This window comes from Pogoniulus pusillus, chromosome 5, assembly GCF_015220805.1.
Source record: "Pogoniulus pusillus isolate bPogPus1 chromosome 5, bPogPus1.pri, whole genome shotgun sequence".
Lineage (NCBI taxonomy): Eukaryota > Metazoa > Chordata > Aves > Piciformes > Lybiidae > Pogoniulus > Pogoniulus pusillus.
The window spans coordinates 22,290,952-22,398,436 of NC_087268.1; the positions used below are offsets into that span (position 1 = coordinate 22,290,952).

The window sequence follows — 107,485 nt, forward strand, 5'->3', positions numbered from 1 at the left end:
CCTTTCAACCCGGTATTCTGTGATATTCATTCTCTATTTTGCCTTCTTTCCTGCTCTGGCACAGGGAGCTCATCTGCTGGCAAGGTATATCACAGCACCGGCCTGTGGGAACAGGGGGAACTACAGCAACAGTCATGCAAAATCAACCTGGCCGTTTGCTTGCACTGATTTTTCCTGTGCACACACACGTGGCAATAGTTGGCTGTTAAACAGTCATCTGTGCATGTGTGTGAGTGTACAAGAAGCAGATGAGACAGAAGACCTGGTTATGTATCTTCCTTTATGACTTTATTTGTCCAATCAGGGATAGACAGTTATCCTGTGGCAAAAGCAAATGCAGTAAAAAGTGAGACCAGCACAGCAAATGGTTGTTACATTTGCTCAGCTGGGTAGAAACAGAAAGCCAAGCTTGGACTATTTGTTATACACAGCAAATTAGTGTTCGGCAACTTTTTAGAAAGGCTGAAGGTGAAATGTTTTCCTCGACACTTCAACTTGTGAAAGTACTGCCAACTCTGCACAAATAATCTATACCTGATGGGCATGGCACTGCTGCTAGGCTGGTGAGTTGACCAACCTGCCAGACACAGAGGGTAAAGTCCTGAATAAATCACAACAAATGAAAATACTGTTAGCAGTTTCATAATTTAATGAAAAAGTACTTGTAAAAAGGGGACATCTGAAAAAGACTGAGTCCATCTTGGAAAATTGAATATATATATATTTATATATATAAAACAAAATGCAAATTAAAAAAAAAAAAAGACAAATAAGGTTAAGAGGTAATACTTCAAACAGCCACCAAACACACAATAAAAACTAGCAAATGCACTTTGGGGACAATACTTGTGAACTACAAAACCAAGGGCTCCTTCATATATCTATTAAAATAATGTAAGAATTAGCAAAACCATTGCCCAGACTGGAAACGACTGAATTAATAACTCCAGAAGAGCAGAAACGCTGAGTTTTGCTGAAGCACCATTTTCCCTCCCTTCTGTCATGGACTTCTGGCCACAAAACAACATGAACACTTTGCTGACCTCCCAGATAAGTGCTCCCGACACAAACGTCACAGAATTTCATGACCAGCAAGAGAGGATTAATAATAAATATCGAAGGAGAACTAAGAGAATCAGAACTGGAATACAAATGAACAGCCATTTGTTTAGTTATTCTGAATGACCCACATGGCTTAGAACACAAAGCATTTCCCATTAAAATAAAAACATGTGGAAACCTAAAATGCTACTGCATATTTACACCAAAGGAAATAATTTTGAAGATACACCTCTAAAAAGATCAATTACACAAATATACATAAAATCAAGAAGTGTGTGTGGGGGAATTAAGATGCATGAGCAAACAGAGCAGAACTGCCAAGTATATAGATTTAAAAAAACAACCAAAATTACAATTCACTACTGTAAAGTCCTCCAGCCCTTGACCTGCTAGTCTTATTGCAACTAGGGAAATTTAAAAGTTTAAAATTAATCTAAAAATGTCGTTGCCATTTCCCAAGCTAAAAGCAATAAATTAAGAAATAAACGAAGAAAAACAGATGGTTGGTTGGATCCTGCATAGTCATCCTCACGCTGAGTGGGGAACTCAATTTGTTCAAGACAAAATGAACCCTCGAACCAAAAGAGCTGCATGATGTGGCCCTGTACACCTACAGCCCGTTTCAGGCAGTGACGCAGGGGCAGAGGATGTTGCACTTTAAAGAAGCGTACAGCATTTTTAAGAAACTCGTTGCAGTTACTCTGTTGATCAACAGAACACCATCTGGAAAACAAGAAGCTTGTTTGCATTCAAACAAAAATCCCGTGTCATTGAAACAAACACCAAAAGATTCCCTTCCCATCTCACTTCCTCAGCACTGGCTTAAATGGAATCACTACTGAACAACTGCTCATTTTAAAGGACCTACACCAAAGAAAGTGTTAGTTTGGGAAACAGCAACTGATCCAGAGGTTGAAAAGCAGCTTAATAAAATAATGGATTTTTCATCAATTAAAAAAAACTCAGCATACTCAAAATTACAACTGGCTAAAATTTTACAGACCTCAATGCCAGAAATAAGGCTTCTACACCTGCCTCCTGGCAACTAGGGTCGAAAATCTGTGCCCGCATAAAAAAGTTTAGATAAAATTACTTCTAATTCATCTTATTTTAAAAATCCCAGGTATGAACATCTCTGGACATGGAATCTGTTTCAAGAGTAACCTGGCATCACTGGTGATTGCCTAAATTTAAGTGTCAATAGCATTTTTCTTTTGAAGTAGTACATCTACTTTTGTAAACACTATTCACAAAATTAACCATCTGTACTTGTTAGCTGGGTAAAATATTTACAAGTGCATCCCACAACAAGCAATTATGTACAGATTAAAAAAACTGAAGTACTAGAAGTTGTCTATTTACAAAATAAGCAAGTTATTGTGAAAAGAAACACAAACCTTCAGCAAGAGCAGGCAAGGGGGGCATGTCTAGAGGTCAGTGAGTTTGGCAGTGCCAGTGACGCCTGCTTCTACCTTCTGCTAGGAGCCTGCAAATGTCACTGCAGTTCAAAGCCTCCTGCAGAAGAGGATTATCATTTAGTAGTCACTTTGGGCCAGATCCAGCAGAGCACACCAGCATGTGCTTGGAGAGCTGAGCACAAATGCTCCTGGGGGAAACCATCAGGACTTTTCATGTGCTTAACTTCCTAACACATCCGGAACAGTGTTGCTGGATCAAAGCCATACTGCAGGTGCCGTAAAAATGCAGTTTCAGTGTCTCCATTTGCAGATCTCCTGCAACACAGTAGAGCTATGCAAGGGCTTCTTTAATACCTGTCCAAAACCACAAGATTGGCATAACATGAACATGTTGCCTTGCATACAGGCTGGCAAAGGGGAAGCAGTCTCCTGAATTTACACAAAGATTAACTGCCTCTTGCTCTCCCAGATTTTACCCTCTAACATAAACGCACAGATTTCCACACGACTTTGTGAATCATCGACTTAACCCTGTGAAAACTGCCAGTCAATTCACAGTTGAACAAAACTACTCTTATTTCTCTCCCTGCCCTCCATCCCTTACTGCAACTCTCCCTAAAGTAGGTCCTGGACTATTTTCTGGAACCTTTTGATGCTGAACTTTGCACTGGTACACTGGAGTACATAAAGGCTGAGTTACCCCGTGGGGGCTTCTAATCACCTTTGTACCGAACTGTGAGATATCATATTTTTTTTGTTTCTATTGTGACAATCCCTCCCAAAGTCCTTACTTGGGCTTTCTCTCTCTGAACTACTTCGTCTTAACCTCACTTGCTCTTTGTTTTCATCACTTTCCGCTTCAGAGTCACTCAGCTCTAAGTCAGGACAGTACCCGTCGTTGTCCTGGTAAGGAGCACCTTCAAGCGTCTGCTTGCTCCACAAGCGATCTTTCGTTGCAAGTCTTCTTGTTGGCTTTTCACAGCACCGGAGATCCTCTGTGGTCCTCACCAGACTGTTGGTAGCCTCCTTAAAGGATCGGCTGAAATGTTCTATGGTGGATTTTCTGAAACTGCTCTGGCTGGCCAAGTGAGCCGTAAGCACAGACTCTTGTTCATAGGGAGTCTGGCTGGAGCTGTCCCTCTGGCTCACATCTCCAGCCCTGCCCATCAGACCGTTGGACTTGGCCGCCAGCCTCAAGTTGTCCTGCTGCACCCGCCCATTCCCAATGGAAGACTGTCCATGCAAAGCGGCCTGGAGTGCTAAGGGCTTCCCGGATGGCTGGCCTCGGTAAAACTCCGGCATCTGTGTGGGGCCAGAATCCTTCACCTCACTCCGGGGCTTGCCGATCCCTGCCAACAGCCCATTACTTCTGCTGTCGTGCTGATACCTGGAGTAAGATTTTGCTTTAATTTCAAATGATTCCTTTGACATCGGCACACTTCGTTTGCTGTAAACGGTGCTGTTGTTGTCAGGAGAAAGTGGTCTGTTGCCAGGCTTCAGTGAGTTATTTTTGCAATCTCCTAGTGCTGATTTGGGCATTTTCAACTTCAGGGTGATCCTAGGAGGTGGGTAGAACAGTGTGTTCTCTATTGCACTTGTCAGGGCATGGCCTACAGGAGAAAGAGATGAGGGAGCAGAAAGGAAAAAGGCTTTTTAAAGAGGCTAATAATTTTGTTATCTGTAACAAGTCCATTAGAAGGTCAATCAACAGTAAGAAGCATTTGAAAACAATTAGGTGTGAAATTATCTTAGGACATTAAAGAGAAGTGGGGATAATGAGACCTCTTCCAAATTATCCACTGTTTTGGAATGTAGGTAAGCATTTTAGCATTTCCATTAAAAACAACAATGTGCCTTTCTTACAGGGCATTAAGCCAATGAACTGAAGCACTTTCGAAATATGACTGAAGTAGTTCCAACAAAGCTATAAAAAAAGATTCACATTCAGTTTTGGATAAAGAAAAAAACAGTGCTTCAAACAGAGTTTTCATTTGGACTTAGTTCAACTCTCTACTTTGCACTATAAAATTCCCTACACTTTAGAAGTATTTTCACCCCAATATATTAGTCTTTATGATATTATACACATACAGTACCATTGCAAAGTAGCTATCAAGTTATCCTAATAAGCATTAAAAGAGCAGTTGCATTTTAGAAGATGTAAAATTGATTTAGTAGACATTTCTAATAAAATGCATTTATGCAAAGCCAAAACGCTTTAGAGTACTGCTGTTTCCACAAAGCACTTGTCTGGTCTAACACTTTGAACAAAACAAAACAAATCCTTGTCAGTACTAATGAAAATTATCCACGTTTCAGGGGATAGAGGAAAAAAACCAGGCACAAAGACTTCACTCTGAATTAGTCATTAAAAATATACTATGTATCTCGAAAGAACAGAGAAATCTCAATTTCATATTGAGGAAATAGCTGCCTTCCCTATTAAAAAGCAAAAAAAAGATGAGTAACTGCACTGTGATCTCCACTCTTCCTCTTTCCAAGTATTGTGTTCCCTATTTCAAAATGGTCGCTATGAAAATGAAGGGCAGAGTGAGTTTTGGTACGTCAGCATTCCTAACCAGTTAACTATCAAAAGCCAGGACACTGTAACTGTTTTTGAAGGAAGGGGAATAACTAGAGATAACATGCTGTTCATCAAATACACAAGGCAACACAACAACAGCAATTGTTACTGGTCACTCTTCTTTTTTTGCCCAAAGGAACCAACTACTGACAGCAAGCAAGCTGGACAACAAAGCAGCAGTCCTGCTTTGATGTGGGGAAACAGTACCATAAACCAGCAGCCCAAGGATGCAAAAACCAGCTTGTTTCTGCTATTTGGATTCCATAGTGACAAGTAATAAGCATAAATCAGAAACAGCCATTAAAAAATACATACATATTTGATTGGGTATTTCAAGAGATGGAAGAGCTGCATGTGTGTTGATGCTTTAGCTCACTGTATACCTTAAGGAAGTTTTAAAAGGTAAACTTACAGTATTAAAAACATTAAGCAGAAACATAAATGATAACACAGTTTTTAGTTTAAATGCAGACAGAATTTGTAAATATTTTGCACTGATATGATTACCTGCAGCAATTTCCTGATTTATGAGCTGGACTTGCAAGTTGAAGACCTGTTCATGTACTTTACTGTGAGATAACTTCAGTTTCTCTCTCCTGCTTACCATGTAGCAGAGATTTCTTACCTACACAGGAATAATAGGAGCCTTAATAAGCAACAAGAAAATAAATCCTGACACAGTTTAACATTGGAGAATTTCTTGCTAACAGGACATGAAATGATAAACATGAGCAACCCGTGTCCTTGGGCCCATCTTGGGAGTTAAGATACCAGGCCCTGGGTAGCAGCTGCAGGGGGTGGAGTGCCAGCTGCATGTGGGCAGAGTTAGCCAGACCCAGAGGCTGACCCTCAGATTATTATGGTATATTACCCTATCCATGCCATTCTGGTAACCCTGTACCCTCTATATGTAACCAATCTTGGTGGAGCACACCTCTTGCAAGAATGCATATAAGTCTCTGTACACGGAAATAAAGTCAGACTATGACCATCTAACCATACTGGTGAACAAAGAGTCATTTTACCCAGGTGCTCCACCAGCAGTTTAACAGTGCATCAACAGAATTTCAACAACATTATGTGTAATATCCCTTGGCAAAGTTCCCACAACTATCACTGAATGTATGTAACTATGATTAAAAAAAAAAAGGATTTTTTTTTAATTGCCCATTTAATGAATTCCTTAAATGTATCCTGTGAGACAGCAGACTATCTTTTCATCTGTAAGTACAGCATGTGAACATGAAATTCCACTCAAAAGGAAAGTAATTTCTAAGATTTCCTTCTCTGTAAGCCTTCTTCCGCTAAGTAGAGTGTTGGGGACGTTACTTCTGGATTCTCCCAGAATTTCCCTGCAATGTGTTCCATAGAATAATTTGTAACAGCTAAACTACATTTGTTTCCTCTAAAATTACTGCAGTATTATAAAGTGATACTTTTTACAAAGCTATCAAAGAGTTGGCCTGTTTTGACCAAAGCTAACATGCAGATCACCTCTAAAAGCAAATTCTGGCTTCTGTGCAGAGCACACACTTCAGATGACCCTGGGGCAGTTTCTTTTCCATCTCCATTATACTGGCACATGAAGTTCAACAAAGCCAAGTACAAAGTTCTGCACCTGGGCTGGGGTAATTCCCAAGATCATACAGACTAAGGGATGAGCAGCCCTGTGGAGAAGGACTGAGAGATACTGGTGCATAAAAAAAAAAGACATGAGCCATCAGTGTGTGCTGACAGCCCAGAAGGCCAACAGCATCCTGGACTGTATCAAAAGAAGCATGACCATCAGGTTGAGGAAGGTCTCCTAAGACCTCACCTTGAGTATTGCGTCCGGCTATGGAGTCCTTAACACACAAGACATGGACTTACTGAAGCAAGTCCAGAGGAGGGCCCCAACAATGATCAGAGAGATGGAACACCTCTCCTATGAAAAAAGGCTAAGAGCATTGGGGTTGTTGAGTCTGGAGAAGAGAAGGCTTTGGGGAGACTCTACCCCAGCCTTTCTTTACACAACAGGAGGCTTTAAGAAAGACAGAGAGACCAGAGGCTGTACTGATAGGACAAAGGGCAGTGGTTTTAAAGGAGGCATAAGGAAAGTACACTGTGTACAGTGAGGGTAGTGATACACTGGAACAGGCTGCCCAGAGCAGCTGTGGATCCCCCTTCTCTGCAAGTGTTCAAGGTGAATTTGGGCAAGGCTGATCTATTTAAAGATGTTCCTGCCCATGACTGAGGCTGTCAGCCTAGATAATCTTTAAAGGTCACTTTCAGCTCTAACCATCTTATGATTTTGTGACTCAGTTCCACATAATTCTTTTTCACTATTTATTTAATAGCAACGTTTCCACCTAGTGTAATGAGAACAGAAGATGCACTGAAAATTCTTGATAAACCATCAGAAAAAGCTTTCAGAACACAGAAACAGTGTAAAGGCTGTTTGAAAGATTTTTCAAACATACTTCCCCACCAATCAATCCCATTTGTTCAGATTTGGAATATCTCTCCTCAGGACGGAAATTCCAAGATTCCCAAATTTATATTCATCCCAAGATAAAGCTGAGCAGAAAGTCTTGTGACACAAAAAGTTCAAAAACTTAAGAGACAGACATTTCAAACTCTGAATTATCTCCACTCAGAAAAAGTACATCAGCATCAACAAAATTTGATGCAAATCAACCACTTGTTGGACAAAAAGGAAAAGCTTGAAATGGTCTCCTGAAAGAAAGAAAAACACACAAACCAAACAAACTCAAAATCTCAACTCTCCTTTTGAAACATGTTAAAGGTTTTTAAGTATTATTTGTAATGTAAAGATCCACACTCAAAACAGTCCTGGAAACAGAGATTTGAGGTTGATCACAACTAGATTCAAGACAACAGCTACACTGAGACAAATGCAAATCTTGGTTCCAACACTCATCTCTCTGTATCTTCTGTTTTTTCTCTCCCCAGTGTTGTTTTCCTTTCTCTTACAACACTATTTTCTGTTTTCTGCATTTCCTCCCCCTCTCCAATGTCTACAAATCAGATCTAGCACATCTAATTAATCATGTTTCCTTTTAAAAGTTCTTTACCTATCTGTAGGCACTTGAACATTGCAGGTGATTGCAGGCCTACAGGCCAACCTAATGAGAAGCCTCTAAGGGGTTAACAAGCCTGGCTTCCTTCCCCATCAGCTGTTAGAAAAAGGCACTCTCAGTGTGCCTTCCTAAAAAAATTCCTGCTCTGAATTTTGCTGATGGATTCCATCTTTTCAAACTACCAGCTAGCTGGCAATCTGATAGCAGCCTGGCTAGGTACTGATAAAAAGATAATTTCCATTTTTTCAGTGAAGCCTCAAGCAGTGATAGCCTCAGTGGGCTACTTTCAGATCACTAACCAACTGTAGCACCTAAGGCAGTTATGTGCCATGAAAATATCTAGGTCACAAGAGAGATGAGTGATTGAGCCTGTCCACTACCTGGAACTAGCTGACTTAAGCACAATGGTGAGGAAAAGTAGTGAACACTCCTGAATCATAGGTCAAGCTAAGTGATATGAGTACAGGCCAGTCTTCTTCTGTGTTTGTAGCCAGAAAGTCACCATGGAAGTCAATCATCTAAGACTTCACCTTCAAACCATAAGCGTGAGAAGCTTTGCTTTAACCTATTCATTCCTTCACTGTTTGCACTCGCTTTTGTTTAACTCCAGTAATTTTTTTTGTTATTGAATCTCTATCAGTAACAACTCCTACAGCTGGGGCAAACAAATCCACTTAATCTTTTTTAAACAGTTACTCAAAGGAAGTTGAAATGAAGGCGTCAGTTCGGAAATATAACCACTGTGCACAGAAACATGAATCTTAAAATATATAAAGGAATAGCCTCTAAGCAAGTCAGGAAGCACTGTTTTCACAGTGAAACTCTTGCTAGACTGACAAGGGACATTCCCTGAAAGTCTCTCCAGTAGGCAGTGAAGAATATCAAAAGAATGAAGACCTTACCATTTGGGTTTTTTTTTTAACCATTATTTTTTAAATCATCTCCCTGTGCTTTTCCTGTTCCCACTTTTGCCCACAAACAGAGACCTTGCTCACCTGCAAATCATTTTTCAAAATTTCATCATTTAAATTCTTACCCTCTCTAGGTCTTGCCTCAAATGCATGAACATCCTCATGCGAGTATGAATGCTATCTTCTTTTGGCTGCACCAAGCCGTTTTCTTCATCCTCCTTGGGAGGAAATAATGGTTTGTTAAAGTTACTTTTTCGTTTTAACTTCCAGTAATTGTAGATGAAATCTACAGCAAGTTTAGGAAGGCCCAGTTCTGCTGCAACATCCTCCACTTTAACTAATGAGTAAAACTCTTCTTCTAGCTCTCGGAGTTTTTGGGCTCGTAAGCTGGTTTTCTCACTCTCTGTTTGCTTCTGGTCTGACATGCTTTTGGGGTGCTCGTCAACATCAGGCAGGGAATTCTGTTTGTTCTTGCTGTGCTTTAGACAATATGACTTGAACTTGACCTCATCCCCATCATCCAGGATAGTTTTCATCTCTAAGCTATGCTCAAAGGCACAGGTGACATGAAAGGCAGTGATGCAGCTTTTCACGGAACACTACAGACAAAATAAAACCTCCATCAGTAAGAGCAGCAGCAAACCAATAAAAAAAATAGGGCAGAATTACCTTAATTACATGGAAGACCATCCCCACAAACATATTTCCTAAGCACTCTTAAAAATATTTGCGGATCTCTATCAAACTGGCATTTTGATTTAGTATTTTCTTGCTTGTGGACAGTGTTCAACAGGAAGGACCCTTCTATCCATCCCTGAGCCACAGCAGTCCTTATACATCTCAGTCTGATTGAAAAAAAACAACAACTCAGACTAAATCCCAAGCCTCTGTGCTGGTGAAATAATTTGACAGCAAACGTTTTTGAATAAAGAGGCATCTCTGAACACAGGAAGAACAAAACACAAACCCAGAATGACCCTTTCCTCATAGACACATCCCACAGTCACTACAGGACAAGTACATACCTGAATGCAAGCACCAGTTTTCAGTTTGCATAAACTACACACTAGAGCCCATCGACTTGGTGGAATGTGAGACACCTTTGTGATTGGCTCCATCCTTTCTGGGCAAGCAATACTAACCTGTAAACAAAAAAAACAGCATGAAAAACAGCTATCAAAGCAATAAAAAAAACCTCTCCATCCACACCAGAAGGAGAAATATGACCACACATTTATCTCACCAGGAGATTGCCATACTTCTCAGTTTAGGGACCTTAAAAGACTTCACATGAAAACAACAGTGTAAAACCCTAACACTGGTTTAACTTGGTGGCTAATTCTTCAAAATTTTTGAGGCACCTGCAGCATGCCTTGTTACAAACCACTTGAGTGATGCTTATTTCTTTTCCATTCTGGGTTATTTTTTTCCATAGACTTAGAACTGTTTGGCCTGGAAAAGACCTCTGAGATGATAGAGTCAAACCATCAGGACCTCTGATCCAAGTTGGAAAGGACCTCAGATTACAGAATCCAGCCATTTCACACACTCCATCAAGTCTGTCACTACACCATGTCCCCAAGCACCAGATCCACATGGCTTTTAAACATGTCCAGGGATGGCAATTCAACCACTTCCCCAGGCAACCTGTTCCAGTGCCTCACAACCCCTTCCATGAAAAGATTTTTCCTAATATCCAGACTAAACCTCCCCTGGCACAACTTGAGGCCAGTCCTTCTCATTCTATCATTAATTACCTGCGCTGCTTTAAGAGGTCTAACTTCAGAAGTACCAAAATACGAGCTACTCAGAACAAAATGGGAGAACTTAAATCATACTTACCTGAAAAGTTTCTTCTTTAAGATCCACAGATCTGCTACCATAGCTACTTCTCAAAGTAGCTACAGCTCAAAGTCTGGAGCAGAATCAGATCTATTGCTCAGCAGCTGGGGAAAGCCTTACTTTCCAGCTCTGCCTCTCTTCTAAGTGCACTAACGCAAGAGGTGATTCTAATACATTTTCTTCACTACAGATTGTATCAAGAATAATCTGAGAAAGAATACAACCAATTTCTCTTACTGCAAAGTGCAGTATATTCTCTTGTGCCAGTTTTCACGTACTTAATTTGGATGATCCATTGTCTCTGGCAGACCAGATTATAGATATTAATACTAAAAGAAAGAAAACACTGAGATAAGCACAGAATCTTTGCTCCTTTGTTACACTAACATCCAAATATCTCTTGTGACAAATTTCTCAGCTGCCTGTTGTCCATATGAACAAAAAAACTCCCTGTCCATAATTTGGACACCAAAATAGATGTCAATTATCTCTGTAGACATCCCATAGCCACTCCCAACATATGGAAATTATCCAAGGAAAGAAACTAAAAGTCAGGAGGCTCTGAATGACCAACATACAGAATTGGGCCAATATGAGAATGGCATATAGCAAAAGACTTCAGCGGGACAACTATTCTGTCCCAAGAATGCCAGTCTCTAAAATTCTGTATTTTGATGCTTAGTACTTTTATTAATTTAACAGTTGTATGCTTTGGAGGGCTGCCTGCCTGAAGCAGATATACATTGCTGATTCTAGCTAGGAAGATCTCCTTTCCAGGAACAATTTATCTGAACAGAGAAGACCTGTATTTCCAGTGATGTGATAGAGGCCTTTACTCAAAGGGGTCAGATCTAAGAATCCAAAGAAAGTAGGTTCCTAGGTTATACTCTATAGCACTGTGAGGTCAGAATAAAGGTGATTCCTTTAGAACGCAGTTACAGCCTTTTTTTTCCCCTTCTTTCCTAGAAACTATGACAGCATCACGCTACAGTAATTTTTACAGATTAACTCCATAGTAAGACTCTCTAGGGATATCCAATTCATATAAATTAGTTTAACATGTGATAATTAAACTGTTGACTCTGTAAGAGCCAGTAGACTAAGCTGAAGTTCCTAGCTTCCCTTTGGAGCTACATTAACAGCACTTGATGCACACATTCAGTTAAAAACCTGTTTAATCCTTTGAGGAGGAAAGGCTTTGCTTCAGCAGGCAGCTTTAGTGAAGGAGACACACAAAGATAGAAGCGACAAGTTCATCGAGTCCAAGAGTCGTAGTTGCTATGCTCAAATGAGGATTTTTTGCTGCTCACTCCTTATGGTTCCATAGTTCTAAGGATCCTTTAAGTAGGTGGAAGATAGCTGTGAAAGTGATGGTTCATCACTTCCACATTTTTTACAAGTTGATCAGCAGTTCAAAGGAATGATATAAATGGACTCAAATAATATTTATATTTTTCATACTATTTTATTGTCTGACTCCCCAGCTGTAAGCTATGTCTTCTGAAACATACTGACACCAGTCTGCTGCATGGCATTTCCTGAAGTCTTCGTTAGGAAGATAGTGGGATGCTTCAGAGAGGGTCCAGGTTTTACCAGAAAAGGAGAACAGGCAGGCAGTACACAATGCCCTCATCAAACAGAGATGACAAACAACTTAATCTGTTCTGGCCTTCCTGTAAACTAGCAGGAAAGTCAGAAGGTTTTTCCCTGAAAAGCTTGAATAGTTCCACAAAGTAATGTCTAGCACTCAAACACCATCAAATCCAGCATTTTTACTTCCAAAATGAAAGAGTCTTTCATCAGTCTACCTTGACCTTGATCAAAACAGAGGTGGTTACAAAGTTGCATAAGCATTTCTGAAACAATGTAGCACTAAGAATTGACCAGAATTCTTGTCCCACTTAACAGGACACTACAAAACAAGATTTCCTCTGGGAATTAACGGTTTAAATCATCTTGTGACATTATCTAGGCTCCTTTCAAAAAGAAACCACAATTTTCAGTGAATTTCTCTGGAGATTGAGTAATACCAACTTTCCACTATGCTCCCTAGCAGAAGCTAAGAAATGACCCAGTCCCTCTCCCTGCTCCGTGCCCCGCTAGAACTGATAAGGTCAGGAAATATTTATGTTGGAAATAGTGTCTATTCAGCCTGCAATGCTGCCTGTTTACATTACTCCACTCTGCAAACACACAAAGAGGCATTTACAGAGTCAGGAGCAATTTATTTATACTGGACTCATGCCGCCTGCATGTTCCTGATACTCAGAGAGGTGTCAAGGCAATGTCTGATTGAACTTTGCTGCTCATGAGGGAACCAGAGAGCAGAGGCTAACGTTTTCATTCCCTAAACCCTCCCATCCCAAGGTAGGAATGACCCATCTGCTGTTAAAATGTATCAGTTTTCTCTTTACTTCTTCACCTTGTCACATTTTGACTGCTGTACTCTGAAGAAAGTTTTAAGCCTTTGAGAAACTGAGGACAATGGGCTGCTGAAGCACCTTCTCTCCAACTGTTCTGTGTATGAGCTGCCTTCTCTAAAGCCACACTGCTGTCCTCCGCTCCTCAGCCCCCCTGCTAATCTGCCACCAGAAGCCACCAGAATGCAGTGATTTGCATTGACGGCTGGGAAAGGCAACCTTGTGGCTGGAGCACACAGCCACTCACGCCGGCAGCTAAGGACAGTCAATTTGATACCTTTCCAATTATAGCAAGGGAAAATAAATTTCTGCTTCAGCTAATATCACATTGAGAGGCAACATAACTGTAATGGGTTATCTAAAGGCAGAAGACGTCACATTTAAACAAATCTGTGTCAGTTTTCTTGTGTTTCTTTAGATGTACATACACACACACATACTTTTAAAGAAAACACGAAATACAACTACACGTTTACATGAGAAGACAATAAAGGCAGAAGAATAAAAATACATAAACAAACAATGAAGATTTTGGAAAGTAAAAACCTTCAAATGTCCCAGCCTAGTAAGGGTCAAGGAAGCCCTTTGATAGAATTAGCTCACAAGGAATGAGGGAAGAAAGAAAAAAAAGAAAGACCATGCTGAAGGAGTTAATGAAGGAAAACACCTCCTGCAATTGCCTGCAACAGCGTTAGCCTATACCTGAGGACTCATGAAGCTCCATTTACCACAAGGCACAGACAGGTTTATGACCCACTCCTCTCTACATTCTGCCTTTCTCCATTTTGTTAGGGCCACAAGAGAAAATGGCAGTGACTCTACAATCCGTACATTTGGGGAATCACTGAGTTAAAACTTGGGAAGAATAAAAGTAGCTAGATGAGAATATGCATTCCCCAATAAAGTATTCATCTCTAGGTCTTCTTTGTCCTTTGCAGCACATCACAGTGACTGTCCAGACAGGAAATGACCTCTCAATTTCACAGAGATTCCCCAAGGGTTCTCTGGCGACTGAATTGTTTCACATGTAAGAAAGCAGGAGACTGAGAAACAGAAAGGAACCAAGAGGTGTTTCCTGCCCCTACTTGGTAAGCCCAACACATTTGGCATTAGTGTGGAGGGGAGGAGGTACCCAAGGCCTGGTGTCCTGGAGCCACCAAATGGGCTGTGGGAGCAGTGGGATTCAAGCTTTACCACCTGAGTGCTCTCCTGGAAGCTTCCTTCTCTCAGCTAAAGGGAGGTGAGCAGGCAGGAAGCCACTGTGTGTTCCCATCCCTGCCATCACATGCCTCAAAAACATGTCAGTTCCTCTTCTGCTGGCAAAAGCATCAAGGCAATCACATGCAGAATACATCTCTTAGGAAAACAAGTCTGCTCAGAGCCAGAAGAGCTTCCAGCCAGGACACTTCCAAAGCATAGGAGAAGTTAGGAGATCCCCCCCCGCCGCTCCTTTAATTTAAAAATAAATATTTTGAGTTTTCTTCCTCAACTCCTCTCTCCTTAAAAGCAGAAAAGATGCCAGGAATTCCCAAGAGGCCTGGAAGCAGAAGTGCAACTGTAGGGGTAGTCTCTTTGAAAAGAAGATACATGCCCATGACAGAACTAGGAATTACACTTTGCTTTTGGTTGCTATGACAAAAACCACACACCTCCCAAAACACCAAACCAATCAACCAAACACACACCCCCCTCAAAAAAAAAACAACAACAAAACAAAAAACCAAACCAAACAACCACCCAGAATCTTAACATCATCCTCAAAGTTCTGAAAATGTGAGTCTTGTGCTTGGGAGCAGATGTTTGAAATGATAAGGGGCATCCTTACCCATGATGTCATACTACTGTCAGACCTGGCTATTGCCTCACATTAAATCACTGCAGATCTCACCAGAAAGAAAATAGAAATATCCCAATTGTAAAAACAGAACACAAAACCCACCTCTACACAACTGAACATTCCAATTTACAGAATTATGTGATGTAAGCCTTCATTGCTAAACTCTCCACATATGTAAGCACAAACATATTAAAAAACCCCTTTATTTATTAATAAAATACAACACAGAAGATAAAAAGCTTCACTTCCCCACCATTCAGAAAACTTTTCTTTTCAAGAAAACCTTTACCGACAAATCTTCCAAGTCCATCCTACATAAATATTCCAGCATGATCTGCTCTAGGTGGTCCTGCTCTGGCAGGGGGGCTGGACCAGGTCATCTTCTGAGGTCTCTTCTAGGCCCTGACATTCTATCATTCTAATGCAATAGCAGATACAGTCCTGCAGTTTATACACCTAACTGAACACACAATTTCATCAGAAAACAAGACAGACAATGAAACAGCAGTTGAACAGTGAACACTAGCTTACATCAGTAACCCTTTATAGCAGGTCATTCAAATACCACAGTGACACCAAAAGTGACTGCTGAGAAAATGGAGATGAAATGATTAATTAATTGAACATGAGCTGGAGACACTTCCAGCCCTCAAAGACTGTGCAGACTCATCAAAATAAAGTCTGATATTAAGCCAGACAGCCATCTTAAATCGCAACAACATAAAAAAGGCAGCAGAGAGAATGAGGATGGAAAAGAGTCTACAATACAGAAGAAAGTCAGAAATTGTTTTACCTCTGGAATCCAGAGAGCACAGCTCACGTGTGCCCACTTGGTTCCTGTCCTGGTAGCTTTCATAGCACCTCCTCGTTTGGGACACAGGAGGCACTGAGGATGTATTCCCAGGACGCAGGTGCGACACAGCCAGCTCCCTTCAGGTACTTTTAAGATTCCATAGCATGCCTTGGAGGAAAACAGGTATTAAGATCATTGCACTGAGAGGACTTCATGCACAATCAGTAATAATTACATGGTCCAAACACCTCCAAATATTAAATACACAGTTTGGCTTTTATTTAACCTTTATCTAATTTCTTTACCTTAAAATGAATTAAGTGATCAAAGAAAAACACCCTCTAAAGCAAAGTCTCTTTTGCTGCTTTCTTTTCATAATATGTGCTGGTATTACTTGCTTATAGTGTAAAACACTGACTGAACAACCCCACTGGTTAAGAACTCATCTTACCTTTTAGTGGCTTTTCATTTCTGAAGCAAAAACCAAAGACATTTATTTAAATTTGCTTTTGCAACTAATCCTTTATAAGAATCACAATTTCCTACCACTAATAATTTTACATACTACCATAATTCTATTTAGATGTTGAGGGACCGAGGTTGTTTGATTGAAGACTGCTTCCTGAAACATTAGATTACCTCTGTGGTTACACTCCTATGAATTATTTGTTACTTCAAATATATAAATATTGCAACAAAAGTCATGGCTACACTGAAACTATGACGTGCTGGATTTTATTGCTATTTCTGACTACTGCACTTAACCCTTCAGAAAATGAGATACTTTGAGATATTTCTCAAGTTCAACTAGGTTTACGTAACAACAACAACAAAAAACAAACTAACCCACCAAGAACAACAACAACGACAAAAAAAATAGTGTATTTTTTCCTTTGAATTCCTAGCAGTTCTTAATGGCTAACTACACGGGTACCTAGATACATCCTGCTGTACACACATACAGGCATGTTAAAGCTGATTATATCTGAAACCATTGGCTGCCACCAAGGTCTAATCCCACTCAATAGCTCCAAACAAAAGCTTTATCAGAAGAGTGCTTTTAGTAGAAATCTCACCATTCCTAGAGATGGGAAGGTTCAAGAGGACAGGGTCTTTCAAATTCAAATTCAGTACAAAATGACAGAATTGGAGCATAGTAGTGGTAGGAAGGGACTTTTGGAGATTATGTAGTCTAAACCCTGCCCCACTAAAACAGATACACCTAGATCAGGTTGTACAGGAATGCATCTTGGCAGATTTTGAAAGTCTTCAGTGAAGGAGATTCCACAACTTCTATGGGCAGCCTGCTCAGTGCTTCATCACCCTTAAAGAAGGTCCTTCCTTGTGTTCACAGACAGAACGTCCTGTGTTCTTGTCTGTACCTATTGCCCCTTGTCCTATCACTGGCCACCCCTAAGAAAAGATATTTAGATATTTATAAGCATCTCCTGTTGGTCTTCTTTTTTCCAAACTAAACAGGCTCAGGTCTTTCAGTCTCTCCTCATACAGGGACTGGAACATCTCTCTCCCATTATCCTCGTGGCCCTCTATTGGTCTCTCTCCAGTAGTTCTCTATCTCGCTTGAGCTGGGGAGCCCAGAACAGGACACAGAACTCCAGCTATGGCCTAATTAGGGCAATTTCCACACTTGCCTTCCCAGTCTTCCAATTACAAGATCTCAGTATCTAATATCAAGTGATATCAGAAAGTATTGTACATTTATCTCAGGTCTGTAGAGACGGGGACTTTCTTGAGGTAAATGCTTCATTATGGAGATGCCAGGCTGAGTAATGTAAACGCTGGTTTTGCTGTGACAGCTGCTTTAAAAGTCCATCAGGGGGAGCTGTAATCTAAATTTTACAAGTGACTTTTTTTTCTCCCACCAGCGTTCTTCTTGCTGACAGAAAAGGCCTTACACCTAAAATCATGTTTAGGTGATTAGAAATGGACTGAAACTACTTTCTAATTTAATCCGAGAAGCCTAGACTACTAAACCGGTAATTTCACCATGTGCTTGAGCTGGCACAAGAGTACACCTTGAAAGAGAATACTCTCACACTCACCTCCAAACTGTGTGATGACAAACAGACCTGAGGCTACATAGTGAACCACAGCCAATATAGATTAAAAACAGATTGTCAGTTGTTAGGATTAGCTCCAGCTCAGTTCATTTGAGGCAGGTCCAGCATGAGGAAGGGTCAAGAGGAAGGAGGCAGCAGGACATCAGCAGGTAAGCACAAGCTTAAGACTGCAAATTTGTCACTACTTCTGAACAGGCACAAGCAGGGGCTGAATCAAACAGCCCAGCTGCCAGCCGTATTCCTGTCACTGGCCACATTACTGGCACTCAGGCTCACGTGGCTGCTTCATGCAGTGAATCAGATCAAGCAAACAGCCAGGCTGGAAACCAGCCCACTGCATGCAGGGAGATGACAGGTCCTTTTTCAGTCAGTATGTATTCCAAGTATTATTTGCAGACTGTGCAAAAAAAGGTTTAAAAAAACCTTCTTAGCCTCTTTTCAACTTGCAGCAAAACCTTCTTCCAGAACGCGATGGGCAGAAACCACAGCGTTCATATCCCTTCTTTGATTAGAAGGATACCTCTGCCTGACTATGCTGAGCTCAGAAATGCAAAGTCTTGGCTACACCTCAAACACCATAAATGTGAGCAATATTCACATTGAGAGCACAGGCATCCCAGGTGCTTGTGCCTTCTGAAAAAGATCAGTCTGTTGAGTGCCTACTCATGGTTTCAGGTGGCTAAATTTGGACAGTTCACGTCTGGCCAACCAACTAGCAAGTCAAAGCGAAAAGGCCCTGTTCTGAAACCAATGACCTTTAGATTCTTCAGAAACAGACAAGACAGAAGTTCCTGCCCTCTTCAAAAGTAGGTTTAGTAATGGGGGGAAAATTGTTTATGGTCACAGGGGAAGTACTTGCAAGTCCCAAGAACACACTTCATGGCCCTATGGGACTGCAAATGTCCATGAGTTTAGCACACTAGGCCACTTAATCTACTGTAACTGCAAAGATATAAAAATACAGCTTAGTATTGCACCACTCATCAAAACTAAAGAACCACAAACCCTTCCAATTAATATTTAATACCAGCTCAAATTCCACACTTGCCAAGGTAAACTTCAACCACAGGACAATGTTAATATTGCTGCAGGCACTAACCTGGTGGACACAGATATTACACTTGTCACAAAACACCATATCATTCCCATCTTCACTGTCAGGGGACCGGCACACATCACAGATGACATCTTCATCGTATTCAATACCCAACCCTTCTTCAGTCTCGATAGCATGATTCATGTTCTCATGACAGTGCCGTTCCAGCACTTCAATTGTCTTTTCCATTGTGTTTTCATCCAGGGGCCCACATCCTGCAACAAAGTACAGAGAAGGGCAATTGGGGGACAGTCAGGCTGAGATGCAAGACGAAGGAAGGACGAGTAAAGCAGTAGGCACAGCATATTCTCTCCCATCATGTACTCAAAAAAACCCCAAACAAACCTGCTGGCAATACATACTCTGTTGATTTGAACATCACACATGCTGCATACACCTACCACTAATCAAATTTTGCAGAAGCAGAACCATTTAGAAAAGGATTTGCTGTGGCACTGGCTTTCAGCTGGCAGCTTCAGGCCATACACCTCATAAGAAATCGTACAATACTGACAACTACAAGAAATCTCAGGACTGCACGCTCTCCAAATTCTCAGTCAAAATGATGCTGCTGCCCATAGTACAGCTTTACTCAGACCTTCAGCAGTTGGGATAGACACATGACAATAACATCAGAGGCTAACATTTTAACGGCTGGATTAGACACATGATTACAGCTACTAATTTGGATTCCTTGTTGCAACCAATAAACACGGAGATGGAAAAGATAAATTACAAAGTGTCTTCTGCTATTAAATTGTTCCAATGCCTGGATATTTTCTGACTTCCTGAATTAAAAGTTACAGAATCATTCATGTGGGAAGGGACCTTCAGGAGGCTCTAGACTAATCCCTGGCTCCAAGTAGTGTCAACAGTTAATCCAGACAAGGTTGTTGCTTCTAGTCAGAAATTGAAAATGTCCATAGATGGGGATCTGCCCCCTAGAAAAGCTCTGATTTTGTTAACCACATCCCTGTATGTCTGGGAAGTTGGTCCTTGTTTGCGCTTCGTACATAATCTGGCAATGGAGCTCAGCTGTGAGCTCCCTCCTTCATCAAGATGGTCTCCCGACACATCTACTCTACTGCTTCTCTTCCTTGCTCCCTTTGGAATATCAGTTACCACTACTTCATAGCTATTACAGCTAATTATGTGACATGTTTATCACGCCCCTACAGCTTCTTCCTTGTTTATGAACAGGAAATCCAAGAGATGCCAAGTACCTTCCTCCTTTGTCCACCTGCCCTTCCTAAAGGACCTACAATTACAGAAGAATTCCAGGCACATAGGCTATTTTACCACAACTCTCATTATTCCAGTGACAACTCCAAGATAATTTTCCATCAGTCACTTCTCACAGCCCTCTATACCCACAAGCTGCATGAAGAAAGTTTACTTAGCTAATTTCAAATGGACTAACGTGTGAAACTTAAGCTGTTAAGAACCAAGTGTGCAAGCACCTCAGAACTCTGAATGTGCACTAAATAACATGTTCAAGTTTAAGAAATGGAAAATCTGCTTTTCCTACATGAATTTCTAAGTTTTGAAGTCCTAAAATGAATTCCACTTGGTGTGTGCTTCTCTCCTGCCTAAGTCTGCAGAAGTTGCAAAGGATTTGGATGTGAGGGTTTTTTTATGCACAACAGTATAACATAAAACATTATCAGATCAAACATGTCATTATTTTTAATCATTTTTACCTTCCGTTCTCATTCAGAGCTCTTTAAGAGATCTTGCACAGCAGACTACAACTTAAACAGCAGAAATTAATTGCCGCTTTTAAAATCAGAACGTGCTGTGAATTTACCCATTTCTGTAAGCTCTTCATTTAGCTCCTGAAGCCAAAAGATGTCCATGTCATCCAAGTCATAGCGACACATAGATTCCGCCAGTTCCAAAATATTGATGTAACCTGGTTCTGTGGGCTCTTGGCTGGAACAGTGGATGTATTTCCTGGGTCGTGTATACAGTACTTCTTTCACCTTTTCTGCTACAACCCTAGAGTGAAAGCAAAAAAAGAAATGGGAGTTAAAGCTTTTTAAGACCCATCCTTGAAAGACGTGGAATATGTTTTAGAGGAGCAAAGAAATCCAGTGTTTTCACAGATTCTAATCCTGTCAGTAAGCGTAGCCAGACTAGAGAGAAAGGACTCTGTATATGTCACTTCTTTACACAAAACGTGTTAAGGTTTGCTATGTATACAGAATCCTTTTTAAAATGTAAGCCTGTGCATATGATTTTCAATTTAACAAATGCTACTAGTGCAATGATGAAAGTGTTTCTGAAACCTGCACAAACCTCCCTACAATCTTTGTATTACATTCTTCTTAAATGATAGGAGGAAACCCTGCCAACTGATTTCTTGAAAATACCAGCTTTAATTTATTCTGCTGCAGTGTGTGTGGTGGTGGAGAAACACTTGCTCTTCATTTGGGATAAACAGTCTATCCTTAGTTTGTAAATGGCACTTTGTTCACGTTACAAATGCATTATTTTTGTTATGTAAGAATGATTCTGAAGCCAAACAAAAATGTTAAGGGAAAACAGCTAAAAATCAGGAAACAAGAAAGAAAAATACTGGTGTTTTCAATCTTTCAATTATTATATAGAGATAAAACAGTCTTTGATTAGTGAACTAACTTATGGGAATGGGAAGACTGACCTTGGCTAGATAAAGTCAATCTTTCTCTGAATTCAATGTAAGAGGCCCTGCATGTGAAAGGAAGCCAGGGAGATAGTGAATGGAATGGTGCCATGCATGAGCAGCTCTGCCTGCTTTCTGAAGCTAACCCTTTACAGGGCAAGGAGAGAAGAAGGGTTGAGGGAAATAAGGCAAGAGGAGAAAGCAAGGATCAGGCAGCAGTCAAGCAGAATCCCACAATTCTTAGCAATGTGAGTTGTTAATGTTAGCACAAGTAACATCCTTCTGCCACTCTTCCTCTCAATTCACTTTGCTCTTTTAACTCGTCTTCCCTTACAAGGTCCTCTTTCTTCTGGTCCAGCCAAATCTATAGCAATTTCTCCTCTAAATGTAATATTGCTGATATGAGATGGAATATATTTATTTTTAATAACTTGGCACTGACAATAGCCCACATGGAAATTAAATTGTGCTGGCATCAGCACTTTTACTGGACAATTCATTTATCTGTCTCTCAAAGACCATGCTGGCAATAATGTTTTTATGATGAAACATGCTCCATTTCCACAAGAAAGGGTTGGAGGACTACTATTATGTTTTCCTAGTCTAAGCACAATGCGAGAGAACAAAAGGTTATGTATCTCTCTCTCTCCTGAAATTGGTATCACTGAACTTAGAAAATCATAGAATCAACCAGGTTGCAAGAGACCTCCACGCTCATCCAGTCCAACCTAGCACCCAGCCCTAACCAATCAACTAGACCATGGCACTAAGTGCCCCATCCAGGCTTTTCTTAAACACCTCCAGGGACGGCGACTCCACCACCTCCCTGGGCAGCCCATTCCAATGACAATCACTCTCTCTGTCAAGAACTTCCTCCTAACATCCAGCCTGTACTTCCCCCGGCACAACTTGAGACTATGTCCCCTTGTTCTGCTGCTGGTTGTGTGGAAGGAGAGACCAACCCCCACCTGGCTACAGCCTCCCTTCAGGTACTTGTAGACAGCAATGAGGTCACCCCTGAGCCTCCTCTTCTCCAGGGTAAACAACCCCAGCTCCCTCAGCCTCTCCTCATAGGGTTTGTATGCCAGGCCCCTCATCAGCTTCATCGCCCTTCTCTGGACACGTTCCAGTACCTCAACATCTCTCTTGAATTGAGGAGCCCAGAACTGGACACAGGACTCAAGGTGTGGCCTGACCTGTGCTAAGTACAGGGGAAGAATAACCCCCCTTGTCCTACTGGCCACGCTGTTCCTGATACACCTGGGCACACTGCTGGCTCATGTTCAGCCTACTATCTACCAGTACCCCGAAGTCTCTTTCTGCCTGGCTGCTCTCCAGCCACTCTGTCTTCTATAACATTAAGCAGCTACTTGTGGTGAGAGAAGCAGAAAGGGTTAAAGCTATGGTAACAGTAACCAAATCAAATTATGTGAACAAGCGTGTAACTTTATCTGTATCAGTAACCACTACATACCTACTGCTTGATATCATCATGCTTAATAGAGATGGCTTTCAAATTACACATGTAAGATTTGGATTTATTTTAGATTTATTAAACTCACCACACTCAAATGAGAAAACAGTTTTTAATCCACTGCACTACATGACTCAGTAAAAAAGACAACTTTTCTTTTAAATTCACAATGTAGATACTATAACAGTGCACAGACAGAACCAGATTTGGACCAAAGTGACACAGAAATGTTCTTCCAAACTGGTATTTGTTTGGTTAAGAACACACCTAAAAGCTGATGCATTGGAAATTCAAATAATATAATAAAGATTACTTCATTCAGACAACCTATTTTTGAGAGACCATCTTCTTGAAGTTGACATTTTCTGCACATGACCTATGTTTTGATCACCATTACCTGAGAGAAGGCTGTGGAATAGTTTCTGGACTGGCTGGAACTTGAACCCCTTTCTCCCACTCTTGTTTCCACGTGTCAGCAAAGATATAATACTCGTCAGGGTTGACATGGTGAGAATCTGGTAGTTTCATGGCACTGATAAGATCCTTGCGGAACACCTAAAAGAAGCACCAGGGAAAAGAGTGGTTTGAGAAAATGTGTTGTGTTAAAGGAAGCTGTACATACTTTTCTTAATCTACACTGAAAAAATGCATGCACCCTGAATATTTTTTTAAAGAGTACCATCACATTAAATAGCAATTTGAAATTACCTAGGTTATTAATTCTCAGTGTATCAGGTGCTGCATAACAAAAAGTTTATGCTAACTCAAAATCATGCTGTCATCTGAAAGCTCATAAGAAGGACAAAGATTGTAACAAGCAACCAGGGAGAGGGTAAAGGAGACCTGAATCTAATTTAGCCTCACCATATCGCTTTCCAACAGCTTGTTTTACTTGCCAGTCTGTAGGCTTTAGTCTGACTTAGATACAAGGCAGCCTATCCTTTTCTTTTACTCAGTTTAGTTACTTGAAACTGTCATATTCATCATGGGCTATGAACAGTTGCCATGGCAAAACTGATGTATAGGTTCTTATTCATTTATTAAAACCACTTGAAGCTTTACTGTCTGGGATCTCTGTCATGAAAGACGAACAGCAGCCGCCTTTGCTGAAATGAGACCTGTAGTGCTCTGTGCCTGAACTCCAGTGATGCAGGCACAGCAACACAACCCAGCCTCAGCATCCTTCAGCAAACCTACACAATGCAATGCTGGATTGTGTGTCAAAGCAAACACATCCATGACAAACCTCAGCCACAACATTCAACTCTTGGCTCAAGAGGACTAAGTTTTCACAAGCTTGTAAACATGATTATCAGTCATCTCAAAGCTCAGTGTCAATGTCTGTCAAATACAGGTGCATGCAATTTAAACACAGGGCACATGTATCCTTTGTGTTTTTTTCCTCTCCACTGCTACACTGCACCAGTTTAACATTCATAAAACAGTGACTGTGGCTTGGTGTTAGGGAGACATCACAACTAATTAGCTGCATTATCATAGCGAGAAATCAGATCTTCAAAGAGCAGTAAAATGAAAAGAGAAAATATCCCCACAATAAGCTGTGGCATGTTGAACTCTCTTCTTACTAATTCAGCTTTATAGCCAGAAGAGTAATAAAGTATCTCAGAGCCAAATATCTTCATGTACCCTTTTCAATTTGACAGCACCAGACCGGTTATGCCTACTGCAAAAATTCTCAGCTGTTCTTAGATATCATCAAGTAAACCTCATTTTAAAAAGCTCTATACTAAAAAGGGGTAATTAAATAGACTGCTAGAGACCTGGAACATCAATGTAACTTCATTATGTCCTACAACCACATCTCACATGGGCTGCTGGAAGAGCAAGCTGACCAAGATAACTCAGTATCACAGACTAAAAGCCATTTTATTTGATACTGATGTGTTATCTACTTTGGTTCAGACTGTTCTCTGTTGTCTTATGTGTAAAACTCCTCAGGTTTAGCCTGGAGAAGAGGAGGCTCAGGGGTGATCTTATTACTGTCTACAACTACCTGAAGGGGCATTGTAGCCAGGTGGGGGGTGGCCTCTTCTCCCAGGTAACCAGCAATAGAACAAGGGGACACAGTCTCAAGTTGTGCCAGGGTAGGTATAGGCTGGATATTAGGAAGAAGTTCTTCACAGAGAGAGTGATTTCCCATTGGAATGGGCTGCCCAGGGAGGTGGTGGAGGCACCGTCCCTGGGGGTCTTCAAGAAAAGACTAGATGAGGCACTTGGTGCCATGGTCTAGTTGATTGGTTAGGGCTGGGTGATAGGTTGGACTGGATGATCTTGGAGGTCTCTTCCAACCTGGTTGATTCTATGAGATTCCATGAGGTACCTAATAGGCCCATGTCAAAATCTGAATTACAAAAGTGAAAGCATCAAGACTGCAAGCATCCATTTAATTCAAACAGTGTGTGTACACACCAAAAACAAAATGTAAAATTATATATGCCACTTAAAAGGCATTTTCAATGTTACATTTACAGGGCCAGGATTTTGAGAAACACTAACATGGCAAAATTCCAAATAATTCCAGAAGGAAAAATAATCCAATAAACAAGAAGTGAAGTGACTGTTTTAATTACCAGAAAGCATATCCCTCAAACCTTATCTGAGGTTCTTTAAAAACTACCTTTTAAGCCACCAACAGAATATGAGAGTCAAGTGCTTCATATCAAGCCCACTATTTTTTAAACACCAGAAAAATGCTATTGAGGCATCAATATTCTAACTACATTGCTTAGCAGCAAATTTATCTTCTGATCATCCATTATATATGTGAACTGTGTTATCTCTATTCTTAAAAGTACAAATCCTTTGCAGCATAGACTTGTTTGTTTTCTGGCTGTTGCACAGTACCAACCACACCATCACCATGCCACAATATTAAGCTCTCTGCTTCCGATTACTAAAATTTACAATAGGCATACCACTGAAAGTCAAAGATTTAACATAACTGTTGAAACTTTAAGGCACTCCAGAACTCAACCAAGTCTTCCTAAACACTGCCTGTTCATACTTGTGATAACAGTACAACTGAGAATTTCCTGCAGACACTTGGAATCATTACAATGTCTTGCTCTCACCATTCTTCATTTCCTCATGTAAGGCCAAGAAGGGTCTTTCAACAGCAAAATACTCCAGTGGACACCGTATGAGAATGCCCTACACCTCATAGATTCACGGAATGGTTTGGGTTGGAAGGGACCTTAAAGAACATCTAGTTCCAAGCCCCCTGCCACATGCAGAGACACATTCCACTAGACCAGGTTGTTCAAGGCCTCATCCAACCTGGCCTTGGACACTTCCAGGGCTGGGGCACCCATGACCTGCATGGGCAGCCTGTTCCAGTGTCTCACCATCCTCACTTCTAATATCCAGTCTAAGTCTGCTTTTCCTCAAACTTCGATCCATTCCTTATCCTGTCACTACTAGCACTTGTAACAAGGCCCTTCCTTTCTTGTAGGCCCCTTTCAGGTATTAGAAGGTCTTATTTCCTTTGTAGTGGAAGTAACCCAAAACGCCCAAAGGACCTAAAGAGTTTCCTGATAAATTTTACTTCAGCAGTCACCATCAAGGCTATGAACTAAGCCAACTCACCAAAGAACGGACACATGCCTCCAGGATTCCGATATCAGCTTTTCCTTGTTGTTGTTTCTTTTTGGACATTTCATTGAAAAACAATCCAGCTCCTTTACTAACTGTATCCATAAAGCAACAGCCAGTTCCCTCCACAGCACACGCTCTCCTGTCAGTACCTTAACTTCCACAGTTAGCCCATGAAATGCAGTGGCCACCTTTCAGTCACCCGGAAACAGTTCCATTTACTAGCACACGTAAAACACAATCCTTTGTTATCACCTGCAACATCACACATACTGAGAACACTTGAAAAAATGAGCATGCCAGCTCCAGGCTAACAAAGCATTCCCATCTGGATGTAGTACTCAACAGCAGACTCAGCCAGGGCTGCGTGTCTCTACTACAACAGAGAAGGGCCTTGCAAGAGCTGCAGCTATCAGATCCAGGCTGCTGCCGACAGAAATGGGAAACTCCCCACAGCTGTAAGCATTTGCAGGATGCACCACGTGATAGTGGGATTTTTCTGACAATATTTTTAGCAGTTGAAAGTGTGAAATATGAAATGAGTTAGCTCTGCTTAACATGCAAGACTGTTTGGTCTGAACCTGCCATTTCATTTTGCTGCCAGGAATTCTTATTTTCAGCTGAAATGGTGCAGCACTTTGAATGATGTCAATGAAAAAAATCTGTTTGCTTGTGCCATAATAATTATAACTATCATCATATTAAGCATTTTGTTGAGAAACTCAAGTAATTGTTTCATGCTTTAGAGCTAAGGCTTAAATCTAGAAGATGAAAACTTGTTCTTTGGTCAACATCAAGCAATTTTTGCTCTGCAGTAAATATCTGTCTGGATGTGCTGAGGCAATGAGAACTTCCTAGTCCCCTCTGCAAAAGAGATACTGCTGTCTCTAAAGCCTTTGCAAGCTGAATTCTACAAAAAATTCTCCAGAAATAAAGATACTTCACTCCCTCTTGGCAGTAACACGAGCAAAAACAATATCCTGGGGCTGTGGAAGGAAAGATACGGTTCATATGCTTTATTTGTTTTTTAGACTTCTGAGTCTTATTTGGAAATTATGTTAGAAGAGTATGTCCAAGGAAAATTAACTACTTGGAATTCATTTATAAATGCTTTACCAAAAGCTGTCTACAACTTTAACCCAAAATCCTTCTGGAAGCACTACGAAAACTCAAAATATAACCTTCCTCACAGGACCCTCCTGTGCTTACTCTGTGAATAAATCAAGGCTGTGAAACAAAGAATACTACTTCACGTGAAGTAGCTTTACGTACCCAAGGTATTAGGAAGGACAGAAGTAGTGCTATGAAGAATGACAGAAAATACTAGCATTGAAGACAGAAAGTGCATCCTGACAAGACAATAATCTTCTAACAAACCCCAGCCTCACTGAACAACGCATATGTCTGCACAGACTGCCAGACACCTTTTGACCTTCATGACCACTGCAAAGCAAACCCCACATTTTAACAAAGGAAAAGAAAAAAAAAAAACAAACAAAACCCAAACCCAGAAAAAGCTTAAGAATCAAATCCCTTTTCCAATACCCTTCTGCAAGCTACTACCAAAACTGACTGACACCATTGCTCGTTCATCTTGTCTCACTCAAATGCACATCTGAAGGAAAGCAAATGGATTGTGTTTTTTCTAAAGATTGGAGAAGTGGTACTTCTTGTAATGCTCTGAGCTTTGGCCACCTGCTTACAGTAAAACCCTCAGCAAGGCTATGCCGCTTGCCACAGGCGCCTATGCCATGAGTGGGAATCTCACAGCTGTAAGTAAATTACGGGTTAGCTGCTCTGTTACTCAAGGTGAGAATTCTGCTGTACTACATCTAATTGCTTCAGTCCTAAGGCCTCCCATTCACCCAGCAGAGCCCCAAGTGAGCAAGTCAGCAATAGCAATTTTCATTCAGTTTCCATTTCTTGGGCCCATTGCTCAGAGAGTCAGAAGAGCAACTACCCAGAAACACAGAGCCATGACTTTTAAATGGCTGGACCGTACTACTATTTCCTGTCCTCTACCCCCTGAGTATGCTCTCAGAAATCTTTCATGGAAAACAGCATGGAATGATGGCAAATATTCTCTCTAAACAGAGAATGCTTAAATGGCAAATATTTTCCTGGATATTTGATCTCAGAAGCCAACTTTGAAATTGCAGATATCAAACACTCAGGTACTTTTTGTAAAGCAAGTAACCCAAGAGTTTTTCACCATGTTTGGGGGCAAGCAGTCTTTTTTATTTCACCTCCAAAAGGATCTAGTAGCATTTTTATTCCCATAAGCATTAAAGCTTACTCTGCTATTGTAGCTCTCAAGTAGAATACCCTGAGCAAAATTTGAACACACTTAAAAAACAGCAGTTCATACCTGAATTCAGACTGTGAATAATGAAACAGTTGATTGTAATAAATTGTAACATGACCTAATGTATAGAATATAGCCACGTATTATCCGATCATTTCAACTTTGCACAGATGTTTCACAGTACATGCAAAAGTTTGCCCATTTATGGAGAATGAAGTTCTAAGGACAAAATTTGAGTGGCTTATCCTAGAATGCTAGAATTTTCCTCATTAATGCACTGTAATCTGGGCATGAAGTTTTTTAATTAGGGCACCTTATTACAGGGAAATTTGGAGACTCAGAGTTGGGTCTTGTATGGTTCAGAAGTTTTTTTGGTAGTAACATACATAAAAGGCAACATCATTTCGAAATGGAAAAGAAGCTACAGTTGCATGCTCGTATACTGACTGAACTGAGCATCACCAAAGCTGGGACAGACAAGAATGAGTTTAGCATTAAATCCATAGCTTTCAGACATCCAGACAATACGGGCATACGCTGCAGTAAACTCCAACGTTCGAATTTCTACTCCCTAAAACTATTTATGGATTATCCAGGACTCAAAAAATGAAATACTGTACTTTTAAGTAGCTATGAATCTTCCCAGTCTCCTTCATAAGCATGTCAAGGAAAAGCCAGGAAATCAGATACTAAATCAATGCTATCTAACATTATGTCTCCGACAGTACCCTGTGAGCCAGAAGAATGTGTAAGAACACACCAAGATTCCTTCTGGTTGCTAATCAGACATAAGCTTCAGATTTTAGGATTAATCCTAACAATATATTTTTTAAATTGTATTAATATATACAGATATTTAGAAAAATCTGTACTCATTATCATCTGTCCAATTCCTTTTTTAATCTAATTTAATTCTCAGTCTCAACAACTTCCTGTAGCAGATGAGCTTCACAGTCTAATTACGTGATGCACAGAAAGGATATCCTTTTAATTGCTACAAATTTCCTAACCTTTGGGTTCATTCATATCCTACCCCCCCACACTTTACATTGTTTCCATCACAAAGACAGTTTCCAAACCATTCATACTTTACTGTTATGTCTGCTCATTCACTTCCCAAGGTAAATTAGCTCAGACCACTGACAAACGAGCTTTTCACACGCAAGAATCATAGAAACATTTTTAGTGAAAAAGATCTAAGATTGAGTCCAACCGTTACACAACTTTAACAAATCTGGTGCTACACCATGTCCCTCAGCACCATATCTGTGTGGGTTTTGAACACCTCCAGGGATGGGAGATTCAAATCACCTCTAACTTAACAGTTCAAATATTCTGACACGGGTTCAGACATAAGTCTTTAAAAACCATGAAGTACAGACCTCCAAGAGGTCCAGGGTTATCCAGGGGTGGACAGAAAATTGTCATCATTTAGTATTTCATTCCCTTAATTCTGTTATCTTACTCTAAGCTGGCAGCAAGACCCATTCCTCCTTTCTTCCCTCTCTTCTGCCAGGGAGGCACACTCTTATCTGTATCACAGTATCACAGTATCACCAAGGTTGGAAGAGACCTCACAGATCATCAAGTCCAACCCTTTACCACAGTGCCCAAGGCTAGACCATGGCACCAAGTGCCACATCCAACCTTGCCTTGAACTGCCCCAGGGACGACGACTCCACCACCCCCCCAGGCAGCCCATTCCAGTGCCCAATGACTCTCTCAGTGAAGAACTTTCTCCTCACCTCGAGCCGAAATTTCCCCTGGTGCAGCCTGAGGCTGTGTCCTCTTGTTCTGGAGCTGGCCACCTGAGAGAAGAGAGCAACCTCCCCCTGGCCACAACCACCCTTCAGGTAGTTGTAGACAGCAATAATGTCACCCCTGAGCCTCCTCCAGGCTAAACAACCCCAGCTCCCTCAGCCTCTCCTCGTAGGGCTTGTGCTCAAGGCCTCTCACCAGCCTCGTCGCCCTTCTCTGGACATGCTCGAGCATCTCAGTGTCCTTCCTAAACTGGGGGACCCAGAACTGAACACAGTAGTCAAGGTGTGGTCTGACCAGTGCAGAGTACAGGGGCAGAATGACCTCCCTGCTCCTGATGACCACACCATTCCTGATGCAGGCCAGGATGCCACTGGCTCTCCTGGCCACCTGGGCACACTGCTGGCTCATGTTCAGGCGGGTATCAATCAGCACCCCCAGATCCCTCTCTGTCTGGCTGCTCTCCAGCCACTCCGACCCCAGCCTGTATCTCTGCATGGGGTGGTTGTGGCCAAAGTGCAGCACCCTGCACTTGGATCTATTGAATGCCATCCCATTGGCCTCTGCCCATCTGTGCAGGCGGTCAAGGTCCCACTGCAGAGCCCTTCTGCCCTCCAACTCAGTCACATCTGCCCCCAGCTTGGTGTCATCTGCAAACTTGCTGATGACTGACTCGATGCCCTCATCCAGATCATCTATGAAGATGTTAAAGAGGATGGGGCCCAGCACAGATCCCTGAGAGACACCACTAGTGACTGGCCGCCAGCTGGATGTGGCACCATTCACCACCACTCTCTGGGTCCGGCCCTCCAGCCAGTTCCTAACCCAGCACAGAGTGTTACCATCCAAGCCACGGGCTGACAGCTTAGCCAGCAGTTTGCTGTGGGGGACAGTGTCAAAGGCCTTGCTGAAGTCCAGATAGACCACATGCACAGGCCTCCCCACATCCACCAAGCAGGTCATCTGATCATAGAAGGAGATCAGGTTAGAAAGGCAGGATCTGCCCTTCCTAAACCCATGCTGGCTGGACCTGAGATCTTTGCCACCCCTCAGGTGCGCAGTTATTGGCCCCAAGAGAACCTGCTCCATCAGTTTCCCTGTCACTGAGGTCAGGCTGACAGGTCTGTAGTTCCCAGGTTCCTCCATCCGACCCTTCTTGTGGATGGGGACCACGTTGGCCATTTTCCAGTCTCCTGGGACCTCACCGGTGAGCCAGGACTGCTGGTAACATAGGGGAGTATCACAGGGCTGTTCGGCATGACTGATTTTTTTTTCCCTGTGCAATCTCAGCCCATTTAGGCCTAATGCCAGGGGGCATTGTGGGGGACACAACGGCTTGGGCCTGACCAGCCTAGCCAAGACAGGGCACTGGGGCTTACGATAAACTCCAGGTGGGAGAAGAAAAAAAGGAGTACTGGGGCTTTAGGTTTGGTCTGATTGGAAGAAGGTCTGAAGAATGTTTTGGTTTGATGGGACTCTGTGTTAAAACTTAGTTAGGGATTTTGGTATATTTCACATGCTTCTGCACTTCTTTGTATTGTGGTTTGCAGTTATTAGTAGCACCTTCCATTTCATCTTCCAATAAATGCTCTATGTCTATCCAACTGGGAGGAGCGTGTCTTCCTTGAACTACTTTAAAAGTAGTTAGAGCCTGTCTTTCCCCACTGCCCATTTAGACTACATCTTTGCTCAAGACAGTTATTTCAAAGCAGAACTGATCACAAAAATAACCAGTAAGGTTGTACCTCTGACTTGTAAGTACTGTGATTTTTTTTTTTTAAAATCAACTAACCCAAGCAGGAGTAAAAGTAGCTCACTGAAATGCATAAGGTACATTTACCAGAGGTCTTGAGAAGCTTACATAGAGGTCCAAGTTCATTCAGATTTTTCTAAGATAAGCACGTGCATCAAGGCAACACTCTCCTATGCTACTGTGCACAGTACATGCAAAGCAATGTGATTTAACCATGCTGCCCATGCATTCACAGACCACCACCAATCCATTTGAAACAGCAAAAAGAATCAATTTCTTGACAAGAATCTAGTCTTACAAGGTGCTCCTCAGGATCAAGACAATTTATCCTGCAGTTAAGTACCACTAAAAAAAAGTTCTGTGTGCCCAAATAATAATATAGATAACCTAGTTCCAGATGATAAGCTGCATTTTACATGGTAACACAGCCATCATTATCAGCAATGAAGGATTAAAACCTTCTATTGCTGTGAAATTCAAAACCTTATTTGCAAAGAGTGGTAAAATACTACCCACTTTATACAAGAAGCAGTTAAAAAACCTGCAACACTAACTTAATTGCTTTAAGAGGGAGACAAAGTCCTAAAAAAACTCCATATATATGCACATACAAGTTTCACTGCAGTAAAGATGTCTTATGCTCTCCTGTGACTCCACTAGTCTAAGGGTAAAGAAACAGTCAAGTCACTCAGGACAGTCCAGCTAACAAGTTTTCCCTGCAAAAATGATTCCAACTACTCTGCCATTTTCTGCTGCAGCTTCCACGGAGACAGGAAGCTGCAAAGTACAGGCTTCATGCTGAGCCAGACATCCAAATGCCTCCTACCCTGCTACTCCCACACAGGCTCTGCAAGCTCCTCCTGTCTACCATTAAATCCATGAGGGGCCATGCTATTAATGGCACATGGCCAACATAATCATATAGGTCTGAAAAACTGTTATGGCTTATACTGCTCGTGTGTCTGTAAGCATAACAAAATTTATTTAGAGTGGTAATGATTGGTGCCACATCCAGTTGGCAGCCAATCACACTAGTGGTGCGTCCCAAGGATCAGTGCTGGGCCCAGTCCCGTTCAACATCTTTATTGATGATCTGAACCAGGGGACTGAGTAAGTTTGCAGATGACACCAAGCTAGGAGCAGGTGCTGATCTGTTGGAAGGCAGGAGAGCCCTGCAGAGGGACCCTGACAAGCTGGATGGGTGGACAGAGGCCAATGGGATGAGATTTAACAAGTCCAAGTGCCAGGCTCTGCACTTCAGCCACAACAACCCCAAGCAGTGCTACAGGATGGGAGCAGATTGCCTGGAGAGCAGCCAGGCAGAGAGGGACCTGGGGGTGCTGGTAGATAGCAGGCTGAACATGAGCCAGTAGTGTGCCCAGGTGGGCAGAAGAGCCAATGGCATCTTGTCCTGTATCAGAAGAGTGTGCCCAGCAGGACAAGGGAGATTATTCTTCCCCTGTACTCGGCACTGGTCAGGCCACATCTTGAGTACTGCGGCTAGTTCTGGGCTCCTCAATTCAAGAGAGATGCTGAGATAGTGAATCGTGTCCAGAGAAGGGCGATGAAGCTGGTGAGAGGCCTGGAGCACAGCCCTGGGAGAGACTGAGGGAGCTGGGGTTGTTCAGCCTGGAGAAGAGGAGGCTCAGGGCAGACCTCACTGCTGTCTACAACTACCTGAAGGGAGGCTGTAGACAGGTCTCTTCTCCCATGCAACCAGGAACAGAACAAGAAGACACAGTCTCAAATTGTGCTGGGGGAGGTACGGTCTGGATATTAGAAGGAAGTTCTTCACAAGAGAGAGTGATTTGCCATTGGAATGGGCTGCCCAGGGAGGTGGTGGAGTTGCCGTCCCTGGAGGTGTTCAAGAAAAGCCTGGATGGGGCACTTAGTGCCATGGTCTAGTTGACTGGATAGGGCTGGGTGCTAGGTTGGACTGGATGATCTTGGAGATCTCTTCCAACCTGGTTGATAATATGATTCTATTCTATTTATTCAAAGTAAATGCTAAAGGTAATCAGAGAATTTTCAAGTTACTGTTTCAGTAGTCTGGGCTAAGTGATGCTGCCCTCCTGTATTACAAAGGAAGAGCCAGTCCTGGTTTTGAAATAATGTAGAGAAATATTGTAGTCTGAAGAAACATGGTTAGAGAGTTGCCTTGTTCTCTTTATCTTCTCTAAGGAAAACCAGGTAAGTAGGCCCCAAGTCTGACCAAGTAGCAGCCCTTCTGGACTGATGTAAACCCTTGGGTCAAATCAAGTTCTAGGAATGGGCTTTGATGTTATGGTGGGGCAAAGGGGCTGCAGTCTTAGAGTGCACATGTCAGATGATCTCACCCCACTGAGGCTATCCCCTCACCCACCTCAACTATGAAGCATCTGGGAGGCCATTCAAGACACAGCAATTCTCAACTGCAGCCACTTGTAACAGAGGACCATGGCACACACCAACAACTCCTGTGAAGCAACTGACAGGTACACTAACTTGCTCGTTGGATATGGTGCCAAAGGCAAACTTTCATTTGGAGAAAGAACCCTGGTACTTGAGTTGGAAATGGAAAAAACTGTGTATTCACATACAATCTAATTGAGAAAGTCCAGCTTACTGGCATGAAAGAAGAATTAAGGTATGAAGACCACAAGCAAAAATATTCCCAAACAGCTATTTATAGCTTTGACCTTTTAGATTTTCTGCATCACTAACTCAAGAAACAGTCTGCTGCCTGGCAAGCAGAGGTGAATGAAAGGAGAGCAATGCCAATTTGTTAGATAGTCCTAGCAGAAGGGACGCTGACAGCCTGAAGATTTTAGATGTCTATGTAATATGTATTAGACAACTATTACTACAAAAAACTTGTGCAATTACAATGTGATTTTGAGGAGTTGTGTGGTAGGGTCTCTTTTCCGTCTTTGCTGTACATCCTTGTCACCGCTTCGTGCATAAATAATCAATTTCAATGCTCTGCTGACAACAGCATTTTCTGTAATACACTCTCCAGCATATGCTTTCAAGGGGTTGGAAGAAGTGCTTGCTTCTAGCAGAAGGAAAGGAAAAACTGGAAGGGTAGCCAAGAGTCTTATCTACAAGCAATAAAGAGTATTACTGTCACCTTCCATTCCCTTTCCCAGAGGAATTATTTATTTTTTTTAGAAGATCTTTAAAATACTGTACTCAGAACACTTCTCCAGCAGATGACATATTCTGTTTTGGAGATTGTTTTTTCCTTCCAGGAGGGAGATCTTAAATGAAAGATGACAAAATGATGCCAGCAGTACTGGAAAGACGATGTTATGAAATATGTTTTTTAAATTCCAAGTGTATATTCCAGACTTTGCTCTTCAAAATTTCATATTTTCAAGCATTAAAATGGCTGAAGATTTTGTCTTGGAATAAGTAGGAAGCAGCAAAGATCATCTCAAGAGAAAGAACTGAAAACATGGCTCATTTGTCCTAGAAGCTACATACACAGAACACTTATGCACTATTGACATGGACCTCATTTTCATAACCACTGTTTATAATGTACATACATACAAAGACATCATAGAGAAAAAGGCAAAGAAAACAGTAACAGAACAATCCTTAAACAGAAGAAATACAAGAAGAAAACTGGATGGCTGGGAGAAAGCAGGGAACTGGTAAGAAATTATCACTGAGGTGTACTTCAAAACAGCAACCAGTCTGGCAGCATGTGCATTTCAGTTCCCATTTGCTTAGCTTGGCTGGTAACAAAGCTACTGCCTAGGTAAACATGAGCAACAATTACAGGACCTCAGTAGACGCAAGCAGTTTTAAGATTAAAATTCTTCTAAGAACCCTAATCCTCAGATGAACAGTTTAAATGTAAGAAAGCATAGCAGGCTTTTCTTAACCTTTGTGGCTCTAAACATAACATCATGTAGCTAGTTCTGACCAATTTTGTTTTTACTGAAACACTCTTTAAGAAACTAATTTGTGATTTTTTATCACAGGTTAATTGAAGAAAAGTAAGCTTCCAAAGAATTAACATGTTCTGTAACATCTACCTTGTTTTTATCAAACCAAATTCATCCACTTAGCAGTATTTCAAAAAGAAGCATAAAATACATTTGCTGAATAGCTTTTGCTGTCTGAGCACAATCTATAGTTTATGCAATTTCTCACAGTAGTACTCAAGCAATTAAACTGCTGCTGGTATAGTACACAAAATTATTTCTGGAACATAACTCTCAGTTTCACATTCTAGAGAAGCAAAATGTGTTTTGTCAGTCTTTTTTTTTTCAGTAACATCAGGCATCAACAGACATATTAGCATGCTAAAAGTCTCCTTCAGAGGGAATGTGACAGTAAGCAAGGGTAATTAGCTACAAGAAACATTCCTCACATTTGCAATTATCTGACTTCAGCCCTTCAGAAAGCAAGCATCAAATCTAGAGATGGTAGCCAAAAAATGCTTTCCAAAAAAGGCTACCATTGGAAAGGCTGACAGAATGGATTTGGGCACTGGATTGTTCATAAATGCCAGTTTATTGAATTGGTGAATACAGATTCAATGACAGTATGATAGCTGTAGAGGTCCTAGAAGGAGGAAATGGCAAAGTAAAAAGATAAATGGAAAGTAAAAAGGCAAGTGTAAGAAACTGACAGAAGATGAGTAAGTTCTGCTCATACATACCCTGCCCAATGAAGTTTTATCCCAAAGCAGAAAAAAAGAATCCTTTCCATACACATGCACGCAAATCACTTCTTTCTACAACGTGCTCTCAAATGACACAACCACCCCAGCCTTTTCCATCTCACAATGAGACTAAATTTCAGGGTAAGAAAGAAAAATCTGCACATTACCGTGTGCAAATGCCATACATGATTTTGGGACATCAAACACTAGAGCTCCCCTTACACAGTACGGAAAAGAGTTTCATGGAGAATTTGACAGGCAACAAAAGGGCTCACTGGCACTAGTTCAAAGCTCATGATTTCAAGGCTTAGAAATATGAAAACTACTTGACAAAAAGCTACCAGCAATCAATCTTTAATCCTGGTTCTTACCTCAGCAGGCTTCTTTTGTTCATTTGCTGGCGTTTTTGACTTGCTCCTATATTTAGAACAAGAAGAAAAGGAAGTGGAAGGACCTGTTAAAAAAAAAACAAAACAACAAAACAGGACCATTATAGCTCACTTAAATTAATTTACTTTCTCATTAAAACACAAGGCATTCCAACCTCTTGAATGACCACAACTTTCTGACAAGACATGGGCAAAAAGCTCTTAGGTGGTCTGTAGGCTTGATTACAGCTCATCCTGTTTCACTCACTCTTTGCAAAACCACAGCACATTGAGTTTATGAGTACTTTCTGCTCTGCCCAATACAACAGGCATGGGTAAACAGAAACAAGCAGGCAGACCACTCTTCATCTTTTCCTCTCTAACAAAGCAAAAGCAGCACAAAACCATAGACAGAGTTCCAAAGTGCTAAAAAACCATCCTAAAGCACCACCACAAAAAAACTAAAACACCCAACAAAAAACAACAGACCGTGCAAAAAAGAGCTAATGATACTAAAGGATACTGCTGAGGAGATGCAAAACATCAGACTAATAGCTAGACATTTCTGGGCAAAATGTTATTTAAGTGCAGGCCTTACCATAGAGGGTTGTTTTTCTCAGATAAAATGGGAAGATGCAACCTCAGGCAGATGTGTGCCAAGGAGCGTTTAAAATATAATTTTGCTAAATTTTCTAACAATCAGTGTATCAGGTCTTACTTTATCTTATATCTAACTCCAACCTATATATGCTCAAGGAGCTTGCCACCCTCTGTAATTTTAAAGTTGAGGCTCTGCACAACAGGAAACAACAGAACTCTTTTTAAAAATAATTACAAAATAGGAGTCTGGACAGTAAAGTTTATCTTGAACAGATTTCTTTCCCCCTCATTTCTGAAAGGCAAAGACATACAAGTTTCTCTTCAAATTCTCAGCAGACTCAAAACTCCCTCCACGTTTACAAAATCCTTTGCTTCGTTCTCCTCCCACAACAGGATTCAGAACACCAAAGATCACAGAACGCAATAAAGAAGTCAAGCAAGAAACATTTCTTTATAATTAGAAGAGGTGAAACAGTTTGCTCTCAAAACACAGAAGGAAACCACAAGGGGGTGATAGACCAAAGGAAAACTGGTAGGTGTCACTTACTCTCATTGTCTGAACTGTCACTGGTGCTTAGATGCCTGTGGCGTTTCATCCTGACGCATCCTAAAGAGAAAAAAAAAGTTGATGGCAACCATTCTACCAGAAAATTATCGGCTGCTGGCTGACGCCAAGCTCTTCGCACCAAAGGCAAAGCTCCTCTGAAGAGCTTTCAGGCACAGAAGTAATCCCAGTTCAGATACTACACCGTATTTCTGCCGGCAGCTACCAGGACCACAGCATTATTTGTGAAACTGAGCACCTGCAAACCCGGCATGCCTCTGCTGTGCAGAGCTTGCTTGAAATTTCGCAGAAAAGAGTATAACCAGCCAGCTGATTCCCAGCAGGGCGTGAGCAGCACTCTGCTCTCAGAGGAGATTCAATGTCCCATCTGTTCAGCTAAAGGCAGAGTTGCCATGGTGGCAGTCACTAGCTTAGAGACGGGTGGAGGCCAGGAAATAAGGTGGATGCAGAGTAAGGCAAAGATTTAGAATGATAACTTACCTCAATAAAATTAAAACCACACAAAACCCAAAAGCTAGCTTTTTTAAAAAGGCTAAATACTCTAGAAGGCATCCAGGCAAAACAAAAGGTTGATTTTAAATAGGGATAACAACACAGAATGGTGACTGATAGTATTTAATTTCAATAATCTGATTGCTATAGCTCACAAGAAATGTAATCTTCAGAAGTCTAAAAAGTGATCAAGGGTATTTCTGAGAAGTACTCCCATGGTACTGCACCAGTTCTATTACAAAAGGATATTGAGCTTCTTGAAATTGATTTTTGAACATAAAACACCTACAGAAAATGGGGAAGAAGAAAATTCTGCATGACTACTTAAAGACCCAAAAAGTGATCACCTACATATGCTTAACAAGTACCAATAGAAATCCAATACACATTCTTACAAGCCCTCTCATTCTCTAGCATTCACTGCAACATCTGTTACTTAAGAATCAATATCAGCTTACAATTACGAGTACTAAATGAAAGTCACCCATATAATTTTAATAGATTGAACGAGCTTAACTCTAGAGAAAAGTAATAAAAATCTATTCCGCAAGAACAGACAACAGCTTTTGGATTTGTTTTGGGTTGTTTTTTTTTTTTTCATTTTACTTTGGGTTTTTAGCAGAAGACACAAGTAGGTGACAGACAGCTGAACCCGAAATGCCTGCAGTATTGAAACTGCCAGACTGGCCACCCCTGAAATACAGGCAGCTTCATTTCTTAAACAAAACCCACAAGCTGTTAAAAGAAAAGTGACACAGCTAAATACCCAATCTAATAAACCATCCACATCAGTTATTGCACAATGGGTCTTGAGCTTGTCCAGAGACCATGGCATAAACAAGATTTTCAGACAAGAACAGCCTGTCCAAAGCCTTTAAAGAGCTTTTTGAATTGAACTGTTTCTAGCAGAAGAGTTTCATTTAGTGGAAATATTCAGCAGCCTTTATATTTAAGAAAGTCAGTTTATTGAATCTAAATGTAATGATCACACAAAGTTCAAAATGATCTTTTGGCATATCTGCTATACAAAAAAGACATTGTTCACAGTCCTCAAAGTAGAAAAAGGAAGCAATGTGTGCATTTTTCAAGCAGGCAGATACAGAACTTCTGAGTCAGGTATTTAACTTGGGGAGAAGATAGAAAAACACAGTCGTCAACATGATGAGACATCAAAAGGTATTACTCCTATCACTTTGTCAAGCAACAAATTCTCATTTAATTAGTTTCACATTAATTCACCTTATATAGCATCCTTGGGGAGGGAAAGCAGACATGCTGTATACAAAGATCAATGTCAAACAGAGTATCCACACTAAAACTAGAATTATCAAAGCACCACAGGACTTCACTTCCCACTAGCAATGTGAAGTTGCTTGTGTAGACACCAGTCAGATGAATGAACTTCCATGAGCCTCATAAGTAGAAGCTGTTTAACAAGTAGAAGACACTTGGGCCAGAAGGACTTGGTTTTGTGCATGTGACTTGAAGTTAACTGCTGGGTAGTGAGGAGACTAGAGGAAGGAGGGACTAGAAGACTACTTTCATCTTGACAACTTAAGTTTAAAAACAGGGACTTTAATCAAGAAAAAGTAAAATGGTATTGACTATGTGAGCGCCTGTCCTCCAGCAGCCAAACCCAGCCCTCTAGAGCATGCAACCTTCCCTAAAAAGACGCAAGTTCCACCCATGGCAACACCTTCTCTGCTGGCACTCTACAGATCCTAACAGCCTTGACTTACAGATCATCAGGCACTTTACAAGACCTTGGAAGAGGATGAAAAGACACATATAGATGTGACAAGCAGTATTCCTCATTTCCACTTCTTAGCAAGAAATGGAAGTGCTTGCTACTTGCTTTAATTTTATGTTCAGATGAATATTTGAGTGGTTGTTAAAAGGTGCTGAAAGCTTACGGCAGCCAATTCTCATCTCTTATAGTCTATGTAAACATGCAGCAATAAAACCTTTTCACTCTCTACTGAGTACATTTATCTGCAGAGCATAACATGAACATTCAATTAAAATAGGATCAAACATGAGGTTGAGAGAGACAATTGCTGAACAGAACACCCAGTAAGCCTGGGCAACTGGGAAAGCAGGGAGGAGATGGCTCCTTCAAATACAGCTCGTGTGAAAAGTGGCAAGTGTAGCAAAAAACTTCAGAACACAAAGCACACCTCTGCCAACACCTCCATAGAAGAAAAAAAAAGAAAAAAAGTAACTATTTACAAGGTGTATTTGACAACTGGATTTGTAGCAGTGCAGTCCTATGTCTCCATCATAGGAGACAGAAAAATTACAAGCAGTCACTCAAGGCAAAAGTCCCCACCAGTAATAACATGGGATTAGAATATGATTTTTCTGCCACAATATTACCTACAATAAGTATGAACCCACAGAGATGCAACAAATCACAGACATCGTGCATTTGGTAAGATGGGTTAAAAGTGACCGCATGGACAAATTCACCATGTGCCCTGACACGACACAGGAGTAACAGCCTCAGCGTTATTTAGCAGAACCACCTCTCGCAGGGAGCTCCACTTTGTTTCTGAGACTCCTTTGCTGTACTCTCGAACACACGGGGACTGACACAACTCACTGCCAGCCAAAAGTGTGAGGGGTCATCAAAGAGGCTCACTAACAAGATCTCCACTTCTTAGTCATTACAGAGGGATCCCAAAGTAACACCCACTTTGTGGTAAAACTCATCTCGCTCCTTCACCTGCCTTTGCAGAATACAGAAGAATCAGCAGCCACTTAGGTCAGAAAAGCCAGACCCCACCACATGGACACTGATGTAAACCTCTCCCTACTTCAGCCCAATTCTCCCCAGAGCAGTCCAACATTCTTGTCTGTCCGTTGGCTTCAGACAATACAATTAAGCTGTGTGATATGATTCAGAGCAAGGCTGCAAGCAACTCTTCGCTTCAATACCTGCTTCTTCCCTCACGTTTGTGTTTTATCACTTGCAAAGCACTGTGAATAAGTAAGAAAACCAAATAAACAAACAACAGCAAAAAAACACTAACACAAATGTTACCAAACTGCAGACACACACATACACCTAAAACCACTAAACGTAGAAACAAAAAGCAATCCATTCATAGCAAAAAACCCCCAAACCAATAGAACCAAAAATCCAACAGAAACGGATACAGTTTTTATATATCCTAGCTTTGCTCCTTTTCTAACTTCACCCTTGAAAACTATGGTGACAACAGGGCCTAGAATAAAGGTGTACAATTAATTTTTTCAACATGTGCATGGAGACCCTGCCTCAGAGTACCATTTATGATGAACATGCATGCAGCAACACCACAAGAAAATTAAGTAAATTGTAAAAAAAAAATTTACACGTAAAATGAAAAAAAAAAATCAGCAAGTTTTGTAACAGTTAAGCAATCTTTTATTCCATGGAATTGTTTAAAAAAATAATTTATATAACAACCTCAAATAGATGCTACTTATAAAACAAAGGGAAAAAAAAGAATTGTCACTAAGATCATGACGGAAATACTGGACAGCAAGCAGCTGAAACCATCAGCCTCCTTTCACTGCTGTTATCTTCACACCAGCATTTTGCAAATGTGTGAGCTGACCTCGTTGTTCGGATATTGAGAATTTAATTTCAGCATTTAAATTGCCCAGCTGTTCCAATGTACAAGCTAAGAAAAACAAAGCATGTAAAGCAACTCAACACTGAAATGGCAGAGAAGGCGGGGTTAAGTGCCTCCAGCTCCCCAAAAAGCCCCACAAAAAGTACTTATTTCTCAGTCAACCAGTACTAACTCTCACTACGTTTAAAGCTAAGTAGGGGTGCTTTGGCTGTGCATTCAAAATGTGATCAAGTCCTGCGGTGAAGCAGGTCACTCTAGACATTATCATTAAAAACAAGAACACAAATTTTCTTGATACAAAGCTTCCACTTTTCCCATTTTTAAATCCATTAAGGATTTAAGAGCTGCTTAATCACCTGCGTGAAAAGGTATACAGATGCCAAAACCGCTCACCTTCACAGATCTTTTAAATGGAAATTAAAATACAGAAGAGAGATTAAGAAATCACCATGTTGCAAACAAAAAGATACTCAACTCTCTAGATAAGCACTGCAACGGAACATTTTCTAGTGTAATTTCTAATAACAATTTACCAGAGCAGTTCTAATCTTGAACCATATTCCACATGCATCACATTTGTGACTTGTCAAGCTATGGCTGCCTTCATATCCCTGATTTGCTCACAACAGTTTAAGACAAGACTTTGAACTTAAAAAGACATCAGCCTCAATCCCTACTGTCACTTAAACACCCAAATGCATATCAAAATGCTCTGAAAGCTCCAGGTATATGTAAGAACAATCCCAGAAAACACTCTCTCCTCAGCCACAGGCAGCAACAACACGTTGCCAGAATTCCCTAGGTTTCCTCGATGCTGCACTTCACGTTGGGAATTTTGCCCTGAAACCAATACCACTGCTGGATCCAGTACACTGCTGCACTTAGAAGGAAAGCCAGGAAAAAGCCACCCTGCACTCACCTGGCTGAAATTGAACAGCACATGCAAGAATCCAGATAAAAGGATAACACTGATATTTCTAAAAAGCTGGGGAAGATAATTTGTAATTAGCGATCTTTAAGTCATGTTTGCTCCTTTTTCCTTATTCACAAATATCTGCACTCCTGAAGTGAACAAGAAATAGTCACTTGCCTCCTCGAGGAAAATCCATACTCCACTGACTTAAGTCACTTGCCATTTCTGCAAAGCCTGTTACCATGCATTACTTGAAAAAAAAAAATCAGCCAAGCAGCATACGTAAACAGCAGACAGTTAACAAAATTTCAGAGCCTTTTGCAAAGCAAAAAGTCAATTTCAAACATGCAGAAACAACAGCAACAAACATCTTTTCCTTTCCAGTTTGCATCACAGTAAACAACTACATTTACCAAATAAATGGCTAAGTTTATCCTGTGCTGACATATCCTCAGCATTGTTCACCGGTAAGAGCAGCAAGAAGGATAAGGTGTCTCAGTCTGAATTCACACAGCATATTAGACAAGACATCGGCGACAGGTACACAGAACGAATGCTTAAGTCCAGCCAAGATTTCAGAACAAAACAGCATTTCCAAGAAGTAGCAGTCTTTCCTTCCTGACTTCAGTTTGTGCAGAGGAAGGTAAAACACACACATACGCTACTTGGTACCTGTTCAGATCTACAAAGAAGGAAAAGGCAACCAGGATATTCAAGGAACTCCAATACACATATATCCTAGACCTGGAAGACTATTTCTTCAGATCTAAAATAGACTGACAAAACCAGGACTGACCACAGTACTAAGGAAACTTTAAAGTGGGACAAAAAATAACCTGCTTTCTTGATCTTATTATGAAGAAAAACAGCATCTATGAAAGAAAAATGAATGACAAGATACATGCAAATCTTGGATTAAAATTCTGTACTTATATTTTTACAATATGTCTTGTCTACAAAAAAGAAAACCAAAACCACACAGGCAGAGGCAAGTAGGTAGAACTTTCCAAGTCTTCAAAATGTGGTTTATGTAACTGTTAAATTTAGATTAGGAAGCAAATTATCTTGAAAGGTCTCCAGGAAATGTAGTACAGTAAAACCATTTAAATAGGTCAAATTTCATAGTCAACTGCCAGAGAAATTACAAAATATGAGTAGAGTTAATACAATCTTTCAAATAACTAGAGGAAGAGCAATCACTTTTGTTTGGGTTTTTTATTATTATCTTTTAATATCCTACCCAATCTCACAAAAAGGCTATATAAACTGGAAAAAAACACCTACTCAGAACTTGCATTAGCATTATTTGCTGCACTGAAAAGGTTTGAAAGGTTAAGTAACTCACAGAAAAGGAAGTTCATCAGAAAGAGTAACTTGGCTTCTTTACTTCACTCTAATGAGAATTTTTTCTAAAAACAGCAATACACCTCTACTTAAGAGCGACCACATCTATCCTATTCTTACTCTCATCCTTCCCCCACAACATAATCTTGACTTATTCTCTGAAGACTGTGCTGGGCTTACCACAAAATAAAACTTTTCTTGCTACTATTTCATATTGTCATGGTTGTCATAATTATCTCTATAATCAACAAAGGAAGAATGTGTCAGTTTTCATTAGCAGCACTATCAATGACAGCTGATTCCTTTGTCATTAGGTAATTAATTTTAGCAGAAAAACAACTGCATGTTACAGAAATCTGGAATTCCGTATGAAATGCAATAGCAACTGCACAATATCAAGCTGTGTTCTCCATACATGTTATCTTTTTATATAAGGCAATTTGTCAGCTGCCACAAGGATATCGAGAGTTTAAAAATGAGGAGAAAATAAAAAGTACAAAATATCATCTTCCAGCATGACATCCCCCTGAAAAAGTTAAATTCTGGACTAAAGTAATCTGATAGATAATAAAACTAGGATGAAGAAACCCCAAACACAATCCCCTCTGCATTCATTTGTGGATTATGGGCCAAAAGGGAACCCTGACATCATTTCATGTGCCCTTCTATAACGACGATTAATCATTCGGTCTAGTGCAAAGCACTTAATGTCCATCATTTTGCTTTATGAGTATTAAAAAGAGGGTAAGTGATGCTACTTCACATATATATCATGCTTTGACAATACAATAAAATATAGGACACCCTAAGTAACTGCCTTCCCTGCCTTGAAAACAGAAGTGCAGCTTTTTAATTGCTGATGTCACATCTGTGCGTCAACTCACTGTGAGAGCGGGGAGGGCAGATCTCCAGCAGAAGCCTTCAGCTAAATCACCTCAGGCCAAGAAGCTCGTCAAAAATCAAAAATCCTTCTTAGAAGAGCCAGTCACCAGCAATGTGCAGCACCACCATTACCTCCAAAGAAACCCTTCAAGAAGTCAAAAAGAAATTAAACTGCTCCTTCCTGTGCTTCCTTGACACCAAGCACTGACCAAACAGCCTTGTTTTCAAAGCAAGCTGCCCCTGTTGGCCTGGACACAGAGCAGTCAGGTGGGCTAGGCTGACATGGAAATATTTCTACCCATTAAACACTAGCTTTGGTGTTAGCATTCTGAAGATAATACTGACCTGGCCAGAATCATTTGGAAAAAAAAAAATACAACACAACAGAGAGTCATTAACTCAAGCAAATACACCCAAGCTATATGGTTCTGCTCCTCTCTCTGTTTCAGTCCCCATAATTACTTTCCACTCCTGAACACAAACACTGTTTCCACATCAACTGTTTTATGAGCACAACTATTGTTTTTCCTAAAACAACAGTAGAGATTTGGATGAGTGAATAAACAAATAAATATTCTCTTCAAAAGACCATATGAGTGAAAGCCTGCTTTTAAAACAAAGTTTAAAAAAGAAGAAAAAAACCTTGGACTTCCACCCCCAAAACCACAGCCAGCCTTGTGCAGCCTGACATTGCCGTGCTCACATGTCTGAGGCATGTCTGCCTAGCTGCAGCCCAGTGAACACTACTCACCCATCTCCTGCCTTCTAGCTCACTGCCTGATATTGCTCTCAGTCAGGGGAAACACTAAAATGAGGGCACAATCCTCAGCAGAGAAAGACTGTCGTCAGCAACATACTGCACTCATTATTGCTGCCTGCTCATGGCAGAGATGGCGGGACACCCCACCGGCGCTCCCTTTCTACCTGTCCAATTGGCCTTGTCCTCCCTGTTGGGAGCAACAAAGTCCCTAGTGCAATGAAACAATGAACAAGATCATAGAATCATAGAATCAGCCAGGTTGGAAGAGACCTCAAAGATCATCCAGATCCAGTCCAACCTATCACCCAGCCCTATCCAGTCAACTAGACCATGGCACTAAGTGCCTCATCCAGTCTTTTCTTGAACACCTCCAGGGACGGCGCCTCCACCACCTCCCTGGGCAGCCCATTCAAGATCCAAACAGGAAAGTTAGAGGCATTAAGAACTAGCAGCCTGTGGAATGTCACCACCTCAGCTGCCACACAGCATGTTAGTGCAGAAGGCTGAGGTGCCCAACAATGCAGGCACATCCACCAGGTTGCCAGAGAGAAGCCATGATGGCTCTTACTTCCTTGGGCCAATGGCTGCTGGAAACTCCATGGCACCTAATTAATCCCTGAAGGAAACAGTAGCTAGCTTGCATGTGGCACTCAACACGTATGCACCACATGTTGTAGAATAACACCAAGCGCTGCAGAAAAACACCTACCCCAGCTACAGGGGAGCTCAGGCAGTTCATCTGCTCCAAAGAGCCCTCAGCAGGAAGATACAATCACAAGTTGTGTGTCATCAGCTCCACTGGCCTCCCTCAGAAAATAAACCCTCATATCTCACACAAACACTGAGGCATCTAACAACCAAGGGGCAAAAGAAAAAAGAAACCCCCCAAGCCAACATGCAGTTACTCAACAAAAATGAAGCTAAGGACAATGTCCACTTTGATGAAGGACTGATGTGAATGTATTGCTACTAAAAATGGACCAGGTCACTGCATCCGATGTTAAGCTGGTAACTAAGGTGCTGGCTGCCCAGGAGCTCCCTCAGGGGATCTGACACTTGAAGATGGTCATGTGCACTGTATCTGCAAGGAGACTGCAGTCATGGGCGCATCAAGCGCCCACAAGAAATAGGAGCAGCCTGCACGCATTTCATCAATATGACTGAGCATAAAAGCCTCAGAGTGTGTTTAGCTGGGCTTTCTATTTTAAGAACTGGTATGATTCACATTACCTTGGCTCTAAGTGTTTTTCAGTCTTTACTGTATCTACCCTTGCGATAAGCTCATGTTAAGCAAGCACTGAAAGCCCTGACATTTCAGAGCTGCGGCACAGAACAGCCATACATCACGTGGGGAGCCTCCGGCAAAGCAGGCAGCTGCACCCAGGTCTCCCAAGCGCATCCTGCAACCTCACCACTCGCTGCCCTTCCTGCTGATGTACAAGTGGAGTTGAACAGAAGAAAAATCCGTGATGCACAAAGTCATTAAGTGTTGTCCTGCTGTTGTACAGTGATGAAAAGGCACTGCAGAAGGAGGTGGGGTGGGGGCAAAAATAGCAAACATAGAAGCATCACTACTTAATTGAAAATTAGGCAATAATCAGTACTACACTAGTTCAAGTGAAGCTGACACTCTGATCTGTCTACCAGCAGTTGCCCACTTGTGTCTGTTTCTCTGATCTCCAGCTGTACTAATGCTTGCCTTTACGACAAAACACAAGTAAGGAACTAGTATCACAGCTACGAACACAAGCAGAAAATATTACCAAAGAAGGAAGGATCCAGAAATGTATGCACTACTTGGAATTAAGAACAATTATTTTTCTACTAATAGCATAAGTGAAAGTTCTCATATTCTGCAAGATACATGCTTAAAATAATCAGTTAATTTTTTTGGTACACGCTAATAAAGTGGGTTTCACTGTACTTGTTTTGTTTTTCTAAATCTCAAATATTGAAATAATCAACAGCAGCAGCAGCCTGTGTTAAATATTTCATCTGTTTTGACTCATTTATTTCTTGCTGATAATGCTTTGAACAGGTTAACTGTTCCGCTGCAAAGTTTTGCATCACTAACAAAACCCAGAGCACTGCAAAAGGCAGAAAACATCAAGTTCTATCTTTATATTCTACTCAAAGGATAAAACAAGGACAGAAATATTTTCCTATAAGAAACATTAACTTGATAATTTCTTTACTCAACTGAGAAGAGATGGTTTTCACAGAATCACAGAATTAACCAGGTTGGAAAAGATCTTCAAAATCAAGTCCAACCTACTATTCAATATCATCTAATCAACTAAACCATGGCACCAAGAACTCCTTCTCTGGAGACTTCCAAGGCCTATCTGGATGTATTCCTCGGTGATCTGTTCTAGATTGTGTGGTCCTGCTCTGGCAAAGGGTTGGACTTGATGATCTCCTTGGGTCCCTTCCAACCCCTAATATCCTCTGATCCTGTGCATACAGCCTTTTCTTAAAGACTTCCAGAGACTCTCCCTGGGCAAACCATTCCAGTAGGCAATCACTCTTTCTGTGAAGAATTTTTTTCCTAACAACCAGCCTAAACCTGCCCTGGCATAGTTTGAGACTGCATCCTCTTGCTCTCTCATGGGGTGCCCGGGAAAAGAGACCAACCTCTGCCTGGTTACAACCTCCTTTCAGGTCGTCATAGAGAGCTATAAGGTCTCCCCGAGTCTCCTCTTCTCCAGGCTGAATAATCCCAGCTCCTTGTAGGGCCTGTGCTCCAGCCCCCTCACCAGTCTTGGTACCTTTCTCTGGACAAGTTCAAGCATCTCAACATCTTTCTTAAATTGAAAGGCCCAGAACTAGACACTCAAAGTGTGGCTTGACCAGTGCTGAGTAAAGGGGCAGAATGACTTCCCTGGTCTTGCTGGCCACGCTATTCCTCATACAGGCCAGGATGCCATTGGCCTTCTTGGCCACCTGGGCACACTGCTGACTCATGTTCAGTCAGCTGTCCACCAGTATCCCCAGATCTCTCTCTGTCTGGCTGCTCTCCAGCCACTCTGTCCCCAGCCTGTAGCACTGTGTCCATCTCTCCAGCCTGTCCAGGTCGCTCTGCAGAGCCCTCCTACCCTCCAATAAATTGACACAAGCTCCCAACCTATTGTCATCTGCAAACTCACTGATGCTGGACTCAATCCCCTCATGCAGGTCACCAATGAAAATATTAAACAGTATTGGGCCCAGCACTGATCCCTGGGGGATGCCACTAGTGACTGGCCACCGACTGGATGTGGCACCATTCCCCACCACTCTCTGGGCCTGGTCATCCAACCAATTCCTAACCCAGCACAGAGTGCCTCTGTCCAAGCCATGGCCTGCCAGCTTTGCCAGGAGTTTGCTACGGCAGACAGTGTCAAAAGCCTTGCTGAAGTCCAGGTAGATTGCATTCACAGCCTTCCCCACATCCACCAGGTAAGTTACCTGGTGGTAAAAGGAGATCAGGTTGGTCAGGGAGGACTTGCCCTTCCTAAATCCATTCTGGCTGGATCTAATCCCTTAGCCACCCTATAGGTGTCCTATGATTGCACTCAGCATTATCTGTTCCATAATATTGCATGGCACTGAGGTCAGGCTGACAGGTCTGTAATTTCTCAGGTTCTCCTTCTGGCCTTTCTTCTGGATGAGCACCACGCTGGCCAGCTTCCAGTCTTCAGGGACCTCTCCAGTGAGCTAGCACTGTTGCTAAATGATGGAGAGTGGCTTGGCAAGCTCACCTGTCAGCTCTCTCATTACCCTAGGATGGATCCCAACCAGTTCCATAGACTTGTGAAGATCCAAGAGGCTCAGTAGGTCTCTAACTGCTTCTTCCTGGATTACAGAGGGGCCATACTGCTCCCTAACCCCATCTACCAGCTCAGGAGTCCAGCTGTTCTGAAGACAGCCTCTACTACCAGTGAAAACTGAGGCAAAGGTGGTGTTGAGTACCTCTGCCTTTTCCTCATCTTTAGTTACTATACTCCCCTCCACATCCAATAAAGAGTGGAAGTTGTCCTTGCCCCTCTCTTTTTGCCATTAATGATGTTATAAGAATATTTTTTATCATCTTTCACAGAAGAGGCCAGTCTAACTGGGATTTTGCCTCTATTTTTTCCCACATGACCTAGCAGAATCCTTAAACATTTCCTGAGTTATCTCTCATATTTCACAGAACACAAGTGGTTGCACTACTACTCTAATTAACTAAAAGATTTGTCAGAACTTTTCTTAGTTTAGTTTAAAATACTTTTTTAAAGGATAACAAATTCTGTTTTAATAACTAATTAATTTAAATTAATTTTAATGGTGAGTCAGTTAATTTAGTATTATGCACTCCAATCTGTAACATACAATGCATCAAAGAGACTGAGAAGTTTTTTAGTCACAGATTTAAAATACATTTACAAAACCATAAATATTGTTCTATAATTCTCTATATCACCAAATTAAGGTGAGAGATGGCATCACAAAACAGACATTGTGACCAACTAACAAAGCCAAGTGCAGGGTTCTACACTTTGGCCACAACAACCCCAAGCAGCACCACAGGATGGGAACAGAGTGCCTGAGGAGCAGCCAGGCAGAAAGGAATCTGGGGGTGCTGGTAGATAGCAGGCTGAACATGAGCCAGCAGTGTGCCCAGGTGGCCAGGAGAGCCAATGGTATCCTGGCCTGGATCAAGAACAGTGTGGCCAGTAGGACAAGGGAGGTTATTCTTCCCCTGTACTCAGCACTGCTCAGGCCACACCTTGAGTACTGTGTCCAGTTCTGGGCTCCTGCTCAATTCAAGAGAGATGTTGAGGTATAGGAATGTGTCCAGAGAAAGGTGACAAAGCTGGTGAGGGGCCTGGAACAGAAACCCTATGAGGAGAGGCTGAGGGAGCTGGGGGTGTTTAGCCTGGAGAAGAGGAGGCTCAGGGGTGACCTCATTGCTGTCTACAACTACTTGAAGGGAGGCTGTAGCCAGCTGGCGGTTGGTCTCTTCTGCCAGGCAACCAGCAACAGAACAAGGGGACACAGTCTCAAGTTGTGCAGGGGGAGGTTTAGGCTGGATGTTAGGAGGAAGTTCTTGACAGAAAGAGTGATTGGCATTGGAATGGGCTGCTCAGGGAGGTGGTGGAATCACTGTCCCTGGAGGTGTTTAAGAAAAGTCTGGATGAGGCACTTAGTGCCATGGTCTAGTTGATTGGATAGGGCTGGGTGACAGGTTGGACTGGATGATCTTGGAGGTCTCTTCCAACCCGGCTGATTCTATGATTTGCTGAACTGTGTTTGCCTATTTTTATGTACAGAGGCAAACAAAAAAAATGCTGAGACATTTTTTCTGTCCTAATGCAAGATGCAGCAATGACAATTTAAACAGAAAACCTGTCCATTGAGGATGATGCTGCCTTAAAAAGGAGTATCAAAGGATAACTGTAATTGGTCAAGGTTGCTAACATGACACACCTTGTTTGAGAAAGTAAAGAAATACATCCCAAAGACCACACAAGGTTCAATTTCTCACTGAACAGCCAAGCTGAAGCCCAAGGGATTTTATAATTTTTGGACCAGATGACATACTGATCAGGACTGACCATTAACACTCCTGTAAGTTCAGCCTTCCTCTTCCTCCCTTGTTGACTAAACAAACAAGATTAAAATGAGTAAGACCACCACCACTGCTCGCAGTGGAAAGCATGTCCTACTGAAGCAGTGCTAAAGCTAAGCGGATGGAGGTGTTTTTTTTCTGGCACAAGAAAAAAGGTGCAACTCACAGGGTGGGTCACAAACAGCACTGGTAGTTGAATAGGCATATTCAGAAAGTATAGGAAAATATTGTCCTTTCTATCCTATGAGGATAAGGAACTATCACAGCTGACCTTGCAAAGCAGGAGGAGTGTGAGATAATGAATCTGATTCCAAAGCAGATCCCTTCATCCCTCTCCACCAATCCCGCACCACGGAAGAACATAAATGCCTACAAGCCGTGGAAGTAGTGAGGCATTTCACCACATCTTTATTCATAGCTGCTGCACCTGAATCCCATGTTGTCAAGGGCAGTATAAAATCTCTAAATAACAGGGAGATAAAAGGAGAGGTTACAACTGAAAACATAACTATAAAATTGAACAAAACAAACAAAACCACTTAACAGCAGTACTATTTAAGACTTCACAATGCTATGCAAAACATATACAATTGGTACATTTTGTACATGGAACTCTAGTTGGTCAGTGATGTTTTTATAAACCTGCAAAGAAGTTTCCTCCTCTGTAGGCTCTTAACCCTGCACAGCTGCAAGGCATGGAGCTGGCGGCCGCAGCAACATGAATTATCAGGGGCTCTGCAACTGGGAGAAAGCATGACTGAACCCACACTCAAGCCACAGCAGAATAAAGTCACTTGAGACTCCTCTTCCACTATCTACTTTCTCAGCAACACAACAGTAAAAATGACCAGTTCTTCACACTGAAGCTCGGCCTGGGAGTAGTTCAGGCACACTCTGTTCACTCCCTTGAAATTCCCTTGTCTGTGAGGCTAAGCACTGCTGCCTGTCCCAACACCTTCTGATGCTTCCAGTTAATACATGCACAGTCATGCCACAGCTCCTGTGGAACACTTCTGCAAGGCCTTAAGAAGATGAAGATGCACATTAATAAAATGCCTTAAAAAATGCAGTCCTTGGGCATTCCCAAATCAGCTGTAGCAGTAACTGATGTAGGAGGCAAACACCACAGTGAGCTGTACATTGATACAAAAGAGGCATACTTCTGGTAAGGCCCAAAAGCAGAAGTGACAAGCACTGATAGAAGCTTGTCTGGTTTCATTTTCTACATTCACTGAGCCACAAGGAGAAAGCTTTATCGATGAACAACAGTAGTAGATCATTCGTTCAAGCTAAACGCAAGGGAGTACCTTCTACCTTCCCCCAGCGTTACTGGAGGAACTGTATTTCTGGAACATGAATTCCAACTACAAGTGTAAGGGAAGCATGCCATGGCTTTAGGGTAAGACACTAAACAGATCAAGACTACCCAGCCAAGAAATGAGGATGCAGAAGAGATCTGCCTCAAGTAGTAAAAAGAAGCAAATAGGATGAAGAGACCACAGAGACACAAAGTTATAGAATCACAGAACCATTTCGGTTGGAAGAGATCATTTAGTCCAACTGCTAACCCAATACTGCTAGGTCATCACTAAAGCATGTCCCTCAGCACTACGTGTCTTCAAAACACCTCCAGGAATAATAACTGCACCACTTGCCTAAGCAGCCTGTTCCAGTGCCTCACAACTCTTCTCTGTAAAGAACATTTTGGTAGCGTCCAATTTAAACCTTCTCTGGTGCAACTTGAGGCCATCTCCTCTTGTCCTACCACTCGTTACTCAGGAGAATAGACTGATCCTCACCTTGATGCCACCTCCTTCCGAGTAGTTGTAGAGAAAGGTAAGGTCTCTGGGCTAAACAACTCCAGTTCACTCAGTCAATCCTCAGAAGATTTGTGCTCTTAGGCCCTTCACCAGCTTCATTGTCCTTCTCTGGACATGCTCTACTACCTCAATGCCTTTCTTGTAGTGACAGGCCCAAAAATGAACTGTTATGAAACACGTGTCAAAAGAACATCATAAGGGGAAAAAAAAGAAATTTTGTACAAAATCAGAGAAATTCAATGTTCTGGGGTGCTGCAGGAGTTGGAAAGTAAATGGATTACACAGAGTGATGCAAATGGAGAAAAAGGGCTATTAAACACAATATGTCATGTCAATCTACTGAAAATCCATATTTCAAAATCTTAGAACAGAGTCTATATGAGCTTTATAATCTTTCTTTCCCTTGATGTTCACTATTGATCACTATCAGAGAGAATAATTGGCCTAATTCAGTAAGGGAGCTCATCTGAAATCAGATTCATAACAAGTGACATCTGTGCAACGGATTTTTTTTTTTTAATCTATCAATTTGCAATCTCACCTCTGTAGACAAGAGATCAGGCAGGTGGTGTATAGGAACACATTCAATACTGAAATGAGTATTTTTATCAGAGATTATGAAGAGCACAACCACCAGAGATTCTGACAGTTGACATACTGTTGGCCCAGAAGAGCTTGTTAATTGCTGTTCACTGCTGGGAAAGGTTTTTTGGTCCAAAACAATTAAGTAAAAGATTAGATCATTCATAGTATGTTTGAGTTGTTACCTTTTATATGAAAAAAAAAGAAAAAGGAACAAATTAAACAAACATGCTGCATAAACATAGCCTAGCTGCACCTTAGGGCATAATTCATTCAGGATTTTTTTTTGCAGAACCCAGAAGAATGAGAAGACAAACAAAAATCATCCTGAAATGCATGCACACACAGACACAGGCACATGAACAAATGCATCTAAAAATTACTGCTGCACCTCACAAATCTGTGCAAAATGTAAGAGCAGCCTTTGTTTCACCTTACTGCCTCTGGAGGCACAGGAGTGCTGTCCATGCATTAAATACTTTAGTCTTAAAATCACCATTAAGCATTGCTAAATTCACTGGTGAAGCTTCCTTGAGTTTCATACAGTTATTAAAAAACTGTTTTACAAAAACAACTGCTTTGAAATCTGTTACTGTCCTTTGTTTCTTGTCATTTTTGATATCTGCCACGAAGTAGCAGAGACACCTATTTACATCAATGCCAAATTCTTGTAAGTGGTGTCTAAATCTAACATAAATATCTACAACATATATAGTTGTAAACAAATCGTTTATGCCATTTCTAGGCATTGCAGTCAAGCTTGCACAAAGCTAAAAGAACACTAAAGAGAATGTGCTGCAGGGACTTAAAAATGGCTAGAGCAATTTTAAGCTAAGGAAATTAAGTAACTTAAAAACTAAACGAATAAGAAGTAACTATGAGCAAAAACCTCAATAGGCTGTGAAAATTTCAAAACACTCAAAACCTTACAACAGGCTTGATAGGTAGCACCTCTACAAAGCAGGAATAACCTGAATTATAGCTTTCCTGAAGCTGACCAGCAAGACATGTTATTAATCCAACAGGCATTTAATACAGAAAAAGACACAGAAGTTTATGTTTGTTTAATTATTCATCTGTTTTTTCCTCCAAGGCTATCTACTCTGCAGAGATTAAATCCTTTAATAACGACACTTTCAATTCCATGCCTGAGTTTAAGAATCCACTGTACTTCCATTTCCTTCCATTTTCCCAAATTGGGATAACTAGTACAGCCTTCTCATACAAATACTTACAAGTTTATCATCTCAAGCCTTTCCAAAACACACATTTGATTTTTTTCTATCTCATTCTCCAGTTCACAGGGAAGAAACCCAAACCAGGTAGCCAGCATTGTGCTTCCACATGTTTGCATTCTGGACACTAAACTCTTAAAAACTTAATCAAACTTCTTAGGAACAAGTAAATGTGGTTAAACTTTTGTCTGTAAAGCCCAAACTTGATAGTAATTGACCTCATCTGAGGCATTAATTTTATTAGTCAAATCTGTCACATTTTCCACAGCAAAACACACACTGTAGCCCTACTGACAGTACAGAATCAGGTGGGAGGAGAGATTCATTCTCAAAAAGCGTTAAGCCCTGACCCCTTGAAGACAGAGCAATGCTGCAAGAGTAGTCAAGGCCAAAGCTCCATTCACAGAAAATCAATGAGTTATGCACAATAGCATCCATGCTCAGATGTTCAGAGCTCTGCTGGAGTCTGTAAATTTGACTCTAAATTCAGAGTATCTGACAATGAAAACTAGAAAAAAAACCCACTTTCCTTTTATTTTCTATTTTAAATTATTTTCAAATTTCAACACAGCTAAAGGAAAAACAAGCTTTGAACCAGAAGTCTTGAAATCAAGATGACAGCATCCCTTTTTCACTACTCCTTATGATCACCGGTGGCCAGCCAAATGGCTCGGCTCAGCTTAGCTTCACTTTCCACATCAGTTCAAATGTCAAGTAAGTAACAACAGTTGTACCAGGAAAGGGGTTTATAATCACATTACAGACATGCAAGAGAGACCAGGTACTGTGGTTCACTGGACAGCTTGAACAAGGCTTCCTAATGAAGTACAGGTGTTGGCACTAATTAGAAATACCCAGCTCACTGCTGACATCAGCTTCTCAAAGCAGTGACTGCATTTTAATCCTTTAAACCACATGAAAGAAAAACAGTGAGCAGGCAGACAAAAAAATCTCTGAAAACGCCTCTGCAGAGGACTGAAATATTTTTGCTTACTTCAGAGAAAAAAAAAAAAAACATGTGTCACAAAACTGCAGTACGTAAAACAATCTTAAAACTGCACAACCAGAGCTTTTAATTTTAGGAAGGGTATCACCATGTACAGTATGCATTCATCACAAGTGTTGAAATTTATACCCAGAAAAGCAGCACAGAATAAAAAGGAGTAGAAGGAGCACATGTAAATATTGTGGAACAGTAACATTATTCCATCTATGCCTACCAGTCTTCCAAGTGTTATGGGATAAATCAAGATGGATTTTAGGTGAAATTATGATAATGAGTTCTGCAGGCTGGAACCTCAGTTAACAATTTCTTTTCTGACCTCTTCTTTAAAAGACTTCATATTCCTTCAAAATTCACAAAGCTTTCACTTAAAAGGTGGTGTCTCAATGTCGAAAGTATATTGGTTCAAATTTACACATTACAAACACCAACATATACTTCCTTTTTCTTTTTTTGTGTGTTTAGTATCAGTTCCTCCTTCACTTACATGCTAGGTCATGAGGTAGGTGTTTTCGCTTCAGCTGATGACATCACAAGCTCCTAAAAAAACGAAAGGAGTGCTATTTAAGTGGCAGGAGTGACATCAGGCACTTACTGTTTGAGTTGCAACTTAAGTTTTGGCAAGTAAGTGAAGGGTATGTTACAATTGCAATAATTTTCCCAGGCAAATGATACATTCGTAACAAAAATACTTCAATGCCATTACTCTCACTTAATGTTTGGAAAATAACACATGGGCTATATGCACACGTATTATAAACACACAATGTACAATTAAAATATCCTCAAAATCAATTTTGTGATTCTCTTAACACAAACGGGAACCAACTTTACCAATATCAACAAAATGAAATTTTAGTTAGTATTTTCTCTGTCCTGTTTTGGGAATACAAGAACTGGTTCAGGAAGCTTCACACTCAATCAGCTGACTTAAGGGGCTGATTTCTCCAAATTACTGACACTTTCTCCCTTCTGTGGTCTTCCATGAACCAAGAGAGCCAATAAATTCATAGGAGGACAAATAAGTATAGAGGGAAAGAGCTGTGCAGTTTCTTCTTTAATTCCTCAACACCTCTCCTTGTCAAAACTAGATAGCTCAGCTTCCATGACAGAGATTTTGCTTTACTTGCCCTTTTTAATCCAGTTCTGAGGCTTGAGCAATATTAAGTATAGGAAAAGAAGGAATTTTTCCCTCAACTAACTGCTTGCACTCTCCTCCAGCAGGATCATGCACATGTATGTTTTGCATCCTATTGTAATGGACATGGCAAAAGTAGTAAAGTCATTACACCACATAAATTAGTTGCAGCACTCCTTGGAGATGTCAGAAGTCAGACAAGGATCTGTGCTTTCTAAATTAAATAAGACAGTTTCTGGCCTAAGTGTCAGCACCATGCTGTAACATTTCTGCTCCTCCACCCATCTGTAGTACAAGAAAAGGATACCACCACCCATACACTGAGGAGTGGCATAGATCCTATTACTTAAGAACTATTGTTGCTCAACTTAGGCTGTGGCATCAAAATAAAATGGTCTTACAATGGGGGAAAAAGGTTGAGGAAGGGCAACACACAATTTATTATAGCTCCTTTATGTTGGTCTCTCCAAATATCAAAGCTTTGGCTATGTCATTTTTCTTTAAGGATTTGTCTTTCAAATTTTTGCACGTTTTGGTGCTTGTTTTTTTTCATTTGTTGGGTTTTTTTAATCATCCCAGATCCCTCTTCCCATCTCCTTGATAATCTCTGGCTATATCCTACATTAAGCAATCAATTTAGAGTAAGGAGAGATCTGTGGATCAAAGGAGATCGGAGACGAGGTTGCCAAACATAAATCTTCATATACGAGTTGAGTTTTTCGCTTGAGATAAGCAGAAATACTCCACCACTGACACCACACACATGGCCTGAGGCGATCCACAGGGCCCATAAGCAGGAGATGAAGTGCACCCGGTACCAGCATCGATGGCAGCATTCCATCACCACCCAGAGGGATGCAGCACATGTGCAGCAGAAACTGCGCTCAGCCAAGACACAGCAAGTAGGGGTGACTGGAATGACTTACTTTAAAAGCTTACTGTTGCTCTGCCACAAAACCCAGTATTAATGCTGCCTCTACCCTCCAGATAGGAAATGCTAAGAGCCTCACCCACAAAATGCACTGAATGAGAAAAGCCAAGGGAAGAGACAAAGTAAAAAAAAAATTAACAAATGCCTGGATCAATTTTTTGAACATGACTTTAGAGAAATTTCTCTTATGAGATGTTTCATTATGGGATAATTATTTAATACTCTGATTGAACTCTTTTAATCTAAGTTTTCCATAGAAACACAAAGAAAACCCTGGTTGTGGCAGCTGGAATGGCACCATTAAAATGCAACATGGTCTACAACTTTTAAGTGTGAACAAACCCACAGTTTTTGCCTCCCAGTTGAACCACAAAACTAATACATTTCAAACTCTTCATTAAAAACACATTTGTTTGCTCAGTTAAACGCCAAGATGAATTCTGAAATACCAATAGGTTCAACCATAAATTCTTTCTCTAACACTTAACACTACACAGTTACAATCTCCAATCCTAACTTTCAGTCCACAACCATGTACCAATAAACAAAGCAACATGAAAGACAGCTGACCTCACAAAACACCACTGCATCACTCTTAACACCGATTCAGAAACATTAACTAATTCACCTCAAATTAATGAGCAGGAGGCTCTTCACTAACAGGTAAACACCAAAAAGAGTGCTCCCCAGCTCAGAAGGATGCCAACTCCTTGACCTCCCCATCAGCAGCTAGTTTAAGGGTGGGGTAACAAACACACAAGATACACTCACCCTCCTGTCTGCACACATTGGTGCTATTAGACTCCACAGCTCTATTCTCTGGGTGCATTTGAGAAAGCAGTGGGGCAGCTAAATAAACTGTGGCACAAAGAAACAGAAAAGAAAAAAAAATCAAAACAAAAGAACTAAAGGAAAATTTAGACACACACGTAAAACCAAACTCAGATATGCACAGTAGCTGTTCCACTGCCTCGAAACTAAGCATCACCAAGGGAAAAAAGATCAGGAAGATTTACTATTTAAAATACAAATTTTGACAACAGAAAGCTATTTGTAACAAAGACCTATTTTTGCAGCTATCACTACTGTTATACTATCATTCTCTCTGTAATTTACCATAATACTTAACAACAGCCAAGCCTCAAAAAGAAGAACTGCACTGGTTGAAAATGGTGCTTCTTGCTTCTCTCTTTAACCATCCCACACACTGCAGTGCCATTTTCAAAAAAGTAGACTTTGTAGAAAAAAAAGATCTGCTGTGGTCCTGAAGAAGGGCACTGACAGGACCAAGAGCTCAGACTGCGCACAAGAGAGGCTCTGTAGCCTCTCCAAGTGAGCCCTTTCTGCTCTGCATGACCCTTACTGCTGCAAAGCTTGTCCTGCAAATTAAAGCACACATCTCCCTTGACTCAGCTCAAGCCCTTTAACCAGGCTTCTCTCTGTACTGGACTCCGAAGAGACCAACCCTTTCTTCTTTATGCAGTTAGCTTCATGTTTGAACATGACACTTAACTCTCTCCTGACTAAATAAAACACAGTTCTTTCAACCTTTGCTCACATTTCTGATCCCTCTACTTGCTGCTCTTCACCACCCTTTCCAGAGCGGGCACACAAAAATACTGTGAGGCTGTGATATTCAAATCTGAGCAAAGTCTTCCAACTGAACTCTTCCCTACACAGAAAATATTCTTTTCTTGTTACAGAAAAAACGTCTTTTACTGTCATGACAGTCACTAATCTATGTAAAATCTCCAAGTGTGTTTACTTCTGCAATGGCACAACTCTTGCCTCATGACCTGGTCATGAGTTGTTACTGCCGTTGGGCCCATTGCTGTCAACCTGCAGGTGTGCAACCAAGCCCTCCCACCATCCAAGCTGGCCCTCAGCACTCTGCTCAGCCCCATCCAACCTCCTTCTATGCTCAAATTTGATCAAAATCACCACAAATGCAAAGTATATTGCCAAACAGATAAGCGGCTCCAAACAGTGTCATCCAGATATTTAATGAGTCCTCATTTCTTTACACATGGAATTAGTAGCAAGTTTTAATTAATACTGGACCTAAGAGAGACCACTTAAATCTCACATTCACCTGCATTACTTGAAACTGATTAGTAACTATCCTCTCAGTTTTCTAAGCAGCTCCAAACATTCCTGTGAGCATTTTACCTAATCCATATTTCCTTATCTTGCTTCCAGTAACATGTGTTGTCTTGCATCATCTACTATGCAATTCCCACCTCACAAATTACTTTCAAGACTCAATTAGAAAGCTGGTATTAGGACACTTCATACTTCATGTCTCCTTCACAATAAATAACACCACAAATGTAACAACTGCTTGTACAAGAAATGTATTAGAAAGCCATCTTATTATTTCCTATCTTTACAGACTGTTTCAGCTAAGGCACATACACAGATCCCCATGGACTACCAGCAATATTACACAGACCTCTTACAAAAGGCAGATCAGTATTTTAATGCTAGGAAGACAACAAAAGAAATAAAACCTGTGTATTTTCAGATTACAAATTACAATGTGAAGCAGGAAGGTAATAGTACTCTTCTCCTTACAGCTCTGGAAAAATCGTAATAGGAACAGGCAATACTTCCAGGTAATACTTATTCTACAGGAACCATAAGTAGAAAATAAAGTCACTAAGCTTTAAGAAAGCTCTTCCAAAATCCTTGTTTCATATTCATAACAACTGGTTTGGAGTTTTTGCATGTAATAAATGGTGATCTGATGCTTCTTCTTCATGAGCTTCTAACGGTGCTAAATTTAATGAGTATTCAGCAGCTTCTCTATTTTTACCTCTTCCACATTGGTTTACCCAAGAAAGTAATTCTGTATAAATTTACAATCTCATTGTAAAAGTCTAGATAGTCCACCTCATCTTAAAGTACATCAGAGACACAAAAAGCATGTAGCAAAGCCTGCCACTCTGCAACACCTTCATTTTCACCCTCACAAAAATATTTCACTATGCCTTTACGCAGCAACAAGCCTATTCTTAATAACAGACAGTGACTTAGCAATTCCCAGCAACCAATTAAAATTTGCTGGGAAAACAATTTCCCACAGTGGATTACTCTCTTTTCAGCCAAACAATGCAGCGGGATGTCTAGAAGGTTAGGCTTCATAAGGCAACTAACAAGCAATGTCAAGCCATTTTATGAAATGCTCTGAAGTCCTGGGCCCCTAGGCACTCAGATGGTGACCCAGCACAGCAGTTAGTCAGTCTACAGTGCCAGCCATTCTGCAAAATACTCAAAACTTCTTACTCGTTGCTTGAAATTACTTGTTACACAATATAGTCAACATACACACACAAAAAAAAGCTAACCAAGAGCCAAAACAACTGCCCTTACAGAGAAAAGCTACTTAGACCAACACACACATATGATTTAACACATAACCTAAGGTGTGCATAAAGCTGTTCATACTCTTCAGATACCAGTAGTAAACTAACATGAGTGAAACAAAGGCATGAGTCTGTAAAAGATCAGAAATGATAAATCTAAGGAAAAAAAATATTTAGGCTTAGCATTAAGAAAGTGTCCTGACAGTAAGAACTGCCGGTTCATGTTCCCAGGGGAAGGATTGGAGGCTGCGGCTCTTGATGCTTAAACAAAGATTGGACAAGAGTCCTGGTAGCTACACTGCCAAGACAACATGCTTCAGCTCAGCCTTTCTCAAGCTGGCCCAAGATCAAGGCAGTACCAAATGGGACCCAAGTCTAAAGAGGAGGACTGCGCAAAGCACTTTGTTCAGCTTTTCTGCACTGAAGTCTGCACCTAGTCACACAGACACGTGGCTGTGGAGCAAAAAGTACTGTGCATTAACTATTCCACAGCACACATGCATATTACTGAGAGCTGGTGAGAGCAAAACAATTCCAAGTAGTTATTCCACTCTTATCACATATCCCTACATCAAAGACTGAAGCAGATGTATGTACACCAAGGAACACTACAGTGCACAGCTGCACACGGGGACAGCACAACAGTTCAGGTACATGCTCTTCTTTTTCAGGATGAAATGTTAAGGAATGCAACACAGACTAACAGAGCAGAAAGAGACCACAAAAACACATGGCAGAAACCTACAGCGGAACTACTAAACGTGAAAAAAAAAAGTATTGGAATCTGCCAGGATGCTTCCTGAATCCGTGAAACCTAAAATGAGGTAAAGGTAGAAGTAAGAAAAGCATTTTGGTGCTAGAGCTGTAGAATGGAGCTGAGAGCAGCAGACCAGCAAAAAGAGGCTACTAAGGACTTGGGGCCAAAAAAATTGAGCCAGTTCTTGAGGAAAGGGAACACTGTATGTCTTGTCATTAGCCATAGGCACATGTTGGCCAGCCAGATTTTAGCTGTCAACCCACCTCATTCAACTTATATGTACTATACTAAACAGATGTGCTTGTACACACTTCCTAAATCTGATTTATGGCAGTGCTTTTTTATGCTAAGTTCTGAAGGGAGGTTCAAGTAAACATTTCAGAAGCAGCCAATGTGACTTAGAAAAACCTTTTGCCATAGCAAATTTTCGTTATTTAGTGTGGCTGTATGTGGGTACAGCTATGCTTAAAATAAAAAAAAATAAACAATTCACCAACTGTGTTAACTTCTACAGCATGGTAACAGATGTTATGTTTCTGATGGCACAGCCATGCTATTCTTGTACATTTTGAAGTTAAGTCACATCCCTCCATCACATACACAAGAGTTACAAACACTAAAAGAGGCAGCACTGTTTCTTACTGGATCCTCTACATATTGACAACATAAAAGACAAGGGGCCAGATTTAGACTTTGGACTGAAATAATACCAAACTGTGTAGTTCAATGTGTGAAAGTTAGATCTCTGGCTCCGGAACAAGAAGAAATAAACCCCATAAGTCTTCAACTCCTTGTGCAGCAAATAAAGAAGTCTTTGCAGAAGGACTCAAAGTGTCAGACATATTCAGGGCATCCAGCCCACATATTGAAGAGGGAATGATGCTGATTTGCAGCCCTGTAAACAGATACCTTTGGGAACCAGATCCGTACTTGGACCCATCTTCCTCATCCCCTCACTTCACATTCTTCAAGCATCCAATTCAGCATCAAGTGAGGCCTCAGCTACTGCTGCACCTGCAAAGGCTGTCCCTTATTCTGCACCTCACTTCCCCAGCCCTTCTTTTCATCCATCAAGATTTAGTCTCAAAGCCTTTCTCCCAGACCCTTTCCCTTGCAGGAGTCTGTGGCTGCCTATCTGGAATACACAAACACCCATGGGTCAACCTCACTGCTCCACTGGAAGACTAGTTTGTGCAGGCTTTTCCTAGCTATGACGTGCCATTTAGTTTCAACTACTTGCTCACAGCATGGTCACCAATTGCTGGGTAGTGTCAGGAGAAGCTTGTGCCTCAAACCACTGCTGGATTTTACAAAACAAGTGAGCCTGCTGGGCCTTTGTTCCTATTGTGGTCAATGCAAGTAGAAAAAAAAACAACAACAAAACACCAAAAAACAACAACACACACACTAACACCAAAACCAGCAACAAAACCAAACCAGGAAAAGCAAGCAACAACAAAAATGTAACATCTACAACTGATTCGCATTAAAGAAAACATTAAGAATAACTTATATCTGGATTACAGGAGGAAAACTCACAGCTGGATGACAGTAGTGAAGAAAAGACCTTGACTCCTTTTCTGATACGTAAGTTTTAATGCTCACCAGGGTATAACACAAGGGTTCAAACAGGTTGCAGAACATGCCCTTTCCATTTTTTAAGCTGATCTTACTACCAGGATTTTGTGTATTTAAAGTAGTGTGATTATACTGAATTTTCCTGGAACTGAAGGTGGTCTCAGTGGCCATACAAAAATATCCTCAAACAGCTCACCTCATATCAGAACATTTAGTCAGTATTTAACTCAGTCAGATCCCAGAAGAAAACAAAGAGCAAGAAAAAAGTAACATTAACTTCACCTGCTCACCACAGTTAGCTAAGTACTTCGGAAATCCTTCACCAAACCTGGGACATTAATACTTGTGAGATTTCATAAGGAAAGGCTCCCTGTTCTTTCTCTTGGTCAGGCATCTGATCATTTCAGCAAATCATAACCTCCCTCAGCACTTCAACCGCAAAACACAAGACTCAGAACACAATCAAACAGCAATCATTGAAACAGCAGACACAAAAACACAGTAAACAAGACTTCGTCAACGTCATCCTTTGTGGCTGCAAATTCCATAGCAGAAACCAAGAATTACTTCTTCCTTGAAGATGATCTTAAACGATCAGAAAGGGTTTGGGGTTTTTTACTGCTATGAAAGAGAAAAATGTCAACTAACTAATCCTTTTCCAAAGCCATTCCCACTCAGTCAGAACACATGACAAGCCCTGAGAAACAAGCAGGGAAATTTTGGGCTCAGTGGAGCCAACAGGAATTAATGTCAATGCCAAAACAAAGCCAGACATTAACAAAGCATTTATCTAATGAACTTGTGAGCAAAACTCCTAAGCCACGTTTATTCTCGAAATTTCCTATGTGAATATGTTGGGGAAGGATGGGTGGGTTGCAAGATCCAGTTGTAAGGCAACTATTCCTTTAAAGCATCGCCTACTAGAAGAGTTTATTGTCAAAAGGAAAAATGTGACCTTTAATTAAATTGTCCATAAATACACAAGCCTTCATGCTTTCTTGTAGTTTATTAAGGTAAGGCTTCCACTATATAAAGCTGTTGCTTTTATGAAGGCAAAGCTTTAAAGCATTGTTTAGCATGGGGTTAAACTGTATGTAGAGACAGGCTTCTGAAGAAGACAGCAGGCAACACTGTCCTGCACCACACACTGGCATTTCTGCTCTTTGGGCACACAAACGACACCCAGATCTCCTGTGCTACACATGCCAAATCCAAAAAGTAAAAACAAAAGTTGCCTTAATAGGTTTGCTACCCAAGAACTTCACATTACTCCTGCTTACACAAAGCACAAAAACTTCTATAATCCTGTCAAGTTCTAGAAAACTCAACTGCAAAAGTAAACACAGGAGCTGACTTTCTCCTTTGAGAGCTGTCATTTTACAATTAACCCCACAATTCTGACTGATTAAATATCTAGGAGTCTATAAGAGACCATGAACAGGCAGAGGTGCTACAGCACAGCATAATGTGACATTAAAAACTCTAAAGGAAAAATCTAAAGATATTTTATTATGGCCACAGAAGTCTGATAACAAGAGTGAAGCAGGCTCAACTTAGTCCTTGTGCAGTGGTCGACACTATTGCCATGTCTTTAAAATTAAATGTGTATGGCTAATCTGACCATTATAACATATTTAGAGCGGTGCAACACCTTCAAATAGCTAGAAAACTTGGTTTCTTTGACTGAAGTATCTTAATGTGGATACCCTACAATCATTTCAAGGAGGAAAGAAACTGGCAAAAAATTGTAGGGTACAAAATGTTTTAAAAGGATTTGACAAATTATTTATCTTTGGCTACTTTCAAGCATTTTGAAAAGTTACTCAACTAAGCCAATGTTTTGCTGCTATCTTGTTTTTCTAAGCAGTTCATCCTGAAACACAGAAATCTGATTTTGAAAAATACATATTATCTGTTTAGAACACATATCAACAATTTCAAGTCAAACATACAGATTCAACTTGCTTAACCAAGCACAATTTACATATGTGTATATACACATAAGAACAGTTTTAGTTGAATACACAAATAAAATACTAATCATACCAATACAAGCATTCACTGAAAAAAGTGTTATAGCATGAATATCTTACTTTCTATGAATATTTAAAAAATACAGCTTTTCAGTGCATGATGCTTTTACATAAACACATATATGATGATGATGATTCTATTCTATGCAAGCCCACAAAAAAAACAAAACTAAACACAACACCTCACGTAAAAATTCTGATGAGGGAAAAGCTCCTCTTTATCAGACCTAGCACACCTACACAAATCTTATCAAAAAGAGAATGCCCTGTGGTCTGCCAAAACATTTTCAGGCCAACTGTAAACAATCTGGAAGTCCATCATGTCCAGAGTCAGGTATAGGAGATAAATTTAATTTGACCTTGCTGATTTATAGGGTGCCAAGAAGACTGTGAGACAGTCACTAGAAACACTATCTTCTCCAATAAGAAAAAGGAGGGAAGTCAAGGCAAAAAGAAGAGGGGACAGCCAACAGAAGACTACAAAGACATCAAAGACATGCCTGGGAGAGATAAGTAGGAACTATAAATCATGTTCAAGTTGTTGTGTTCACGTGAGGCTTTTTTTCCCCCTTCTTTTCTTTTTTCAATTTATTTGAGGTGCTTTTTTCGACTTCTAATCCATCCATACCTCAAAAGCAAAGTATGTGAAATGTGGAAGTCAAGCATGCAGAAGCCAAGACGCAGAGAACAAATTCATTTTAATAATCTTATGAAAACAGTGAAATGGTACCTGCAAAAGCTATTAGACTTCAGCCATCTAAACTAATGCACATCCCTGTTGGCTGTTACATAGACAGGCTTCTGAAAATCTAGAACATGTACATGGAAGATGCCTAAGAAAGGATCTAAAACAGCACTTAAAACAGATTAATCCTCGTAACAGAAGTCATGGGGCTCTGACTGATATTGAGCCACTTGCCAGGAGTATAAGCTTTCTAATAATTTATGTCCCACCTTCTGAAGATTTATGGCATTTATACAGGAAGAATAATAAAAACATCACACATCAGATCTAGTACAGAACCATATATATTCAGCAACAGAGAAAAAAGAATACAGAAATTAGTGATACACTAAGTGATTTTTAACCTCCTCCACTTTCACTGAGCTCAGGGAGAAGCCTTTGTATTTGACAGCAGTTGTACCACGGCTTTTTCACCTCTGCAAAGGCAGAGATCTGATTAGACCAAGTCAGAAACATACATGGATGCAACCTGCTAGTCATCCTGTTCTACTGCCACTGTAAGTAAACTTTTTCTAAGTTTGCCATATTTAAAAAGTGATTAAAACCAAACCATCTTACTACTTGAAAAATATCTATTAAAAAACTTCGATTCTGCATAAATTTACATATTAAAAAAAAAATTGGTTTTTTTTTCACATTATTTTCTTTTTTGGTCAAAGAAACCAAGAAGCACTAACCAAAATGTAGAAAATTAACTTCTGCAACATGGTCAAATTTATTTTAAAAAATAATTTCCAATTTCCACATAAGAATTGACACCATTAAGCAGGAGCAAAATTTACTTCCTATGTATGCTAATAGCCATTACAACACTGTTGCTTATAAACAAGCACCTTCTATTAAGACCAACCTTTCAGTTCCTCCCTCACTCTCAGCACATTCTGTTGCAGAGCAGCAAGTTCAAATTTGTCAAGCAAAAATGCTTCACTTCTGAAGATTGCTCATTTCATGCTACACTGGAAATTATTATGCTGTTAACATAAGGAAGACTGCAACTTCATTATCAAGTTTAAGTATCTGCCTTTCAGTTGTTTAAATGACAGTTAATTTGATTTTTGCAAAAGACCACAACTGCTTTCCAGTTAGGCTGAAGTTGAAGAGTTGCTAGCACTCCTCCAAGCAAGGCTAACACTATCAAACCGTAGCACACTGACCACTGGTAACCTTTCCCTTGTCACACCACCAGTCCGCAGTTCTTCAAAAAACACAAAAACTATCTTCTGTGCTGGAAATGCGCATTTCTCCTCCTTCCTGACAAATAATATTTAACAAGGTTTACATTTCAGAGTAATCACCTGTTATAACTATTTCAGGCACCTGCTGGGAAAAGTCTATTTGCACAAAAAGAGGAACAGTAGCACAAGTCTGTTAGACCTCTTCCCTTGCAAGTACCAATAAAAGTAGGAGAGGTATTTCTGCTGCCTTTACTTCTGCTGAGCCTACCATTTTTCTGGCTATCTCCGTAACTCACTCTCATACCACATGTGCTCTAGCTCCACAAGGTTGCATTGTTATTTTTTTTTCACCACTAAAGGCAAAAGCTGGATGGGACATAGCATTACTTGAAACAGCGAATGCTGTAACAGCCACTTTGGTAGCAGAGCCTGCAAATTAATGCTGGAAGAATATTCAAGAAATAAAAGCAGATAAAAAGAGAACAAGAAAGAGAACTAAAAAATGCAAGTCATTCAACTAGCAACAATTTTTTTCCTTCCTTGACAGGATATACAATTCTCCTATATATTTTTGTATCCAGCAGCTCAAGATGTAAGATTTTTCAATGCAACAGAAGAAAGAAAATACTGCCATTTTACTCTGCTATACTTCATACACACAAAAGATTTAAGTATTTCCACAATGAAAACAGTAATTTTCTCAGTATCTTCATGTTCTTTAAAGTAAGCATTATTTTTAAATTGTCTGGTCTGTTACATCAATCCTCACATTTTTAAGTGGTATGAATGAATCCTCAGACTTTAGTTATGTTTTGCAAGTGCTTGTGAACACCCATGTTACTGTGTTACTGTATCAACCTAGCAGCATATCAAGCCTAACAACCAAACTGCACCAATCTAACAATCAAAATATCTTCAGTAAAAAACTTCTAACGTTTGTAGTAGATACCTAATTTATTTGCCTATTTAAAGAATTTTAGTAATCCAGTACTACATGATAAACTATGTATCACATTTAAAAGCTATTTAGCACACAGGCATGTCCTATGCAGAAGTTTCCCTCCCACAACTTGACTGTTTACCCAGCCGCATATTCCAAAACCAGAAGTACCTGTGAATTTGAAACACAGCTTGGCAAACTCTTTGTAACACAGTCACACAGAATTAACTGTTTGTGATAAATGCTCCTAGTCTGTTATTCCACTTTGCACAGCTGGTAGGCAGGGAACTAGCTCTCCTCTTTGGAGGATCCTAAGCATCCCAGCATCTACTCGCCCACTGCACAGCACTAACCCTGAGAAGCTGTTAGACTTGCTGCATATCACACCACTTGTGCGGGTGCGAAACTGCTCTCTAGGACACAAATGACAGCTCCAGCTTTTCACCAAAGGCTACCACACAGTTAGGAATTTTTAGCAGATATGAAAAGAAGCTAAAAAGGAGAAAGAAAGGGGGCAGAGTGGAAAGCCCTAGACAGTAGATTAGTGAAATAATAGGCAATTACCTCAAGATCGTGTGAGAAGCATATTCATTTTAGCAACTAGTCAAGCATGTGTATAAACCTGTTTTTTAACATCTCCCTACAGCTCTAATTAAAACACAGGGAGGTATTAATGACACGATATGTTATGTTCAGCATTCAGTTCAATAAACAAGAAACACAGCTCTGTAATCTAATACTCTTAACAGGTGTACTTTAAAGAAGGAAAGAACTGAAAAGTTTTCAAAGTTTAACAAGCTAAGGCAAACATTCCAGGATTTAATCTAGGAGAAAGTTGTAACAAATAGCATCAGCAGTCACAAGCTTTTTCTCCCACCTTCTCCTGCTCCTCTGAACAGGGTGACTTAACAAGTGCCCGGGGAGCCTCCACAGCCATGCTTGCAGCTCAAGGTCTTTGCCATTTCTTTAAATCTAAGTAAAGCTTATGTTACAGCTCTACAAATGCAGGAGCTGTCATTAGGCCCAGGATCACACATCCCAGACTACTCTAATCCCCAAATTCTTGGTCACCTACAGATTGAAATAAAGATCTTAGATACAGGAAAAAGTCAGATGCCACCCAGAGAAGGGTGGAAGTAAGTATGAAAGAGTGAACAGCCCAGGGAAACAGGGAGGTGATTAGTGATTACACAGAAATCTCTCTGCAGAAGTCAACACCCAGACTGTCAAATTACACTTCTAAAACATTTCTGCAGATACCATCTTACAGCTGACATAAGTTGAAACACCAATAAAACCAGTATCTATAAAAACACTTTTTAGGAGCTCTGAACATCAAACGTGCAGTTGAAGCTAAAAGATAGTATTAAAGAAGTAATTATTTTGAAGTGGTCATGTGATCATTTAACATGAATAAATGTAAAAGTCACTTCTCCAGCTCTTTTTATTTTAAATAGCAGCATTAATTTAAAATCAGCTAAATATATAAAAGCAAAATAAAAGAAGTCACCTCTATCACTCTGTTTTAAGTAGTAGCATGAAGTTAAAATAAGATCTGTGATAAAATACAGTTTCATATAATTATCTCACTTTTCAGAGATGCCATCAAGCCCTACAGATCTCTGGCATCTCCCACTCCCACCTGACCCAGCCTTTGCCAGCACAAAGCCAGCCAAGGCCCTGACATAACGTTTTATACATCAGCTCTTCAAGATGCAAATAGCATCTGTTGGCTTCCAGTACATAAATATCCCTGGTAAGAGCTACTATTACTTGACTTAAAATGGAAACTAACAAGTTATGTCAAAATTGCATTTATGTCTCCAATTACATGAAGCCTCAAGTGTTACAAGCACTGAAAATCTTCTGAAAAGAGAAATGCCACATGAGTATAGAGACAGGGTTCCCCTCTCCAGAAATTCAGAAATCCCCAAGTTCCCTTAACTGTAGCACCTGCAAAAATGGCAGGAGTGAGGAGAGAGATTAAGCTGGCATGATCAAATGGAAGGTTTTAGCTAAATCCGTTTCTGTCTATAACACAAAAAGTTACCAATTAAAAACCAGACAAAATGGAAAGTTTTTGGTTATAAAATACATTCAGAGAATGATACCCACATTTAATAGAACATTAACTTTCACATTCAAGTAAAATACAACATTCTTTGTTACTAAATTGTCCCATGCAGTGGGCATAACAATATACTATCAACCCCATTCAGGTAATAACCCACTAAATCACATACCAGCTTCTAAAGGAGACTTCTAGAGAAGAATAACACACAATAAAAACAGAGGTTTATGTAACATTTTCATCTATAGATGAAAAGACATACTACAAAAATGGATACATGTTTCCACTCTGGATATATCCCAGTTCTCACTGAGCTAACCAGATATACAGACATCCTGCTGTGCTCTCTACTCTCTGGAGCACGACAGTAAAAAATTAATTTCAAAGATTGAATTCAGCTACCTAAATAGACCAAAGTGATCATTGAAGGGGCATTCATTTCAAAATCTAACTCAGAGCAACTTGTGCAGAATTTAACTTCACTTCTTACCACGGCCTTCAACACCTGCAATCATACCAGCCAAGAGGTCAGGTCACAAGTCAAGACATCCCACAGGTCAGCTGCACCAAGCTCTTTGGAATAAACCCTCTACAACACTTGATACATAGTATCTACCACAGTGACAACACACATGCCTGTTTATGTGCACATATATATATGCGTGTGTGTATATATATAAATATATGTGTATGTATATATATAACTGTACAGGTTAAAATACTACTCAGTTGTAGCCAAGCAGGCTTTCTAAGTCCTCCTTCATAAGCAAACCATCCAGCTCTATGAAAAATTACTCATCTTTTTAAATCAACAGCAAAAGCCCCCAACAATCTCAAACATCCCAATAAATCGCAGATGTAAACTTCTTCATTTTCTGCAACAGAAAGCCTACAGAACCAGAGGAAGTAAAATTCTGGGTTTATTGTAATACACTGAGATCCTGTAGCTCAGGCTTTTAGATTCACCACCGATTTTCACAATTTTAATGAGATCCCAAATGAACATGCATCTTTGCCAATAAACACCATTGCATATGTTCCTTCATCAGCTAGCCTGCAATTTTTTGCAGGTACCTGCTGTATCTATTTAATGCCAATAACAGAAAATAAAAAACAAAACACCAACAAAAACCCAAACCACACTAACCAAACACTGCAGTTGTGCTGACTGACCCAACTCAGGAACTCAGGGGAATTTTTCCTGCTGGGGGAGGAAGGGAGGCCTGTTCCATAAAAGGAACCTAGAAAGAGGAAACATTAAATGAAAGACAGGTAATTGAAACAGCTCTCATTATTCTGATGACTTCTACTGCATCTAAAGTCCAGCTTTTCCATAAGAAATCTTTTTTCTCTTTTGCATTAAAACCAGAATACATAAAGTTCAGCCTAGAAAGAGGACAGAAAGTTCAGCTGAATTAAAAAAAAAAAAAAGGCAAAAAAAACCCCATACTCACAAAACACAAAACCAAAACTCTGGATGACAAAAACACTAACTTGCTTTTAATTTGAAAAGGCACTTTCTTAACTAAGAGTGCTTCAAATAGCATTTTCTCCCTTCAATAAACATAAGTGAAGGCTTTTCTAACATCCTGCTAAGGAACTCTGCAGCAGGCTTAACAGTTACACTACCATGCCTTCATCCAAGTCACCCTTTCTTCTCTAAACTCATCCAACTCTCACATTTTCAGGTTAGTTCTAAACATCACTAAGATACGGTCTTGATCTAGAGAGATTAGCAGGTGTGCTTGAGATGCTCTGCAGAACAGTCCACAGCGTGCACCAACATGACGTAAAAAGTTGGCTGCACATAAAACATACACATATTTCGCATACACCGAGACAAAATACAGTTCTCTTCAATCTTTCAGTTTTAGTGCAAAGGCTCTTTTGCATTAACTGAGAGGCACAATAGCTTTCACGTTTCCACTGTATTTTAATTACAGGATTTCTAATCACAACTAGATGCTGTCTCTAGTATCCACTTCTGAACGTGGAAAAAAAAACATAAGGCTTTAAAGTACAGCACTAATTTAGTGATATTTTAATTAAAGTACATAAGCACTTATTACAGCAATTTGTGAACAATACCTGAACTCTTCAAACAACTGTAAGTGCTCTTCATAATAGAACTGTAGTTAAAAATTAGAAAAAGCAGCAATTATTCTTTCCAGTAAGTTGTATTTTAAGGTGTCCTGTACCAAATTATCCCACTAATCCTAACACAATTTACAAGTGCTACTTTTGCTACATCCTTGGCCGCAAACCATACTGATAGTCACTAATCCGTAAAAAGAAGTCATGCCTTTGCACACAGACAAACAACGCTAACGCAAACACCGTGCGAGGGAGGAAGATTTGATAATGCAGAATCAAAGTCAGGATCCTCTCGTCCCTATCGTTACAAGGACGAGGTGCACTGGGGTGCTGTGTGCGCCCGCTCGCCCGGGATCAAACTTACCTCAGAGGCGCGGGGGCCGAGGCAGGGCTGCGCTACCGCTTCATTGTCAAACTCTGTTCTAGCAAGTTCCTCGACATGCTGCCGGAGCGGTGCTCGGCAGCGGACAAGCGCCTGGCGGACTGTCTGCCCGGCTGTCTGTTCGCCCGCCCGCCACGCCCAGCCACGCTCCGCAGGGCCCTGCCGGCTCGGGCACCGGCGGGTCGCCGCCTTCTCGGGCTGCGGCGAACAAAAGGGCGCTTCGCCGGGGGCCGCCGCCGCCGCCCTGCCCCTGCTGCCCCTCGCGGGCACAGCCTGGCAAGTGCGGGGGCGGAGCGGCAGCTCGACTCCAATAGGGCGGTAAAACCACCGCAACTTTTCCCTCCGGACGCGGCCGGGGCCGCAGCGCCCACGCCGGACAGGCGGCCCGCCGCAGCGCCCGAAAAGACACTGGTGGTCGGGCCGTGGCAGGCAGACACTCTGGACCCGGCTCCGCGCCCCCGCGACATTTCACGTACCCGCAGGACCTGCCGTCTCCCACCCGTCCACCGCTGCTTCCTCCGGCTCCTGCCTGGCCTTGGCGCCAAATGCCGCCGCCTCCCGCGCGCCGCAGGCCCGGCGCCTCCCCCGCGCACAGGCCCGGCGCGGCGGCCCCGGCGGCCCGGTGCCCGCCCCCCGCCCCGCCTCCATGCGGGCAGCCCGGGCAGCGCTCACCTCCCGCCGCCGGCACGGCACGGCCCGGCGCGCCGCCGCCTCCTGCTCGCCGGCGTGGGCGGCCGCGGCCGTCAGGGCTGGCGCTCCTGCCGCGGCGGCGGCTGCTGTTCCTGCTGCCGTCCCGCGCCGGCGCGCATCGCCTCTGCCCGCCCGCCCGCCCGGGCCCGTGGCCGGCGGCGACTCCCGCCCTGCGTGCCGGCTGCTCGGCACGCCCGCCGCCAGGCCCCAACCCCGCTCCTCCTCCGGCGGCGGCCGCACAAGAGCCCTATTGTATTATTGACACTGCTGGGCTGCAGGCCCCGCCTCTTCCCCTTCCCTCCCTGCCCGCGCCGGGCCTTCCTGCCAGCTGCGCCGGCAGAGCCTGCCCCCACTTCGGCGGGTGGGCGGGAAGGGGCCTGAGGGGAAGGCCTCGCTTTCAGCCCTTCTGGCAGACGTCAGGGCTGAGGTAACAAGGGGTCGAGTGTAGACCACAGGCAAAATAAGGCCTGGCTTGTATCCCCACAGCTATCGGCTATCGCAACCCAACTCTGGGACTAGGGCAGAGGTGGCTGCATTCCAGCAGCTTCTGAGGGCACCATCCCTGCTTGGTTCTGTTCTAAATTGAGACCGTTCACACAAATGGCACAGCATGTAAAACGATGTGATAAAGTCTTACACGAAGGCTGCTTTTGACCAGCCAGCAGGGTGAGGTGTTTGGCCAGTAAGGGAGTTCGCTTTCTATCAAAACAGTATTTGATAGAAAGTGCAGGAGGCAGCATCAGTTAGAATAAAGGAAACGATGGCAAACAGTTTGCAAATCTCCATTATTAAGCCCCACACCCACACATAGTTCCTGTACAGCTATTACTAAGTATCGCTTGAATCAAATGCTCTGCAGACACCTTTTTCCCTCCTTAGAAGAAGGACCACAGCCAAGAGATTATCTGGAGAACACCTTCCAGCTGCTGCAGCCCCATTCTCCATGTACACAGTAGCTGAGGATACAGTCCTTCTCTCCAGACCAGGCACAAAGAACATACAGCAAAAATAAAACAACAAGGAGTACATAGGAAGTATGAGATGAGCAGCATCCATGGCAGAGATAGTTTGGCATCCCTGAGCACCACTACTACAGTGTTTCCAGACAGCAGCCAAAAGACTAGGTAAAACAGATCATAAGAAACAAAGTACTGTTTCAGCCCAAATGTTCCATCTAACTGAACAGTCTCTCACTTGTGCCACTAAGTCATGGTTCCCCCTGCATCAAATTTCTGCTGTCTCAAGTGAGCATCCACAGCAATATAGTTCTTTCAATTAGTCTGCAAGCCTCCAACTATTTCTTGCTCAGATTTCTCAAGCAGGATGTGGCACATCTATTTGGTGACCCTTGACAGATCACTTCTCCAAGTACTTGGCCTATGTTAACTTTCACTGAATCTGTGTAGGCTTCCGACTGTAAATCACCACTGGAAAGAACTCCATGAATCTATTACCTGCTTTTAAAAAGCCTCTACAGTTCTTTTCTTTAGAACAGATGGTTAATATTCCTGCACACAATATGAAGTGTAACTTTCTACAAATGCAGTTAGACCGCAACCAAACACGTATGACTTCCTTTACACATCAGTGATCACTTCATTTGCCTTCTATTCATTAATATATGCTTGCCAGGGAAACACTGAGCAGCTTCAGAAAACCACAACATTAAAGGAAAATACCAAGAATGTTACCACTACCGTGACCTGTGCAGTCTGTATGAAGCTGGATGGTCAAGGCAGCAGGGTAGGTAATATTAATTGTTAAGACACAGAAGAGATTTGAAGCCCTAAATGAAGAGGAATCACAGTGGTAAAATTAAGACCATGCACTACAAAGACCCATTCTCTAATCAAAAGGAATTTAAAATTCGATTGAGTTAAATAGAAACACCAAGTACCAATATCTTCATCTGAATTTTAAAACTATTTCTAATTTTTGTGTGTTCATGAAACCTGCTTAGAGTGTATATATGTAGTGTTTAAAGTACCCATCATCCTGAAGAACAAAGAAGAACACAAATTCCCGTCAGTGAAGGAAACATGCCTATCAGAGATTTCCTGCCAGTTTACTTTATACATGAATGACCTCATCAGGAGCAGACGCAGCCCAACCTGAGAAAGGTGTTGTGCAGCTGTCTTCCTTTCTCATGCCTGAAATCACACACACCCCCTGCACTGGCTACCACATGTCAGGAAAAGACAATATACAAATCTCTATTTCTATAGTAAATCCATAGCTGTATGGGGTGGGCTCACAGCCAAAAAACAGGTGACATGGAAAACCTGTGGGGCTAATTTCAATAAATGCTTTTATGTGAAAATAGATCTTCTGTTATCTCATGCTGTGTAACTCTGAGCAAACTATTTACCAGTTGGTAAGAATTTATGAAGAACTACGTTTATATTCACTATGCATTTCTTTAGGAACACCCTAGCATGATGAATAAATATGAAGCAGATTGTACACTGTTGTTCTTTTCAAAGACATATGCAACACAGTTCCCACATTTTCTCAAGAAAGGATGAACTACAGATGCTCTCATGCACCTAGAGAATATAAGGAATTTACAAAGCCAGATGTTAACTTGTTGATAAAATATAGCACAAACATCAAGTCTTGCCAAGGGAGGAATGCTGTGAAAACTACAAGTATAAGAGATAGGGTCAGGATAATACAATATCTATACCATGCCCAAATTGAACCAAGTCATTGTGCTGCACAAAGGCTGTCCATACTGTATTAGGGTATTAAGAAAGTCGCACTGAAGTAATGTTTAATGTCTGAGAAGATCAAACAGAGTTTAACATAAACTGGAGCTACAAAAGAAGCATCTCTAAATGAAATACCTAGACCCATCTCAGAATTTTGACAGAAAAGCATTTTTTTTCTACAAACCTATTTCTGGTTTGCTAGAGAAGGACAACAAACATCCCATATTGTCATGGAGGAGCTGTGAGGGAGAAATAAGAACAAGAAGGGCATGGGAGGTTAATTCATACCCCTTATCTCCAGCATTTGCAGCATTCTCAAATCTGCATATAAAAGCCTGCACAGGTAACGATTCCAGTTGACTCTGATAAAAAGAAATACAGATACCAAAGCCGGGTACACCACCTTTATTTAAAAGGTGTAGATGCTGCACAAAGCTCGCTTCAGAAGTAGAACAGATACCACTGAAGGAGCCCTTATACAACATCCTTGAAACTAGAGCGAGCATTGGCAGTTACGGGGGAGAGACAGAAAAAGCTCACCTCCCTTATTTTCCTTTCACAATACGCAAAATTGAGGTGCTACCAAAAGCACAGACACCCCCTTGCAAGCGAGAGAGTCATCATTGTGGAATAACTTTCATTCTTCAGCTGGGGGAAAAAAAAAGGCAAACCAGAAACTCATCTAAGGGTAGCTAGCGGTCTTTAAGCTCTCCATTTCTGATACAAACAGAAGCGAAGAGCACTCGCAGCTTCAAAAGATTGTCTTTAACACTGAATCCAATCCTTTAGCACCTGTTGGCAGCTATCAAAAGATGCCCTCAGGTCATAGCACAGCCCTTCCATTTAATCTCCAGAACCTTTTAAAAAAGCAGCTCCTGAAGTGTTTTTTATGGAGGTACTTCAGAAATGGGGGGAAGGTCTCCCCTTATAAAAAGATCAGCACACTCAAGCAATAAAAAGAGGGGAAAAGAGTACTTCCAAAATCATGAAGTATTTGCTCTCTTTAGAGCAAAATGTGCCAGCTTCAGCTCCCAGTACCTGACAAGTTCAAAGTTTTGTGCTTAGGGAGATCTTTGATTTATCTTTCTCCTTCTAAGACAGTAACACAGAATGGAGAGAATTGCCCGCAGCTTTCAAAATGTGTTGGCTCTGTACCTTAAATGCATGCAAGTACATAACAAAATAGAATCAAAGGCTACATCTTATAACATTAGTGAGGAAAAAAGTATTGGCACTATTAGTGGGAAACAAACTGTGTATCTTGCCTAAAAGAGTTGGAAATTTAACTGTCTTCACAGGACTGTGTGTGTAGTTGGGGGTGAAATCTCCCGTGCAGCAGCCAGCACCCATGTTAAGTGCAGGGAAGTAAGGGTGCTGCTCTCTTCATTGCTCAAAAATCACAAGTCAACGGGCACTCCACCTTTCCCCAACCCCCCAGAAGTTTCAATCTTTTTTTCAATGTCGAGACACATACATTTAATGGTTCAAACAGCTAACAAAAACTGAAGTTTTCTTCACTATCACAAGGGCAAAAGGTACCTAAAAATTAAGGTGGGGATTCTCACATGACTCTGAAAAAGGTCTTCATGACTATGATACTTGTGATAAAATTCAGTTGGTAAAGCTGAGATAGACATCAGAGACAGAGTTCTTCGAGCTCCCAGTACAGCAAAGGTGTCCAGGCTTAAATTTAGCATTATCATTCAGGTAGAATCTGTAACAGTGTATTACTTTAAGTCGTCATAGTTTTGGAACATCAGACAAACACTCATTTAAACACTGTTCAAGAGCTTCTTAATCCCACTGTAATTTCCTATCAACTTTACCAGATGCTTTTAAGGACAAACTATCTGTAGCAGTTTTAATGAAAGGATGCATGGCATTCAATAGCTCCAAGCGCAGGGTGCTGCACTTTGGCCACAACAACCCCATGCAGAGATACAGGCTGGGGTCAGAGTGGCTGGAGAGCAGCCAGACAGAGAGGGATCTGGGGGTGCTGATTGATACCCACCTGAACATGAGCCAGCAGTGTGCCCAGGTGGCCAGGAGAGCCAGTGGCATCCTGGCCTGCATCAGGAATGGTGTGGTCAGCAGGAGCAGGGAGGTCATTCTGCCCCTGTACTCTGCACTGGTTAGACCACACCTTGAGTACTGTGTTCAGTCCTGGGCCCCCCAGTTTAGGAAGGACATTGAGATGCTTGAGCGTGTCCAGAGAAGGGCGACGAGGCTGGTGAGAGGCCTCGAGCACAGCCCTACGAGGAGAGGCTGAGGGAGCTGGGATTGTTTAGCCTGGAGAGGGGGAGGCTCAGGGGTGACCTTATTGCTGTCTACAAGTACCTGAGGGGTGGTTGTGGCCAGGAGGAGGTTGCTTTCTTCTCTCAGGTGGCCAGCACCAGAACAAGAGGACACAGCCTCAGGCTGCGCCAGGGGAGATTTAGGCTTGAGGTGAGGAGAAAAGTTCTTCACTGAGAGAGTCATTGGACACTGGAATGGGCTGCCAGGGGAGGTGATCCATCCCTGGAGCTGTTCAAGGCAGGACTGGACGTGGCACTTGGTGCCATGGTCTAGCCTTGAGCTCTGTGGTAAAGGGTTGGACTTGATGATCTATGAGGCCTCTTACAACCTTGGTGATACTGTGTGATACTGTGAAATCCACATGTATTTGAGAAATCACTTAGATACTTTACAACATTGGAAATTTTAAAGTCTCATGCAACTGGAAAGATGATGGGTCCTACTTGACAGATGCTATTCACACGGCTTAGCATGTTCTAGGAAGCTACTCAAGCCATAAAGTTATACATAGCTGGGGATTGTCGCTCAAGTCATTTAAAAAAAAAAAATAGGAATGAGAAGCTGCATGTTTTCCTGTGTGTACTGAGAAAACTTAAGAGATTTTAAGTTTCTCCCACTTTCCCCTCCTCTTCTTCTGTCTTACTCAAAACTAGCAATGACTACATATGCACCACGAAGACTACATGACCACGAAGACTACATGACCACAAACACTACCATCGACAGTCCTGTGGCCAACAAGTAATTCTGAAGAGATGAAAACAGCAAAAGGCATACTTCTATCAAACTGGACATCAAGATACTAATGTTTGGCCTGTTCACACACTGCGACTCCCAACTATTCAGTGAAGCCTCCTATACATCCTGCTTTTACCAGGTTTGATGCTTGTAAATTTTTCCCAATACGTAGATGGTTGCGTTGAGAGACAGCATTCAGACTAGACAGCTTTAAGAAAAACTTCCAGGCTGGCAATACAAATTACTATTTTTTTCAGGAATTTTTATTGTCACCAAATTTCTATAGCTCATACTGCAAGCTCTGTGAAGTCCAGAAGACAGGGTAGACCTCCACAGAGCTGCCTTCTAGCACCTGTTTCAGCAAGAACACAGTTCAACAGCACACAACGTAGTGAAGTGCTACAGCCTGCTTGCCCCATCAATCCATGCATGCTACAGACAGTACTTACAATCATCACTTATTCACAGCTTTTAGTTCTGTTGGATCAGAGTTTTTATGTTTTAGACCAAGTTTAAACATGCCTTGGAAAAGTTTATCCTGCAGACCTCCAAAGACTTATGTCACCCTTATGGATTGAGAAGGCTTACTCATTAATTCAAAAAAAGAAATGGAATGAAGGCCCAAAGGAGTCAACAAGGAACTTGATAGCAAAAACAAACAAACAAAAAAATCTAGGTGCCTGCCTGCATAATGTCTAAACTCTAGACTGATGGCAGAGCTGAAAAGGTTAATTTCACAAGGGCTTTTATTAAATCTTTCTGAAAAAGTCTGAGGAATCAAGATCTTCTAGAAGACATCATTGTGCTAGTTTGAAGCAAGCTGGAATGTTTTGGTAGCAGAACTAGATAACGGGCAGTGAAATGAAAACAATTGATGTCAACTTCTCTCACAGTCTCGCTGAGAGCTCTGGGAAGAAGAAAGACTCTTTCTCCATTTTGTTTCTCACTCTTGCTTTTGCCTTAGCCCTGGTCACATCTCATTAACCCTGCTCCTACTAACCTTGCTCCCTAACCTCTTGGCTGCACCTCTCTTCTTCCTGAGGACTGGGGTAAGGTTGAGAGGGACCGGGGGGAGGTGTTGGGGTGGTTTGAGAGCCCCTCCTGGGGACTCAGGTTTCTGGGAGGGGAGTTGTGCTTCTGTATTGTTTATCCTTTGTATATTTCTGTATATAATTGTATATAACTGTATATATTGTAAATAGCTGCTTGTAAATTCTGCTAGCTGTAAATAAATTGCTTCATCTATATTCCCAGGGCCCATCTGAGTTAGCTGGGGCAAATACAAAAGTGTGGGGGGGCGGGGTAACCCCCAAACCATCACAATCATCAGCAACACTAGTTTAATATGGCATTCAACTTTCTGTGCATGTTCAATAAAGCCTAAACACTTAAAAGGCAGCATTTAAGAGATTAAGATATTCATCTGCAGAGTTCTTGCTCACACAAGTCAGTAAAACTTATTTTTGCCCTTATTAGTCAGAATTACTGAAGCATGTATTTTGTAATAAAAAGTTTCAGGCCACCTTTTGGAATTTAAAAAATCGTCACAGTTACATAAGTGCAGCCTTGTACGGGGATTAGTTTTAAATCCATGCATTTCATGCATGACTATTAGCCATGATGAAGTGGGTGACTTCCTTGCAGTTGGGTCACAGATATAAAGGTACAACTGAAAAAAACCCAAAACACAAAATTGTAAAACTGTACAGTAGTAGCTAAGTGTAAACTAAAAGCTTTTGTTCTTTAAAACTTCACAATTTAACTCAGTACCACAGAATTGTCAGGGTTGGAAGGGATCTCAAGGATCATCTAGTTCCAACCCCCCAACATGGGCAGGGACGCCTTCCACTAGGTCAGGCTGTCCCCAACCACATCCAGACAGGCCTTAAAAAACAGCCAAACGAAATTATATTACTACAGTACTTCATGTTCTTAGCAAACATTTATGATTCATGAAAGTATAAAACATTCTCATTTCTGACCAGTGTAAATGCAAGTTTGGAAATTTATTAAATGCTTACCTGTTTTCAGATGTTAAATAAGGTATGTAAAGGATTTACTTTCTAAGCAAACAGTTCTACCAGTACAACCATTCAGTGCTGTTTTGGGGTAAGCACATCACTAGCATGCGTCTCATAACCAAAGCATAGTTAAAAAGCACAAAACTAGCACAAATTTTAAAAATACCCCCAAATAAAGGTAACTGAAAACCAAAACCCACAGCACCCAAAACAAGCAAAAGCCACCAAACACAACAAAACAAAAACCAGACAACAAGAACTATATGCACATGATGGTCAGAGAGAAGTACTTTAACAATCCCCATCCTAAAACGTCTGCACTGGTATCTCTATAGCTTGATACATGAATACCTTCTTCTATCTTTTACTGGGAATACTTCAGGCTAAGATTAATCATATCCTCAGGGACTCTGGGGAAAAAAATCCCTGCTGTCAAAAATTCACCTTTTTCTAGGATGGATGACTGCAGAGTTAAAGCTTATTTTCAATTAGCTGTAACTAAGATCCCAATTTAAACACAACTCTTATATTTAATACTTAATATAAAATGCAATAATATTCTCTGATATTTTATAATCTTAAGTTTTCCAGAATCCAGAGTTTAGATTTACAGTGTTTATTATGAATCACATTCACAGTGCAATACAAATTACATAAAAAGCTATACAATAAACATACAAAGACTCCATGAAGCATGTACCATTCTGTAATGCGTATAACACATGATGCTTAGGCTAGAAGTATTCTTAACACATACTAGCAAGAAATTTAAGTCAAAAGATAAATAATTGGGTTGAAAAACTCCTTCATTGTTTCAGATTTTTTAACTTAAAAACTCTTCATGTTGGTAAGCAGGCTGTCAATGTTACATAAAAACAATACTCTGCTCCTCTCTTGGATGTAGAAAAGTTTTCCTACTGTTTCAAGCCTAGATAAAATTTTAATTAATCATCCTGTTCTGCAGCAAGTGTAGATACAAAAGCAGGATTTTATTTTTTGTATCATCAACTCATTCTGGAAACAAACTATAAGCACACATATAATCATGTCAACATATAAGTTTGGAAATACGTATAAAAGCTGAGAGACCAAGATGGTCCAATATATGCACTGCTTAAAATGCACAAGAGCTGCTCTAAAGTACATTACACAATTTTAATGCACTGCCTGTACCAAAAATTTACATTTACTGTCTAGAATAATTCTTGCAAATGTTCCTGAGCTACACTTGTACTTTGGAGACTGATCTCAGAATTTTAGCAGTTTTCACAGGCTCTCCTTACACCTAGAAAAAAAATTCTGGCTGCCTAAGTGCAAATAAGTGATAATTTCCACTAACAGTCAGATGCTGGTGGTAGATTGATTTTATTTCACATTGGCAAAAAAAAAACATTTTATGGAAGTAACATTTTTCTTACCTTTAGTACACCAATGGCTTAGAGACTTCAGGAGATAGTCTTCCTAAGGACATATTCACAATATATAGCTTAAACTAAGGTCAAGCATTTGTCTAGTAGCAACAAAATTACAGCTCAGAACATTTTCTGGACATGACAGAATTATGAATTTAAGGAGAACAGATTCTTTCATGTGCTAATTCTAAAAAATATGAGAGATGTGTTTTTAGCTACCACTTTTGGAGCTCCAGAGCTGTGAAATCGATGAGTCAAGATTCATTTTCAGTTAAGATGCACAAGAGCTTCCCTTCTGACAAACCACCACAGTGAGGAAATTGTTTTAGCATCTCAACACAGTCCCAGTCCATCCAATGGATTGTAAAGGATACATAAACTAGCAAGCCACAATTTTAATTAAGAAATTTGGAGTTGTGCATCTGCATGCATGATCTGTTTGAGCATTACAGAGAACTTGTAACCTGGACATGAGCTTTAAGATTATGTAGAAAAATCAGAAAAGGATACAAGATACAAAAAAAACAGTCAATCAAGTACTTAATATCCATACAGATTTGCATTCCAATATGTACTCCATAGCAATAAGCATCCTTGTTTATCACTACTCAAATGAATTTCCCAAAATCCTAGTAGCACTTCTTCATTTTGTTTTCAAATTTAATCCAAAATAGCCCTATAGCAGTGTGTAGTACTTCACAACCAAACTTTCAGTGCTGCTACTGAGTCTAAAAGTCTTCTTCTAGGGTCTAATAAAAAATTATTTAATGTTCTTCTCTGACTCCTGTTTGCTGTATGACTCTTCTAGGAAACAATGGTGTCAGAAGCTTATTGATGCAAGTCCAGGTGAACCTCCTGTATATCCTATACAGAATTTGGGAATACCAGAGGCAGCTGTATAACCAAAGACCCTGAGTGGACCTTAGAGCATCTTCAGAAGAGCACTCATAACCAAAATTCAACTTAAACCAGAAGAACCTGGTGAGTGCTCACTTGCCAGAATGCTGTTATGAAAAATCTCAGTACAAATGCTGCTGCAAACTATTTTATTCAAAAAAGGTTGCTGAAGCAGAACAAACCAGATGTACATCTGTTAAGTCACACAGTGCTTCTGAAAGCATACTCTAAAGAATTCATTACAGGCTAGACTTTCATAAAAAGTCAACAACTACAGCTTCCTCCCTGCCTCCCCCACCCAGTGAAGACAAATGTACATGTGGGAAAGTTTTGAACACCGAGTTTCACAGAAATGCACTTCCTAAATATGACAGAGATCAAGAGAACATTTACTATTGCATCAAATTTAGATCAGCATTGCACTTCTCAAATATGATTACCATTAGACGTTGACAAGAAATATTCAAGTGTCAATAGACATAGACATTTAGAAATCATGGTAAAAAGTTAGTAGAAAACCTCCATTATTACTGGAATTGAAATATGTTTCAAACACAATGCACATGGGGAGCTATGCCACTCATTCCAGTTCAGGTAATACCATATTAAAACCATTAATAGCTATATAAAAGAAATACAAAACAAAAAAATATCTCGGATACTATTGCCAAATTCAAGCCAAGTGACATCCAGGTGCCAAGACAATACATGATGTTGACCTTCACATCCCCATCTGCATGTCAGCAAAGTTGTAGAAATTGTCTACATCTTGAGATGCCGATGCCTTGCTTGCCGATACAAAAACCTGTTTTATTAAACAAGGAAACAGTTGCACATTACTAAGGAAGAAGTTAAAGTAGTCTTTGTTCATTCAGAGACAGAAGAGATTACTTCTGCATTTCATGAGGCACAACTCTGTTCATTTCACTATATAGCAAAGAAGTTCTAGAATTTTCTCACCCGTAATGCTCCCTTTGTTACCATCGCCTGTTCCTAGTAGATAGGCTAGCTGCAGTAACCTTAGACTTCCATTGATAGAAATCAAAGTGTTGAGAATAAAATTATTCAGGGGTCACAGCTTCAGCTAGTGTCCATTTAGAAGTATTTTTCTTGAAAAAGGCAACCTCTCTCCAGGAAAGGGAGGCATAACACACACACAAAAGCTTTAGATGACCATCAATCTTTAACAGAAAGACAAAGCTCATAAGAAAGACTCTCTTGCACTATGGTGCCCTCAAAAAATTTGTTTTTTTTTTTACATCACTTCAATTACATTTGCATTTTGCAAAACTGATCAACATATGCTAAAGTCAAGGTCTAGGACAGCCATCTTTGAAAGCTTTCATCAAATCAACCTAAAATGCCTCAGGTGATGCCCAAGTAACTCAGTGTAACAAACAGCCTGTTCATCAGTCTCAACATGCAAGTGATAGCCTCCAACAAAAATTTCAAATGCATTCTTCCTATCTTATATTCTCTATACCTAAAAAGGAAATCACTGTCTAAGCACATCAGCGCTGGCACAGCTGAAGCGCAATGGGAACGTAGGAATAGGCTATTCCAGATGAGAATGCTCCTACAGTCACCACTTCTCTGCTTCACCTTAGTGTACCACATGAGTGTAAATTATGACAGTTCCTTTAACTGGTTTGCTAAAACAATGTTTTATGATATTCTGTTGCTCAACATTTTAAATGAGAGATTTACCATCACAAAGAAAGTAATTTCCTAGAACATTTCTTGGACACATTGTAGACTTCTGTTTGAAGGGACTTGAGAACATCTCCTCATTATTTGGCAGTTGTCTCATAAGACAGTAATTGGTGTTATGATCACAACAATTGAATACCTTTTTTCAGTGCCCTTCTCTGCTAGGATATTACAATTTACATTTTGCAGAGCATTTCATGCATAAAAGTGACGAAACAAAAGAACAATACTTGAAAACAGGCCTAAAAAGTGCAGAAGGTCACTCCAGAAAAAATGTCAGAAGGGTGCAGACTTACCTAGTCCACATGAAAAGAAAGTCTGCTTAAATGCATAGTGTAAAGCTCTCCTGGCAACATATAGTTTCTACCAAACAGCTCAAAAAACTCCGATTATGCTACTGCTGAAGACCTTTTCTACCCTTATTTGAATATCTAGAGTTGTATTATCAGATTTATTTCAGAAACAAGAACCTGGTGAAATTAACGTTATTAGCTGATCAATTTAATCATAAAACAGTTTATATTGGAAGGGACCTCCAAAGGCCATCTAGTTCCAACCCTTTCAGCCTGTCCTCCTAAGAGCGTTGCTCCAGCCCCTTGATTATGTTTGCCGCCCTCCTCTAGACTTGTTCCAGTAGGTCCAGTTTCTTATGTCAGGGGCCACAGATCTGAACACAATAGTTGATAATTTTTAACTGTGATTTTCAAATGTAAACGTAGCCCTCTACTTAAAAGCAGATTCATCTTCTGTGAGCTCTTCTGGGATACACATCTTCCCAAGAGCTTTTGTCACTGTTTCTTGATCAAGGACACTTGTAGTTCTGAGCACTCTAACAACTCTCAAATGCCGTAACAGTAGCAATTACTGAGATTAAGCAACTTCAGAGAATTCCTAAATCTTCTGGTAGTATTAAGTCTGAAGAAGTTTGTTGCTCCCTAAATTGCTTCTAAATCATACCCCAGGAAAGAAATACCTTTTCTAAAAATAGTATAGTGATGATATTCAGTTTTCTTGGGGGAGGGGGCAATTCTGTAACTGGTCAATGGAATATCTTTCTCTGGAGGTTTTCAAAACCAGCCTGAATGCATACCTGAGCAATCTGATTTAGCAAGGAAATTGGTTGGACTAGATGACCTCTGGAGGTCTCTTCTGACCCCTGCCATTCTGTGATTCCTAAAATGTTTGTAACTTTCTGTTAGCAGGAGCGCTCTAATTGTTTCCAAAAACTTTCTTAAAACCTCTGCAAATCAGAGAAATGGGGACAGAAAGCAAAGCAGTGTAGTGTAAAGAAGCTAAAGCAAGCTGGCAGAATTAAAATGAAAAAAATGCCTTTAAAGGAAGGCATTCTGCAATATCATACACAGCGAAGGTAAACCGTCACAAAGCAGACTTCAGTGTAAGACCTGAAGTATAACTTTTCCTTACTAAATTTATAGAAATTGCTTCATCTATGATGTGAAGTAACAGTTTTAAGTGAAAAATCTTCTCTTCTTTAATTCATGTGGGGACTCAGTGCTCTTTTTTACTCAGGGCAGTTTTTCTAGTCTCCAACAAGCAGCTTGACTATTGAGTAATAAAAACAACAAAAAAGTCCCTAAAAATGAACAGAATATTTAGATTTTACTATGCACAAATATAAACAAAAAAAGTGCATTATGTCAGTGTTACAGCTTGACCATGAAGTATCCTAGAAGTTCTGTAGCATTTTCTGCCAATAAGGCTATACACCAGCTTACCTTGGTTCCACTAAAAACATCATTTACGGTGCTTCGACATCCTTCCACAGCACCATCTCCATTGAACTCCAAAGCAACCACTGGACCTAGAAGACAATTTCATCTAGAATCAATACTACTTTTAACCCTGGCATCGAAACAGTAGAATTCTCAACCCACAGGGAATTAAGAAGCTTGCAAGACACATTTTATGTTTTTTTGCTCAAGCAAACATAATAGAGGATAAAGAATTAAAACCACTCAACTGTAGCTTCAAAGCACAGTGCTATCCGAGAAAAGAAAAATCTGTGAGTCCATGCTCATTTTTGTAGAGAATCTGGCAGGTTTCCATTTTTACTTCTTGAAAGGCCGCAATGGCACAAAAACGCTACAAAGCACAGGGCATCGTGGAAGTGAGTCAGACCATACTGCTCAGATAGTGAGCCATTTCACAGACATCTGGAGTAGGACTGAGTCATTCAGGCATTTTTGCCTTAGTCCCAAGATAGCAAACTGCCTGATTTTTAGACTTGTTCTCGCCCACTATTTGCAGATCCCCTTTCTCTGGTTTCGTTCTGAACTCATTATTTCTTCCCACACGGGTGCTAAACAGGCCCTAAAGTAGCCTGTCATCTGATAAGTACGGTAACTTTTGTCCTATTCTTGCAGAAAGCACCACGGACCTCAACGTTACTGCAAAAACAACTGCATGTTGCTACTAAGTTTGGGAGTCTGTACTGGGCTTTAGCATATAACAGATGGCAAGATGTCAGTAGTGCTGCAGGAAGATGCAAGAACCAATCGCAGCTCAATAAAAAGGCTTTTGAAATACTCTGATGGTACACCAGTTATAAACAGGAATTTAATATTTGCCTGCTTTGTACACATCTATACTGATTTGCTTAAATATGTATGCAGAAAGACTGGACATCTAGGTGAGGGAGCAGCAGGGGTGGTAAGTTAGAAACAGTCTCAAAGCATGAGCTTCTTTCGATCACTTCAGACAGACCTGTATACGCCACCATTCCTGAGCTCTACAGCTGAATCACTAAGAGGAGGCAGAGCCACCAAGTATATGTGGAATAACTCATGTTTGATGCCTTCAGGAGTTTTGGCTGGTTTCGAAAGCCTCCGAGATGAGTTTGAAGTCTCACAACTGGCTTTACACTATGCCCCTAAAACACACATTTCTCCTTCATTCCTCTTTCTTCTCCAGAACTCTCTAGTGACAGATTAATTTCTACACCAAGAAGAGAATAACATCACAAACTCACCTTTTTCAAGCAGTGGAATCAATTCTGATGCAGACTGCTTGAAAACCCTGTGAGCATCCTCTGACTTCATTATGACTTCTTTAGTCTGTACCAGCTGAAAGCCTTTACTAGTCATCTGTTAACAGAGAGAGAATTCATGTTAAAAACATTTAAGGCAGAGAGTTTAGCTCAAGTATCCAGGTTACACTGGAACACACTCTTTTTTTCCCCATACATTTTTTTCTTCATAGACACAGTGCAAAAGGACTTTCTTATTCTTTTCAAAGACCATTTGCTTTTTCTACATTTCTGTTTATTTTCATTCCATTCATCCAGATTTTCTCCTCTGCCCCAGTGTACCTAGAGGAGTAAATGTGAATGCTTTTGTTTTATATTATGGCTCAGAGTTGTGTTTTTTTCACCATAATCCCTCACAAGCTGAAACTACTGGGAGTTAGAAGCATTCAGCATCCGGAGTTGAGCAGTTAGTTCTCATTAGCTTGTAATAGTTCAGTCAAGCATTAATTCAGATTCATCTATCCACTCTAAGTTTTCCATTTTGGAAAAATAGTTACAAGCTTTTGAATATGCACAGTCTTTTACTTCAAATCTAACCCCAAGCTGAAAGCATGTGGAGAAGCAGCAACTGTATTTGCACTTCCTAAGCATTCATTAATCTACAGAGCACAACAACTTCTACAGAATCTCACTAACTGGTCTTTATCATCTTCTTAACTCTAATTGCTAAAGAACTACTTTACTGGAGACCACATCTATTATCCTCCTTACTGTAGCTATTCCTTCTTCAGAGAAAAGCCACCCATAACTTTAGTAACATAGTCCCATAAAAATCCAGCTGGGCTAGTGAGGGGGCATGGAAACACCCTATAGTCCTCTTTCCTTGCAGTTAAAACCCCAAGGGTTGTAATGTTGATTACACAAACACTGGGATCAGTTTTTGCAGATCTCTTTCAGAAGCTGTAGCTCATGCTTATTGGCTCTGTTCTGTCATCTCTAGCACTTTAGGGTGCTCAAAGCAGCCAGCCACTCCCAGCACCAGTACCAACTATTTAAATAATCAAAGACAGCTGACCAGCCTCGGCAAACACTCACTGCTTCTTCCAGAACAAAAAGTCCAATACTGAGTGGCAAGAGGGATGCCATTTCATATGTATACTTTAAGTCCCTGTTTTATTGAAAAACGTTCAAGACAGACTGTTCTGTTAGCTTATTACCACAAAAGTCACAGCTAAGAAGTTAATTGGCTATGTCCTTTTCCCAAGCATTGTCAATCACTCTGTACTGGGCCAAGTTCATCAAGTGAACTATGCAGTTTCTTCAGCATGTGGCTTTGGTGTGCTGCAGTAAGGAAGTACACTGAAACTGTATGAGGATAGATGTGACAGTTGCAGGGTACCAGCTGTAAAAGAACTGTCTGGTCAGGTGATCTCCAGTCTTTTACCTTGCTTTCAGGGAAGTTGATAACTATGGTTAGTAGACAAGCAGAGCCTCTGCATTTTCTCTCCAGAGAGCACCAGAGGCTATCCAGAAGAAAGTTCAATTAGAAATTCAAAAAGCTGGAGGCAGACAAAGGTTGCTTACCTCATCAATTAACTTCCTGGCGTTTGCAATTGTGTAATCCCCAGCAAAGAACACGGCCAAACATGATTCATCGCTGTTCTTTTCTCTCCTCCCTCGAGTTATGGGTATTATGCTCTTTGCAGCATCTGTAGAAATTCTGACACCTTTCAGTTCCTCAGAGCTGGGCAGAGGAACATAATCCTGGACTACAGCATTCTCAGGCAAAAGGTCCCAATTATTATTTCCTGACACAGGAGTAAAGTCATGGATGTTGCTCCATGTGTTATTGAAGATACTCAGTCCAGCATCTTTGAACTGTAAAGCAAGCTCAGGGTAATAGTACTGGAAACATCCAAATTTCATACCTGTGGAGGACTCTATAATGGGTTGGGTGGCACAGCACAAGAATACCTCCAGCTTCCTGCAGTCCCGCGTACGAAACTGTTGGCAGGCCACTATGCATTTACAGTCTTTGCAGTCCCGGAAAAACACACTGCCTTTTATTGGTCCTAAAAAGAGTTGGCAGTTCACGCAGTCATCAATAGTGATTGTAGCAGAGTGATCAAAAATGTAGATACTACAGTTCTCACAGTCCTGAATGACGAATTGTTGCCCTGCTACTTTTCCAGGCAGTCGACCCACCACTTCACCTTTAAGTCCGGAGAAAGTGTAATCTTTGGGGTCAATCTGAAGGAGAAAGACAATTAAAAAAAAAAAAAAAGAGAGAACATGAAAGTTTTCACAAACAGAGAATATTATAATGCTAAATGTCAACTGACTGCATCGATGTAGCAAGGAACTGGACAAGATAACCTGGACAAGATAACCTGCCAGAAAACTCTCCAAAGAGTAAATAAAGATCAAAACCAGCTCTGTTTTGCTAAGCTACCAGAATGCCCAGCATTGAGGTGCAACAAAGAATTAAAACTACACTCCTGACATGCTCCAGGAACAAAATACATTTTATCCTCTAATAAAGAAAGGGGGTGATGGGCACTAGTTTTATCTATGGTCTTTTTTTCATAAGATTATGAATAAGATTACAATTGTTATTGCAATAACAGAAATAAATTAATTGGCCAACATACTTCAAAATCCATAAAGCTTGAGATACACAGTATTTCTTTTTCAAGTACTTTCCTTGGTGGTATTTGCCACATCCCGATATATTGCAAAGAAACCTTAAGGCTTTCAAGCAGAATCTCCTTCACGATGCCTGTAACCTACAAAGACCTTGCTTATCTGTATCCCAGTGTTATCTCAAGCTAACAAGTAGAACATTTTTGTGTTAACAGTAGCTACGTGATTGTTTTAGCTTCAACTAAGAAGCAAGTGCTGGCAGTGGTGGTGCAGGGTTCGTGTTTACAGACCTTTCCTCAATCTGCACTTCACCAAGAATGGACACTTGAAAGAAAGCTGTGGCTTTCCCTGAGACTCTCCACTGAGGAGCAGTGACTGGAGAGCCTCACAGCACCCAGGATGGTATGCCATACAGGTGGGCATCATGACTAACAAAGCCTCTGCTGTTGTAACACTTAGGGACTCCAAGTTGGCTAATTTCTAGGTAAAAGTAAGTCTCGGGACAGCTATAATTCCCAGAGCAAATTCTACTCTGCCCTCTTGTGAAAGCTTATTAAAATAACACTTAGAAGCATACAAATATCTGAACTAGTCTAACATGAGATCACTTCACAAACATGCTGTTTGATTATCAGCCTGATGGCCCTGAAGTTTGCTGCATCATAATCAGCAACTGTATTACAACTGTTTCTGTATAGCCCAGTTAGTAAGAAACTCCTCCCCAACATGTCATATGAGATTTAGAGACAAGGAAAAGGCATAAAACAGGATGGGCTAGTGCTAGACATCCACTAAAACAGCTTAGCCTAGGCAGCTTTTGTCCAGAACACCTAACAGAAGCTGAACATCTCTACTGATAAAGTGAACGCCTTTATAAACAGCATATCTACCTGTCCACCATCCCAACAAGAACAGAGGTTTGCAACTGATGAGCCTTCCAAATAAAATGCAAATTGAAACAATAAAGATAACTTCCTAGAAATCTTCTCTCAATCATATTTAATACCACTAGTACATATACAAGGAAGATAGCTGGAAAAGTGACAAATAACATTGGGAGACTCAAATGGTAAGGGACACTCAGTTATACAGATTAGGATTCAAACATCTAAAGTCTTAAGTCTCATGTAATATTACATATTGGATTCATATATAGGGTATTTAGACTTGTTGTATTCTCATAACTGAGAATACAAGTATCAAAAACATTTTTGGACATGTTTTCCCCAGGCATCTCCTAGAGAATTTTTATATAAAATTGGTTTTATTTTTTAATAACCTTGGGAGACAGGCTTACGACCATCAAAGGAGGGTACAGAGGAACAGTTGCCTCTCTTAAGAAGTTCAGATTTCCTAGAACTTACAGCTTTTTTGAAAGTTGACTCCTAAGCATGTTCTCCTAAACTGCTCCAATGTGAAACACCTCTGAAGCGGTACTAGCTCATTCTACATGGGGGCCTTCACAAAGATGTGAGAAACTTACCTTCACCTTACAATTTTATGTAGGCCTAGGTGAAAAGCACTGGTTAGTCAGCTAACCCACAACTTACACTTTAAAATAAAAGCACTTGACCAAGTAGTATAGCTTAATGACAAAAAAAGGTCAGCTCCCTACCAGATTCAGAGTCTCAGTTGTATTTCCCTGCTGCAAATTAAGAGTTCCATGCTAACACAACTCTTACTTCTCAGTTTGTTCACCACACTAGGAAGTTTGCCAATTTCCTTTAATTTTGTTTTGCAGTCTTCCTTTTTAAAGACCATGTACCGACTAACACTGCCATACCGTCTGGAGGGACTGAACGAAACAGATATAATAGTCTTTCCTACTACTAATTTATTGCCCCCAAGGACTGGGTAATCCAAGAGACTGTAACAGATCTGAATGTTTCACTTCCCTGGATAAAAGAAATATGCCAGGGAAAGATGGCATATTTGAGGGCACATCCAACAGCTGTTCATATGTTCAGAGTTCCATGCTCACCATCTCTGAAGTCTGCAGCTATCAAAAGCTTAATATTAAATCACTGTGTCCACCTTGCTTTCCTTGACAGTCAGTTTCTTAAGCTCTGGCCCAGCAAAGCAGCAAAAAAAAACAGGCTAGGGAAACCAAAAATCAGTAGAAGGTAACATCTGCAGCCTCCTGTAACCATAACCAGGGCTATGTAGATTTTTCTGCCTATTCATCTGGTGCAACTTTTGCTGTAAAACCTTGAGCACATTGCAAGTCAGCAAAAATCAGCTCTTTGATAACTTGTCTCTTCATCCTTTGCATTTAGATAATGCTTCCACCAATCCCACCCAGACAAATGCTTTACTCTCCATCACTTCATATATTTTTAAACATCCTTTTTTTTCCCCCTACAGGTTAGTGTAAGTCCAAATGATGGCAGTATTTATAGCAGCAATTTCTAATCCTTTCAGATGAATTTTAAGAGGTTTTGGAGTAGATGAGAGTTGCAGATGAATAGATATGGACACAAGAGCTGAAACCTTCTAATAGAAGTGCAATGCACAAGTTCAGGAATTACTCCACAGAGTGACCTAAAATAACCAGATACAATGAAAAAAGTAGTCCCTTGCTTACACAACATTGTTCCCCCCAGGAGAGGGGTACAAGAGTCTCATGTTTGGTTATCAGCAATGACATAGAGAAGTCTGTTACAAAGGACTGGAGGACAAGTTGTAAGGAACAGAGATTTTAATGGAAGAAAAAAAAAAAAAGGAGAGAAGGCAAATGGATGTTTGTCATAGTTGCTTTCATTTCTGGGAAGCTCTCCTGCAACAAGAGCAAGGTGTATTAAGCAGCTTTCTTTCCTGCAAACACTTGCCTTGCAAGAAGGTCAGAGGCCAGATGTAGAGGCTGCAGATAACATAAATCTCTTCACCATTATCCAGTTTACTGGCACCAAGACTAGGCAGCTCCCATCTGGAAGACAACTTTGACATACTAGACCCTCACTCTTTTTCATGGTAACCACACCTAGAATCACTACAGATTCCAACAGCTTCTTGACTTCTTTCTGGTTCGTGTCTTAACAAGACTTTCTCACCAGGTCCACCAGGAAGGGAGTTTTAGTCAACAATGACATGTCACCACAAATACCAGAGGTATTGCTGCTGCTCTTAATGGATTATGGTTCTCCTTCAGTTACCTGGGTCTAGCCTGCCAAGCAAGCAATCATTTGTTAAGTCTTTTTAAACTGCTCACAATAGTTTTTCTCTTTAAAAAAAACAAACCTCTCAAAAAACTAATTCCCTATCTCTCTGAATCACAACAGATTCAGCTGTGGACGTACAGAGAGTTGACACACAAGATTGGTCTGCTGACCACTGATATAAAAAGCTGCAGCTATAGGGTAGGCACAGAAATCTAAGAGGCTTTAAGTGCTATTTTTGTCAGTGGGGGAATTAAGAGAAAAGAAATAAGAAAAGTGCATTCCCTGGCATAGATACTTCTGCATATTCATACTTGCATGGGTTTGGTGCCCTCAAGAACTGAGTTGCAACATCCTCTGGAGACTGTTGAAGTTACTCACCTCTGGCAGACTTCTAGTTTCTTAAGCAACAAAAAAAGTGGAAAGGAGAACAGTAAGTGCAGGTTCCAGTTACTAGCACACAGTCTTTCACCCTGGAGCCACTACAGCAGCCTGAATGCACATTTTATTCTAGTCTTTGCAACCTTCCTTCACTTCCAGATCACTCGAAATAGTAATTCTCATACTTCTCTAAGCAGAAAACCAAATTGCCAAATGCTGCAGATCAGAGAAAGGTAAGAAATTAAATACTGTTTAATATAATCCTTCTGACAGTTTCTCATTTAATAGTCTCTTTTGAGAATTACAGTAGTAGTTCTTCTGGTGCATGAGAAAGCATAAGGGAGATGCACTGCATTTAAGCATAAAGTATTTAATTGTTTACTTAGTGGGGGGGAAGTGATTTTTTTGTGTTCCAAAACAAAAATGTAAAGTTTTGGACCTAGGTGAGGTCTAGATAGTTCAAGATGCCTACATTGGCTCAGAAGACCATTCTAGCACAATCACCAAATGTAAACTAACAAAAGTCTGTGATTTATGTAGAAAGTTAAAACTTTACCTTTTTCAAAACTGAATATAGCCATAGCTTGATACCTGAAATGATACCTGCATGTTTCCTATCAGTTAGAGCAGATAAGTTGCAAGTCAACTGACATAAACCAAAACTTACTTGTTCCTTCTAAAAGGAAAAAAATTCTGGGAAGGAAAGTCCCTCTAGGCTTAAAATGTCATTGTGACTCTAATCCTACTTCTCTAAACATAAGACAAGAGGGAAAAAAAGAAAGATGATACAGCTTTTTGTGTTTTTTTTTTTTTTCTCCTTCAGAGATCACAGCATGTGGCTATAACTGTCATCACAAGACATAAAACCTCAGTTCCAGTTTCTATATGCCCATGTTATTGCTGTAGTCACTAACTTGATCACATACATAAACAATGTTGGTCACACAGAGGTTAGTATGGTCAGAAAGTAGAAGGGAGACCAGGAGTAGCCTAGGTGAAGATGACTGAGGAGGGTTGAGCACCACCAAGTTCCTCTCCCACACTTGGTCAGAAGAGGACTCTCAAGGCACCCCAAGGACATTAACACATAACAAGTTCCCAGGATGTGGATCAGTAGTAACAGTCAATAACAGTCAATAAACTGTGCTCTACTTATTCTCCTGAACTAAAAATCCTAGAGCAGCAAGAAACTGAATATACATCCTTTCCCCTTGATTACAAGATAAGCTGATCCTCTGATTCTTCTACTGCACCATAAGTGATCTTCACAGTTATCTGAGCCCAAGGGTCTGCAACCATTACAGAGATTTGAGCAGACTTACAATGCAATTTAAATTTGATTAATTGTTGTGTACCTTAAACTCACAGAATTTTTTTCTCACTTAAATGAGATCACACAGAAACCAGAAAAAGGCCTCTCAAATTTATATACTTCCCTTAATTTCAATTCAACTATTCAGCACCTTATATATATTTTGTATTTAGAGTTTCCTACCACAGGGTCCATCATCAGAAATACTATAAAAAAGCTACATGGTCACTAGGATATCATCTTTGGCTGGGTCTACACTAGTAGACAGTACTGGAACTAACCATCTTTTGCCACCAGATCATAATTAAAATAGACTACACTATTGATGCTCTCCTTCAGAAGCAGAATAAGTAATTGGACTGGAAGAGCTCCTCAGGTTCAGAGCTTCTCCCAGCAGAGCTGTCAGGTAGCAGTGACCTCTCTTCATATGCCTAATCAAACAAGTATGCATAAAAGTGTGTCTACTTTTCTCTGCCTACACAAGTGTCAGCATGGTATTAGTCTACAGAAAGACAGCTAGAGTACCTACACAGCAAGACTTACCCATCAGTAAGAATATACAGAAGGACAGATTACAAGAATTGCAGACAATTGCCAAACCTGCCTACAGAACTGCACTATACAATCAGAACTGCATTACCAAGTAGGAGAGTCTTAAAGTAGAAACACATCCCAAATTTACATAGTCAGCTGACACATTATTAAAACCAACAGAAATTGAACAATGGAAGACCGCTAGCACATCCATTGACCAGCTGAGGTTTTCTGAGATCAGAATAAAATACAACACATTTGATGAACAAAAAGAAGTCTCAATGCCACAAGTTCTCCAACTGAGTTCCTGAGTTCCAAATGTGCTCCTGTGCAACCTGATCTTGCTGCACCTGCATTATCAGGAGGTTTGGACTAACTGATCTCCAGAAACCCCTTCTAAACCCTACCATTCTGTGATTATGTGAATTCTTTGTGTAAAGACACAAACTGTGAAATGGGTAAGTATATGTGATGCATCAGAAATAAAAAAAGCAACAGACAATGGGATAATGTATCAGAAATAATATTTATAACTGAACTACCTAAACACTGACTTACTATCAGTACAAACTGGCATCAACAAGTTTCACACACTAAGTGCTCAGTATTCCTTTACTCAAGGCCAGGTGCCTCTGTGTTGCTTTCCCCAGCCATACACCCAAAAACCCAATGAGAGAGAATGCTGCAAAGCGCAAGAGAAAGGGGCTTAAACATTAAATAGCCATTTTGAGCTCTACAGTACAAAATCAAGCAGCTAGTTTGACAGCTTCTGCAGTTCAGCAGCACAGCCCAAACTGAGATTCTTCTGGTTTAGGTCTTTTATAGAAAAGGAGGAAGTTGTTGCACATGCAATACATTGCTCATCTATTAGCTTGAGCCTACTTCAAGCACTTTAACAACAGTCATCTCCTTAACAACATGGCTGGCCATTCTCTGAATCAAGTGCTTCTATGTCCTGACTTCCCTCTTTCAAGTTTTAGAAGTTAGTTAGCACCATGTAAGCAGGTTGGACAAAAAGCCTAGCATCAGTTCAGCTTCAGCTAAAGAATTTGTTATAAAGTTAAATATTATTTCAAATTATCATTTTGTACTGTTGCAGAGAGATTTGTTCTGCTGCTCTAGGATGTGGTTTCAGTACAGCTTCCTCCCTGTGAGAATAGCCTCTATACAAGTAACAGGCTGCTGTTATTTGTACATGTCTTCCCCTTCTCTCTTCAGCGCTGCACTAGCAAGTCAAAGTAACAAGTGCAACACAGATCAACCATCTTTATCCTCAAGGAACAGATTCCTTCAGGCTATGTGCATGCTCTCTAGCTCATCTCCATCTGAGCTTGTCTTAATCTACTTGGAAGACTTAGAGGACACCCTAGAGCACCTGGCCAAGTTTAAAAACAAGCAAGCTAAGCATTCAACTAAGTTCACACATCATCTTTTCTATACCTGTAAAAATACGGCCCAAAGGTTTGGGGATTTTGTTTGTTAACATCACGTCGGTTAAGTTGATAGCTTGCCCCTTTTTCTCCTTCCCCCACCCAAAGGCAGCTAGAAAGAAGGGGTGGCCTAGCAGGGCTATTATATCCTGATATATTTATGAAGTGAAAATACAAATGACAGTGAGAAGAAATTGTTTTAATCCAGTACTTAAGCGTTTTCCTGCTTGAGACTTCATAATTGCCTTCAAGAGATTAGAAAACAGCACTGAGTATTTGTCTTTGTCACTCCAGGGACTGCTAAGCCAGTTCCAGGGTGGTTTTTTAAAAAATAATCCCCTCCTCAACAAAGCAAACAAGCAAAAATCCGCAACATCCAACAGCTGAAACAGCCGAGCAGGTATAAAAACTATCACTAACGGTCGAGACACAAGCAACAAGTTTCATGACGCCACGGAAATACCAGCTTTGAGGACTCCGGCTCAGGGAGACACAGACAGCTATTCAGCTGCTCCCTAAGCGCCGGGACGGTGCTTTGCTCGGGTGAAGCACGCACCCGAGGGATTCAAGGCTAGATCAGAAACTTCGGTGGCACTCGGATAGCGGCTGTCACGGTCAAGCTGACGGGCACCACCTGCCTGGATGCGCAGTACGAAGTGCCCAGAGCCTTCCCGTCCGCCCCAGACCCGCAGCCGCGGACGCCAGCTGGATGCAGCCTGACCGGGGACTGACAAGCGGCAGCCGCAGGATCCAGCGCGCCGCCCTCTACGCCTGCACAACCTGAGACCTCCTGGCAAAATCCTGGGGAAAAACGCTTACTTCAATTTTTAAACAAACGCACTCGCTGCACGGACCGACCCGTAACACTGGTGCCGGGTAACTGAGCTCCTGAACTGGGCGCGCACTCCGCCCACCCCCATAGCAAGCGGCAGCCGCCCGACGTAGGGGCCCTGCCACAGCCACAGCCCCGCACACTCCAGCCGGCAGAAGAGGGCAAGGCGCTGGCCGCCAGAACAACCGGTGCTCCCGCCCAGCCCCGTCAACCGGCTGCCTGTGACCGGAGGAGGAGAGCTGCTGAAGCAGTACCTTGGCTCGCTGGTCCCAGCTATACTTCGGCACCTTCTCCCCTCCGGCCGCCGCATCTTGTCCGGCTGTCCCCGCCGCCGCGGGCTGCTGGTCGCCCTCGGCCGGCTTACTGCGGCGGGAGAAGCAGCAGCCCATGGCGCCGCCGCCCGCCCGGCCCGCGGGGAGAGCCTGTGAGCGCGCGCCAGCGCAGCGCCCGGCCGCCCCGCCCCGCCCGCTTCCGGTTTCCCCTCGTCTCCCCTAGCGACCGCGGCACGTTCCCCGCCCCGCCCCGTCCCGCTGCGAGCCTTCACCCGGCGGCGCGGGGCCGTGTCTGACAAGGGAGCGGCACAGCCGCAGGCAGGACCGCGCACCGCGGGGCTGAAGAGATAGCGGGAAAGATGGAAAAATGGATTTCTCTGTGGCTGCCATCGTACCCTGTGCCCCCCTCCACACCCGTCCGGCACTGGATGCAACCCTTCCTCAGCGGACAGGAGGACAGTGCTCATGAATTGACAGCCCTATGGGTGCGAAAGGCCGCCTGTCTGAACGGGTGTCCCGCCCGAAGTCCTGCGGTGGGCTCCACATAGCAGTCGGAAGCAAAATATGAGGAGCGGCAGTCGGATTCAAACCGGCTAATCCGACGTCGAGTCACCTGCTACCCACCCAGCCTGCATCGCAGGCAAGCGCCTTGCACTCTACACGCGTGGCACCGCGTCTGTTGTCGTTTAAGCCCAGCCGGCAACCAAGCCCCACAGAAGTGCTCACTCCCCCGTGCTGGAACAGGGGAAGAATCAGAAGAGTGAAAGAAAACTCCTGGATTGGGACAAAAACTCTTTAACAGGTAAAGCAAAATCCACACATGCAAGAGAAGCAAAACAAGGAATTTGTCCAGCAGGTGTTCGGCCATCTCCAGGAAAGACAGACTCCATCATGCATAATGGTTACTTCAGAAGACAAATGGCATCATTCCAAATGTTGTGTCCTCCCCCTTCTTATTCCCCCAGCTTTGTATGCTGAACTTCACATCACATGGTGTTGGAGAAATTATTGCTAGCAGAGGACACAGAAATGATAAACATGAGCAACCCGTGCTGGGAGTGTCCTTGAATCCATCTTGGGAGTTAAGATACCAGGCACAGGGTGGTTCCCCCGACATGCAGCTGCAGATGGGCAGAGTTTAGCCAGCCCCAGAGGTTGACCCTCAAACTGTTATGGTATACTGACCTATCCATGCCTTACAAGTAACCCTGTACCCTCTGTTTGTAACCAATCTTGGTGGAGCACACCTCTTGCTAGAATGCATGTAAGTCTCTGCATCACGGAAATAAAGCAGATTATGACCATCTAACTATATTGGTGAACAAAGAGTCATTTTACCCAGGTGCTCCACCAGTTTACGCCAATAACGGTATGGGACATACCTTTGATCAGTTGGGGCCAGTTGTCCTAGCTGTGTCTCCTCGCAACTTTTTGTGCGTCCCTGGCCTACTCACTGGTAGAGTGGTGTGAGAAGCAGAAAAGGCCTTGGCTCTATGTAAGCATTGTTGAGCGATAATGAAAAGATTCCTGAATTACCAACACATTACAAGTCCAAAATGTAGCTACTATTATGAAAAGTAACTGTCCCAGCCAAAGCCAACACAACTTCTGAGAAGACCATACCAGAAGACCCAGCTTCCTTGGCTTCTTGCAAATGTTTCAGAGCACTGGCACCAAGTGGCAGCATGAGAACCCATCGTGTCCTGCTCTTCTGTGCCTTCTTCTGCAAATAGCCAAGCTTTCTGTATGGTCATGGTTTGTTGTTTGGGTTTTTTTTCTCAGGAAAAAAAAAAAGACTTTTTTAAATTAATTGCTTGGACAATCTTCTCTAACACTTCAAAGACATTTCCCACAGGATTTTACAGATTTATTTCTGGGGAGTAGAGGGGGAAAAAAATATCAGAATTGCCTCTGACATTTTATCCATTGATTGGTTGACCTTCACCAGCTCCCCACCCAACTACTCACTGCCCCTCCTAAACAAGATGCGAGGAGAAAAGATGGAAAAGCTCTGGCTTGAAACACAGAGGGGGAGATCACTTACCATTTACAGTCACAGACTTGTCTTGGGGATTTTTTTTTTCTCAATTAAATTAGGATCATATGGTAAGAAACAAAGACTAAATGAAAAATACACCTTTCCCCACCCTACCCTATTTCCTGGATCAACTTCACCTCTTCATTTCCAGCTCCTCTACCTCCCCACCATCCCTTCCCAAGCTGTCTGAAAGTGACTATGTCTGGCAAATGGCAGCTCCTTGCCTCTCCTTACAGAGGCCACCCTGCAGCTTTCTCCTGCCAGCACCTGGCCTCCTACACCCAGGCTATGCCTGGTTATAAAACTTTAGAGACATTTTCTGTAGAGGATATTTTTTCTGCTGTAGAAGCAGAAGAGGAAGAAGAGAAGTTCCAAAAAAGGGAGAGCGACTTGCTTTGTCAACTGAACAGGCTTTAAGTCCTGCCCAGCAGCAGAAAGGAGGAAGCAAAACCAGTTGGCCAGAATAGTTGCTAAGGGAGGGAACAACTAATACCCTCTGCCACCAGCTGCACTGAGAAACTACGCCTGGGCAGATGTGAAGCCTAGTCTAAGGCTTTGGTAATACAGTTCAAGCCAACAGTTCAGCCACTGCAACCAACAACACAAAGTACAATTTTACATCACAGCTACAATGCAGATTCAATCTATTAGCCACTTGTTTGAGTTTCTTGGGGACTGGCTGGCTGGCTCCTGAACTTTCAATAAAATCTCTGTTCACCAAGGATAGTCATGGTGTGTCCAGCAAGACTCGTTGGAATCAGTTTGCAACTGCAAGGAGTCTGATGCACTTTTGCCTCCTCTAGCTTGTTGCAGGCTGCGTTGCCTGCTACCACTGCTTGCCATCAGGACAACAGTAAACACGCCCATAAACCAATGTGGTTCGGGCGAGCCACCTGAGCTTCAGAAAGATCCAAATAAGAATTCTGCTGAAGCCGTTTATTGATCATGACAGCCCGAATTTATACACTCAGCCAGTAGAGCATACGCCTACACATTAGCATAATTAGTCAGGGACATCCCACCACATCTACATAAGTCCACGCCTTGTTGTCCTCGTTAGCAAGGTCCGTTATCTACCCCTTCTGAGATGAGGTGTCCAGCTGCATGTGAGAACCAAGGGCTGTTATTACAAGGATCTGCCTGTTGTCTTTTCTCTTCACTCCGTTCCCACAGCAGTCCTACACCTGCACTCCACAACTCTTCTGCATTCCGCATTCCCACACTAGCTCATTCTCTTGATGTCTAGTAGTCGTCCCAGACCACTGCTAATTCATACAGATTAGAAAAGTTTTGCAACTGTTTGGCAACTGGCCAGCCTCTTCTTTCCATACATCCATTTTTAAAAATAATTTTTGATAGAAGGAATAATATTTTATGCATTTTTGTTAAAAACTAAAATATAATTGAATTTATCTACACAAAACTTAAACATTCATTACCATCAGAACATTGTTACCTCATATTTATGGATTATCTGTTGTCTACATGTGTAAAGAGACTTCTTACCCTACTGAGGTGCAGTTGGTTCTGCAATGGAAATATCTCATCACCAACGTCAGTGATTCTTCAGGAAAGCATTTAAAGGCAGGAGAAGAAAGTACCTTTTACATTTCCAATGAGTATATACAAAGCAAATAAAAGTTTCCAAGTTGGGAATTTTCCATACTGCCATCACCAATATACTTGTCCTGTAAAATTCTCAGTCCCATAAAAACACATGAATTTTTATATGGCCATAGCAGAACAGGACAGGCCATAAGTTTTATCTCTCTGTCACAACACAGCCTCTCAGGCTCCAAGGTGTTACCTGACACCAACGCTCCAGGATATTTATTCCAGGCCACATTCACATGACTTCTGATTGATGAGCACATGACTTCTTAAGAAGCTGAAGATTTCAATTCAATTCTTCGTTCTCTGTTCATATGCCTGCCAGAATGAACGCTCCTGAATTCTGAGATTGGTACGATCCTAGCATGAAGTGCAGTACTACAAGGCTGCAATAGTATCATAGTCACTACTGACCATTATTGTATTTACTTTAATCTCAACAAACTGCTGTAATTAATGATTTCCCGGAGGTGGATGTTGTGAAATAGATCTAATTAGCAGTCTAATGCAGAGCTTTGTCATTACCAGACAGTAGTTTCTAAGTAGCTGAAAAATAAAACTTTTTTATTGTAAAGGATTGTAATTCTAAGGGATTTGGTGAAAGGGACTTCCCACATCTATACCTTCTGGGCACGTGAACTTGCGAGGAGCCTTTCAGTCTCTGCTGTCCTTCCCAGGAGGGCCTTGATTCTGTTTCAGCAAGAGAAATTCCTTTGGGGTAGATGAGCAAAGCATGTGCGTGGGCTATGAGTCTGAATGACCTGGCATCTATCTCCACATCACTTTGTAGTACTTGGTTACCCACAAGTAGGAAGATCCTAGCTCACTTCCCTCCTTCTCTTGTTTGACACTCTTGTACATCACCCAAAAGGCACAAGGAAGGAGCCATTTTTAGTAAACATTTGCACTTTGAAATCTGCCTCGGTCTTGAACAGGTAACACAGGGAACTGAGATATCACTGTGGGCATATCTGCTCTTTTCCTAACACTGGTCTGAATCAGGTTCATTTTGTGCCAGTATGCACAAAGCCAAGCTTGATCAATCTTCTTCTTAATGAGATTCACTGTATTCTCTCTGTGTGTCTCTTAAATCACTTGAAGCCACATATCTGACAAGATCTGAAGAGCATCTTGTTTAAAACTGGTTTTTAACCTTGTTGGTTATAAAGAAGATTTCTAAAATATCACATTTAAGACATGAAAAGCAAGAAGACAAAAAAAAACCAAAAAACCCCCTTAAACACTACTACTTTCTAAAAGCTGTTCAATGCTTTCTATCATGAAAAGCAATAAATCTTGTACTTGAGATCCTGGCAACTAATCCAGAATGAAAAGAACTAGTAAAAATTAGATTCACCTACACTCATATGAAATCATGATTTACAGGTGAGACGAGATGAATTAGACCTGACAGTGTTAATTCCTTACATGGTATTCAACAGAAAGAAAAGGATGGATGTTTTACTGCTGGGTTCAGGCTCTGAGGCTATGTTCTGGTATACTTTTTAGACACAACTGTTACCATTGCCTCCATCTGTTTTTTTTAAATCCCCTACCACCTATGCAGTGGGACAGCACAAATGTTTGTACAGATGTGGTAAATTGTGCTGGGGAACTGATGAATGTGAAAAACAATCATTTCAATTAGACATCTGTGCATTTGAGTCTCAGACAAACACTGGATTGTTTTTTGTTTTGGTTTGGGTTTATTTTTTCAGAATCAGATGACAAATATTCCAACTAGCATTTGCACACTCTCAGATCTCATTGGCTTTTTATTTGGTCTCTCTAACAGATTCTCTGCTGCTGGAAACTAGCCAGCTAAACACCAACAAACACTAGTCTGGAACTAGAGACCAGATGGAATGAAAATATGGCTAATTTAGTGATAAAATGTACCAGAGTCTATCTTGCATTGCCATGGGTGGTTTTGGCTTAACAGCTTCCTGTTTTCTTAAGCAGTCTATATCTTTCCAGCATTTCCTTGCATATAGAGCTTGGCCCTGGTCACCACCACAGTGTGTTGGATCATGCTACTGCTAGTCATCAAGGGAATGTGGCTTTTTTGTAACTCTTCCTCCCTAAGGAGTCTGTTAACTGTGATACACAGATTTTAATGCTGGGGATATTTAAGTGGGAATAATGGAGAAGTGTGCCAGTGCCCCAGGTTACTGTGAACTTGCATGTTGTTACAAGGTAAAGCACAGACATGAAATCTGCACAGTTCACATTTCCTAACTTGTTTGTTCAGACATTACCTTTCATGTATTCCCAATGTAAATTACATTCTGTGTCCACATCTTTTTCTGTCAGTGGTGTTTGGGACAAAGGTGATCAGAATTCTGTGCAGTACATGAGATGCAGACAGGGAGCGTGTGTTTTAAAATCACTTTTAAAAGGCACGGCATGGAACTACAGGTCATTTCAGAAGGTTCTTACTGAAGATCTAAATAGTCCATAATTTTAAAAAGGCATAAATTAGCTATTGTTGGCCTAAGGAATGAAAGAATCATTTAAAGATAGACCATAATTAATTTTATCATATGTAGTTGAAGTATATATCCTAATACTGGCATAATAGACAGCAAAATGTCTGATTCAAACCCCCCAATTCAGAATTATTATTCTGAATGTTGCCACAAGCCATCTCTGTGGCAGAAGTTCTGTATCTGGGAGTCACAATCTGCTTAAGGCTGCTGAATGTAGTGAGTGCACTTACTCATACACAGCACAATTAGGTTTTCAGCTATAAAGCATGTTCTTGTTTAGCAATTACAGGTTCATAGATATTACACAAGAGTCTGACTCTCAGATCCTTTTTCATTATATGAAGACAGCTGCCATAATCAGGGTGTTGTCCATCATTCAGTTCACCAGAAAAACTTGTGTTCCACCTGAGCCTCCATCTCAGACAGAGAGACTCTTCAGTTTGATTTTAGATTAAAATGCAATATAATGACAATTGAGTTTATGGAGTGTATCTTCTGTGGTTTATGTTTAACAGGGCAGCAATTCAGATAGCAAGCTACAGTGCTGATGCAGCAAGACACGTATGCACGTGCTAGAACCTACTCATTTCAGTGGGATTTAAGCAAGAACAAAAAGATGGGCTCACAGTTAAAATGAGTTTCAATGGCTTGCTGCATGACCGCCCAGAAGCCCTTACTTTTTTCCCTAACCTTACAGTATTTTTAATTTTGTTAGTGTTCTAAAGAGGCACTCCAGTTATTTCCCTTTGTATCCCAGTTGAAAACTAACAAGCCTCCAGTTACGTCTCTCTGTCCTTTATCCAAATCTCTAGAGACTAACACTGAGGTGCTCAATGGAATGCTGTTCCAAAGACTGGCTCTAAGAAAGTTTTGCTTTGCCACAGATCTAATGGGGAAAGGATAGCCAAGAACACACTGAGTAAAGGCTAATCACTGTTATAATTTGATAACTTGCCATTTTCAGAGCCTAGATAACTTTTTGACTGTCGAAGAATAGAGGTTCTGGGGTTTGGTT

The 107,485-nt window shown here is 41.2% G+C and overlaps 2 protein-coding genes across 7 annotated transcripts; both read right to left on the reverse strand.

Moving 5' to 3' along the window:
• Nucleotides 1–266: 266 nt before the first annotated feature.
• On the reverse strand, nucleotides 267–75,065 carry JADE3 (jade family PHD finger 3). Of its 6 annotated transcripts, none has more exons than XM_064143490.1 (12): nucleotides 74,986–75,026; nucleotides 57,592–57,644; nucleotides 38,843–38,902; nucleotides 37,699–37,781; nucleotides 23,640–23,797; nucleotides 20,932–21,122; nucleotides 19,128–19,339; nucleotides 15,948–16,115; nucleotides 10,081–10,197; nucleotides 9,181–9,654; nucleotides 5,572–5,689; nucleotides 267–4,090 (listed from the first exon to the last, which is right to left on the reverse strand). In XM_064143490.1, the coding sequence occupies exons 3-12, from the start codon at nucleotides 38,889–38,891 to the stop codon at nucleotides 3,198–3,200; spliced, it is 2,463 nt and encodes an 820-aa protein (XP_063999560.1). In that variant the 5' UTR covers nucleotides 38,892–38,902; nucleotides 57,592–57,644; nucleotides 74,986–75,026; the 3' UTR covers nucleotides 267–3,197. The 6 variants fall into 6 exon arrangements, with proteins under 6 accessions (XP_063999560.1, XP_063999559.1, XP_063999558.1 ...); XM_064143489.1 differs by lacking the exon at nucleotides 74,986–75,026 and adding an exon at nucleotides 74,296–74,373; XM_064143488.1 differs by lacking the exon at nucleotides 74,986–75,026 and adding an exon at nucleotides 72,985–73,043.
• An 8,303-nt stretch (nucleotides 75,066–83,368) lies between these two features.
• RP2 (RP2 activator of ARL3 GTPase) lies at nucleotides 83,369–100,491 on the reverse strand. The gene is made up of 5 exons (XM_064143494.1): nucleotides 100,315–100,491; nucleotides 91,358–92,023; nucleotides 89,777–89,891; nucleotides 88,524–88,609; nucleotides 83,369–85,882 (listed from the first exon to the last, which is right to left on the reverse strand). Exons 1-5 carry the CDS (start codon nucleotides 100,447–100,449, stop codon nucleotides 85,799–85,801), a joined length of 1,086 nt encoding a protein of 361 aa, XP_063999564.1. The 5' UTR covers nucleotides 100,450–100,491; the 3' UTR covers nucleotides 83,369–85,798.
• Nucleotides 100,492–107,485: the final 6,994 nt, after the last annotated feature.

Excerpts from the sequence above, each read along its gene's own strand:
- JADE3 (XM_064143491.1), bottom strand. The coding sequence starts at position 38,891 with ATGAAACGCCACAGGCATCTAAGCACCAGTGACAGTTCAGACAATGAG. Across the intron at positions 5,690-9,180 it reads TGAGGCAAGACCTAGAGAGG|GTAAGAAATCTCTGCTACAT; the intron begins GTAAGAATTTAA and ends ATTCCTGTGTAG. Across the intron at positions 4,091-5,571 it reads AAATCAGGAAATTGCTGCAG|GCCATGCCCTGACAAGTGCA; the intron begins GTAATCATATCA and ends TTTCTCCTGTAG.
- RP2 (XM_064143494.1), bottom strand. The coding sequence starts at position 100,449 with ATGGGCTGCTGCTTCTCCCGCCGCAGTAAGCCGGCCGAGGGCGACCAG. Across the intron at positions 89,892-91,357 it reads CCAGGAAGTTAATTGATGAG|ATGACTAGTAAAGGCTTTCA; the intron begins GTAAGCAACCTT and ends CTCTGTTAACAG. Across the intron at positions 85,883-88,523 it reads ATGTTTTTAGTGGAACCAAG|GTTTTTGTATCGGCAAGCAA; the intron begins GTAAGCTGGTGT and ends TTAATAAAACAG.